Below are 122,527 nucleotides of genomic sequence, written 5' to 3'. Positions count from 1 at the left end.
TGTGTGACATTATCGCAAAACAAAAATATACCTTTCTGTATAAGTTACTGTGGTATACAGCTTATTGTCTTGATTTTTCTGTTGTTGTATTAAAAACTTAAAAAAAAACTCATATTGCTGCTGGGAATACAACCAAAACTCTGATTCATTCAACCACACAGACTAAATCCAAGAGGATGTAGGTCGTGACAACATTTTATTTTCACTAGCAAACAAAAAATGACTAGAAGTATGATAGTGTTTTTGGTAAATTGTGAGCAATGAAAGGCAGGGTAGTGAGTGACTGGGTGTATTAAGCAAATTTTCTCTTTCCACAGCCCTAAAAAACCCATCCCGCCCCCGCCCCCCCCACACACATACCTTCACACACACCCAAACATGTGCACACCCTCACCCATACCAACACACAACTACACACCTGCACACAAACAAACACACACACACACACACACACGGAACATAATCAGCTTCCTTTATGAATGACGTGTCCGCCAAGTATTTTTTTCTTCTTTTTAGTAAAAAAAAAAAAAAGGTTGCACGGTGGCCCAGTGGTTAGTGTTGTCACCTCACAGCAAGAAGGTGCTGGGTTTGAATCCCGGGGTTGTCCAACCTTTGGGGTCATCCCAGGTTGTTCTCTGTGTGGAGTTTGCATGTTCTCCCCGTGTCTGCGGTGGGTTTCCTCCGGGTGCTCCGGTTTCCCCCACCATCAAAAAGACATGCATTTTAGGGTTAATACTGCTGCCCGTGCCCCTGAGCAAGGCAATAGGAAAAGAACTGGAGTTGGTCCCCGGGTGCTGCACGGTGGCTGCCCACTGCTCCTAGCTACACAGCTAGGATGGGTTAAATGCAGAGAATGAATTTCCCCCACAGGGATAAATAAAGTAGTAAAAAAAAAAGTAAACAGATGCTCAGTAGTTACTGGCACAACATTACATACAATTAAATTAAGAAGTAACCCCACATTTAGGTTTAGAGAAGATAGTGCAAGGCATACACGTCTTAGACAGTAAACATTGTTATATACCCACCGCACATGAACCACAAACACCTATTTATTATCAATATACATCCATTTAATACCAGGATATCAATATGAGTTACAGTATATCTGTACTGTCCATAGCACTGTACAACCATGCTGAATAAATTCAGATTATCCAGACTGCAAACACAATCACCGCCCAAAACAAATTGATTTCTATTTACAAAGATTGTTTTTTAAACTTTGACCTTCAGCAATGATACGTATCGAATGTCCCTGTAAAGGTATGGGGAATTAGTCCAATGGTAACGCCATAACCTTTGGGTGTCTTCCAAAATGAAGCTGCCACAACAGCCTGCAAATCTACAAGCCCATCGACATTTTTTCAGGAGCATTAAGCTCACCTTGATACATAACTGTGGGATGTACACAAAGACTCACAAACAGACACACATGTGCGTGCACACACACACACACACACACACACACACACACACACACACACACACACACACACACACACACACAGTCAGTCGTGTTTCACTATCCTTGTGCGGACCCCTCATTGACTACATTCATTTCCTAGCCCTTAACCCTAACCTTACCCACACAAACTACATGCCTAACCAGAACCCTTACCCTAACCCTAACCTAACCCTAATTCTAACTATAACCCTAAAACCAAGTCCTAACCCTAAAATAGACCCTTTTCCTTGTGCGGACCACAAGGTACATGCTGTTAGGTTTTGCTATCCTTGTGTGGACATTTGGTCCGCACAAGGATAGCTAAACATGTACACACACACACACACGACACTGCCAGCACCATTTCCTTTCAGTAGCATCACGTATTCACACAAATGGTTGAGAGAGGAAGGAGGTGACCTCACCTGAGTCTCTTCCTTACCAACTACCCAGCCCAGCCCAGCCCCTGTAAACTTTCTACAGAAGCCTATCATTCATAAGAGAAAAGAACCCTGCATTGTGGAAAACTACTCTCACAGAACTGTGAACGAGGCGAGAGCCAAAGGATGCAGCTAAACTTAGTAGCGCAAAGCAACCTTTATTTGGGGTGCTGTTGTGCTTTGCTTGACTATGTTAGAGAAAAGGATGGAAAGAAAAAAAAGAAAAAAGAAGAAACGCAACCAAGCAAGTCAAAAAGAAACAAATGAACAAAGAAGGAAAGGCTTTTCTTTTTGACTGCAAGGAGGAGTGTAGTATGCTGCAGCTCTAGGACAACAGCGGAAATAATATCATCCACATAACATATCTCTCATGGGTCAGACTGTCATGACTCAGCACTTCTACATCCAGTGTCCTACTGAGACAGGGAGCCTGACTTTCAAGATGCTAAGTGTGCATACGTATGTGTGTGTCTGAGCACATGTAACGTGTGTCTGCAGCATGCACGTTTGCGTTTGACTCTCCTTTATCGTTCGCTATTCACCGCCCCTCTTTGATGAATTGGTTCGACCTCTGACCCAGCATCATTCAGGATCAGAATTCTTAATGATTTATGTCCCTGGGTATCTCTGCCAGCTAAATCATTAAGCTAAAATTACTGCTATAAAGCCTAGAGCAGAATAAGCCTTCACTTTCCAGTCATTTAAAAAAGAAAATAGCTTTTAAGGATTTGACTCGGTTGTCTCTTAACATTTTTTCCCCTTTTTCTCCCCAATTGAATTTGGCCAGCTACCCCACTCTTCTGAGCCGTCCCAGTCACTGTTCCACCCTCTCTGCCGATCCGGGTAGGGCTGCAGACTACCACATGCCTCCTCCAATACATGTGGAGTCACCAGCCGCTCCTTTTCACCTGACAATGAGGAGTTTCACCAGGGGGACGTAGTGTGTGGGAGGAGCACATTATTGCCCCCAGTTTCCCCCCTCCCTCCTGAACAGGCACCCTGACCAAACAGAGGAGGCGCTAGTGCAGCAACCAGGACATACCTACATAATAGTAAAATAATAATAATAATAATAATAACAATAATCTTATTTATATAGCACCTTTCTCAAACAATGTTACAAAGTCTCATCTCATCTCATCTTCAGCTGCTTTTCCAGGGTCGGGTCGCGGTGGCAGCAAGCTAAGTAGGGCGCTCCAGACGTCCCTCTCCCCAGCAATGCCCTCCAGCTCCTCCTGGGGGATCCCATGGCGTTCCCAAGCCAGATTGGACATGTAGTCCCTCCAGCGTGTTCTGGGTCTACCCCAGGGTCTCCTCCCAGTTGGCCGTGCCCAGAAAACCTCCAAAGGAAGGCGCCCAGGAGGCATCCTAATCAACTGGCTCTTTTCGATGTGAAGGAGCAGCAGCTCTACTCCAAGCTCCCTCTGTGTGTCCGAGCTCCTCGCCCTATCTCTAAAGCTGAGCCCAGACACCCTACAGAGGAAACTCATTTCAGCTGCTTTTACCCACGATCTCATCCTTTCGGTCTCTACCCAAAGCTCATGACCATAGGTGAGGGTTGGAACAAAGATTGACTGGTAAATTGAGAGCTTTGCCTCCCAGCTCAGCTCCTTCTTCACCACAACGGTCTGGTATAACGTCCGCATTACCGCTGATGCTGCACCAATCTGCCTGTCAATCTCCTGCTTCATCCTACCCTCACTCGTGAACAAGACCCCGAGATACTTGAACTCCTTCACTTGAGGCAACAACTCATCCCCAACCCAGAGGGAGCAATCCGGGTTGGGGATGAGTTGTTGTCTGTGTCCTGGTTGCTGCACTAGTGCCTCCTCTGTTTGGTCAGGGTGCCTGTTCAGGAGGGAGAGGGGAAACTGGGGGCAATAACGTGATGCTCCCACACGCTACGTCCCCATGGTGAAACCTCTCACTGTCAGGTGAAAAGGAGTGGCTGGCGACTCCACATGTTACAAAGTGCTTCACAAAAAACAAAAAGCAAACAAACAAACAAACAAACAAAAACCAGATAAAACCAGACAAGGCAGGGATAAGAGTAAGATCAAATAAGAATAAAAATAAAAACAGTAAAAATAAAAACAAATATCAAACATTTGTAAAAGCTTTCATAAAAATACAAGTTTTAAGACGAGATTGAAAAGAAGCTAAATACTTAGTTCATCTTAGCTCAGCAGGAAGAACGTTCCATAGTGTGGGGGCTCTAACAACAAAAGCCTGGTCACCCTTTGTAACCAACTGAGACCTGGGAATAACTAGCAGGGCTCCATCTGCAGACCTTAATGGTCGAGGGGGGACATACATCTGGCTTTCCACCCGCAGACACGGCCAATTGTGTCTGTAGGGACACCTGACCAAGCCGGAGGTAACACAGGGATTCAAATCGGCGAGCCCTTTGTTAGTAGGCAACAGAATAGACCGCCACGCCACCCAGACACCCTCTAAACATTATTTGACCAAGAAGTTTAGAGAAAAGTCCATTTGGTGTAGTCTAAAGAGCAATATTCTCTATTCAGCAGGGCGTTTAACAGTTGCTGAATACCCAGACTTGAGACAAAATGTGACATAAGATTTTCTTTCAACATTTTACATTGTCGTTGTGTGTACAACTAAAGGAAAACATGTAAACATGCAAGTAGTTGTTTCACCAATAATAATTCCATTATCATTCCACTGATGATGCAAGAAAGAATAAGAACATGGGAAGAAGACTTGGCCAGAAAGATTAAGGCAAAGGCTGATGTTAAAATATGTCAGCAAGCTAACACAATGCTAACACAGTAGTTAATCAGCAGGTAACTATGTAGACCCAGACCCAGGGTTTATAAGGCCGTGAGTTGATTGAAATATAACTGTGACTTTAATTAAGCATTATATAATGCATACTTTATTTTTCCACAGTTTCATAATATCCAGATTTTCCAACAGATCTGATATATTATAGTTTGATTCATTGCTGTTTTGCTTAAGAGTGCAGAAGAGCATCCTAAAATTGGTCTCAATACCGTCTTTGTTTTCGGGGCCTATCTGTCCCACCAAGTGCTACCACCTAAAGGTAAGTTAGCCTCCACCAGTCTCAACAGTACCATTTCTGCCCTGTCATTTCTTGTGAAACATTGTCCTGTAGAAACTGTGGTCATGTGACAGGCTTTGGTCTTGTGGTCTTTCAGTCTTATATGCACGGGTATTTTACTCTTCTTAAGGGTATGGTGTATGTCCTTTTTTTTAAAACTGACAATGCTCATCCATGCTTATTTGACACTTAATGCCCCTTTTCACTTGTACTGCTTCCAGGCAGTATTGTGCCACGTGCACATTCCAAAATGATTTACATTCGTGATATTAGATAATCAAGGCTTTACTAATCTATGTTATAGCCGCCAGTATATTTGTCACCATGTCTTTACAACATAGTTTACATAACTGTGATTATATCACACTGTTTGGTAGGGATGGTACCGAGTACCAATACTTTGCAAGTGCTGGTACCAAAGTGGGAGGTATATTGGCCAGACTTATAAGTCTGTACTAATGGTGCTTCTTATCGGTGCCACAAGCAGCATATACATACATGAGAAATTTTACACAGCAGGTGATATATTCAGCCAAGAGACATCACATATTATATTAGAAAGGGCCCATTTTTGAGAAAACATTTTGAAAAACCTGTGTCAACCAAAAACTGCAAGGTTTCCAAAGCGATAGTTACTGTATATGTTTCAGTACGTTGTTTGGTATGCTGCTGTTACACATTTTATATTGATGTCTGTTCTTTTACCAACAATCCAAAACATTGTATTTATAAAATTTGATGGTGTTGTCAATATTTGACAATTACCAGAAATAATCAGCATATTTTACACAATGACAAAAAAGTTACTCTTAAAAGTGGTGTTGTCAAGCACTGGTATCGATAAGAGGTACTGGTAGCAATATCGATAAATTCCTAACAATACCCAACCCTCATGTTTGGCTTTAGAGAAGTTGTAAATGCAATGTTTAAGTCATTTTATATGTCTCACATGATTACCCCGTTCTAGGGTTCTGCACAAATAGGGTATCTGACTTGTCTCTAATGGGGGACCTGAGTAAAACATTTCACTTCATCAAGCTCCATCGCAAGAAATGGTGGCTTGTTTACTATCATCCTAAATACATGCTCCTGCAACCATGTGCCATTATACCACACTTGTGGAAATTTGTCACATAAGTATATGCTTAGCTAATAACAAGAATGTAAGTGTGGGCATTAGGACAAGGCCACAATAAGCTACTTTAACTTCTCCTTCCTCTCACCAGCTCCCAGTTCCACCTATCATGTCCTGCACCACTGCCACCCCTGCCTTCTTATTCGCCCCTCTGCCCAGCCATTCATCATGCCTTTGCTCTTTGACCTGGTCCTGTCTGTTGGGCCAAACATGGTTTATGTGACGAGGAGGCTAAAAACCTCTTCCCCTCACACACACTCACGCACACACAATAAAAATTCTGAGAGCATGTAGTCCTGAATATATTGCACACACATGCATGGCCACACACCTACCTAAACATATACACATAGACTTATGTGTGTACACACTCACACTCACACAAAAGCATGCCACCGTCAGCCTGGCACTGGTCTATTGTGCTGTGTGGTTAGCTGTGTTACACTGAGTTACATGATGGTTTATCGTTTCTTTCTATGCGATCAGATCATGAACATTACCTCAGTTTCGATGCAGGGGTGGGCAATCTCATCCAGAATGGGCCGGTGTGGGTGCAGGTTTTTGTTCCAAACAAGCAATTGCACACCTGTGTCTCCTAATCAAGTTCCTCAGCAAAGACTCTACTGGTTGATTAGTGGGATCAGGTGTGTAACTGCATGGTTGGAACAAAAACTTTCACCCACACCGGTGCTTTTGGATAAGATTGCCCACCTCTGCGTCTAATAGGGCTGTGTGTGTGTGTGTGTGTGTGTGTGTGTGTGTGTGTGTGTGTGTGTGTGTGTGTGTGTGTGTGTGTGTGTGTGTGCGCGTGCATGCAGGTCAGGTGTCAGTGAGTGTGCAAGTGCATTTGACCCCCACATAGAATCATCTTGTTTCTCTGCAAGACGTACATTGAACCCTTGCCTAATGCCATGATAGTGTAAGCAAAAATAATGAAACAAACATTTAAAAACATTTAGCAACAACAATTAAGCAAATAAATGACAAGCTATAATAATATCAATGATAGAGCACTAAGTCAGAGAGGTTAAAAAGGTATGGTTGAGTCAGAGAGGTTAAAAAGGTATGGTTTTAGTTTTGATTTAATAACAGAGAGTGTGGTAGCAATCCTCAGGGAAAGCGATAGTTCAATCCACAGTCTAGGGGCAGCAACACAAAAGCCCCATCACTAAAAGTGTAACAACCATTTGTCTGATTTGCAGAGAAACAAATTTACCCCTGTGTTACATGGCATCTTAAACAAGCCTTGGAATTATAAATAGAACATAATTTTAAAAATATGAAAATTTTAGACATCTATATATCAGCAATTAATGAATAAACTACAAAACATGAGTGAATCATTTTCTACATACACCAACAGGTCTCCTTTATCTCTTGCACATGGTGTCAAGACAATTCTCTGGCCCTGGCCTGGTGAGTGATAAATAGCCGCTGACTCATGATATTGATCACCCAGAGGAAATGGTCACTAAATTCAAACCTAAGGTCACGAACAATAATGGGGGGGGGGTTACTCTGCAATAATCTGCTGGGAATTGATCAATTCCCTTAAAAGTGCCTCAAGATGGCTTAATATGAGGCACAGGTGCACAAATTGAGAATCCAGACATGGCTTTGTCTGGCAGGAATTTGACTCACTGGGATTACATGAAAAACTCAAAAGATAGAACAAGACCTTCTCAAGTATGTAAAATGTCTACCACACTTAATGGCATCAAAAAATATCTCAAGGACATCTGGTCTGAGCAGTGCCACGTGAGGACATGTTTTTACTGAGCTCCTCGCTAGAACTGTTATTTCATATCTCAGCAGCTATTTAATGTTAAGATTATCTAAAAAACTCATCAGCAAAGTCAAGACTGTGCACTAGGTTTAATATTTTGATTCTACACCGGGGAAGAATGTTGAGAAACTCTTGAAAAATGCCTGACACACGCGTTGGCTCCAGGGCTAGCCCAGATACTAATGCTGCACCTGACCTGAGTCCTGGATAGGATGCTATCCTTCAAGTGATTGCCGAGCTGAGGACTGAACTACTCACTAAAGTGGAGACACAATCTGCCGAAATTTGGAACCAGGTTGACCAGTTCAGAACAGACCTTGAACTTCCATCCAACCATTATCTGAACCACTTATCCTGCTCTCAGGGTCGCGGGGATGCTGGAGCCTATTCCAGCAGTCATTGGAAGGCAGGCGAGGAGACACCTGGGACAGGCCACCAGGCCATCACACAGGGCCCACACGCACATTCACTTCAATCTCAGAAGAAAACCTGTTGGAGTCTGCAAAAGACTTTAGACTGGGGCGGAGGTTCACCTTCCAGCAGGACAACGACCCTAAACATAAAGCCAGGGCTACAATGGAATGGTTTAAAACAAAACATGTTCATGTGTTAGAACAGTCCAGTCAAAGTCCAGACCTAAATCCAATTGAGAATCTGTGGCAAGATCTGAAAACTGCCGTTCACAAATGCTCTCCATCTAATCTGACTGAGCTTGAGCTGTTTTGCAAAGAAGAATGGGCAAAAATGTCAGTCTCTAGATGTGCAAAGCTGGTAGAGACATACCCCAAAAGACTTGCAGCTGTAATTGCAGCAAAAGGCGGTTCCACAAAGTATTGACTCAGGGGGGCTGAATACTTTTGTACACCACACTTTTCAGTGTGCAGAGGGAATCGCCATTCAGAAGGCACAAAATGAAGACCTGGAGGCACGGCCGCACCGTTGCAACTTGCATTACCGGGATAAAGGAGAAGCGAGAGAATGGAAAGTGCCAGACTGACTTTGTATCCAGTGGCGGCTGGTGCATTTTTCTCCGGGGTGGGGTGGCTGTACCAAAAATCAAGCAAACATGTACTAAGGTATCAAACCAGTGCATTTGTGACTAAAAGTATGACTTTAACAATATCATCTTATTTGTCTGGGTTTTTTTTTTTTAACATTCCTGCGTTTTTGTTTGATTGGTTTCATTTTAATCTCTGTAAAGCAATTTGGCCAACATTTTTTTGTAAATGTGCTCTAGCAATAAACTGACTTGACTATTTCAAATTTAAATAGACGAAAAGGACTTTATTTGATGAACTTAATGAACATTTGTTATAATGACATGTGTGTAGTTAATGTACTTCAGTTTGTGCATCTTCTTTATGATAATTATCTTTTATACCACAATTTGATATGGTGAAATACTCAAGCGAAAAGAGCTAAATTACCCTCACCAAATGTCGCACAAGGCTCCTCCAACTCTACGCTCTACAACTCATTCTGGCGCATTTCATTCTTGATTTTGTCAGATAATGTACCGCGAGCCACTCGCTCTCTGCTCCCACCCAGTGGTGGGCAGTGTTTAAATCAGCAGCATTCGAGTAAATGCTGTTGGGGCGCAGCTCTCCAGTGACCCAACAAGTTCATATCGGTTGTATCGAAGAGGAGCGAACTGCGCAATTTATAACGCGAGTCAACGGGCAAAGATTATTGTGCCCCAGGCCGGAAATACGTGGCCTATCTATAACTTTAGACAATGTAGAACATTTTTAATACTACATTTTATTGCAGATTATACGTTTTTCTGTTTTTCTCACTAACTACGTATATAATATGTTCCTGCTTGCATTATACATATATATATGCATTTATGCATTATTTACACACACACATATATATATATATATATATATATATACTGCTCAAAAAAATAAAGGGAACACATAAGCAATGCAATGTAGCTCCAAGTCAATCACACTTTTGAGATATCAACCTGTCCAGTTAGGAAGCAACACTGATTTGTGAATCAATTTCACCTGTTGGTAAATTGTCTAATTTCCACCTGGTGGAAATTAGACAATTTGCAAGACAACCCCTATAAAAGGAATGGATTTGCAGGTGGTGGCCACAGACCATTTGCCTGTCCTCATCTTTTCTGGCCGATCTTTGGTTAGTTTTTCATTTTGGTAGTGCCCTCACCACTAGAGGTGGCATGAGGCGGTATCTGCAACCTACAGAAGTTGCTCAGGTAGTGCAGCTCATCCAGGATGGCACATCAATGCATGCTGTGGCAAGAAGATTTGATGTGTCTCCCAGCACAGTGTCCAGAGCAAGGAGGAGGTACCAGGAGACAGGACAGTACACCAGGAGACGTGGAGGGGGCCGCAGGAGGACAACAACCCCGCAGCAGGACCGCTATCTGGTCCTTTGTGCAAGGAGGAACAGGAGGAGCACTGCCGGAGCCCTACAAAACGACCTTCAACAGGCCACTAATGTGCAGGTTTCTGCTCAAACAGTGAGAAACAGAATGCATGAGGATGGTATGAGGGCCCAACATCCACAATTGGGGCCTGTGCTCACAGCCCAACACCGTGCAGCCCGATTGACCTTTGCCAGAGAACATCTTGGTTGGCAGATTCGCCATTGGCGCCCTGTGCTCTTCACAGATGAGAGCAGGTTCACACTGAACACATGTGACAGACGTGAGAGAGTCTGGAGACGCTGTGGAGAACGTTCTGCTGCCTGCAACATCCTCCAGCATGACCGGTTTGGCGGTGGGTCAGTGATGGTCCGGGGAGGCATATCCTTGGAGGGCCGCACAGACCTCTACGTGCTAGCCAGAGGTACCATGACTGCCATTTGGTACCGGGATGAGATCCTCAGACCCATTGTCAGACCATATGCTGGTGCAGTGGGCCCTGGGTTCCTGCTCATGCATGACAATGCTCGTCCTCATGTGGCCAGAGTGTGTCAGCAGTTCCTGTATGTCGAGGGCATTGATGCTATGGACTGGCCTGCACGTTCCCCAGACCTGAATCCAATCGAGCACCTCTGGGACATCATGTCTCGAACCATCCGCCAACGCGATGTCGTACCACAGACTGTCCAGGAGTTGACCGATGCCCTGATCCAGGTCTGGGAGGAGATCCCTCAGGAGACAATCCGTCGTCTCATCAGGAGCATGCCCAGACGTTGTAGGGAGTGCATACAGGCACGTGGAGGCCACACACACTACTGAGCCTCATTTTGAATCGTCTTAAAGAATTTCCACAGAAGTTGGATCAGCCTATGTTCTCATTTTCCACTTTGATTTTGAGTATGATTCTGAATCCAGACCTTAATGGGCTAATGATTTTGATTTCCATTGATCATTCTTAGGTTATTTTGCTCTAAACACATTCCTCTGTCTAATAAATAAAGATTTTTAGCTGAAATATTTCATTCATCGAGGTCTATATTGTGTTTTTAGGTGTTCCCTTTATTTTTTTGAGCAGTATATATATATATATATATATATATATATATATATATATATATATATTGTAACGTGCATGGATAAGAAGACACGCTGGCCGCTGGCTCGCGGATCTAACCCTTTAGTCTAGCGGTTAGCGATGCCTCCTGCGGTGCGGGCGATACGGGTTCGCGTCCCGGCCGCGGCAGTTCTTGTGGTTGCGTTGTCCCCCCGAATTCGCTACAATATTGTGTGTGTGTATATATATATTATGTATGTGTGTGTGTATACTATGTATATAATGTATCGGATCGTTGGCAATGTATCGACATACGTATTATATCGGCTTCAGAGCGGAGATGCACAACCCTAATATGTAGTAGTGAATTCGGGGGGCAGTCCGACCGGACCGTCACAGCCGGCACGCGAACTCGTGCGGGTGACAACGTTAACAAGTCGACTAAAGAGTCCAACCCGTTAGCCAAGGACGAAGCGAGTCTATTTATCCGTGCACGTTACACTACCTCCCTCCTTCGGGAAGCGCTTCCGATGGAGGGGACCGCCACAGCCAGGACGCGAACCCGGCTCTGCCGCACCGTGGTGGCGAGTGCCCCCCTAATTCGCTGCAATTTGTGTCAGTGGATGGTGAGCCCGTGAGGTCATCGGAAGCGCGTGCGCCCAGAGGCGTGAGGGAGTTGATATGCTGAAGCGCGGGGACGCGCTTCCCGAAAGAGGGGGGTAGGGTAACGTACATGAATAAGTAGGTCGTTAGCCATTGGCTAACGGGTCGGACCCTTTAGTCGACAGGTTAACCTTGTCGCCCGTGTAGCGGGTCAGCAGGGTTCGCGTCCCGGCTGTGACGGTCCGGCCGGGCTCCCCCCGAAATTCACTAAAATATATTAGAATTTTGCATCTCCGCTCTGAAGCCGATACAATACGTATGTCGATACATTGCCAACGATCCGATACATTAAAGACACATATGCAGCAACTACCGATATGATTCACCCCCAAATCCGATACAGTGCCAATCAACACGATTTGATTGAACACAATGCAATATGCTGCGACTCGACTCGATTCGCCCGAGGGGGAGGCTGGGGTTCTGGCAGGCGTTTCATTCCCACCATGCCTCCGCTTTAAGTGAGTAATAAGATTAGTTGTGCTGCCTGTGTATTCTAAATTTGCCTTGTCAAGTTGTGCGCCTTTCTTGTAAAATCCGTAGTGTTGTCAAACCTTTGATTTCTAATTGGTAACTGGTGTGTATTTGCTCTGCCTCCGCCATGTTTGTTGGGATACGGCTACGCCATCCGCGCGCTAACGTAACATAACGTAACGTAATGTAACGTAGCGTAACGTAACGTAACGTATGCGGAAGGCATATAACCTCTGATAATTAAATAGATCGGTTTTTACCGACGCAAAGGCACAACATATTCAAGAGAATATCTTGTACAACAAACAAAAGAAACTGAGCGAGCATAATCATAACAAAAAATAAATTACAAAAAATAAAATTAAAAAAAAACACAAGTGGTCAATCAGGAATTAAGGTACATAGATACTGATAAAGACATAGGGCTTTTTGAGTTTTACAACATTTTACATATTTTTTTATTTAGTATTATCTAATTTTGATATGCAGCAAATATTGGAATAATTTTTAAAAGGCGACATTTGTGTATGAAAAATTTAGCCAAAATAATTAAATTATTATTCCTAAATTCTGTTTTCTTTTCCTCCAATTGTAAACCACGTTTTATATTTTCATATGTTAAAATCTGAGTAATTTGATCGTCCCAATTTTAAAAAGCATCCCAAAAGGCCCTAATTAAGCTACACGAGAAAAAAAGATGTTCTATTGTTTCAATGTCTGCGTTACAGAAATTGCAACTATTTAAATCTAAATTAAACCTTTGGTGTAAGAAGTCATGGCACGGGGAGATCTCGTTCAACATTTTTAAGGTGAAACGCTGGGCAACGTAAATGATAATATCGATGTAGGGAGTGGTGGGGCCAGCGCCCTCTGTTCTTTGCAACACGCGCCGATTGGCTGAGAGCCTGTCACATGCTTGACGGGCGCCATGTTACCTATCAATGTCTGGCTCTGTCGTCGTGACGTTTCAATGATTTTTCCTGCGTTTTCGGCCCGTTTCTCGCCGAAGGAGAAATGGTGTGTTGTGCGGCTTGAGGCTGTTCCGTTCGGCCGGGACAAGGCCGTATGAGGCATCGATTTCCACAGGATGCACAAAGGAGGGCAGTTTGGACCGTAAAGATTCGCAGGCTGGGCAGGTCCCCTCAGCTTATTCCTACTTGTGCTCGGTGAGTTCATTTCAGTGTTTACGAATTTTCGATAAACTAACTTCCCTAGAGCAATCCGAGAGTCTGTAAGGTATTGATGTGTGGAAAGCAGCCGTATAACACATCCAAGCCATGTATAACCGTTGACAGAAATAAGGTAAATGTAAACAGTGTCAGATTGTCATATGGGATGGATTGAGTGACGGGCCTGAGCCTGAGCCGAGGCAGCGTGTGGGTAGTGTTGAGATAAACTAGACACGAAACAGGGTAAGCCGTGAGCCTCATTTTGCCATGTGACCAATTAATAAGGTGACAGACAGAATAGCCATGTTAAATTCTTATTTTACAGTTGTCAAAAGTGAGGTGACTTTCAGTCAGTTATAATATTATGCTGGTCACATGACATAACAATGCTCATAGCTTACCCTATTATATGGAGCGCTTGAATCGTCCTCCTGATTTCTATTACTGCACTTGATCTGTGACCCCAACTTACAGGAACATGAATTTATTAGATTATATAATTTATACAACATTTTGATACTATTCACAAAGGGTTTTGAGTTTTTCTGAGGCTATCATTAGCATTTTTAAGACTTACATACCACTGCATAAATACTTTTGAGAGGCACTGTAATTTCTGGTGCGTACTGATAGTGAATGATGGAAAAGACATAACTTTTGGTACTCTGACTGCTGACAGTGAGTGATGCAAAATACATAATTTTTGATACCCTGAATACTTGACTGAATGTTAGAAAATTCAAAATTAATTGACACCCTTTGGTAGTCAGTGATACAATATACATAATATCTGGTATTCTTCATAACATGGATTGATGCAAAATACATTGTGCATCACTAAATCTTAAGTTGTGTTCAGAAAATATAATAATCTCTTATTTCCACAGTGGCACGTGCTATATGACATACATGGTAGGAGGTGTGACTGAGCTGTTGGGCTCAACTGGCCTGACTGATTATATAATCTACACTATATGTACAAAAGTATTAGGACACATGGCCATTACACCTACAGGAGCTTTTATGACATCCCGTTCTAAATCCATAGGCATTGAAGAGATTCTTTCATGCTGTTTCTGAGCACATTTTTAAGATGGGTGGTTTGAGGTGGTTTGAATTACAACCGAAAGGTAGGTGTGGTTTTATGATTTCATAGGTATTGGCTACTGAAATTCAGTGCAGTCATGTGGGTGTGGCTGGGTGGGCTAAACACTGGCGCTAAACCGCTTGCCATAGAAAAACGAGGTTTTCACTGGTGACATCCCCCTTCCCGCTCTGTCGTCACTTTACGGAAGAAAAAAAATGGAACGGAGAAGTAGTGACTTGGTAGATCCCGCCATGAAGTCGTGCATGTATCAGGCAAAGCAAGTGCATGACCTTTAGCTAGATTGGATGCCTGCCATTTCTTACCGTCAGCCAATAGATAAGTGCATGGGCCAATTTTCTTTTTAATCTGCAACAGCTGAGTGTATTGTGGGTGTGCCTTAGGAACATGTGTAGGCTTTCTTATGCGCACTCTGTCCCCCTCTTTGAAAACAGGCGTTAGTGTAGGCTTTCATTTTCCCTGAAGAGAGGACACTCTCTGACGAAGCACATCGGAGTCGGTGTTCGTCAGTGGTGGGGCGAGAACGTGTTGAGGAGTGTGCGCATTTTCCTGCCATGTAGTAGCTCGAACAGAGACACTGTGGTGGTGGCATGTGGAGTAGTGCGATACCCTTGTAGGAAGTCTGTGACTGTAGTCTTCCATGGCTTCTCTTGCAGGATAGTGGCTGGGATGCATGACTTGAGTACACGTTGAAAGCGTTCACTTGCTCCATTTGCAGCTAGATGGTACACTGAAGTACGGACGTGCTGGATGTTGCGGTCTTTTAGGAATGCAGCAAATTCTTGCCTTGCCACGGAAGTAGCGAGGCATCTCCTTCGAGACTGCCAGCCGGAGAGATACAGTTGGTGAATGCATACAGTACGAGGGTGGGTATTTGAACTAGAATTGGGAGCAATTGGCCACTAAATTGGGAGAAAAGGGGAAAATCAGAAATACATTTAGAGGAAGAATGCAGCGAATTCCACGGACAAGAACTGAGATCCATTATCAGACACGATGGTACGTGGACTACCTAATCTACTAAAGATTGATGTAAGAAAAGCAATGATGTTTGCATTAGAAGCGGAGGCCATGAACGCTACTTCAGGCCACTTACTGTGATAGTGAGTGTGAGTGCAAAGCGGCAGTCCCAAGCAGCAGTCTCGAAAGGACCAACCACGTCAATGCCTAGCTTTTCCCAGGGCTCTAATGGAAACTCTACGGGTTGTAATTGTGCTGCAGCCTTGTCTGAAGACTGGCACAAGAGGCAACTCTTAATCTGTGTGTTCATCCATACGTGGCCACAAGCAGACTTCGCGGAGGCGTTGTTTAGTGCTCACAATGCCTTGGTGGCCTAAACCTGAGCCAGCCCAGCCAAGGTGTGACATAGTGAGGCAGGAGCGATGAGTCTTAAGCCTCGGAAAATGTAATAATATTGCACAGTCAGTTCATCATGCAAATGGAAGTATGGACGTAGGACTACTTACAGCAGCAGAGGAAGGAGGCCAACCATCCATGATTTGTGAGCATAAAGCTCTCAGTTAAGGGCAGGAAGCAGAAGCAGCAGCGAACTCATCTGGAGAGACGGCAGAAAGGCCAGCAGCAGAAAGCAAAGCTACAAACTCTGGTTCAGTTTCCACACACTCGTCAGTGGCAGCAGGCAGAGGCAGGCGGCGTAACTTCTGACGTACAGGCGGAACAGTCTCTGAGATCTTCACCTTATACACAAATCCTTTTGTGCAACCCAGCGCAGTCGGAGTCACTGGAGCAGTGGACATCACAGGTGCAGAGTTCATCGGGGCAGCTGGTAGCACAGTGGAACCTTTCAAGCACAGGCTTAGGCCATTGATGAGATCCATACCAAGCAGAGCAGTACCGGATTCAACGATGAAGATTGCAGTTGAACACGTAGAGTCAGTCCAGGACACAGTCGCAGGTAAACATCCAAGCACAGGGATAGGAGCACGGGAGTAGGTAACTAACTTTACTGTAGGAGGCTGCAGGTGTTCTCCTTTGAAGTATTTTTCGTAGAGATGTTTCGGCAGAGTAGAGACGGAGGAGCCCAAATCCACCGTCCGTTCCACAGGCACTGTAGCAGTCGCAGTCTTAATGTTGACCATGCAACGGATTTTGTCAGATGCTGTATGTTCATGCAAGTAGAGAATTTGAACTTCAGGCAAGACAATTTCGTGCACCGAGCATGTTCACAGAGACCGACACACTCGTGCAAAATGTCCAGTCTTGTTGCAATACTTACATTGAGCAGAGGCAGCGGGGCAGGATGGATCGTTTGCAAGATGTCGATCAGATCCACAATGGTAGCAGGTCCGGTTGGATGTAGGACGAGAAGAAACAGCAGCTGCAGGGCGAGACAGAGCAGGATGAGAAGGAGCAGCCAGCGATGCAGACGGAGGCTTCGGCAGTTTGCGATGGTGGTGTGCAGCACTATGCAGACAGCTTGCACAGGCGTTGAGCACTCGCCAGCAATGAGCTTAGCTTGCTCAGCAGTGGCTTCCATCTGTGTTGCAATTGTAATGATTCTTTGCAACGTTAAGTCTGGTTCTAGGAGCAGTCTCTCTCGTACGTGATGGTTTAAAAGTTTTCCACCAACTGAACTTGTAGCATTTCATCTGAGTTTATGAACTCACATGTAGATGCTAAATCTCTTAATGCTGCAATGTGCTGTAGCACAGATTGGTTGGCAGCTTGAGTGCGCTTTCTGAAGGCATGACGCTCAGCCACTATGTTCTGACGTGGAGTAAAATGTGCTTCTAAAGCTTTTACAGCACCTTCCATGGTCCAACCTTGGTCCAGCAGTGTATAGAAGAGTCTCTGTCCCTCAGTCCCCAGGCAGTGTAGAAGTAATTATCGTTTCCGAGTATCCGGCCAGTCGTCTGTGTTCATTGCAACCACTTGCAGATAGTTGCGGAACATTTTCAACCACGTGTTGAATGGTAGCGGAGGCTAAACCAGGGCACAGCAAAAAAGGGGTAACTGCAGCCATCACCAGTAGAGTGGGTACAGAACCCGTTGCCAATTTGTTATGTTTGGATGTGTGTTGTGTAAGCTACACACATCCAAATTTGCATTTAAAAAGCCAATACAAGTATTTGAATAAAAAATATCCCAAGAAGAGTGTCTAATAAAAGAATATCTAAACCAACATAGGAATAAAGTAATTTCAAGAGGTAAACACACACACACACACACACACACATACACACACACGCGTGCGCAGAGTACTGTAAGAGACACACCCATACCCTGAGAAAACAGCAGGTCTATATGAAAGATGATCCTCCTGTTTACTTGTTGACCTTTAAATGAACTATGGTTGGTCAGCCACCCATGGTGCACTTTTTCTTTGTGCGCAGGCTGAAAAACAAGCACAATTACCCAACTCATGGAAATGCTGCAGAACACAACAAAGAATGTCAGCTGCCACAATCAAGCTGAGGTAGGCAGACGTTGATCTGATGAGACTCTGTAATTTCCATAATTAGGGACAAGCGAGATGAAAGAAGAAATTGAATGAAATCAAACAGAACCTTTTATTTGTTGTCCACACTATGTCAGTGTATGTCCAGATGACTGTGTGTGTGTGCGTGTGTGTGTGGGGTGGGGTGGGGTGGGGTGGGGTGGGGTGGGGGATAATTGCAGGAACACCAACCTACACAAGAGACAGATGCAAATGAATGGCAGAAGAAGGGATCAAATGTAAGTGTAAGATTATGGGATATGTGTTTGAAATGTTTTGATGACATAATTAAGGACACATTGACATTGTTTCACAGCTTAACATAAAAAGAAAAAGATATATAATAAAAAGAAAATGAAATCAGTTATGTTTCCAGTCCTGAAAACACAACGGATTTCATTTTATTTTCTCTGTTTTTTTAACTTTGCCTAAAATGCACTGGACATGTTATGGAAACACAGCTATTGTTAATAGCACCATAAGTTTTTACTAGGTAGAACAGTACATGTAAAAACTGTGTCCATAGTGCTCTTTATCAACTGTATTTTGCAACACAAAACCAACCAAAATCACCAAGAGTCACAACTTACCAATAACACAAAGAGAAATGGTGAGGGCCTTGGTGTAACTGCAGCTTTCCTGTAACCACTGAATGATCAGACATAGCTTAAGTCAAATACTGGGAAGCTAAGGGGAGGGATAAATGTTGATTTCCGAGGAACAGGTAAAGCAAGGGTATCATTCACAGGGGAGATGCTTGATGAGAATGCAATTAAATGCATCACAATTAAAGAATGCAATGAAATCTTGGTGGGTCACTGTCATTTTGCGTCACTGAATATATGTACTATTCATTCAAATCCTCTTAATGTACAGAAGTGGTAACTATGATACCAGTGGGGTGCAGAACTTTTTGGATCCTCTGTTGCACCAACAGAGAGTGACGCTGAGGGGAATTGTGCTAATGTCTTTTGGGTCGAGCACCACTTCCATGTAAGCCCACTGATGTCATTTACAGCCATGAAACCTTATTACCCTGTATCATCAGCACTATGTGTATTTGGTTCTTGGAGTGTGTGTGTGTGTGTGTGTGTGTGTGTGTGTGTGTGTGTGTGTGTGTCTGTCTGTCTGTCTGTCTGTCTGTCTGTCTGAGTGCGTAAGCGGTCCTCTGTGCCCTTGCCTATGTGACATAGGCAACCGGTCTCCTTGGTAACGCTGACTCATTTCCTGGTTATTGCGATTAGCAGATTCAAGCAAACCAATGTTCCCCTTGGGATCCTCGTAATGGCCTCCGTGTGCTTCAGCTAGGTTAGAGCAATGAAAGACAGTAAGAACATGCTTGTGGTACCTATAGTCCGACCACAGAACCTAAGTCATTATTTCAGTATATCATATCCCTCAACAGTAGATGATTTGTCTTTAGGGGATGCTGTAAAGAGGCGATGATTCATAATATAACGAACATCCCTCTGTGTTGAATAATCAATAACATATAAGCCAGGTGTCCACTTCAGCACCATACAAAGCTAGTTCTTATTTTGTTCACTTCTCTCCAAAAGTTTCCTCTTTTTCCCCTTGCATCTATCAGTCAACAGTCATAGCCTATCTGCTGCCCATCTCACTGCACTAAACCCTGTTTGACAAGTGCTATATATATATATATATATAAAAAGAGAAAGATAAAAGTTATTCTACACTGCTTTGGAAATGAGCAGTTCAAGCAGTTGCAGTGAGTGTTGGGTACAGGAAGTGAAGCAGACAAGGGTGAGACTTTTCCTTGAGTATTGAAGGAAAAGTGAAAAAAGGAAGTGGGGAGATGTCCACTGAGAAGGAGAACTCGTCCTTCTCACTCACAAGTTGTCAGTTTTATCAGACACATGTCATATTGGCCTCGGGAGCTACCGTAGACCTATTGTACGTGTTAATCACATTGATTCTGGGTCTGGCTTCCATCTCACTGAGCACTTTTTAGACATTGACATGCATAAAAAGTTGATGCTTCAGTCATGTCAATCACGGCTTTTGAGGCTGATCGGGGCATGGGGTACATAATTGTGATGCAACACAGCAGTTTTAAACAACAAAAGCAATAGAAAAAAAAGTCAGAACTCTTAGGGATGCGAAGTCCATGACCTGTCCATGACAGCAGTCGGTACACGTTTGCCCATTGAACACTGTGCCTGCATCATGTGACTGATTCTCTGCTTTGCCTTCTTCGCACAGAATAACTACTGTTCAATATTTTATCCATTGTTCTTTGCAGTTCTGCTGCATTTTTTTCTCATCTATGTTATCCCCTTGGATCAGCCTCCAAAGCTGAGAATTTTGTCCCTTTTCTGAAATTGCTTTCATTAAGCACAGACGTGATTTAACACAAGATCAATGTGATCAACTCGCAATAGTGGTGTGCCTTGCGAGAGTAATGGCTTACTGATTTTTTTGCTTAAGAGTAGTTTTGCTAGAACCAAGGCTCATACGGAATATCCATAACTTTGCCACTGAGGGCAATATTCTGGCTCACCTTTAACATTCCTCTGTTTCAGGGAAGGTGGGCAATTGATTGGCTGACCTTGTGAGTGAGTAATGCACACACACACACACACACACACACACACACACACACACACATATGCACTTTAAGCTTTATTGCCATTCTGTGTGAATATAGTCTAGCTGTAAATGAACCCTGCAGACTGAAAGCAAAGCCATGCTGCTACAAACAGAAGCCAACTTTAAGACACCAGCACACACACACACACACACACACACACACACACACACACACACACACACACAAACATACACACAGGATATTACAGTAACAACTCCATTTGATGGCATGTTAACCCTGCATATGTGATTTTGCAGTGTTGGCAGCGTTTGCTGGTTTGTGTGTGTGGTTGTGTTTCAGTGAGTGGCACGCAGAGAATAGACAAATGACGGGCTGAGGGAAAGAGAGCGGCATACTGCACGGGGGTAAATGCACAGTAGATATCAAGGCAGACAATGCAGACACAGAGGAAGAGACAAGCAAATGTCAGCTCAGTCAAAAAGGCCTTACAGAGAGACCAGCCGTAGAGTTTGTTTGTGTGTCTGCTGACATGCAGACAAACTTTATGTGGACTAGTACTGGGACAGACTGATAAGACATCAATGCTGACAGTCAAACTGACAGTCACAAAGGACATTAGAGAGTAGCTTTGATGCTCAACACCTGATGAAACATGTCTGGATGAAATGGCTGTTGACTTTCATATCCATGAGAGTTGGAAAAGTGGGGGGGGGGGACATGAGGAAAAAAGAAGTGATGGGGATAGGGGAAGTAAGACGACGGGGTGACACTTTCTATGAAGCTTGCATCTATAACGCCCTATAAGCATCTATTGCATCTATAATGCCCACACTTTCCTATATTGTGTATTACAATGACTAACGGCTATGGCTGAAGACTGTGAAATAGCACTGAAGTCTCATGCATCTCTACAAAACTTCAGCAAAACAAGTTGGCTATGATGCATTATGACATTTGACAGATAAACAGGCTAGTGATGACATTTTTATAATGCATAAATCTGTTTTAAATTGACAATGTATCATAAATGTGGGTATGAGGGGTTGTGAGGGCGTATACATAGTTGTAATGAATCTTACAATGACCTATAGCTACACTTAAAGGGCATTATAGATACAAGCTTCATAGAAAGTGTTACCGAAGAGGGAAAGTGAGAGGGAGAAAAAACAAATTAAGGAAGTATGGGCCACAAAATAAGTTTTGGTTTTTTACCCAATTCTGCAAATTGATCTTTGTTGGATTGTATGTGTGTGTCATTGTATGTATCACTGTGTGTTCTGCCAGAGCATAATTTGCTCCAGGTTAAGTTGACTGTATTAGGATGTGTGTGTGTGTGTGTGGTGTGTGTGTGTGTGTGTGGTCAAGAGAAATTATGATCGTGTGTGGCAGTGGAGTAATGAGGCTTTTAAAAACTAGCCAGATGGGGTCAGTCATAGCACTAAGTGTCTGCAGCCACAGAAGGTGTTCTGATCAAAAAGTCTTCACCAGCTATGAGGAGCTGTGTTGGATGTATGGGGCATCTGGTTAGATCAGCTTTGTAAATAACCCTAAGTCATCTTCCAGACTCAAAAAAATTTCAAAAATATCAGCAGTGACTGTGACGGCATAGAAGAGTGGGGTAGTTGGCCAAGTACAATTGGGGAGAAAAACAGGGGGAAAATAAAATAAATAAATTTGCGGTACCTAGAATTAAGTGATAATACTGGTAAAATGTGTGTGTGTGTGTGTGTATATATATATATATATATATATATATATATATATATATATATATATATATATATATATTAGCCCTCCTTCAGTTAGGGCATGGTTTTTCTTTTAAAATGGCTTGGAGTATGACAAAGTGGGACATATTTGCTAATGTGACTACTTAAACGATATTTTGCCTCTTAAGTGCTCTCATCATACTTCAGGACAGATTGAATCCCCCGCCTCTTTTTCTCCCCAATTGTATCCAGCCAATTACCTCACTCTTCTGAGCCATCCTGGTCATTGCTCCACCCCACTCTGCTGATCCGGGGAGGGCTGCAGACTACCACATGCCTCCTCCGATACATGTGGAGTCACCAGCCACTTCTTTTCACCTGACAGTAAGGGGTTTCGCCAGGGAGACATAGCACGTGGGAGGAACCCACTATTCCCCCCAGTTCCTCCTCCCCCCTGAACAGGGGCCCCGACCAACCAGAGGAGGCGCTAGTGCAACGACCAGAACACATACCCACATCCGGCTTCCCACCCGCTGACACAACCAATTGTTTCTGTAGGGACAACCAACCAAGCCGGAGGTAACATGGGGATTCAAACCGGCGATCCCCATGTTGGTAGGCAACAGAATAGCTTGCCACACCACCTGGACGCCCAGATTGAATTATTTTAATGCAACAAACTGAGTAAAGATGCAGAAACAAGGCTACAGACTAGATACTAGGTATACCTTTTACCAATAGTCATAGATTTACTTGAGGCACTGGAAATGCTAGACAAAATAAATCATTTAAAAGTATTTAGCTTTGCTGACAAGAAGTATCAGAAATGTCAGTATGTCTCATGTTCTGCCATGAGATCAGAGTCACGATGTTGGACCAGCACATTCTGGGATGTACATTGTTGTAGTCTGACAACTGTAACATTTAGCCAACAGGAATACGCTTAGTTCAAAACAATACAAAAACAAACACACACTCCAATCCCACACATCCATGCACACCCCCGGACATCCATACAGACACATCCAGCCACACATGAACATTCACAAGTGCAAAGTCTCTCAGACTAAGGATTATGTACGATAGACAATGTCCCATGCCCTAAAGGAATAACAACGGTCTTGCTGCTCCCTCCCCGTTGAGGACAGGGACCTATAATTCAATATTGTTTGCATACATTTTGTTCCCTCCTCAAGTGCACTTGGTGGTTGACGGATCATTTCATTACATCTCTTGGCTCATACTCTGTATTGTCAGCTCTCATTTCGAAACTGCATTTAATTTTGTTTTGATGTACTCGTTTCAAACCACAAACCTCACATTGTGAGTATGTGTTTGTACGATGGCAAGCCCAGGGGCGTGGCTGGATGTACAATCAGCAAAACAGCATGATGCAAGTAAGGCTGTCACACTGAATTTTGTTCAACAATTGTTGAGGTAAATTTCCATACCTGTCTCATAAAGACTTGAGTGTTTCAATAGGGCAGCATGTTCCCCTTAGTGGTTAGCACTGTTGCCTCATAGCAAGTGTGTGTTTGGTTTGATCTTGGCCTCTGTAGAAAATTTGCATGTTCTCTCCATGTTGCCCTAGTCAAAGATATGTATGGTAGGAAAACTGGAGAATCTAAATTGTCCTGACTGGACTGACAACCTGTCAAGGCCTTCTGCCCAAGGCCTGCTGGGATATCCTTTTGCCTTGAGTAAGCCACAATGAGATTAAGCGAGTATGGAAAATAGATGACTGAATTTTTGTCATATTTGTAACTCACTGCATAGCATAGAGGGGGAGAGTGTCAGAAGAGAGAGTGGGGAAGATTATGAGAGAGAAAGGTCATGGCACTCAGGCATAGTTCTTGAAGCAGGATACACAGGGTATGTCTCTCAGACAGCTAAGTCCCCCTCAGGGCATTCCAGGGAAACAATTTTCCATACACGGTTTCCGGTTACTTCAATATGTGCCATGGTTGCTCTATGCTAGACACGCCCTTCTATTTACAATGCCTCCTGCCATGACCAGCTCCATAGACATGAAAATAGCCCTGTGTTATCATTAAGAGGAATGTACTTGTGGTGCACAGCATCCAGGAAGAGGTATAATCCACACCTACACAGCTGCATGACTAGAATAGATGGGGAGAGGACAGACAACCGGCGCGCATTAAATAGCCCAATAAATCTACCAAGCAGCATACTGTCTGAGTGAGTGAGTGAGTGAGTGAGTGAGTGAGTGAGTGAGTGTGTCTGTCTGTCTGTCTGTCTGTCTGTCTGTCTGTCTGTCTGTCTGTCTGTCTGTCTGTCTGTCTGTCTGTCTGTCTGTCTGTCTGTCTGTCTGTCTGTCTGTCTGTCTGTCTGTCTGTCTGTCTGTCTGTCTGTCTGTCTGTCTGTCTGTCTGTCGCTGTGTACTTGTGAGTGCGTCACCCCAGGGGGTTAAGTTAGTAGTCAAATATGGGATGGTTGCTAACTGACTGTCTGCATTCCTTGTTGCAGCACAATAACAACAAGACACAAATATTGACACAAACACATTCCATGCCAGCGGGTATAGTATGCAGACAGTGAGCAACTAGGGGGTGCAAAAAGGGCATTCAACTTCCTGAAAGCAGTGTCATCTAATGTTCTTCTGGCATGTATTTTTTCTTCAGACTTCTGTGCTATTACATCTTTCTCTCTCTTTTTTTTTTTCTTTGGTTGTACATGGAAAACTGGTCTGTTTCTGTTTCTGCTGTTTCATCCTTCCACTTTCTGGCATTATGAATTATATATCAGTATGCTGACCTTTGACACAAAGCAAGGAGGGATTCCACCTCAGCCAGCCTGTCAGTGTGTCAATGAGCCACTCAGCCAGTCAGTCGGTGTCTGAGTATTAATTATCAGCTGATCTGAGCCATATCTACCATCCCTAAAGTAGGATATGACTAAATACTAAATTTTAAATACGAATTGAAAATTGCTTTGATTTCAAATACTGCTCTCAAAGTCAAAAACATGAGAGACAAGCCCCTAACCTACCTCCACCTCCTTTATCTGTGACACATTAGGAGATAGAGGGTGAAAGGAAATGCTAAAATCAAGGTAAGGGGAAAAACGTAAAAAAAATGTAATAAAGAATAAGATGGCTTTCTTAGAAATTTCAGATAGATGTTTGAGATAACTTTTCAACAAAAAAATAAGATTTCATCATTCCCTTTGTGGCTTTGGGAGAGACTTATTCAATTCAACACACAGTGCTAACCATCATGCTCTTACTGAGCATTAATGACGGGTGTATATAAAGCTCCTATGGATTGAGTGGTATTGCCCTTTAACTGTCTACCAGTCTATTGCATCATGACCTAACAGTCTCAAGGATGCCATTTAGACAGATCACTGCCCTCACAGCACAATGTGAAGACAATGCCACTATTCACCCAGATACACACCAGCTGCCCAGACAGGCACTCAGCCACGCAAGTCAGCGAGCCAGTTCTACCAGCTAAGTCAGGGAGTCAGTTCACAAGTCAACCCAGTGAATGTATACATCTATACATGCATAGCTAGTCAAACAGTCAGTGTGCCATTTGCTCAAGAAGTCAAGATTATAGATTGACGATCACCGGCCCAACCAGCCAGTCGGCAAAGCAGGCAATCAGTAAGTCAGGAGCTAAGCCGGTGCCCTGGGCAAAGATGGAATGGGGGGCAAGAATGCATGCAGGGGCGAGGAGCAGGGCAAGACCGCTCTCATCCGGTAAAAGACTCCTTTATTCTAGCCCAGACATGAGAGAGAGTGCGGCAGCCATTACATCAAGAGAGGGGGTTGAAAAGTGGGACTGATAGACAGCTGCCCATAGAGAATGCATGAAGACATAAAAGTGTTAAGGGACAGGGTTCAAGTCAATACATTTCCAATTCAAATCAGGAGATGGCCTAACATTTCAGGAACTGGAGTTCATTTTGTGATTAAAAAAAGGTTATTTTATTAATATTACATGTAATATCAATAAATAACATCATGATCATAGTGAGGAGGCTCTTTTACTGTGTTAGGAGTTTCACAATTCATTACATTCATTTCACACACTCTGAAATGACTGTGCATTGTATAGAAAGTGAATGTCTCCTTCACGTACCTTGGAATTTAAAATCTCCTTGAGTCTGTTTGTTTGTCTGTCTGTCTGTCTGTCTGTCTATGGACTGATTCCTCCTCTCTCACTTTCTCTTTCACATATGTTTGTGTGAAGGGATATCTTACTTTCAGGATGCTATCACAGGAATCCTCTGGGTCCCAGACTGGATCTGACAGAAAAGTGAACTGTAGACTGAGCAGACAGCGATGATAGAGCGATAAAGGAGCAGGAAAAATAGATGAAGAGAGAAGAGACCTGATTCTGATGAAAATAAGAGAATGGGAGGTGTGATGCATTGGTCTAAGAGCAACTCTTATCCGTGTTGATGTACTGGTGAGGCCTATCTGACTTAATCAAAGCCTGACTGCAGTAAGTAAAAATTTAGTCCATATCCATGAGATGTGTTTCATTTTATTGTTCCTCTAAAAGAAGGCTCCAAGCAAAGGAAGTAGTGAAATAAAACCAAAATCAAACCTCTGTGCTGGTGCCTCTTCAGAGAAGAGTCCTGATATGGTTCACAGAAAGTTGAATCAGTTCATCTGAATACGTTTATTGAGAGAGAAACGTTTCATCACTCATCTAAGAGAACTCTTCTGTCTCAACTGACTGCAGGTATACCCACCCTTACAAACAATACAGTGGCATAACAACCAAAACCAACGATCGGTTTCATATGCAAATTGCCGTGACCATTAACTAGAGTTTCAATGGCCATTTGCACTATCCACAGAAGATTTGGGAATGTTTGCAATCACAACATTGTAAGATGGTAACAGATGCACTCTTAGCCCCCCCCCTCCCCCCGGTTGAGGGATGGTCGTTCCCTCTTAACATAGATGGTCTGTTTGACTCCCTGTTCAAACCAGCGTTTCTCCCTATCAAGGATGTGCACATCCTCATCCCTGAAAGAGTGGCCACCGGCCTGTAGATGGGTGTAGACTGTGGAGTCCTGATCTGATGTGTTAGCTCTTTTGTGCTGTGCCATTCTCTTGGGCAACATCTGTTTGGTTTCCCCGATGTACAAGTCACAGCAATCCTCCCGGCACTTAACAGTGTACACTACACTCACCGGCCACTTTATTAGGCACACCTGTCCAACTGCTCGTTAACGCAAATTTCTAATCAGCCATTCACATGGCAGCAACTCAATGCATTTAGGCATGTAGACATGGTCAAGACGATCTGCTGCAGTTCAAACCGAGCATCAGAATGGGGAAGAAAGGTGATTTAAGTGACTTTGAACGTGGCATGGTTGTTGGTGCCAGACGGGCTGGTCTGAGTATTTCAGAAACTGCTGATCTACTGGGATTTTCACGCACAACCATCTCTAGGGTTTACAGAGAATGGTCTGAAAAAGAGAAAATATCCAGTGAACGGCAGTTCTGTGGGCAAAAATGCCTTGTTGCTGCCAGAGGTCAGAGGAGAATGGCCAGACTGGTTCGAGCTGATAGAAAGGCAACAGTAATTCAAATAACCACTCGTTACAACCGAGGTATGTAGAAGAGCATCTCTGAACGCACAACACGTCGAACCTTGAGGCAGATGGGCTACAGCAGCAGAAGACCACACCGGGTGCCACTCCTGTCAGCTAAGAACAGGAAACTGAGGCTACAATTCGCACAGGCTCACCAAAATTGGACAAAAGAAGATTGGAAAAACGTTGCCTGGTCTGATGAGTCTCGATTTCTGCTGCGACATTCGGATGGTAGGGTCAGAATTTGGCGTCAACAACATGAAAGCATGGATCCATCCTGCCTTGCATCAACGGTTCAGGCTGGTGGTGGTGGTGTAATGGTGTGGGGGACATTTTCTTGGCACACTTTGGGCCCCTTAGTACCAATTGAGCATCGTGTCAACGCCACAGCCTACCTGAGTATTGTTGCTGACCATGTCCATCCCTTTATGACCACAGTGTTCCCATCTTCTGATGGCTACTTCCAGCAGGATAACGCGCCATGTCATAAAGCTCGAATCATCTCAGACTGGTTTCTTGAACATGACAACGAGTTCACTGTACTCAAATGGCCTCCACAGTCACCAGATCTCAATCCAATAGAGCACCACCTTTGGGATGTGGTGGACCGGGAGATTCGCATCATGGATGTGCAGCCGACAAATCTGCAGCAACTGCGTGATGCTATCATGTCAATATGGACCAAACTCTCTGAGGAATGTTTCCAGTACCTTGTTGAATCTATGCCACGAAGGATTAAGGCAGTTCTGAAGGCAAAAGGGGGTCCAACCCGGTACTAGCAAGGTGTACCTAATAAAGTGGCCAGTGAGTGTATATTGCTCTGTTTGTGCCGGGAGACTCGATCCTTGGGGTGGACCAATTTCTGGCGTCAGCGCCAGAAATCACCTTTTAAACTATTCCTGCAAATGACGATAAAAGGCAAAAGAATTCATATCAGTGAGGAGAAGACACTTTTAGACAATGTTGTTAAGTGATAGCAGTGATAGGAAGTAGATGCATTTTCGCACATGCTTCACACAATTCTGTATATTGTGTAAACACTACATCCATTGCATGTTGTCATCTTGGGAGAGAGAGCCCTCCTCTGTTGCTCTCCCTGAGGTTTCTTCCTATCATTTCTCCTTGTTAATTTTTTTTTTTTATGGAGTTGTTCCTTATCCGATGTGAGGGTCTAAGGACAGGATGTTGCGTTGGTGTAAAGCCCCTTGAGGCAAATTTGTAATTTGTTATATTGGGCTATACAAATAAAATTGACTTGACTTGACGTGCGTAGAACAAATCGGGTTTCCAGTACGGACTGGGAAGTGACCAAGCATTTTATACCATCATGCCTTGTGCTGAAAGAAAATGGCAGACTGATGAGAGCAGAAAGATGAAAGATTGATTTTGAGTTGCAATTCCACAGAGCTGTTTAAGCTGTTTTATAAAGAGTATTATCAATAAGTATTTTCAATTAGTATCATTTGTTGTTTTCCCCATGACAACAGGCACGAGACAAATCCATATGACCCGAAAATAATAGTGTGAGCAAATCAGTTCATCACAACACAAACTGCTCGCTACAGTCCTCTACATAAAACTCTATAGATGCTGAGTAGTGATAATTTTACACAGCGTGGTAGACTTGTATTTACTGGAAATTAAACAAATATAGGCTACTGCTTTCCATGCGTGAGAAGTGCACGTGAGGGGTCCAAATTGCATGTGTCGAGCTCAGTGCGTGAGGGTTGGCAGCCCTGGTATTCATTGTTGGCTGCAAACAATAGGATTTGTTTTTATCTATAATCTATCATTATCTGCCACTACAGTAAAAACTGTATTTTTTTAGATATGCACTGTGGTGTGGACCACGTGAGGTCCTGTGTATTTTTCAGTGAATGTCATTAGTGCACTTGCAACAACCTTCACAATAACACCTCACTACCTCATTAGTGATGATCATTATGGTAAAATTGCAAATATATTGCTAATTCTAAATAGAAATTACAAAAATAAAAACTTTCGCAAACTTAAGAAACAAAACAAAACGAAGTCACTGGACCTGGTAACCACCTGGCTGTAGTTTTCATTTACACACACACACACACACACACACACACACACACACCATTCCATTGTCTATTGAGCATCTGCTTGTTTTCCGCTAGTAAGGAGATTGCCTCACCATTCCTGCCCCAGCTGGCTGGAAAACATAACAGCATCTACAGAGCCCATTCCAGCACTTGGGCTTCCCCTCCTGCTGTGTGGCCCACTAATGCCGCCTCTGCCTGGCCTAGGTTAGAGCCAGGTGTCCGTGCCCTAGTGGAAGAATATATTCACCAGATGAAAGTAACATATGCATATGTGCTAATGTGTGTTTTGTGTGAATGTGCCTCTAGCAGCTGCAGTACCGCAAGACAACATGGACAGAGAATGTCTGCATAATGTTGTCTCCAAATGCTCCGCGTGTGTGCGTGTGTGCACGCATGTGTGTAAAGACAGAAAAAACACACATACGTACATACCAACATCACACTATTGTGCCCCTTTTGATGCTGGGCTCATTAAATTAATTACATCTAATGATTTTACAGACTTTCCTCCCAGTTTATCAGTTAGACAGAAACCATAGGTCTAGACTGTGTCTCCATACACATGCATATGTATATCTATATGTGGGGATGTTAACAAACACACACATATACAGATACAGTTCTACGCTTTTACTGCACAAATGAGGGCACAATCATAAAAAAAAAACATACACAGAAGGTTTGCATTATGTCTTATGTCTGGGTCCTCTTTGTAGCTTCAGCTTTGTAAAAAATGTACACAAAAACACAGTTACACTTCTACCTAATGGTATCTTCCATCAACCGCCCGAACTAGAATGTAATAGAATTGAAGTGGGAGAAATGTGTGTGTGTTCTGTGCTGTATCCCCAAGGCTCCACTCTGACATCCCAGCTGACTCCGATGCATCTGCTCAGTGTCAGACAGCTTGATAGCTTGTTAGTAGTTGACTTGGGTTTTTCTTTCTGCAGTTGCTGAGTCTTGAAAGGGCAAGGAATAAGTATGTTTGTTCTACACGTAAAAATATCATCACTGAAGTAATACAGGAGGTTTTGCATATATATAGAAAGCAAAGTTCTCTCAGTTGCAATATTAACAGTCTCAATATAACAAAATTCATGATTTTTCATTCCTAATTCAATGTCCACACATTAGTAGTATTTATGAAAACCTGGATGCTCTAATTTAACAGGTTACCAAAGTTGTAAATGGGGCCATATTTCATCACTGTCCCATCAGTGTGTGAACACAGTAAGTTGTCCTCCTTGTGCACACCATTTGAAAGGATTCATCTTGAGGCTACGTCTATTGTCTGCCATCTCTCATGGGTCCTCTGTGGTCAAAGGTTGGTGCGCCGGAGGCTGTGGGAAGTGAGAAGCGAAGGACCCGGTTGTCCCAGCGTCCCTCTCAATCCCTGAGAGGTCAGAACTTTCTCTCAGGAAAAGCAGACGTGCGGCTTGATCGTGTAACTTTTGTGGAGCCATTTCCTGTGACGGCCACTGCGTCTTTCTTTTTTTATTCTATTTGTAGGTCTCTTACTTATCTCAGAGAAAAATAACACACTCTGGTCCACCTTCATCTCGGCCGTTTCTTCACCCATTTGCTGGTCTGTGTGTGTGTGTGTGTGTGTGTGTGTGTGTGTGTGTGTGTGTGTGTGTGTGTGTGTGTGTGTGTGTGTGTGTCTTTATGTGTGATAGATCATTGTATTATTGGGTGTTTGGACTTCAAACTACTTGATTTGGGACATCATGTCTCATTGGGGACAGAATGAGTGTCCCCAATAGTTTCACTGCAATTACATTTTGCATGATGTGGAATAGTTTCTGTCTTCATTGGGGTTAAATTAAGGTTAGGGTTAGGGTTGGGATTAGGCATGTATTGGTTATAGTTACAGTTAGTTTACCTCTCTAAGGACATGAATGTAAGTCAATGCAATTTCCCATAAAGTCATCTAAGTAAGCGTGTATGTGTGTGTGTGTGTGTGTGTGTGTGTGTGTGTGTGTGTGTGTGTGTGTGCACATGTGCATCTGCGAGTGTGTGCGCATTTGTCCAGGTGGATTATACCCATATGGCCAGGTGTGGTTTGTTGGCCCATACTTGGAGTCCAGCTGCTTTTCTAGCATTTACAAGTTAACACTCACCTTATAGCAGGTGGAGTATGGTAGTCTGTTTGACTCATCAGTCAGTGAGTGCTATTTCCTGGACCTGTTTTACTATCCCATTTGGTCTTCTACAGAGGGATTTGGTGGATATTTGTGCCTAGTTGCAGCCTACTTAAAAGCTTTGACTTGAACTTTTCAATTTGTCTCTGAATGATTTTTTATTCAACCCTTGGCAAAGTGTCATATCAGGGGAATGATGGGGATGAAGTCCAAAAATGTGAATTGGTTGCATATTAGTCAGTTTTGTAACCCCCTTGTGCTTAGGACTGTGTCATCCAAGACAAGTAGAACTTTCTGTTTGAGATTTGGGGGGAAAAAAATGGGTTGCTCATACTTACTTAATCTCTATCAACACATTAATTTTTTTTTGCTTCAGCTGCAAAAATGTTTTTGTGATATATTGACATTTTCACCCAGCTTTTTTCTAACAACCTCGAAATTGGCATGAAAAAAATGTTGATGGAAAATGTCAACAAATAAACGTGAGTCTGTGATTCAACATGGGTGTCATTTAACCAAACTGAGCATTTTCTTTATTGAAATACTTCGTCTAACATCAGCAGGGATATGATTGAGGCTGAAACAAACCGGGCTGTTTCCTTTGTGGGGAAGTGATGAATTGAGATAAAGAAGAGAAGTTGAAAAAGCTTCATGTGAATCAACCTTTCACGGTGTAGATTAAAAATGTTGACTTAAAGTGGTACATAGTCTTTTTTTTTATTTCCAAAGTGAATATTTAAATCTATGCAAAATGAATGTAATGATGTTATGATAATGATGAAGCAAAAGAGTTACATGGAGACACTTTATGATTCCTGAAATACTGTACCATACTAACCTTCATAACTTTCATCAAAAAGACAAGAGGACTTTGAAACCACTGGATGTAACTCCACTGAAGTGTTTCCCGACCTAACCGTAAAATATTAGGGGGAGAGTCAGGGCATAGAAATACCCAAACACAGTTGATAGCTTTATAGTCAAGTCAAGTTTATTTGTATAGCCCATTATTACAAATTACAATTTGCCTCAGTGGGCTTTACAGCAATACAATGTCCTGTCCTTAGACCCTCATATCAGATAAGGAACAACTCCTAGAAAGAAAAAAAAACTTTAAAAGAGAGAAAAAAATGGGAAGAAACCTCAGGGAGAGAAACAGAGAGGAAGGATCTCTCCCAAGACGGACAGATGTGCAATGGATGTTGTGCGTACACAATTTACAGAATACAACATTGAAAGAGGATAACAGAATTATAACAGAATTATAAGATATATGAAGAACATGATGAGGAGGATGCCAAGCAGTGTCCAGATGCCACCAGAACAGCGCAGGACCTAAGCCACATGACCCCCATTCACCATGTAGACATGACAGGAGAACAGACTACACGTGCACATGAGACTCACATCACACCATTCACATACACAGGAGAAGAGACAAGAGAAAACATTAGTCACACATCTGAGTGAGACAAGGATATAACATTGAAACAGGATATGGATTTACAAGAAATATGTTAAGAAAAAAAGTGATGAGGAGGATGTCAAGCAGTATCCTCATGATCACCATCACTATGGAGACCTGGGAGAAGGATAGACTACATGTGCACACGGGAGACTCACATCACACCACTTACATACACAGAAGAGAAAGAAGAAGACATCATTCAGAGAGAGAGAGAGAAAAGACGTGAGAAGAGAGAAGTTTGCAATAATCATACGCTATAATCTTGTTGGCAGAACAGTGCTTGGTAAATCAATTGAGACAGAAACCGACGCACCATGCAGTACAAATTGCGAAGTATTCAATTTAAAGGCAGCTAATTGTAGGCTAAGGCAAAAAGATGAGTTTTAAGTTTGATTTAAAGGACTCAACAGACTGTCTGATGGCATCAGGCAGGTTATTCCACAAGAATGGGGCCTGTTAGGAAAAGGCCATGGCACCAACTGACTTCTTTTTAACTTTGAGTACACAGAAGCCCTGTATTTTGAGAGTGGAGAGCTTGAGTTGGAAATATACCGTTTAAGGGGTTCAGACGGGTATGATTGGGGCAAGCCTATTTAGGATTTTATAAGTCAGTAGAAGCATCTTGAAGTCTGATCTAACATGGATAGTAAGTCAATGAAGGAAGGTTAGGATTGGTGTAATATGGTACAATTTCCTCGATTTAGTTAGGATTCTAGCTGCAGCATTTTGAACCATCTGAAGGCTTTTCATACTAGTATGTAGCAGACCTGAAAACAGAACATTACAGTAATAAAGTATGGATGAAACAATAGCATGTATTAGAATTTCTGCATCAGCCATGGACAAGAAAGACCAAATTTTAGCGATGTTATGTAAGTGAAAAAAGGCATTCTTGTTGATTTATTTAATGTGCTTATCAAAGGAAAGGCTGGGATCAAATTTAACACCAAGATTTTTGGCTGCCACACCTTGTGAAATCACAGAGTTGTCGATTATCATCATTACTTGATCAAATTGGTGTGTGTGTCTAGCAGGGTCAATGACCAGCATCTCAGTTTTATCCGAATTTAAAAGCAGAAAATTTAGTAACATCCAATTTTTCACAGCAGCTAAGCAGGCCTCTAAATTATTCATTTGAGTATGGTCATCAGCTCTTATAGGTACATACAGCTCAGTATCATCTGCATGGCAATCCAAATGTATTCCATGACTGCGTATAATTTAGCCAAGAGGTGAAATATAAAGAGAGAAAAGTAGAGGGCTAAGAATCGAGGCCTGAGGTACGCCATATTTAATGTTAGAGAATTTCGATGTGATATTATTATAGCAGACACAATGTGTTCTTCCACATAAGAAGGACTTGAGTCAAGAGAGAGCTAAGCCAGAGACACCAAGATTACATTTTATTCTGTCTAATAGTATACAGTAATCAATGGTGTCAAACGCTGCAATGTCAAGAACAAACAAGGTGAGACCAAGTCCAGACCAAGTGTTTAGGGGGGAAGGTCTGAGGTAAGTCTGAGACCAAAGCATATTGACTAAGCCTGACTTGGTGGACTCGCCCAAACTCAACACCAGTGGGAACAAACCTTATGAACGACTGACATCAGAACAGAGCATATCCAATTAAACACCATGACAGTGAATGTAGTAGACTACGGTTATAATAAAAGTCAAAATTTCACAATTCTGTAATTTTTATTTTGGCCTTTCTTTTCCTCTGCCAGTGAAGGAGTGTTTTAGATTATAATTTTCCAGTGTTTCACAGACATAAATCAATAATAATAATAATAATAATGACAAAAAGAAACAAATTTGATTTTTCAATCTCCTCAAGGGACCTCTAATATTTATTCCAAAAATAATGGAAAGTGAAGTCTTGTACTCGACTGGTCTTGAAAAATTATAACGAGTCTGCAGTGTCCGAAATTGAGTCAAGTCCAAGTTATACACTGTGAAGTCTGAGATGAGACAGAGGCCTATAATAGTCCATGGGCCAGAGCCCAAAATTTCCTATTTCGGTACACTCAAGGTGGCAAAACTTATTTATAATTTTTGAAAGGATCCATGTCTGTAGATGATATTTTGGTATGATAACCATTCCTGAGTGGCAGCTGTATCACAGTTATCAGCTCATGAAGTTAACCACCCCCTAAAGTAAATTGCATTTTAGACGCTGGTGCATATCCTGGTTTAGCCTCATGGTCAGGACATTTTTCAATGTTCTATAATATTGTCTTTGGTATCATTTTAAAGGGGACCTTCTTAGCTTTCATTCAAGCCCTGTTGTGGATATTTCTCACAAATATAGAGGTCACTTGAGCTCTTCAACCCGTCAATAACACACATCTTTCTGCAATGTTCGCCTAAACTATATACTTTCTTTTAGCCCTGTGGCATCTAGGAATATCAGGGACACAAAACACAAAAACTGGAATACTCACAGGACTGTAAAGATTCAGGAAATGCATAATATACCCATACTATTTCATTGTGTGAGGTGATTGTGAACCTTAAATTAGAAGGGCATTATTACTAAGAAACTAACTAGACCAAAGCCAGTTAGTCCATGAGTCAGACCAGATATCGATATCACCCAAGGTGACACAACTTCACTGGTGCCATTTTATTTGGTACACTAACAGAAGTAAAATAATACACGATAACCTTTCCAAATGAGCAGCTATTTCATTTTTCTTTCAGGAAACCTGTTTCTGTGCCTCTCACGATTGTGTATTTGCCCAGATTTTTACAAATATAGCATTTCAACACCCCTGGTACTGATTAGCCTAGCTTAAACTCTGGGACAGTTCTTAGTTGGCCAACAACCAAGGATAACCAGTACTGTGTACTTCCATTCATTGTGCTAAGCTAGGCTAACGTGCAGCCAGATAGCTTTCTACTAAACACATATAGAGGAAACTGGTATCTATCTTCTTGTCTCACTCTGGAGAAGATTGTAAGCTAATTTCCCATAATGTTAGCATGTTCTTTTAATGTATATGTTAATATGATTAGTTAAAGTGGCTACGAGTAACTTTCATCTTGTGTTGATTTTAGCGGCCTCATGTGGACAAAATACAGCTGTTGCATAGCAACTAGGTAATGTATCTATTTGTGGCCATGTAAGATAAATAATGGTGATATGACGCTGGTGAAGCAAAGTAAACTTTGTTTTAGTAGTGTTCATACACCTAAGTTACATGTATTTGTTTGTATGTGGCAGGTGAAAACTGACTGAATATGGCCACTGGTGAACAAGCAAGTTTTTACCCAATACCAAAGCGCCCACGGGTGGAGTAAATTATCCACTGTTCTGATGATACAGATAAGCTGGTTTCACTACAAAGTGTCGACTTATGGAGAACTCTGCTCAGGGCAGCTCAGATACGAAATCATGCACCAGTTTTGAAACTGGCAAAAGACATTCCTGAGGGACAGATTCCAGCAATCTACTACCACAGAAAGTGTCGCAGTATCTTCACTATGAAGCAAATTCTTGATGGCCTCCTTGCAAAAGAAAAGAAAAGTTGTGTCTCTGCTGAAGAGAAACAATCTAAGAGAGTAGCTCGACATGCTCCAAGTACATCTAGGACTTATGATGCAGAGTGCATATTTTGTCAGAAAAACAGCAAATATTCCAAGAGACAGAATATGAGAGAAGTACTGGTGCAGTGTCGAGAACTGCGAGCTGATGCAAAGATCAGGAGTGCAGCCACAAAGAAAAGGGACAGCAGAATCCTTGCCATTGTGAGTAGAGACCTTGTAGCAGCTGAAGGGCACTACCACAGGTCATGCTATAGACTTTACACCAAAGAAGAGGTTTCCAAAGGAAAGGTTGCCAGCAATGAAGATGATGATGCTGCAGCCCAGTATGAAGCTGCTGTGAATAAGGCATACAATGAGCTGTTCCTCTTCATCAGGATGGAGCTTTTTGGCAATCCTCAAGTGATGACAATGACTGATCTCTCTTCTAGACTGGTAGCTTCAATGAACTCCCAAGGCATTGCCCAAGTCAAGGAATCAACCAAGAAGCACATAAGGCGAAACCTGGAGAGTGAGTTTGCTGGAGCCTTGCAGATATTCCCTGATGAGAAAGGAAAATTCCTCCTCTATCCCGATAACTTGTCCATGAGGGAACTTGCCAAAGAAAATCCGTCTCTCAAAAGGGAGCTGCAGACCTGAAAAGTCTCAGTGCACAAGATGTTATAGCCAAAGCAGCCATCAAATTGAGAGCAGACATTAAAAGTCAAGATGTTCGTCAAACCTGGCCGCCTGAAGTCAAACCAGAAGCAGAATGTCCTACCATTCCAGAGTCGCTCATTATCTTCCTGTACTCTCTACGCACAGGCTCAAATGATCCTGATCATGCATCCCAGAGAGTGCAGTGCCTTCTGAAGTCATTTGGCCATGACATAGTATATGCAGTGACATGTGGAAATACCAAGCCTTCCAAGCACATTGTTCTGCCATTCAGTGTCAAATCGTTGACAGGAAATGTAGAGTTGATAAACATCCTCAACCGACTTGGTCACAGTGTGTCCTATTCACAGATGGAAGAGATCAACACTGCCCTGTGTCTCCAGAAACTCTCATCATCAGGGAGTGGCATTGCCCTTCCAGCTAACATCCATCCTGGCATATTCACAACTTTAGCCTGGGACAATATCGACCGTCTTGAAGAAACTGTCAGTGGTGAGGGAACATCTCACAGAGTCAATGGGATTGCTGTGCAAGCAAAGCCAGTCAACCCACTTCCTGTCCAACCCATGCCCACTGTTCCCAAAACAAAGAAGAGAAGCATTGATGGACCCCCACCAATGTTACCAACTTACAATGCTGGACAACGGGTAGGGCCACCACAAAGCAAAAAGTCAGATGCCGATACTGCAGCCAATACTAAGCTTGCCAGAGAGAAAAACCTTCTTTGGGTCCTAGCACGCATGTCACAACAAGAAGAACAGTCAGTCAGCAGCTGGACAGGCTTCAACATCCTGACTCGAGGAGAGATGACGGTCATCCCCGACAATATAGGCTATCTGCCTACCATCAATGCTCCAGCGACACAAATGTCTACTGTCAACGAGGTGCTTAACCAGTCACTGAGCATCGTGCAGTGCTTAGGCCTGAGGAAGATTGTCTGTGTCTTTGACCAAGCCCTGTATGCGAAGGCTGTCGAGATCACATGGAAACACCATGACAAGTTCCATGATATCATCGTTAGGCTTGGGGTATTCCACACCATCTGCACACTGCTGGCAATAATAGGAAAGCGTTTCCAAGATGCTGGACTCAAAGACCTCTGCATTGAGTCTGGCATGATTGCAGAAGGCTCAATTGCTGGTGTTATGGATGGCCGCAAGTACAACAGGGCAGTGCGACTACACAAGCTCCTGTATGAGGCTCTCATGCGACTGACCTTGAATGGTTTCCTGTCCTGGTTGGAAGAAACTCACAGGAATGACATGGTTCACCTGAATGAGACACTGAAGACCATTGACAGCCTTGGGAAAGAAGTCTCACAACATGCTTTGAAGGAGGTCCTCGATAACAGCTCTTGTACACGCATCATGGATCTATTTGAAGTCTACCGTGAGTTCCTTAGAGGTGGAAACGGCAGCCTCTCGAACTTCTGGATGTCCTATTTGGACATGGTTGAAATCTTGTTGGGGCTCATCCGAGCATCCAGAGAGGGAGACTGGATGCTACACTTGGCTAGCATTCGAGCAATGATCCCATTGTGCTTTGCTTATGACAGGATGAATTATGCACGCTACCTCCCCTACTACTACGCCCAGATGTCTGAGCTGCCCATCACACACCCAGATGTGTACACAGAATTCATGGAAGGAGGCTTCTCAGTCCAACTGGGCTCCACCAATCCCTTTGGCCGAATCCCTGTTGACCAAGCTATAGAAGAAACGGTGAACAAAGACACCCAAACAGCTGGAGGGACAAAGGGATTCAGCTTGAAGCCAGGAGCTGTGACCAAATATTATCTCACAGCTGAGTATAGAAGCATGTACCTCAGACAGCTGAGAGACCTGACAGGTCAAGGCAGGTGCAAATGGTCTCATCCAGATCTACAGAGTCCAAGGATCAAGAGAGATGAAGCAGATGTCCAGTCTCTCATGGACCTTATGGAGAATAACTGGCTCAATCCTATGTCCCCTGATGAGATTGATTTGGTTAGCCTCTCCACTGGCAACATGGCTCCACCTGATGTGACCATAGATCTCTTGAGAGCTCTTGAGAAAGGAGAAGAGGCCTACCAAGCATTCCAGCAAACAAGGTTAGATGCAGACCCACCACCTGTGAAATTCCACGACAAGATGACCAAGCAAAGTCTGAAAACATTCTCCAATGTCAGCACAAAACAAGCTCATGGAAAGAAAGCACAGGATGTGGTTCTGAAGGCAGATAGAAACCTTTTCAGTCACATGATCCTGGTGGCTGAAAGCAGGAAGGTGAATCTGAAGGATGTCCTTGCCTACCCATTGGGCCCACTACCATGGGCGCTGGCAAATGCTGATGGGTCCTTACGAAAAACAAACAAGGCTGCACTTGCCAGAGAGCTTGAAAAGAATGTATCTCCTGCAGAAGACATCCCAATCCCATCTACTTCCATCATTGATGGGATGAGCCTGGTCCAAAAAATGAATGGCAACAACAAAACCTTTGCACAGGTGGCAGAGTCAGCCTTGACCCAGGTCCTCCATGAGGGAGCACAGAGTGGGAGGATTGATCTTGTTTTTGATGTCTATCACCAGACTTCGATCAAAGATGCTGAACGACTGAACCGGGGTGGAGACATCACTCTCCAGTACAAGAATCTTGCAGGGGGACACCACGTCCAGCAGTGGAGAAAATTTCTGTGCAGTTCCTCCAACAAGACCAGTCTCATCAAGTTTCTGGTGGAAGAGTGGAAACTCCCACGATACAGAGCTATGCTGCATGGCAAGGTGTTGTACATGACCTGTGAGGAAACCTGCTACAAGTTGACAGAAGATGGGTGTGAGGAAGCAGCAGAACTGCACTCCACACATGAAGAAGCTGACACCCGTCTGCTCCTGCATGCATTGCATGCAGCAAATGCGGGCTCAAAGTCAGTTATCATCACAGCTGAGGACACTGATGTCATGGTGCTTTGTCTTGGCTTCCAGAAGGACATCACCTGTCCCATCTACCAGAAGTGTAGGACTCAGAACCGCACACGGTTTGTCGACATCACCAAACTGGCAAGTTCACTTGGAGACAGCATCTGTGACAGCCTAATTGGCTTACATGCCTTCACAGGCTGCGACACTGTCAGTGCATTCGCTGGTCGAGGGAAGCTGAATGCCCTGAAGATAGTGAGAAAGCACACTTCCTGCCAAGAGACTTTTAGTCAACTGGGACAGACATGGAATGTGAGTGATGAGCTGTTCCAGAAAATTGAGCAGTTCACCTGTCGGATGTATGTTGCTAATAGCAGCACTGCTGAGGTGAACAAACTGCGTTACCAGCTCTTCTGCACCAAAAGGGGAGAGGTTGAGTCCAGCCAGCTGCCACCATGTAGAGACTGTCTCTTTATGCATGTTCAACGAGCCAACTATCAGGCAGCAATATGGAAGTGCTGTCTGCAGGCTAACCCTGTGGTGCCAAGCCCTACTGAGTATGGATGGACAGACGATGAAGGCAAGCTGGCCATTTACTGGATGCGCTCCCCACCTGCACCAGATGTGGTCTTGGAAATGCCAACATGCAAGTGTGTGCATTCATGCAAAATGCCAAGCTGCATGTGCCTGTCAAATGGACTTCCCTGCACAGACATGTGCAGGTTACAGACCTGCAGTAACCAAAAACAGCAGGATGGTCCAGAACTGGACTTTGAACTTGGGGAGTCAGATGATGAGAGAAACGAGCAGTTTGATGAATGACAGTGTGATGATTCTGATGGTATTACTGTGGTAGTAGTCTATTGATGCACAGGATGTTGATTCTGGACTTGGTTACCCAGAGCTTGATAACAATAATGTAACCATATTCACATATACCCATTACCCTACCCATTACCATTACATATACCCACTAATGATATGGGATTACATGTATCATTGACTAAGTATATATAAATGTCAATGTTGTTTAAAATATTAAAATAGTTCATTACCTCACTATGGTATTCCTTTTTATCATGTATTTTGATTGTGTATTTAAACAAATGTATAGAGACCAGTTTGTGACCTAACTGGCTTTGGTCTAGTTCTCATTTAAGGCTCACAATCACCTCACACAATGAAATAGTATGGGTATATTATACATTTTCTGAATCTTTACAGTCCTGTGAGTATTCCAGTTTTTGTGTTTTGTGTCCCTGATATTCCTAGATGCCACAGGGCTAAAAGAAAGTATATAGTTTAGGCGAAAATTGCAGAAAGATGTGTGTTATTGACGGGTTGAAGAGCTCAAGTGACCTCTATATTTGTGAGAAATATCCACAACAGGGCTTGAATGAAAGCTAAGAAGGTTCCCTTTAAAATGATACCAAAGATAATATTATAGACCATTGAAAAATGTCCTGACCATGAGGCTAAACCAGGATATGCGCCAGCGTCTAAAATGCAATTTAGTTTAGCGGGTGGTTAACTTCATGAGCTGATAACTGTGATACAGCTGCCACTCAGGAATGGTTATCATACCAAAATATCATCTACAGACATGGATCCTTTCAAAAATTATAAGTAAGTTTTGCCACCTTGAGTGTACCGAAATATCGTCTGGCCCATGGACTAATATAATGGAGACTCGAGACCGAGTCCATTCTCTAGTAGAACAACCCTAGCAGGTCACCAACAAAGCCATAATTGGATCTAGTAAGCACCAGCATAAGTTTGTACCTAGCTACATGTACTAGCTTACAGCAGATCTAACTGCCTTTACTTTTCAGCTACACCAATCACAGAAGGGGAATTCTACACCAAAGCCAGGGGCCCAAGTGCTGTGCTTCACAGAGAAGGGAAAAAAAAGCGATGTGATTGCATGACATTACATCAATCTCTAAGGCACCATTACTAAGTTAGGGCGACATGACCTACCTGCCGGCCCCCATCAGTGATTTACAAGCGTCATGAGGGTTGTGGCAGTGACCACAATATTGGCTGTCCCCCATCAAATTCCTACCACCCACCTACCTCCCCAACCTCCACTTTGTTGTTGTGTGCCAGAGACAGTACCCAGAACACATTAGGTCAAGCTCTATTACTGCCTCCAGATGTTGCCAAACTGCCTCAGCATTACCTCACTCCAAAATGCTGAGACTCTAGTAGACAGTGTATGAGAGAGGGAAAGAGGAGCAGGAGAGAGGAATGGAAAAAAGTGTATGTGTGTTTTTATGGGGAGGGGTTTACACAATGTAACAGAACCTTATGAGGTTGGTTTACACAACCCTGGTTGATAGTGCTCTGACTCCATACTTGGCCCTTAGCCCTTAGCACCTGGCTGACAGGGTGATTACACTAACTTCAATGTAAGGTAGACCTAGTATCTAACATTCATTAAAAAAAAAAAACCTCAAAGGACCACTTGCAGGCCTCAAATTAGGTATTATTCTAAATTTTCTCACGACAACCTTGCAATTAAATTTGCACTGCGGTTTATTGGCTTACATCACCACAAGAAAGAGGGCCTGGGATTTCAGTCCAGACCTGTCTGTGTGGAGCTCGCATGGGTTCTCTTCTCCAGCAGTTGAAAGTCCTACATCTCAAGTGCATTGGATACTCTTGTGTAGCCAATAGACATGGTAAAAGGTGAATATGTCTGGTTGTAGCCAGGGCCATCGCAGGGGTGGTGTGAAGCCTTGTGTAAACTTGACATGTGAGGCCCTTCTCATTGACATCCATGCTTATGAATCATTGTCACATGCACATAGTTATTCTACTGCACACAGGTATTCTAGTTCTACTGCATGCATGATCTCGGTGCAATACATTTTTCACAAGTAGAATAGTATAGCACCATCATGCATATAGTCTCAACTTTGACTTTTTGCTATTATAGTCTTTCAAAGGAAAAAAAAATCAACTCAACTGTTGGCTTTACATCATCAACTCAGCTCAGATTTCACTTAATTTGGCATTTTGAAGTATGAAAGTATGTTACAATTTAATATTTCAGGTCTATAGTCTATATTTCATTCAGATTTTAGAAAATTTTTAGACTGGTCATTACATGTAGCCTACAATCACAGTCACATGTACGTGCTAGGTTTGGACACCTCGTCCGCCACCACATCTCTGGAAGTATTGACAAATTTATGCAGCAATCCTCACAGTTACTAATGAATTTCTTCCTTTGTTTTAATTTTTTTTTATTCTTTTTCTCATCACCCAACTTGTGTTTACGAAATCGATCGCACTCTTGTGCAGCCGACATTGTTTCCCTTTATCCTTCTTCCTCGCAGCGAGATGGAGTATGTAACGACGACATATCAAAAATGAAAAGAACCTGAATAATTTGTTAGATTTTTTTCATGTGACCTTCACTATGCATAATGGAAATGACACACAGGAATTTCATTTTAGAAGCATGTTGGGTCAAGAACAGTCATAATATATATATATATAAACTGCAGGATTGCAGACCAGGTGTGAGGCCCTGTGCGGTAGCACACTTTGCACTGCCCACTTGTCTTTTCAATATACCTTTTGTCATCTGATCATGCCAGGGAACATTAATTGTCAAGTCTGTGCACTTCAAGACCAGATCAGACTCAAATTGTGTTCTAGTCTCACACTGCCATGAGATCTCTGAGGTGTGGACAGCATGTGGGCTCAATCTGAACAGTTTAGTAAATGTGAACCTAATGTCATCTTCCTGCCACAGGTGAGTTTCTCTCCCATGTGTGTAGAGCAAAGCATTTTATCTTCAGTTGGAAAATGACACTGGGCCTATCTGGGCAACAAAACTAACAAATGAATTAAATTGTGTTGTATATTTTGTAACAGAACATCTAAAATAATTTTTAGTCAATTTATTTATATCTACTAATATCACTTTTGGCTGCTCCCGTTAGGGCTTGCCACAGCAGATCATCTGTTTCCATCTCCTCCTGTCCTCTGCGTCTTCCTCTGTCATGCCAGCCACCTGCATTTCCTCCCTCACCACATCCATACACCTCACCTCACCTCTTTTCCTCTTCCCTGGCAGGTCCATATTCTGCATCTTTCTCCCAGTATACCCAGCATCTCTCCTCCACACATGTCCAAACCATCTCAATCTTGCCTCTCTTGCTTTGTCTCCAAACCGTTCAAACTGAGCTGTCCCTCTAATATACTGTTTCCTAATTCTGTCCTTCTTCGTCACTCCCGATGGAAATCTTAGCATCTTCAACTCTGCCACCTCAGCTCTGCCTCCTGTCTTTTTGTCAGTGCCATTGTCTTCCAAACCATACAACATAGCTGGTCTCACTACCATCTTGTAAACCTTCTCTTTAACTATTGCTGGTACCCTTCTGTCACAAATCACTCCTGACACTCTTCTCCACCCACTCCACCCTGCCCTCTCTTCTTCACCTCTCTTCTGCACTCCTCGTTACTTTGAACAGTTGAACCCAAGTATTTATACTCATCCACCTTCATCACCTCTACTCCTTGCATCTTCACCATTCTACTGTTCTCCCTCTTGTTCACACATTATTCTGTCTTGCTCCTACTGACTTTCATTCCTCTTCTCTCCAATGCATACCTCCACTTTTCCAGTCTCTCCTCAACCTGCACCCTACTCTCACTACAGATAACAGTCATACTTGAACATCATAGTCCATGGAGACTCCTGCCTGATCTTGTCCGTCAACCTGTCCATCACCATTGCAAACAAGAAAGGGCTCAAAGCCGATCCTTGATGTAATCCCACCTCCACCTTGAACCCATCTGTCATTCCAACCAAACACCTCACCGCTGTCACACTTCCCTGATACTTGTCCTGCACCACTCCTACATACAGTGGTGTTTGAAAGTTTGTGAATCCTTTAGAATGTTCTATATTTCTGCATAAATATGACCTAAAGCATCATCAGATTTTCACACAAGTCATACAAGTAGATAAAGAGAACCCAATTTAAACAATGAGACAAAAATATTGTACCTGGTCATTTATTTATTGAGGAAAATTATCTAATATTAAATATCTATGAGTGGCAAAAGTAGGTGAACCTCTAGGATTAGCAGTTAATTTGAAGGTGAAATTAGAGTCAGGTGTTTTCAATTAATGGGATGACAATCAGGTGTGAGTGGGTGCCCTGTTTTATTTAAAGAACAGGGGTCCATCAAAGTCTGGTCTTCACAACACATGTTTGTGGAAGTGTATCATGGCAAGAACAAAGGAGATTTCTGAGGACCTCAGAAAAAGTGTTGTTGATGCTCATCAGGCTGGAAAAGCTTACAAAACCATCTCTAAAGAGTTTGGACTCCACCAATCCACAGTTAGATAGATTGTGTACAAACGGAGGAAATTCAAGACCACTGTTACCCTCCCCAGGAGTGGTCGACCATCAAAGATAACTCCAAGAGCAAGGCATTTAATAGTCAACCAGGTCACAAAAGAACCCAGGGTAACTTCTAAGCAACTAAAGGCCTCTCTCACATTGGCTAATGTTAATGTTCAGGAATCCACCACCAGGAAAACACTGAACAACAATGGTGTGCAAGGCAGGGTTGCAAGGAGAAAGCCACTATTCTCCAAAATGAACACTGCTGCCCGTCTGCAGTTTGCTAAAGATCATGTGGACAAGCCAGAAGGCTGTTGGAAAAATGTTTTGTGGATGGATGAGACCAAAATAGAACTTTCTGGTTTAAATGAGAAGCGTTATGTTTGGAGAAAGGAAAACACCGCATTCCAGCATAAGAACCTTATCCTATCTGTGAAACATTGTGGCAGTAGTATCATGGTTTGGGCCTGTTTTGCTGCATCTGGGCCAGGACGGCTTGCCATCATTGATGGAACAATGAATTCTGAATTATACCAGCAATTCTTAAGGAAAATGTCAGGACACCTGTCTGAACTGAATCTCAAGAGAATCTGGGTCATGCAGCAAGACCCTAAGCACACAAGTCGTTCTACAAAAGAATGGTTAAAGAAGAATAAAGTTAATGTTTTGGAATGACCAAGTCATAGTCTTGACCTTAAACCAATCGAAATGTTGTGGAAGGACCAGAAGTGAGCAGTTCATGTGAGGAAACCCACCAACAACCCAGAGTTGAAGCTGTTCTGTACGGAGGAATGGGCCAAAATTCCTCCAAGCCGATGTGCAGGACTGATCAACAACTACCAGAAATGTTTAGTTGCAGGTATTGAGGTATTGTTGTACAAGGGGGGTCATACCAGTTACTGAAAGCAAAGGTACACACACACACGCACACACACACACACACACACACACACACACCAGTGTTGTAGTACTCGAGTCCAGGACTCGGACTCGAGTCTGACTCGAGTCCTGATTTTCATGACTCGTGACTCGACTTGGACTTGAGCACTGATGACTCGGACTTGGACTCGGACTCGCGAATTTACTGCATTTGGACTCGGAAGTTGGAGACCCGGACTCTGACTTTTTAATTGATAAAGACTGTTTTTGTTAGATTTTTTTTAAAATAATAGGCCCTATTAAAATAAATTGATAGCTATATTAATACTGTAACATTATTCAATTTCGTGTAAGGGCAGGCACGTGTGTTCCACCTACATGCGGATTCACGTGGCGTGCATACCGTCATGTTCAGTAGCGCGAAGATGCCTAAAGAGACGCCCCGAATTGTGCTCTTTGCTTACACAGATTTTACAACAAATTCCAGCAAGATCACTGCTACATGTTCGATATGTAAACGAACTATTGAGGAGAAGACCGGGACAACCTCAAACTTCAACAGACATCTGTCAAGGATGCACCCAGAAAAGTAAGTGATATGCAGTCAGTTGATGGTGATCAGTTAACGTTAGCTAGCTAGCTATCTAGCTACGGTAACAATAGCCTCTGAAGTAACTCAACCACTGGTCCAAGATGTTGGGTCAGGTCGTGTGGCGGGTATATCATATCACTAGAACCGTTGGGTTGGGTCGTGTGGCGGGTATATCATGTCACTAGAACCGTTGGGTTCGGTGGTATGGCGGGTATATCATATCACTAGAACCAAGTGAAATTGTATAGGTAAGTTAAGTAACGTTACTGTTAGAATGCTAATGCAGCATTGCACAGAAAAGTCACAGTACGGTTCGCTTTCGGTACGAGCGTGCCATCGATCTCACTAATGATGAGTTGGTAAGTAACACGCAGCGTCTTCATGTTATAGGGAGATTAAAACTGATTTTTCCTATTTATCATTTAGCTAATTACCAAGTAGCATACACTTAATGGAAGAAACACACCACACTGAACTACCATGTTAGCATTAATCTTAACTAGCAATAACAAATCCGCACATTGCAGGTCTCCGCCATGAATATTCTCCAAGTGCGGAGAAGGAAGAAGTCTAGCCTATATGCATCCACAAATAATGTTGATAAAATGTGCACAACTTTACAATGCAAATAAAATAATTGTAGGCTATTACTCGCTAAATGGACTAATTGAAGAAAGCTAATGTGGATGCCGCCACTGGTTTTCTTGAGAGCTGGAGACGGTACAAGATTTGACGGATGTGGCATTTTCCCCCCGATGTACCGAAAACTACCGAACCGTATCGTGATTCGTGACACCGCATAGGCTACTGTAAATATGGGGATATTTTTCTTTGCATATATGCAGCATTGGGTGTGTCAAATTCTAAAAATAGACATGCGCGACGTAGCTTTTGAACAGTACTATGAACTGGCTCTGTCTTCTAACAAAATGACACCCTCCCTGACCCATACAGAATAAACATACAGACTCACGGAGGATAGAGAGTTAAAGCTCAGCTAGGTAGCATGTAACATACTTAAATCAATAATTAAATGACTGGGTTTTGCTAATTAATCCCTGTCCTGTTAGTCTCATAAATTATGTATCTTTTCTCATACTTTTCATTTATCCAGCTAGCTTACATTAGTTAATCTACTAATATGGTAATGTTAGTTATATAGATAACTAAATATGTAACTTAACTGGTTATGGTTCAAACCACTATGTGTATAATGTGTAACATTTGTATTGTTATTGCATATTGTTATAGCTATAACGTTACACATTTTTTGCTGTGAGAAAGATTACTTGAAACAGTTTGGCATCAGCAAGCTAAAGTGTGTATCCTATCTTCCCCTAGGTTCCAAGAATACCGTGCCTCCACTGCTTCAGATGTGATGCCAGCTGCTCCAGGTCAGAAGATGATCACATCATTTTTAAATGATGGACAGCAAAGGATGTACGACCTCAAACATCCACGTCAGAAGGCTATAAGTGATGTCCTTGTAAAAGATCTAATCATTAAGTGCTGCTTGCCACTCTCCATCATTGACAACGAGGACTTCAAGCACTACCTGCATGTCCTGGACCCTCAGTACCGGCCCATAGCAAGATCCACAATTTCCTCTATGACCATTCCAGGAATGGTGGAAGTCAAGAAAGAACAGATAAAGAGCCAGCTGGCAGAAGCATCGAGTGTTGCTGTTACCACAGACATTTGGAGTGAACGAAAGATGCAGTCATTCCTTGGAGTGACAGCACACACAGTGGCAATGGATAAAAAAAACAGGAACTCAGCCTTCAGTCATATCTTCTTTCCTGCAAAAGAGTGCATGGGAAACACTCAGGAGAGAAGACTGCAATGATGTTTGAATGCTGTGCTGAAGAATACCTGATTAAGGACAAGATCAACTTTGTCATAACTGACAATGCATCCAACATGAGAAAAGCTTTCCAGGCCAGCTTTCCCCTAGAGGATCCTTGTGATGCTGAAGCTCATGATCCCAGCACATTTGAGGAGGATGATGAAATATGGCAAGACCTGATGCCAGAAGATCAACAGACAGTCAATGACACTTTGGCTGAGAACTGTGAGATGCAGAGACTATCATGCTTCACACATTCACTGCAGTTGGTCATAAAAGATGGTCTGAAAGACACCAGTGGGCTGTCAAGCACCCTAGCAAAGCTATCCCGTGCAGCCAACCTCCTCCACAGTGGCACCTCGTTTAAAGACGGCTTTGAAGCGTGTTTTGGTGATGCAACAATTCCAACAGCGAATGCCACATGATGGAATTCCACTCTGAAGCAGGTGAAGGCTTATGTGCATTTAGACATGCAAAAGCTGTCCAGTGTGTTGGAATCAGAGGGGCACAAAAGCCTTATCTTATCCCCGCGAGAGTATGCTCAGCTTAAAGAACTGATCGAAGTTCTTGATCCGTTCTTAGAGGCAACCAACCTAACTCAGGGTGAGACTACTGTCACCGTCAGTGTGATTGTGCGCTGTGTCCTCACTCTGCGCTGTCACCTGCAGGAAATAAGAGGACAAGCCAGATACTGTGGGCCTCTGGGGAGAGCTCTGGAGAGCTCCTTGAAAACAAGGTTTGCAGAGGTTTTCAGTGCAGTCAAGATACCAGGATGTGAGCCAGCTGAAGGAAGAGGCCCCACCAAATTTCCTTTCACCAATGCCTACTTCATAGCATCTGTGTTGGACCCAGCATTTGGCTTCCAGTGGCTAGAACATGATGTGCAGCTGGACAGTGACATCAAAGATGTGCTGAAGACTGAGATCAAAGGTGAGAAATGTTTTGATTAATGTTAGTTAAGTGATTAACTATTTGATTGTTGTGATGTTTATATCATTGAAGGTGTTACAATAAAGCACATAGACATGTCATTTGTCATGTAGGCCTAGTCAATAACATATTTGTAATGAGTCCCCCATGCCCCCCTCTCATTTCAGAGTATATAAAGGCAGAGGGTGACAAGCAAGCGGTATCAACAGCAGATGCAGCGGAAGCAACAGGACCAGGGGAAGGTGAACTTTCAGAGTGTCCTCCTGAGAAGCTGTTGAGAATGTTCTCCCACTATAGGAGGACTCCCTCCTCCACCGAGAAGAAGCCGTCTGGCCAGGCTCAGTTGACTGCATACCTCAACTTGATCACTGAGCAGGACTCTGACTCAGTCCCGTGCCTCAGGTTTTGGCAGCAAAAAAAATCCAAATTCCCTACCCTCTCTATCAGATTGCCACACAGGTATTCTCTATCCCTGCCTCCAGTGCGCCCATTGAAAGGGTATTTAGTCATGGAGGCATTTTGATGAGGCCTCACCGTGCAAGGTTGAGTAGTTCCATGCTGTCAGATCTTGTGTTTTTGAAATGCAACGTGTATGCTTAAAACTAGTGCCACCAGCCCTTTGTTCCTAACTATTCCTAAGAGACAATGTCTTTTGACTAGTTTTTATGAATGTATTGTATGCTGTGGAACTTACTTCTGTATACTGTTTCCACCATTTGCTAACATCATGCTATTCAAAGCTATCAATGTGTTTTGAAGCACATCCAATGTTCAGAATGTCAAAGAAATTCAGACTGTTCTAAAAATGTGTGTGTGCGCGCATGCTTCCGCGTGCATGTGTGCGAGTGTGTGGGTGTGCATTTGTTTGGCTATCGTGTCACAAAGTAATTAAACTCCCTTTGAAATGGTGACAGCTGTGTCATTTTTGTTTAATGTAGACCTTTTTTATTTGTATGTCAGATCTTTGTGCCCGAGTGGATCACTGGAGCCATCTTGGAACTCGACTCAGACTCAACCTTGATGACTCGGACTCTGACTAGGGTAATAGGGACTCGACTCGGACTCAGGTAATGGGGACTCGACTCGGACTCGACTCGACTTTTGTTTGGTGACTCGGACTCGGACTCGGACTCGAACACTGGGGACTCGAGACTCGACTCGGACTCGAGGTTTAGTGACTCGACTACAACACTGACACACACACACACACACACACACACATATATATATATATATATATATATATATATATATATACACTCACTGGCCACTTTATTAGGTACACCTTGCTAGTACCGGGTTGGACCCCCTTTTGCCTTCAGAACTGCCTTAATCCTTGGTGGCATAGATTCAACAATACTGGAAACATTCCTCAGAGAGTTTGGTCCATATTGACATGATAGCATCACGCAGTTGCTGCAGATTTGTCGGCTGCACATCCATGATGCGAATCTCCCGGTCCACCACATCCCAAAGGTGCTCTATTGGATTGAGATCTGGTGACTGTGGAGGCCATTTGAGTACAGTGAACTCATTGTCATGTTCAAGAAACCAGTCTGAGATGATTCGAGCTTTATGACATGGCGCGTTATCCTGCTGGAAGTAGCCATCAGAAGACGGGAACACTGTGGTCATAAAGGGATGGACATGGTCAGCAACAATACTCAGGTAGGCTGTGGTGTTGACACGATGCTCAATTGGTACTAAGGGGCCCAAAGTGTGCCAAGAAAATATCCCCCACACCATTACACCACCACCACCACCAGCCTGAACCGTTGATGCAAGGCAGGATGGATCCATGCTTTCATGTTGTTGACGCCAAATTCTGACCCTACCATCCGAATGTCGCAGCAGAAATCGAGACTCATCAGACCGGGCAACGTTTTTCCAATCTTCTTTTGTCCAATTTTGGTGAGCCTGTGCGAATTGTAGCCTCAGTTTCCTGTTCTTAGCTGACAGGAGTGGCACCCGGTGTGGTCTTCTGCTGCTGTAGCCCATCTGCCTCAAGGTTCGACGTGTTGTGCGTTCAGAGATGCTCTTCTGCATACCTCGGTTGTAATGAGTGGTTATTTGAGTTACTGTTGCCTTTCTATCAGCTCGAACCAGTCTGGCCATTCTCCTCTGACCTCTGGCATCAACAAGGCATTTTCGCCCACAGAACTGCCGCTCACTGGATATTTTCTCTTTTTCGGACCATTCTCTGTAAACCCTAGAGATGGTTGTGCGTGAAAATCCCAGTAGATCAGCAGTTTCTGAAATACTCAGACCAGCCCGTCTGGCACCAACAACCATGCCACGTTCAAAGTCACTTAAATCACCTTTCTTCCCCATTCTGATGCTCGGTTTGAACTGCAGCAAATCGTCTTGACCATGTCTACATGCCTAAATGCATTGAGTTGCTGCCATGTGATTGGCTGATTAGAAATTTGCATTAACGAGCAGTTGGACAGGTGTGCCTAAAAAAGTGGCCGGTGAGTGTATATATATATATGTATAAACAGCGCAAAAAGTAAGGACATTTGTGTTTGTTAGATTATTTCTTTGTTGTAACAGTGCTTCTTGGTAATAAATCTTATATCAGGCACCTGATTGTCAGCACCTGGTGTACCAGAAGCTCAAAACAAAAGTCAGTAGCAAAAGAAAAACAAGCGGTTTGTCATTGGCAGAAAAGATTTGGCAAATTTTTCATGGGCGCAACCCACATACTCAGCTGTGCTGCTCATCCCACAAATGCATGTTCCTTACAAATGTGGCCCCATTTAAAAGGGAAATAAACAGGCTTTCCAACGGTATACGATTTATTGCCAAGAAGCATTGTTACAACAAAGAAATAATCTACCAAACACAAATTCCTTACTTTTTGTGCTAAGTATATACTCTCACACACACACACACACACACACACACACACACACATATATATATATATATATATATATATATATATATATATATATATATATATATAGCAGGTGGGTTTTTTTTCGGAAACCGTCAATGGTGTTAATAGAAGTGCTGAACATGTATCAAAAAACTTTTAATACATAGCAGTCCAAGCTTGTTTCGTGCGTCGTGCACTCAGCAGCTGATGAGTGGAGTGTACAACGCACTCAACAAGCTTGTACTGCTATGTATTAAACTTTTTTTCCTACATCTATTAGCCAGGTAAATGCTCTATAAGACAGTACAAGCCTGTTTCATGCGTTATATAAGCAATCATCATTCTTTTATCAAAGTTATTATATATATATATAATAACTTTATCTATATTATATATAACTTTGTTATATATCTATCTGTATATATCTATCTATCTATCTATATCTATCTATCTAGCTATCTAGCTCTCTCTCTCTCTCTCTCTCTCTCTATATATATATATATATATATATATATATATATATATACACATTGCATCCAGAAAGTATTCACACCCCTTCACTTTCCCCACATTTTGTTATGTTGCAGCCGTATTCCAAAATGGATTAAATTCTTTTTTTTTTCATCAATCTACATACAATACCCCATAATGACAAAGTGAAAAAGGTTTTGTAGAAATTTTTGCAAATTTATTAGAAATAAAAAACTAAAATATTGCATGTACATAAGTATTCACACCCTTTACTCAGTACTTGGTTGAGGCACCCTTGGCAGCGATTACAGCCTCAAGTCTTCTTGGGTATGAAGCTACAAGCTTGGCACACCTATATTTGGGGTATTTCTCCCATTCTTCTCTGCAGATCCTCTCAAGCTCTGTAAGGTTAGATGGGGAGCATCGCTGCACAGCTATTTTCAGTTCTTTCCAGAGATGTTCAATGGGGTTCAAGTCTGGGCTCTGGCTGGGCCACTCAAGGACATTCACAGACTTGTCCCGAAGCCACTCCTTCGTTGTCTTGGCTGTGTGCTTAGGGCCGTTGTCGTGTTGAAAGGTAAACCTTCGCCCCAGTCTGAGGTCCTGAGCGCTCTGGAGCAGGTTTTCATCAAGGATCTCTCTGTACTTTGCTCCATTCATCTTTCCCTCAATCCTGACTAGTCTCCCAGTTCCTGCCGCTGAAAAACATCCCCACAGCATGATGCTGCCACCATCATGCTTCACTGTAGGGATGGTATCAGCAAGGTGATGAGAGGTGCCTGGTTTTCTCCAGACGTGACGTTTGGCATTCAGGCCAAAGAGTTCAATCTTGGTTTCGTCAGACTAGAGAATCTTGTTTCTCATGGTCTGAGAGTCCTTTAGGTGCTTTCTGGCAAACTCCAAGCGGGCTGTCATGTGCCTTTTACTGAGCAGAGGCGTCCATCTGGCCACTATACCATAAAGGCCTGACTGGTGGAGTGCTGCAGAGATGGTTGTCCTTCTGGAAGGTTCTCCCATCTCCACAGAGGAATGCTGGAGCTCTGTCAGAGTGACCATCGGGTTCTTGGTCACCTCCCTGACCAAGGCCCTTCTTCCCCGATTGCTCAGTTTGGCAGGGTGGCCAACTCTAGGAAGAGTCCTGGTGGATCCAAATGTCTTCCATTTACGAATGATGGAGACCACTGTGCTCTTCGGGACTTTCAAAGCTGTAGAATTTTTTGTACCCTTCCCCAAATTTGTGCCTCGATACAATCCTGTCTCGGAGGTCCACAGTCAATTCCTTTGACTTCATGGCTTGGTTTCTGGTCTGATATGCACTGTCAACAGTGGGGCCTTATATAGACAGGTGTGTGCCTTTCCAAATCATGTCCAATCAATTGAATTTACTACAGGTGGACTCCAATCAATATGTAGAAACATCTCAAGGATGATCAGTGGAAACAGGATGAACCTGAGCTCAATTTTGAATGTCATCGCAAAGGGTGTGAATACTTATGTACATGCAATATTTCAGTTTTTTATTTTTAATAAATTTGCAAAAATTTCTACTAAACCTTTTTCACTTTGTCGTTATGGGGTATTGTGTGTAGATTGATGAGGGAAAAAAAGGAATTTAATCCATTTTGGAATAAGGCTGTAACATAACAAAATTTGGGGAAAGTGAAGGGGTGTGAATACTTTCCAGATGCACTGTATATATACGTAACTTTGTTAAAAGAAACACTCAACAGTAGGAAAAGTGCTCAACAGACAAGGAGCAAAATAATCCAGTGAGTCAAGTACATTTTTTTATGAGAGAGTACAATCCTGTTTCATGCTAAAGAATTTGCTGGACTCACTGGATTTTAATATATATTATATACATCCACAGGATGTTGCAATGAAACCTTCGATGTAGAAAAAAAGAGCTCAACCATTCAGGAGCAAAGATATTCTTTATAGGTCAAAGTTGTTAAATGGCAGAACAAGCTTTTTTCGTGCTCAATGCACTCATCAGCTGCCAAAAATGAATTAAGAATTTGCATTATTTTTGATACAACATTGCGTTATTACACCTTGCTTTCTAGGAAAGCAGTGTGTCTATCGAGGCGAGTGTCCAACAGGTGTGTTGCTGCAGCGTAGGTCAAATTTCATATCAAACAGCTGTTTTGAGTTGACTGTATAACCACAGTTATGCGCTTTAAAAAACTGCCCCCAATTAGCTCTAGCTGCCAGTGATTAGCTTTTCTCTCTGCGTGTGTTGGAAGGGAAAGGTGAGTTTAGTTTTTACCCAGAGGTAAAAGATGACTGCTAGTAATTACTGTGCGCTGCAGGGTGCAGCAAGTGATAAGTATAGCAGATATATTTAACAAGGAACTATGGTCCTGACCAGACATTCATACACTGCAGGCACGCGTGCACACACACACACACCCACAAAGACATGCACATCAGGAAAACATTACAACTTCATCTCAAGGCTAAACAGAGCTAAGGGAATGCCAACTCGCCACAAAGTGATGTAAACATGACACGCACTAATAAAGTTGTTTGAACACAAACTACACACGGTATGTCTATGTCCCACTTTTAAAAACTCATAAAGATTTAAAGGATTATCTAAATAAAGGTCTAGATTTCAAAATATCGAGGTGAACAATGATATAGACTTGTTGAGGGAACGGGATATAAATAGTGCCGCGAACTCAAGGAATGAAAGCCACTCATTTTCCTTCAGCTCAATTCCGACAAAACCGGTTCTCTTTATCGGTCCTAATAAGTTTGTCTCACAAGTGAAACCTTGTATCGGACCTCTGGCCACCAATGTTAAACCCTCCTCAAGAAATACAGGTGAACTCTTACCAAAATCTGAATTTCAATCCACAAATGAACAGTCTTGTGCAAACCTGCTTTTTTCAACTCTGGAACACTGCAAAAATCAAATCAATGCTATCAACCAGAGATCTTGAATTGCTAATCCACACCCTAATTTTCTTAGGCCTTGACTTCTGCAATGCTCTTTTCTCCTGTCTCAACCAAGCAGCCCTGTCCCGCCTGCAACTCGTGCAAAACGCTGCAGCAAAGCTGCTAACCAATACCAATCTTAGATCCCACATCACACCAACCCTCACATCCCTTTATTGGCTCTCAGTAAATTATAGCATAGGCTCCAAGATGCTGCTTTCACATATAAGGCCCACCATGGTCTTATACATTTCCCATTTTTTGCATCCTTACTCCACCTCTAGACCACTCAGGTCTTCTGACCAGGGTCTCTTATCGATACCCTACTCCCTCCGCCAATCCGAGCATGATTGTGCTTTTGCCGTTAAGGGCCCCGTCCCTCTGGAACAGTCCCCCCCCTCCCCCAGTAGATCAGCTGAGTCTGTAAACGGCTTTAAAAAAATTCTCAAAACCCATCTATACCAACTTGTCATCCCTGTAATGGGGCTGTAATTTATACTTTTCTGTGTATAACTGTGTATGTATGTTGTTTATTTTTTTCTGTAGCTCTGTCTTGCTCAGCACTTTGTAACTTTTTTAAAAAGGTGCTATGTAAATAAACTCTTACCTTTCAGTGTGTAAAGCCGGGTGTTGGTGACATTAGTGTAGCACCTGCTTTCTGTTAGCTTGCATTTGACTCTACTGCTCTTATCAGCACTCCAACTATCAGTTGCATTAGTAATCAGCTTAATAGGCCAAGACTGGACCCGAGTTCTGGAAGAATGCTTTTCAACTTAGGAGTTAGGAGCCCCTCTGGTAATGACACTGCTCATTTCTTATTGGGTTGTGATGGATCAGGCGGCTACATTACTTCCTCTCGTCTCATGTGGCTTACTGGCCAACAGTCAGACCTCCCTCCTGGCCTCCCATGGCCCAGAAGGCCGTTCTTTGCTGTGTGAGACAGGAAGCAAGGCCCTATGGACTCTTGACCTCACCACAGGAAGTGAACAAAGGGTGTGTGTGTGTGTGTGTGTGTTTATCTGTTTATGTGCAAAATAGCAATACTCCATTGTATGTGTAATTGGTTTCTGAAGCTGAAATACAAGCCTCCATTCAGTCCAGGAAGTGGTATCCTCTACTACAGTTACTGTGCAAATGGGGTGTGTTTTAGTCAAAGCTCAGCGACACTTTTTCATAGCAATTTTTTTTTTAATGTGTACATGTCCAGCATGGATTGTTAACACACTCAAATAGAGGTGAACGCACAACAACACAAATGTATAAAATTTAACATTTTTCTACAGAAATAAAAACACTAACAACCAATAAAAAACAAAACAACTACCTGGAATGTTATTAACAGAAAATGTCAACACTTAATGTCATATCAAGTTCAGAGAAATAAACACATGAAATGAAATTCAACAACTCTAAACCACTGGAGCAAATTAATATGACAAAAAAACACAATATAATCGAACACAAACAATTACCACATCTGTTTTTCACTGATTGTTATTTTATTATTCCATCTTATCCCAGTACAGGATGATGGTGAGGTTTTGAAGAACAGTTACCAGACCATTACTGTGGCAGTAACAACCAGAGACGTTCAGGAGGGCCTCATGTCAGATGCTTCGGCCCGGCACGAGAGCACAAGAGGTTTGCAGTTGCCAAGCCCAGATTAGTAGCTCAGTAAGTAATGACCGAAAAAAAAAAATAGACAAAAAAACACTGACCCACTTGCTTACAATAAGTACCCGCTAACCTCAGCTGTAACCACATTGTTATTGCATGAAAACAGTTTGCTAACACATTGTGTATCTGAGATTTAGGTGCGATACTTGACAGTTTAAATTGCCTGCTGCCACGAGCAGTGTTGAAAGAGTGGGATTGGTTCTCCCACTGGTGAACTGAAGCCACAAAACGATGCGAGTAAAAATTGGGCACACTAATCCGCGGTTGAAGAATACAGTAATTTGTCAACTCTTGTATCTGCCCGCTCCACCGTGAACGTGAGCGTTAGCAAAGCAGTGCTTTAAAGAGAGCGGTTTCAGTGTAATGAGGCTCAGTGGGCAAGGTGAGACGCATCCTGGCAGACAAAAAGCTGCTCGCCACAGGCATAAGCATCTGGTGGGGAGACACGCTGACACATAATCCCTCCCGTTTCAATGACACCATGAGACCTCAGAGTTGAGACGGAGGGGAAGCTAGTCCCTCTTACAACAACACAGTCGCATATCATGTCAAACCAAGCCATTTTTCTTTTGTCTCATCCTTTCTGTCCTTTCATTTTTTTTATTTTTTATCCATCCACCTCTGCACCTGTTGATTTTTTTTGGCTGTTTTCGGTCTGAGCACATAAGGTTTTTTGAAGCTAGTGGTTCTTGGGCAGTGCAGGGAGACACAATACACAGACTGGCTGCATAATCTGAAGGACAACAGACCACACTGAGCAGAGAGTAGACAGATGACTAAAAGAACAAGTCTTCTGGCTAACTGGGGTATATTGAGAGATATTCAGTCATACAAATGACATTGTCCAGACAGCTACAGTATAGAGACACAGAAAAGAGAAAGAACGGAGTCGATTAAAAGAAGAAAAAAAAAAGGTTAAGATCAGATCTTACACAGCAGGAGTGCATTTGGTGAGGTGAAACATTGACCAATGTAGATGGAAACATATTCTGGGATGGGTACAAGAAAGATATTTTGTATAGTCAGGTTGCCTAAATGTCCAACAAGGCCACATTATTCAGCCGCTTCAAATGAAATGGGCGTCTCTCAGTGAAAGTTCAACCTATAAAAAAAAATGTAAAAAGATTTTGGCATTTCTTGATTACATTCACCTTTGACATCATCAATTCAGCAAGTGAGGTCCTCACACAAAAATTGACTTAAAAAAAATCCCTCAAGATTAAGAGACAAGCACAAATATAATAGCTGTGAATCATTTCACAATGTTGGACCCCCCAATAAGGCCCATGATGGTTTCTTACCCCAAGTCAAAATGTTGCCCTGTAAAGGGAGGGGGGGGGCAACAACAACACACTGAATTTGTGTGTTATGACAGGGTGAAGTAAGAAATGAGCAAAGAAAAAAGGAGGTGAGAGAATGAATGTGAGATAAAGAAAGGCATTGTTATCGTTACAATCCCCCTGGGCTTAAAGCACTTGATTAAGGAGAGAGAGAGAGAGAGAGAGAGAGAGAGAGAGAGAGAGAGAGAGAGAGAGAGAGAGAGAGAGAGAGAGAGAGAGAGAGAGAGAGAGAGAGAGAGAGAGAGAGAGAGAGAGAGAGAGAGAGAGAGAGAGAGAGAGAGAGAGAGAGAGAGAGAGAGAGAGAGAGAGAGAGAGAGAGAGAGAGAGAGAGAGAGAAAGAGGGAGATAGGGCGATTTACAGTCAGTGGGAAGAAAACGTGTTTCACTCATGAAAAGCACTGTGCTGATTAAGTAAACACCTCAACAACTCCCTCACATACACGTCCAAATTTCAAACACGCACATGCATCCATCTTCTTTAACAGACTTTTTTTTCTTTTTTTTTTCTTTTTTTTTTTTTTGTATTCATAATTTCCATCTGTTTAGTGTTCAGAAACAATGAATACCTAAATAGCGATACCTTGTTTTGGGCTAGGCCTTATGCAAGGCCTTTCTTTTTCTTTTTTTCTTCTTATTTCAACTTCCTCCTTCTGTCCTGCTGCCCCTAGTAGATTCAAACTCATTCTTAGGTGCACGCATCCAAATTTGTAAGACCACAGTGTAAATCTCTGAAACCGCTGATTCACTGAAGCACTCTTTCTAAGGCAAACTCAGGCGCTATTTGCAAAAGTAAGCTTTTGTTTTGCAGGGCCGAAACGGCGAGGGTCCTCAAAAACTTTGAAAAAGTTATCATTTTCTGAGTGCTCTCTGACAGATATTATTGAGAGTTAGCAGGGATGCTAGGGAACAAGTGATGGGGAGTTATGCTATACAAGTTGACATACATTGAGGCTGTCCAGATGCAGGTCTGGTAGGAGCCTGCTTCCCATTGATCTGTCTCTGGGAGGGAAGGGAGATACAGGAGATAGGCCCTGGGCGGGGAGGGGGAGGGGGGGGCTTTTATCACTGATTAGATACGATGCCGCAGCCCCCACCCGCCCCACCCTGACAACGAGGAGGTCGATGGAGTACAGAGAGATGCTGTTTCCTGGTAACAGCAATCAAACACCCCACCGATCAGTCTACTACTGTATCAGGGAGAGGAGTGTGTGTGTGTGTGTGTGTGTCTGTACGTGCGTACTGGGTGGGTGGATGGGGGGGGGGGCAGTAGTTGATGCTCTTCCTCTGCGCCTTTCTGAGATAAACTCTGTCTCTTTCTCTCTGATTTGATGTTTCATAACCTGTAACACATACACATCATCAGGCACGGTTGTGTCCCTTCTTTGTCTCACGATGAACATACTCAAGACAATGGAAAGAAGACCTGGAGTTGGTCCCTGGGCGCTGCAGTTGCCCACTGCTCCTATACAATAGGATGGGTTAAATGCAGAGAACACATTTCATTGTAACCTGTACAATGACAAAATGAAGTGGCTTTCTTTCTTTTCTAAACCCTATGACCATGTAACTTGTATTGAGACTTTGCTACTGACACATAAACCGACAGGAACACAGGGAAAGATGCAAAGAAAGAATTATCTGGGGACACCCCTGTACCTCACCTGGTAGAGCATGGTACCACACAAGGCTGAGTCCTTACCACAGTGGCCTGGGTTTGAATCTGGCCTGGGCCTTTTGCTGCATGTCATCTCCTCTCTCTCTCTCCTGCCTTTCCTGTATCTCTCTCTACTATTACTATCCAATAAAGGTGGAAAATGCCACAAAAAAAATCTAAAAAAAAAAAAAAAAGTTGTTACTATTGATATCCAATGTCATTAGTGAGAGATGAGTGATGGCGTGATAGCACTTGCAAGGAACCATTACAAACAACTAGCAGGATTTAAGGCCGATAGTAATATGTGAGGAGAAGGTAGCACAGGATCCGAGGAAACCCCTTCAAGATGCTTATATTCCCTTTGCTTTGGCTTCCTGTCCACCACTGTAAACTTAAGTTTCCTCTCGGGACAGCACCACCGTTGGAGCTAGCTGGAGAATTTAGGTCACATGGTCCAGTGCCAGCAAAAGCCCATAGAGGGAGCGATATCAAAGCACACACTCGCTCTTTTCCTCTTTCCTCCCTCCATCTTTGAGCTCCAAACTTTGTATGCAGGGGAATCAAGTCAGCCTCCCTCTTCACCCTTGTGTCCCCCCCCCTCCTCGATCAACATCTGTGTAACCCGAGATGGCAAAGCCCTTTTCTGGACACAGTGGAAGCCTGCTTTCCTCAGATAGACGTCTTCCCTTAAAAGCCAGCTCATTTGATCCCACACATATGCTCCATCCGTCTCTGCTCTCTCTCACCATGCATCCCCACCCCCCACCCCTCTCCTCAAGCTACTCTCTCGTTTATCTTTCTTTTATTTCAAATCTTTCTCCCCCAGAACCCCTCTTTTCCTCTCTCTCCACTCTTGCGAGATAAAAGAGGGTTTGTTTTGGCTCCGGGAGCACAGCTTAGCATGGGGTCACAGAGGTTAACAGCATTTGTACACACCTGCTGTTTTTTTTTAATCAAGGGGATTAGGTGGACATCTCAGGCCGTGTTCACTTGAGCCACCGTCCACCCTCTGAAGTGGTCACGGCCTACTGCTTACATCTGCAGCCTTTTTAATTCTTTACAGCAAGACACTGAAGTTTCTTCTCTTCAAGAAAGTCATTTTAAAGCCTCTTGACAAAGAAGGACATGATATAATGAATGGTACCTAGTCACCCCAGTCATTGCAGTGTTACATGGGGTAAGCATCTAGTTTGAAATCAGAAATTTTTATTTTGTATCTCTGTCTCTCTCTCTCTCACACACACTATCTGCATTCTCATTCTCTACAGCATACAGTTAAGGTTTTAGCTTTAAGAGGCTTAGTTTTGTTGGGATACACTAAATGTTAGTGATAGTATTACTTGGAAGATCATGTCACCCAGGAAGTTCTTTGAATGAAAGGAAAAGAGAGGAAACAAGGAGGGTCCCCCTATTGTTCAATTGTATAGGCATGTGTACAGGATGGAGGAAAACAGAGAAAGACTAGTTTCTGAATTTAAAAGCAGAGCAGTGTTTAAGTGTTAAACGAGTGTTAAACTCAACTCTAACAATCCACAGTTTTAACCAGCATCAGTGGGTTATGTTCTGGCTCAAGGCATCATAAAGTGGGAAGGTTTCGAGCCGCCTTTCTTGGTTCAATTTATAAATACCATCCCTCCACTACTGGGGTCACAGATGAGAAATGGCCGCTGTGTACAAACCCAATTTAGCACCATCTCACATCCCAACCATGACATACTCTACTGCAAAGGGCTGCATTTCCATCCTGAGAAAATGGGGGGAGACTGGCAGTTTGTCTTTTCTGTTTTGTTCACTCTGTACATTTTCTTTTGTTGCAACCCTGACAATATTAGCAATAGTCATATATCTAACTGGAAAAAAAGCCCCTGCTGTGAATGTGGGGAGGGATGGTACAGAGGCAACAGAGAGAAGAGGGAGTGAACAGAATGACCTCCCTGGTCTCTAATATTATAATAATAATAATAATAACATAAACAACAACTAAGTCACACAATATGAACCTTAACAAAAACAAAAAGAAAACAATGTGCAAACTTCTCTCATATAAATAGACTACAGTCAACGCATTGTAGAGCACCATGGGGGAGGGGAGGAGGTTAGGCTGCTGCGTGCGTGTGTGTGTGTGTGTGTGTGTGTGTGTGTGTGTGTATACTTATGTATGTGTATAATTGTGTGTATGTCACCATATATGTACATACAGAAATATGACTGCCTCTAAGAGCCTGCATGAGTGTATGCCATTATGTGTAAGTGTGTTTGTGTATTCTGTTTTATGTGTGTGCATGTTATCTATGTTATTACAGTATTTGCATGTATGCAACTACTACCACATATTCTATGAGTTAAAGTTGAGGGTTTTGAGCACAGAGACTCAAAACAGGTGGGTAATGAGAGGAAGGGGGTAAGGGTCATCTAAGGTTCATCTAAGTTTCTAAGTTCAGCGTCTGTAAAGTCACAGTTAGACCCAGTCCTGCAGCGAACGCTTGCAGTGCACCAGCAGCCGCGGTGCCCCTTTCCTCTGCAGCGTGTTGATGATGGCGTAGATCAATCCCAGGATGCACAGCACCAGGAAGAGTGGAATGGTCACCATTAGGATGTTCATGGTCCGCTCCTCACTGTCGTCCACTTTCAGCACCACATCCACCTCATTGGTTTCCTCTTCACGGCCCTCACGCTTGTCTTCTCCATTGTCACTGCCACCACCATCACCATCTTTACCAGCTTCTTTGTCAGTTCCACTGCGGTCCTTTCCATCTCGATCCTTGCCCTTGTCCTTGTCGCGGCCTGCGTCAGGGTTGAAGGGTGGTCTGCTGATGTCTGGGAACTTGCGGCCTGTGTCGGTGTCAGTGTCTCGGTCTCTGTCTGGATCCAAGTCCACACTGCAGCCCATGAAGTCCCTCAGGATGGACTTGGGGTAGCCTGGCTCACTCTTCATACGATGGTTGTCAAACTTCCAGTACCTGGAGCCCTTGTAAAAGTAAGTATAAGCTATAGAAGAGAGGAGGACAAGTTAATTAAAATCAATCTATGAAATAACAAAAAATGACAAAGACAATTGCAGCCTGCTGATATACAAACTTTTTTTTTAGAAAAGTCCTTTTTAATTTGTTTTTTTATGTTTTTTTTTAAAGCCATTAGACTTATGCGTTTGTAGTCCACCCAATTTATGTGGAGTTTGAATCTCTCTTTTTTTTTTCAATTTTCCCCGTTTTTCTCCCCAATTTGTATCTGGCCAATGCCCGCTCTTTTTGAGCCATCCCGTTCACTGCTCCACCCCCTCTCTGCCAATCTGGGGGCGCCCCGACCGACCAGAGGAGGCGCTAGTGTAGCGACCAGGACACATACCCACATCCGACTTCCCGCCCACAGACACAGCCAATTGTGTCTGTAGGGGCACACGACCAAGCCGGAGGTAACACATGGATTCGACCCGGCGATCCCGTGTTGGTAGGCAACGGAATAGACCGCTACACTACCCGAGCGAATCTTGTTTGAATCTTAGGCACCATTATTAATTGTATAGAGCATTTACTTTCTTTAGCCAAGCATATATACATATAACCCAAGAAATACCACTTTTCTGAACACCTAAATTTGTTTTAAATTCCTTTAAATCCTTCAGCTAAATCTACAACGGCAGGTGAAGATATGTTATTGAGTTAGTTGTTCTGCTTTTGTACTTTTACAACACATGGCATTAAGCTGTCAGTATAGACTATATCAAGCTAAATATCTTCAGGAGATGGTTCTCAAAGGATAGACCTCATGAATATCACTTTTCTGCACTTCCACTCTCGTTAACCATGGGAAAATTTTGTTTTTTTCCCCCTCTCCATTCCCAATTTTCTTCCCGACTGACACACACAAACATACTTTTGTTTCTCACTGTACATGCCCCTCCTCCCACTTAATCCCCCGCCCCCGCTCTCTCTCTCTCGCTCTCTCTTTCTCACACATGCAAAGACACAGCACTGTCTCCACACATGCACACAAGAGAGAAACACGACTCTCCTCGGTGCTCACCTCCGTCATCGCTGAGGAAGGCCCCCTTGGGGGCAGAAGGCACTGAAGAGCCCCACACGCTGATTTGTTTAGGGTAGTCCCTGTCTGCCGCACGGGACTGCTCATCAAAACGCCAGTACCTGAAGACAGGGATGGAGAAAGTATACTAACCATCTAAACAAGACCAGGATAGGATTATATGTCACATGTATGCAGTGCAGTAGGTTGTGTGCACACCTAATATACAGTAAGGGTTCAAATGTCATTTCTGATATCAGTGAGTTTACTCACTGGACAAACACTTAGTCCATATGTAGCCTAACTCAGTACAGTTTCATGTATATATTTTTTTTTGGATCCCCCCCCCCTTTTTCTCCCCAATTGTATCCAGCCAATTATCCCAATCCCAGTCTAAACTCCACCACCTCTGCCGATCCGGGGAGGGCTGCAGGCTACCACATTTCTCCTCCGATACATGTGGAGTCGCCAGCCACTTCTTTTCACCTGACATTGAGGAGTTTTGCCAGGGGGACGTAGCACGTGGGAGGATCACACTATCCCCCCAAGTTCCCCCTCCCTCCCCCCAAACAGGCGCCCTGACTGACCAGAGGAGGCGTTAGTGCAGCGACACATACCCACATCCAGCTTCTCAACCGCAGACATGGCCAATTGTGTCTGTAGGGACGCCCGACCAAGTCGGAGGTAAGCTGGCAGTCTATTCCTTTGCCACCAACACGGGGATTGCTGGTTCGAATCCCCATATTGGTAGGCAAAGGAATAGACCACCATGCCACCCGGACACCTCTACAGTTTCTACTTAATTCAGAAATGGGCTCAGAGGACATTTAGGCAGTATCAACTGTCTTGCCTTTTCAAATATCATTGCCTACTTTGCAGCTGCTGAACAGGATTTCATACATTTTTCTGTTATAATTTCTCTATGTAATATAATACTTTTACTGCCTGTTGTGCTGAGTATGCCCAATAACATGTTTTTGCTCAACAGCTATACTAATATTGATTTTCTAATTCGTACTATGAAACTTAACACTCAAAGCTCATATCTACAATGAATTCACATATGGTTTTTATTGTGATTATGTGGTATTTAAAGTTCAAGTTGCTACATTTATGAATACAAACATTCACAAAATTGGCACTAAAACTCTTGTTTTGTTATATCAAGAAACACATCTGGAAGCTGCTTCACTAAATAAGAGATGAGCTTTTTCAATGCAGCAACCATTTTTCAGGTTTATGAGTGTACTTTTGGGTTTAGTGCTCTCATGCACCACACTAGAAATGAACCCATTTGATAGTGAAAGCTCAAATACACTGAGTTTTATAACATTTCACCTTGGTTGGAGCCAAGATTACAGATCTGTTTCTTTTGTCTGTAGCACTGGGAGACAGACATCTGAGCTCACAAATATCTCAAGAACTTGCAGTGCAATTCACTTTCCCCCCAACACAGTCTGTATGACCAATCAGTTAAAAGCAAGACTGTTATCAGAGCCTGGCCAATCATTTTACTTTATGGATGTGTGAGGAGTAACTGTTACAAGGGAAAGCAAGGTTTAAGTTGGAGAGTAGAAACCAGAGGTCTGACAATGGACCGATGTGCTCTTTATCCATGAACATCACAATTTTTCAAAACATTTACAGTTTAAAATGCTTCTTGGACACAATCCACCATAAAAAATTGTTTTTTTTTCTTCTTCTTTTCTTCATTAAATGTTTTCATTTCAAGAAATATTAACTCAACAACACTATAGGAAGAATAAGTGGGTTTTTTTTGTGGGGTGGAATAAAGGCCTTTTTTTACCAGTCTCCTTGGAAGAAATAGGTGTAGCCAGAGGGCTCCCACCAGATGGCTGTGTCTATGCGATCATAGGGAATATCCCGGCCATAGTCGACCAGTTCCAGGGGGTAGCCGGGTTCCAGATTTGCCTCCCGGAAAAGCCAATATCTGTTCCCTATAAGGTTGAGAGTAAAAGGAGAGAGGGGACACAAGGACAGGAGGGAGAGCAGGGGAGAAGAAGAGAGAGTAATGAAGAAGGGGCAAGGAGATGAAAAGGGGAGAAGAAACAAGGGCATTGAACAGAAATTAAGGATTTAGGAATATGAGGAGATAGGAAATGAGGGAAAAGGATGAAAGAGAAGAAGAGGGGAAGAACACCAACGAGAGCAGGGCAGATGGAGAGGTGTTAAGTGATTAGAGTGGAGGAACATAAAGAGAAGGGGGATGGTAAGGTACATTCAGAAACATAGATCATGCACAACAGAGAGAGGGGAGGGGAGAAAACAGAGAGAAAGATGGAGAGAGCAAGTGAATTGCTTTCATGGTTAATGGTCCTTTATGGAGCATGGAGAGGGACTTTCCCCTCCATCTATACCCACTCATATCCTTTGAGATACAGCATAGTGAGCGCTCTGGAAATTTTTACCATTACCTTTCTCTCTCACACACACACGTGCGCGCGCACACACACACACACACACCATCAATACATATTGACATTAACATATATACACAAACATATAGACAAACACACAAACAGAAACACACATTGAAAATATGCAAAAACATGCATATCATACATTTACATGGTGACAAAGACATTGAAATGCATGCACGAGCATACACTCACACACTTGTTGCATGGCCATTCCCAATTTCTTGGCAAGGAATTTGGTAAATGATTAAAAAGGCATGAATGCAATATCTAGGCAGGTATTTCTGTAGAATTTGTAGCATACATGACAATAGAGGAGGGGATTTTCCGGCTGGCAAGTATAAATAACAACATAAATGAGAGTGGCATTAGTGACTCAGAGTTCTGGTTTGGCTTGTAATTGACAATTAGGGAGCAGTTTGTCAAATGTAAGTGGATTTCAGGTTTTGGGACATTTTGATAGTTTTTCAGTGTGTTCGACATGAGAACCCCGTCCCCCGGCTAAGACACATTTCTGGGCACAATCCTTCCCCTCCTCACCTCCCTCCCTGCCACCTCACTGCTTCTTTCAAGTCAAACCTCTCCATGTATTTGGAGAGGGAGGGAAAGGTTGAAAAAAAGAAAACCTTCCTCCATCGATCTATCAATCCAACTATTCGTACTCATAAATTCCGTCCCTCCATCACTCTTTTCATTGCTGCCCCTAAATTCAACCTTTGTCAAAGTCAGCTTGATTCAGTTCAGTTAAGTTCAACTGAATTCCACCCAGGTTTATTCAATTCAGTTAAAAGCAAGTCTTTTCTATTAAATACATGATTATTTTGTAAAGTGTTTTAAGCAAAATATTTATTAAGATACAAACACCTACATATATCTCCCTCTCTGGCTCTGAAATTTGCCACATGTGGTAATGGGCCAGTCTTGGAGTTGGGACCCTTCTTATTCTTGTTATATTTCTTTTCTTTCTGTGCTGATGGACGGCAGCCAAATGTGAGAGCCAACGGGCTTGCCAGTGACATCATCATCATCTGCCCTGAAGACTGCTCCTCAATGAGGCCCACATCCTTAAAGGCACACAGTGCTCATTTCTGAGTTCAACTTCACCCAGCACTGTAAAAGACAAGATGTTCTCATCCATTCACTCTACATGTATGATGACTTGGATTTTTAAAAAAAGAAAAGGATTTATATACCACTGGTTCATTAAGGGCATGACTGTTTTACTGCTATAATTTGATAGCAACATAACAGGATGACTTAACATTACCACTGAGCAATATGACTGCATCAGGGTCTAAAGGAGAAACCAGATGTGTGATGGTTTGCCATGAAGGAACACATCTACCATCAGTAGACATTTATGTTCCATATGCTGATGACACAAACCATGAAGCATAAAGAAAAATCTACAGTATCGTCCTATAAGATAAAATGAAGGAATACTTTTACATCTGAGAGTTTATACACTGCAACATATGGAAGCCAGACCTAATGGGTTTAGAGTATCATTGGGGGCCAACACTAAAACGGGGATTCTCTGTTATTCAAATGGAAATTAAACACTGACCTAGAGTATGTTCAGCTGTTATTGTGTGTTAGCATAGCAGAATAAACAGTACAGCACCATTAGCACATGCAAGGAAACATTAATGTTGTTTATAACTGTTGCTACTTCAAATCAATAACAACGTACTGGCCAAAGCAGTCCAGTTATCCATCTCTCTGCCCAGTGGTAGACTAACACAAAATGTGCACATGCACACACACACGTGTGTGGCTTTTACTTGATTGCATTTAATTTAATCATCACATTTGTAATCAAAAATTGTTGGCATATTGAGATACATGTGTCAAACTTCCTGTACATGATTTGTGTTTGTGTGTTTAATGTGTTTAATGAATGTGTTTGAGTGTGTTTTTTCATACCTTTAAAGAAGACAAATTTGCCGTCGTGCCTCTCATAGGCTGCATCTATGTCACCTGGTAGGCCCCTCCAGAAGTGACCAATGGGCATGGGGTAGTTATCAAGAACTCTGTTCCGTCGCACCCGCCAGAACCAACGACCCTGGGGGAAGAACAGTACCACGTGTTTTTGTGTGTCCTTTCTTATCCTTCGTTGCTCTCCATGGCTCTAAATAAACTCAAAAGGCTTCAGTCTAGCTTTCTCTCTCTTTCACTCTATCTCCCTGGCTGCAGTCCAGCACCTAAAATAGGTCCAAAGTGAATGAGCTAAGATATATGGCCAAAGTCTCAAAATATAGGTTACAAATCTTGTTTCAACAAATATTCCTCTGCCCTAGAAACACTCAAATAAGATCTTCTGTGGCTTTATATATCAGAGAAAGTTCAAGACATAGGAAGACACACAGACAGAGGAGCTTCCAGTGGACATAGTCCTGATGATACTGAGAGTACTGGGGTTACAGCTAGGCAAGCACTATGTCAAGTATACTGAACTCAACCAGATAACTAGACCAGAACGAACAGTTGTCAGACAATGGCTAAGCTTTACCAGGATAATAATAGACGGTCTCTGCTCTGCAGGCTATATCACATGTCCTATAATTGCACTAACAGATACTCAACCCATTCTGTTGCTCTGGGTCCTCTGCACAATGCAGACGTTTATTACCAACTGCTTAACTGATCCAGTTGTTCAAATTAGCATAAAACATTTCCTCAGCTGTAAACTGAGGGAAATTAACCTGAGTTTGTAAAGTGAGCTCACTATCTCAAATGTTAACTAATAAACAAACTTTTGCAAGCAAAAGACACAAAACCCAACAGACATTTTTACACTACAGAAGCCATCAGACTTAATTCATTAACAATGAGTCTGAAGCCCAAGTTGTTCAGGGTAATGTAACAGTAAAAACTCTCAACTGCTTCTTCCTGGCAGCCATACTACGCTTTGCCCTTCACACAGGACACACTGGCCGACAGGAACAGAATGGAGCAGAGTAGACAGAAACAGGAGGGAGACTGGCTGGGTAGAAATAGAACAGAGCAGACAGTTTTCTCCTGTTGAGGCAGGGATCAGCGATAGACTGAACAGAAAATAATGGTCTTTAGTAACAGCTCAGAACTGAACAGCACAAACTGTGATGGAGTGCTATTAGAAAGCATGTAAATGTGGGTAGCAATTTGCTGTGCAGGAATAGAGGCACCAACGAAAGTAAGGCAGCAATTAGCCCTGAGAATGACATCTTCTTTCTTCTTTTTATGGACAGGACTCAATGTGAAGAGAATGTGCCACCAGTGCAAAATCGAATAGTCCCATGACTACATTTAAAAGGACTATTTCACCCATGCAATGTTCATAGAGAGGAATAATAGTACTTTCTGGGGTTTGTAAAGGCAGGAAGTTATCACTTCCATACTAAGAAACATGATCAATGTTCGCACTCACTTCAACACTGAAGATGATAGATACCCACATTTCATCTACCATGCATGCCCACACACTATAAGCCTAGTCTTGGGATTGCTAATCATTATCAGACACACCAATATTCTAAAACAGGGCATAATAATAGAATGAGCTTTGGCCTGTCTATAGAGGCAGTGCCTTTTACCAGGCTGGACCTTGAATGTGTAGCTGAGGAAAACTAAGAGTCAAGCCAAAGTCAAGATGCTCTTAAAATAAAGCCTTATTGCACTAAATCTGCCATTTTTTAGATCTGTACAGCTTGCCACTGTTCATGGCTGCCAAAACGGGACTCCTCTTGACCTTTATCACTAAATCACACAAATGACGCAGACAATTTTTCTCAAAATTCTTCTTTGAAGCACGAACTAATGTCGTATCCCTGGAATAAGTAGGTTTAAGTTTCTTTTCCAAAGATACTTTGACAGGCAAAGCAGTGCAGAAATCAAACTTGGGCTCTGCAGTATGAGGACAACCAGGGGCATTTCTAGGCATAAGCAACCTAGGCGGTCTTCTAGGACACCTCATACAGGGGGGCAATTCATTCTAAATTTTAATAAATTTTTAATTATCATAAAAATAAAATGAATAACACATGCATTAAGGCTTATTTATTTGTTATGAGTGAGATGATGAGCGAGACAGTAGGGGAGGGGCCAGGTGTGGATGGCGGGTGAGTGCACCAGTTGACAGTTAACTGCATCTGTTGAAATTTTCTGCCAGTCAGTCTGTACTAATGAAAAGAGCAAAACCATCGGGGGCACAGTTAAGAAAGAAGACGAAAGATGAGGAAGATAGGAGACAAAAGTATGTTTTAATGGAATTTTTAAAAGCATCTGCTTTTGTGTGTGTTTGCGTGTGTGTGTGTGTGGGGGGGGGGGTCTTGCCTAGGGTGCCAGAATGGCTAGAAACACCACTGAGGATAACCTTCATAATCATGAAGACAGCCTATCACTTAAATTAAGTCACTGAGAACAGTGGTGTTAAAAATTAACATATGTAAGTGATGAGACTAAAAGCTTGATCCAGTGCCTGAGACCACTTAGCCAGAGAATGCCACCACTTCCATTTGCCACCAAAGCACACCCGAAAAATGTACCACCATTATGTTACAGACTTTCAGATCAGATCTAGTAGAAGAACACAGACATAATCAAGAGGATGCCAAGGCCATGTAACTGACTTCTGCCATTCTGCCAAAAGAATATAACTTAACAATTTACCTGATCCATTAATACCAATTTCCTTCACCACAATCAGCTGATTTACTGGGGTTGGTTTGCTTATGAAGCCAGTCCCTTACATGGGCTTCTCAATGTCATGTTCAAGAAACAAAACTGTGAGAGCAACCCGACCCGACCACAAGACATGACTGCCACTACAACATTTAGTCCCAGCAGGCATATAACAACTGCCAGTGGCCATTTGGCTGTGTTGTGTAATAGCAAGAAGCCTTAAATCTCCCTACTAGCTGATAGCTAACGAAACCAAGGGCTGGTGTAAATTTGTATTTTAGCAGATAATTTTAAAATTCCCTTGAGAGCCCAACCCAGATAATGGCTAACTGCTGCCTAAGCCCATAATGTAAGTCCAGAGAATCTTTAGGAAACACACCTGAAAGCCTCGGCTGACCCCAATCCGCCCCTTTAAATGTGTTCCATCCCATAAAAGACAGAGGACCTGTGGGTTTACAGCCCTCAAGGACCTGATTGAAAACAGGTCCCTAAAAGGCTGTGCACCTGCCCGAAATCCTGAAGTGCTCCTGAAGAGTGCGGTAACTGAGCAAAAAAAGATTCATGCCAGCTTTTCTTGAAAGTGAAATTTCATCTGTTCTTTTGTTCTCTGTTCCAAAGCACTGATAAATCCACTTGAAGCTTTTAGCCCTAGCATCTTTTTACAGTTTGACAAAACCACCAATACTTGTGCCGCCAAATAAAAATATGTCTGTATTTCCTGATTGATGGAGCCTCACCTTAAAGACAAACATCTCTCCTCGGAGCATGGTAACTGTGTCGAAGTTTCCTTCACAGATGTTGGGTCCATAGTGGTCTGGTCTATCAGTGGTTCTGGGCCGGTCGGGACTGCGAGGTGGAACCTGTGGCGGTCGAGGCTCTGGTCGACGGGGAATTGCTGTGGGCAGGGCCTGGGTGGGGCCGCTGTCTGGCTGACCTGCCAGGACACAGACAAGGTAAGATTAAACCTAATGTATAACACAATACAGGTTGAAAAGGTATGATCTTTATTGATTTAGAATGGGGGGCTGAATTCTTCACTCTAAAGTTGTTTTTGTTTTTTTTCCTGAAAAATATTCACTTGGTTTATATACATCCAAAAATTAAACACAAGACAAAGCAGTTAATTATAACACTGATGTCTGGAGAGTCTAGTTGGGAAAGAGCCAATATGGTTCACTTCCCAGCAGTTCTGCTCTCTCCTAGTCTCTGGCATGTCTTCGATGGTATTTAATCTGCCCCGATCTAATTAAGCTAACTCAGGGCAACTGGTTCACACCCAACACTGCCACACAGGCATTAGCACCATCATTAGCTAAACAATTGCGTCAACAAAGGATGGAGGTTAAATAAAGTCAGCACTGTCTTCTAACTTATGAAAGTCAGTGCTATCAATGAAAAAAAAATCCCATGAATGGCTGTGGTGATGGCAATTGAGAAAACTCAGCCTAAATTAGTGCAAGCAAACTAACTCTGGAATGGTTCCATCGCAGTGAGAATGCAATCCGACCCAAATCATGAAGTCGCTCTACACTACGAGATTAGCTTGGTGTGAATTTTTAGGGCATATCACTGTAGGTGTTCATTAGGGTGGACAGTCTTCTGCACAGGAGTTGGAAAACCGTATATCTCCAACCAATGAAATGCAGCTATGCCACAATTCTTTTGACATGCTGCCTTAATTCACATTGAAAATGCTTGTATACAAAACTCTGGTATCTTTACCAAAGGATCACAGCAAAGGTAACAATCCACCAACACAGCTGGTGCTGATGCTCCATTTTATGGCTTCAATTTGTGAAATGTGAAAATTGTACATGGTGTTTGTTTAAAAATGCTGATACACTTGGAAATGTTGCCATGTGAAACAAATTTGAGCCCAGAGGTAACTGCAACAAATCATCCCCTGATGTGGAAGAAAACAAACAACCTACAGGTTTGAAAAAGCCCTGAAAATCTTACATCAATTCCAACATGTACATTTTAAGCCTCTGATTTTTATGCTGTATCACAGTACACCCCGGACATCATACCCCAAAAACCTGTAAGGCAATTCCCAGTCCTTACCATAAATCTGTTGTATGCCCCGCCTGTCATCTTCCGGCAGTTGGAAATCTTCTGTTTCCATCCACTGGTAGAAAGGAGCCATGATGGCCAAAGGGTTGTTGGAATGTTCTAGCCCCAGGGCATGGCCCAGCTCATGGACTGCTACCAAGAAGAGGTCATTACCTGGATATAGGTACAGGGAAGGACAGAGGTGTGGGTGGGCATAGAGAGGTAAGATAGAGAAAGCGAGGGACAGACAGACAGACAGATACCACAGTTACTGGAACTTTCTGGACCAAAACTACTGTACATACAGAATCTAAAAAAGCTGCCTTAAGGGGAATAATCATGATTTTCAACATTATCTCAAAATATATAACACTACATAGGCATTCATACTGACCAGTCTTCTGTATCTCTAACATGCCACAACCAGAAAAATATCCAGCTGGCAGACAATCTGTTAATGTAGAAATGTACTTCCTGGTTTGCTAATAGGCTCATTTGTAACAAAAAAAAAATGTGAATATTAATGCCACATACAGATGTATATGAAAATGCAAATAACAATGCTACATTAAACTAAAGTATGCAGCATTGATATTCACCTTTTCCTGTACAATGAAGCCTACTGGCAAACCAGGATGTATATTTTCACATTCATTGTCTGCCCAATTTCAGCAGGGTTTCAGAGACACACAAACAACTATTCAATATTATGTATGCTAATATCCCTACAACACATGTAGAGAAATAATGTTGAAAATCATGATTGTTTCCCCTTAAACTGTTGGCCATTTTTCAGTGGGAAGAAATGGAAAGATTGAGATAAAGAGCCAGAATTTGCAATTGCAACTAAGTGTCTGTGCTGTTACATGTGTGTTTTATTTAAAAACACAGGATTATGGGCGTCCGGGTAGCGTAGCAGTCTAGTCTGCTCCCTACCAACACAGGGCTCGCCAGTTCGAATCCCCGTGTTACCTCCAGCTTGGTTGGGCATCCCTACAGACAATTGGCGGTGTCTGCAGGTGAGAAGCTGGACGTTGGTATGTGTCCTGGTCGTTGCACTAGTGCCTTCTCTGGTCGGTTGGGGCGCCTGTTCGGGGGGGGGGACTAGGGGGAATAGCGTGATCCTCCCATGCGCTACGTCTCCCTAGCGAAACGCCTCACTGTCAGGTGAAAAGAAGCAGCTGGCGACCCCACATGTATCGGAGGAGGCTTGTGGTAGCCTGCAGCCCCCCCTGGATCGGCGAGGGGGTGGAGCAACGACCAGGGAGGCTCGGAAGAGTAGGGTAATACAATTGGGGAGAAAAGGGGGGGGGTTAAAATAAATAAATAAAAACACGGGATTACGTTCCGTATGTGCAGTAAACGTCAGCTAACAAGAAAAGGTCCCCCCATAAAGTCTGGAGGTATTAATGTATAAGAATGCACCAGTTCAATGTCCTCTTGGATTATGGTGTCAATAGAGAGCTTTACAGATCTGACATATGCATCATGCCATGCCATACTAATCATTGTAGATACAAATCAGTATGCATTTCTTGCAAATCAAAGGCTGCCGTTATCCACTGCCAGGGTGACAATTATACACTGACATGACAACTACAGAGTCTGCACACAGATGTGACAAACTGACCACTGCATCAACTTCTTCTCTCACAAAAGACCTCTTATAGATGGCAAAATGAAAAAAAAAGTAAAAACAAAGAAAAACTGGTTTATTTGGACTGACCTACTCCTATTAGTCATATTTGAAGTGAATCCACTCGTCGGATGGGAACTTCCCCTTGGTCAATACCTCTTTGTTTCCTACCTTCTTGTTAAATGACCTTTGGACCTGCCAGCCATTTTGTTTGACCTGAGGGCCGATGCTGATTGGTTGCACATGTGCCAGTGACATCATCCTTGTGTTGTTGGGACTACTGTTGGTGATGTAATGCAAGGGAAGAGATGCTCCGGATGCTATAGTTTTGCTCTTCCCTTCTTATCGCTCTCTCTTTTAAACTTTCCTACTTTGCATGTCTCTTCATAACACAAAACCACTGCCACACACACACACACACACACACACACACACACACACACACACACACACACAACACACACAGGCGTTCCACCCTGTTATCTCCCTCTCCCCTTTTGTCTATAAGTCACATGAATGTCCTAAGCCTAATAACTAAAAATCAGGGAGGGTGAGAGGCTTGGGGCAAAAAGCAGAGCGAGAGATAGTGAGGGATGAGAAGTGAAAAAAGAGCTGTGTGTGAGTGTGTGGAAGGTGGAGAAAGAGGGCTTTGTGAGGTAACCGTGACAACCATTCACTCCGACACAATAAAGAACGACAAAAACATCAAACGTCTTGGGGAAGTTGGGAGTACAGCCAAGGTATCCACTGCTGACTCGAGCCACAAACACCCATTTCATTTAGTCAGTCAAGACCTATTCTCCTGCTCCGCAGCTTTGTTAACTCTTTTACCACAACTGCCTACTCATTCACTCCCAATGTAGGGGAATTCCTGTGTTGGAAGTACAACATGCTAAAGCTTTCTTAGCACCCCAACAACCAAAACGTCAAAGCTTGTTACTCCTTTTCAACAAATAACTCACTATAGCGTCATCTAACCGCAACAAAGTATAAAGGTCTGACCTTCTGCACCTAATAGCTCAGAGCATTTCAGCTGCTCAGAGGTGTGTTCAAAACTGTGCATGCGTTGGTTAGTTTCTTGAGGGAGGTGTGAAAGCATTTCTGTTTGACAAAAAGAGCATCTGTTTCAGTGTGGCTGACAAAAGCACACTGTGTGTCACAAGGTTTACAAGTGCAAGTTAAGCCAAATGCAATTGTTTTTTTCACTGACTAATGAAAACGAGGCAATGCAAAGGTGGAAAAAAAATATGCGATGCACCAAAAGTTGACAAAATGAATGTAGTTGTAATTAACTCATTTGTTTGTGTGCATACATGTGCACGTTAGCCCTGCAGGAATATGCTCTTACTAGTTAGTTACCCCTTTCACAGCAAAAACAGAAATCAGGGTCAACAACAGAGCAAGACCCCTGGTGCCAGGAGGGACTTAGTTTCTTGCTTAAGGACACGGTGTGGCAGACACTTGACCACACAGGAGTTTGAATCAGGATTTCCTGAGTCAATGCGCTTCCCTGCAACTTTACACAAAATCATTTTGTCTGCATCCTCCTGTATGCGATACCTCTATGACATAAACAACAATAGCACTGGTGGAATTCTTACACCTAACCTGTCAAATACTTAGCACATGTTTTGGATATTTCACTCTGATTGTTGTATAGTAGGAAAAACAAAACAAAAACTCTTTACTGTCTTGCATGACACCCCAACTCTCTCCAACACTTGGTTGGAAGATTGTTTCATGTGCTTCCATAACTGAAAGACAGCAAAAGGCAAAATCCCCATTTCCCTAAAAAAAACTGCTTCCCAGCAGATTAAACATTTCAGCTGTGGAGTAGGCTTCAGTAGAAAGTGTACTTGTGTGACAAATACATCTGCATATAGTCCGGAAGAGAGAAATCTTTTTTTTTTTCACTTAGATGCACTACGCCTTTAAAGAGAGTAAGCAGCACTGGTGCAACAATGGGGCTAGTCTACTGATCTCCCCGAGTGGAACACACTCCTACTTACTGTGACATTCCACTCTCCCTGTGATCTGTCCTGCAACACCTCCCACACACAGATCACACACACACACACACACACACATTGGAAACACTTGCTACCCACATACACAAGCACAACGTTCTTTTAGCACATTTAGTGTGGGTACACAAATACACAACATGGATAAGCAGTGGTGTATACATGTGTATACTCCAACAACCACACACACACACACACACACACACACACACACACACACACATATACACACACATACAGCTTGCATCTGTGCCTGATGTGTATAAGTGAGCGATAACAGGGCAGGATGTCCATTGTCATCAAAAGCCTTCTGGGTAATAGGATTAACGGGTACGTTAACATGAACAAGAGTTAGGCACAAAATAGAAACTCAATTTGTTTTTGGTTCAGAAAATGCCAAAATGCCCTTCAAAGAGGCCAGTCCTCAGATTTTTACGGGCCACTTTTTGGTTGGAATTAGGGTTAAAAAGATTAACAGCAGGCAAAATATATAACTTTCAAGTTAAGATAAGCCTGTAAGTAAATGAGTATGGTCAGTAAGTATGGTTGATTCAAAGTTAGGCGTTGGATTACTTAAACTGAGGTGTTAGGGTGAAAGCAATGGGCGATCCTCACAATTATAGTAATACAGAAAAGAGTGGGTCTGTTTGAGTGAGTGTGTGTGTGTGTGTGTGTGTGTGTGTGTGTGTGTGTGTGTGTGTGTGTGTGTGTGTGTGTGTGTGTGTGTGTGTGTGTGTGTGTGTGTGTGTGCGCATGTGTAGAACTGCCTAGTGAATGTTATGGAAAACACACAAATTGGTCACCAGGTGCATGACTGCTGGTATAAGTGTTTGTGTGCATTTATGCGTAAGTGTGTATATGTGTGCATGTTTCTCACAGTGTCTCTGTATGTCTCCATACAAGTTCCAAGCAACTTCAAATGAGGTAATTGAGAACCAGTGGGAGGTACGGTCAGATTTAAATCAAGTGATGTCACCAAACGCAGACTTTGAAGGTTTAAGATGGAAAGATGAGGAGCGAAGCCTGACAAATGAGTGTAGCCGGCCAGGCCATGTTTTGGGAGTTGGCGGTTGAGGATTTAGGAAATCCCATTTAAGGTGAAGGCATGTGGCATGTTGGAGGGTGGTCATGAAAACAGTTGTTCGCAATGAATTATTATGGACTCAATGCAAAACTATACAACAGGGCCTGGGTTTGATGTTGGCCATAGTTCACACAGACTCTGCTTAACCAAAATCTGAAGTCAACTGACACTGATTTCAGGTTAGCTTACTCAATGTAAAGTGGCTACTCAGACTCAACTGAGTGACGTTCTAGGATTTTTTTGTTTAAGTCTAAGCCAAGATTCTCTATAGTACACATTCTTTATCTCTTACCTTGCATGTTTTGGTTGCCAATGGTCCATGGTTCGTCAGAGTCGAAATGAGTGTCCCCTCCCATTCCGGGACCTGGAAAATAGGCGTGAGCCAGGAAGCCCCCCTCCCCATCAAACGGAGAGCTGTCGTCGTGAAAACCTGAAGCGAAGAAGATCATGATATCAGGCTCCTTGCGGCGGCCGTACTTGATCTCCTGGTAGGGGATTTCATCAAAGGTCAATGGCGTGACCTTCTCCCAGACTTTAAAGGCCCGCCGAATGGCCTCGTAGGAGTTGTATTCTCCAATCTTTGGAGTGTAGTTCTGGATGCTAGATGAACGAGGAAGGAAAGGTAAAATAAATCTTAGGAGGGCCTTAAAATGTTTTTATGGTATCAAGAAAACAGCTTAGCATTTTTAAAAACTTACAGAATTTCTAAAGTACTTTCCCAGGTTCAAAATTGGTTTGGGAAACTATTGTTTTTCCCCAGAAAACTCAGCAATTTTGGGTTCTAGCTATTAACCTCTTTGGTTTAGTTCAGGTCTGTTTGCTTGTTTCTGCAGTTTCCCCTATGAGTGCCGCTGCTGAAATTTCCCATGATTATTAATATCAATGGACTACTGATGATTTTCACTCACACACTGTGTGCGGACAATAACACCCTACATCATCGTGGAATTATTTGAATCATTGACTAGTCCATCAAATCCCAGAATCCTCCTTCTCCTCATTCTTTAAAGGACATCTATGTGAAAGGTACTGCTATAAGAGTGGCATAGCTCTTTTAAGGAATAGGGCAGTGCATAATGTGTGTGCGTAGTGAGTGTGTAGTTAAGCGAGGGTGAGAGAGCAAGCAGCAGAAAAGTGATGGCAGGGGATGTCTGGGTGGCGTAGCAGTCTATTCTGTTGCCTACCAACACGGGGATCACTGGTTCAAATCCCCTTGTTACCTCTGGCTTGCTCAGGCATCCCTACAAACACAATTGGCCGTGTCTGCGGGTGGACCTGCAAGCCGGATGTGGGTATGTCCTGGTCGCTGCACTAGTGCCTCCTCTGGTCTGTCGGGGGACCTGTTCAAGGGGGAGGGTGAACTTAGGGGGAATAGTGAGATCCTCCCATGTGCTATGTCCCCCTGGCGAAACTCCTCACTGTCAGGTGAAAAGAAGTGGCTGGTGACTCCACATGTATCAGAGGAGGCATGTGGTAGTCTGCAGCCTTCCCTGGATCGGCAAGAGGGGGTGGAGCAGTGACTGGGACAGCTCGGAAGAATAGGGTAGCTGGCCAAATTCAATTGGGGAGAAAAAGGAGGAAAAATTATTAAAAAAAGAAAAGAAAAGTGATGGCAAGGTTTTCACTACCATAAGGCTAAGGTGAAGCACCCAAGCCATTTTGGGCACCACCTAAGCCGAATGAATGTAAAATCAATGTGGAGAGCATCAAATCTAACTAAATTACTATAAGATCTATTAGTTGTAGTTGGTCCCAAGTGGACTTCCTCAGCATGTTTTCTATTCAAGCTTTTTGGGTGTTGTTTATTTATTATCTGCGCTAGCTTTTCCAACTTATTGCACACAGTTATGGTGACAATGGTCCACAGTGATGGGAAATTGCATATTTTTTTATTAAAAAATGCAAAATGTTCTTGGAGGAGGACCCCCAAACCCCCCAACAAATACATTCACTTAAGTCTTCCTCAAACTTAGGGAAAACAATGAAAGTTTGCAGTATTGTGACGCACGTGAATACGGGCCGGCGTCACATGCTCATGGACATATGGAGTGCGCAACAGTGCTGCTGCTGAAAAAAATTCTAGGGGAAGCTCTGCTCTGTAATAAATTCTAAAATTTAAAAACCCAGACGAAGTCTTTGTATCAACATTTTTGTCTGATGGCACATGCTTTCTTAACACAATGCAATATAATTGTGTTGATTCCATATAATAATTCCCTGATACAATATAAAAAATACCTTTGTAAATTGATAAATTAGAAATATAGCTGCTTGAGAACCTTTATTACAAAATTAACCACTAGAAAGTAAAGAATCACACCTATATACATGTTCTTTGTTTTAACCATACAACGGTTTTCTTTCTTCAGGTTTTTTTACCTGTAGGTGAGATGGCTCTTGTTCCATTTGTGTCCTGTGAGGGCATAGCGTTTCCGCCGCACATTGGTTTTAATCTGGCCTCCAAACTTGTCAGGAACACCACAGCGGGGTCGCTTCATTGCACTGAGGAGTAAAGGAGGAGAATGGGTTGTGGTCAGGTGAAAGAGGAGAGTTGAGAAGGAGACAGTTAAGTTGTCCTGGGGGGGTGGGGGGGTACTCATGAAAAGGAAAGATGAAGGGAAGTTAGGACCACTGTAGTCTTTCCTCAAATGCTGTACACAAACATCAGTACACATCTATGTGGGATTGTGAATCAGTGTAACAAGTCTTAAACGTAGGGTCATCTAAGATATCTTGGAGATCTGTTTTGAACGGGTGCTCATGAATCCTAACAACATGAGGGCCTCAATCTGTTAATTCCAAGTCTTACAGTGAAAAAGTTTTTAAAACTTTTAAACCAGAGTGTCTTTATGCATGCTCAATCACCCAGATAATAAAATCACAGAGGGTTGAATCAGTTCATCGAGATACAATGTATATTAAAAGATAGGTTTCATCATTCATCTAAGTGACCTCTTCAGTCTAAACTGACAGCAGGTATTCCCACCCTTATAACGTGTCAAGCCAGGACTCCACAGTTACACCCATCTACAGGCCAGTGGCCACTCTTTCAAGGATGAGGATGTGCATATCCTTGATAGGGAGGTACGCTGGTTTGAATGGGGAGTCAAAGAGGCCTTCTATGTGAAGAGGAAACAACCATCCCTGAAGCAAGGGGGGGTGGGCCTAAGGGTACATCTGTCACCATCTTACAATGCTGTGATTGCAAACATTCCCAAATCCTCTGTGGAGAGTACACATGGCCATTGTAAGTCTAGTTAATGGTCACGCCCATATTTGCATATGCTGGTCGTTGGTTTCAGTTGTTATGCAACTGTATTGTTTGTAAGGGTGGAGGTACCTGCAGTCAGTTTAGACTGAAGAGGTCACTTAAGATGAGTGATGAAACACATGTGTCAATAAACATTGTGTCCAGATGAAATGATTCAACCTTCTTTGATCTTAAACCAGAGGTGACTCCCTACCTGATGGTTTGCTGATCCATCTGTCCAGTTACCTCTAGACCATAAAATCTCTGCATGTCGCTGATGGCCCCCAACAAGATCTGGGCAGAGCGCATGGTTGACATTTGCCTGCTAGCTTGGGGAAGATAGCCATACATCCTCAGCCATGACTGGAAACACAAAGGAGAAAAGTCTTATGAAACAACATGTTTTGTTTTGTTTTTTTCAAATAAACGATTACAATCATTTTCATAATGTGATACTTGAGGATAAATGGGAATTTGAAACTCCAATGTCTGTATAATATTGAAATAGCTACTCATATCTGAAAATCCACTCAGAAACACCAAAATTAGTCAGTGATGATTTGACAAAGCAATGCAGTAATACATCATGAACCTAATCATTGGAAACTAATTTTGTGAAACCGTTAATGATGACGTTATAAGACATTTTGAGGGCAATTATCGCTTTGTTTTGGAAACTAGTAGATGGCTTGCGACACAGACCGAAGAATGAAAGGAAGGGGAAAAAATCTTCAAATGTGGTCTTTTTAATGTCAACTTTTTTCATCTTGCTCGAGTTTTCATGTCAGACAAACTATTTTTGCTCTCCCTGACAGCTCAAAATGCTCACCATTTTGAGACTTCAGCGATGATGTTGCCTAATGTCTGCGTGAAAGGGAGGTTGAGCATGAAAAATTATTTGAGAGCACAGAAAAGAAACCATGAAATGAATAAGTAATGTGTGACCCATCTGATGCAACTCTCAGGGTGCCTAACGCTGAACTGTTAGTGGGAGGAGGGCTATGGGGTTTTGTGTTGAGGGGGTGAAAGGAGGAGGGGAGAAAGTGAGGGGCTTGTGGGAGCAAACTTGATATTTGATTCTGTCGCAGATGAGACAGTTTGTACCACCTGTTATACAGAAACCTAATATCACACACACACACACACACACACACACACACACACACACACACACACACACACACACACACACACAAACATGCACACACTCACAAAACTATATCATAGTTTGTATGTATTTATGTTTATTTCTCACACACAACCAACTATGTCTGGCTCAGAGACAGAATGACAGTGTGTGTCTCATGCTTATGGAACTATGTATACCGATCTCCTCTTTCCAACACATAAAAACAGCATCTTTCAGCTTGTATCAGTACATCTACACTTTAAGTTGCTCTTTAAAATGTCCCATGATAAAATATACACTACTTAATGTTATCTATAAAGGTAAAAGAGATCAAGATGAAAATCTGAATGTCTTAACAAAATTCAGTCAATATGGGAGAATTATGGACACTTCTATTTTTTTTATTTATAGAAAATATGCAATATTGGAGGAGTTACACACAAATCTGTTACTTAATGAGTTATATAGAGGGTTTTTTGTTTGCAAACACCATTGATTTACAAGAGGAATGGTGGCAGTTTCACCCTTGTGTTGTATATTCAGTGCAGTATGTAAAACATTGTGAGACAAAGTCTAGTGTACAGTTTACAGTATGTGCTGGAGTTTACTTATGAATGCTAGATAAATGCATTCATGCAAGATAAATGCATTTCTTATTACTCAAAGGTAAATTGGTCAGAGACCTCATCACAAAAATGTGTATTCATTTAAAGAGGTAGTAAACCATTATTTCCATGTTTTGAGCTGGGGACATGTTGGTACAAAAAAAAGCCAAATTGAACAAAAAGCAAGACAGCATTACCATTTGTGGGAGAAAATCTATGCTGTTTCTTTCTTACACAGTATGACTGCAGATTACGATCATCTGCCCCCACTCCCAACCTCCACTGCAAATTTGCTGATGTCATAACAGCAGCAAAGACACCGGCACTTTGTATTGCGTAGCCAACATACGTGGGATACGGTGCATTAGAGCCTTAAAATATGAGCTGAGCAGAAAGATGACATACCGGTGTCACAGCCAACTAAACTGTGAGAAGAAGCTGAGGCACCCTTAGCCCCCCCCTCCCCACACACACACACACACACACACACACACACACACACACACACACACACACACACACACTCACCACCATCAAATCAAATCAATTTTATTTGTATAGCCCAATATCACAAATTACAAATTCCCTGTAATCTTCATCTACACTCCATTCCTTTTACCTTTTTCAGAATGTGAGTGGGCAGAGACAAGCTAAAAACGAGTCTCACTTGGTCTTTAATTAAAAGTAGTCTGGGCATGTAAATATGATGTACGTATTTCCATGGCAAAAGTCAAGTCAGATGTCTACTCCAATAAATGTCTTCTACAACACATATACTTAGCCATTCCAGATTCAAATGTGTTCACTGTATTTGCAGTGCTGGGAAATACCTTTACCTGTAGAGTTAATCATTTAGTAGGTGTGGTATGTTTGTTTTTTGTTTTTTTTTGTTTTTTTTTGCTTTCTCTTTACATTAGCTGCCTTGAAAAGGAAAAAGTTTCATCGAATGATCAAACACTTAACAATATTTCTATCAGAGTGAACAGCAACCACATGTGTACTAGAATAAAAAGTAGGATCGATATGATACAGGTGGCAAAAATTGAGCACAGCGTTAGTTCAGGCAGGCCACGAAGTCAAGCTCAGCCCGCAATCCCAGCTACATCAGCTGATAGCAGCTGTTCTCCAAGCCAGCCCACATCAGCTGATGGCTCAGCTGATTCCCTTCTATGCCTCCAATTGGCAAATCACATACAGGGCGCCTTATTTAAGCTTCTTTAAAAGCCTGCCTACTCTTCCTGCTTCTTCTGCAAGCCACTTTGCAACCCGCCTCCACCCCAGCTCCTCCTTTTCATGCTGTGTCTGATTTAATCAATGTCATTACGGTTGTCATTGATGTCTGCTCTGTTCTGTACTCTGGGGGGGGGGGTGTCTTTGCTGCTGCTCTCCCTGCCTTAGGCTTTCATGGAAGGGCAGAGAGGTCCCAGAACAGAGCCATACCACCAAATATAACTACTGCAGAAGGCAATAAAAGTTTTCTTTGACTAAAGTGGTCCTGACTGAATTAAGATTTGAGGAGAAAAAACAACACAAAATTCTGTAAATTTTGTGGCGCACTACTGATTAATCATTCCCGTTTAACTTGCACAGCAAAATGAACACTAACTGTTATCAGCTGACTGAAGTAGTACCACAAATAGAAATGTGTAAATTCAAAAAAGGACTCAATCCACATGTCATTGAGTCACAAGCATAAAGGAACAACAACACAACTGTCAGCATGTCCGCAGATTCGGGTAGGAGTGTGTACGAGCAGGAAGAGACAGGGAGCTGGGGGAGATTGAACTCGATGTGACCCTGACCCACCTCTGCACGTTTGATAACGAGCCTACCAAAACACACACAACACATTCGCACACACACACACAAAGTAAAACACAAACGTAGCATTTCCTGAATAACTATCTTCATGTGGTCTTACTATCTTATCTCTGCTGTTGCAACACACAAACAAAGGCAGAGTAAATATAAGTAGATTTAGTAGAATTTAACAAGGGATTTAGTAGAATTTAACACAGCACAATGTTCAAAACAAGAAATCTACTACCGAGTAATATACACAAAATATTCTCAGACAGGGAAGGGAAATATAATTTGAGAGGGAAATTAAACTTGAAGAAATTATGTGTCCGTACAACTTTGAAGAGCATGGGCATTTCAATCTATGGGACAAAATTGTGGAATGGTTTGAGCATGGAACTCAACAAAGTACAAACATTACAGTTCTAGAAGAAGTACAAAGGACTGATTATCAAGAGATATAGGGATGACCAAGAGTTGTGTTAACTGTTTAAGTTTTATTTATCTCTAAACATTTCTTATTACATTTTTTTTCATTTTTCTTTCTATGACTCTGAGTGGATATTTGGGTTGTACGTAGCATCGAGATCTGTTTATTCTTAGTACATGATTTTACGATGTGTTTTTCTTTTTCTTTTTCTCTTTCTCTTATGTGTTTGTTTTTTCTCTCTCTCTTATTGTTCACAGTAGTTGAGTTTGTATTGTTCAGCACAAGTTGCATTGAATTTGAACTATACAGTAGTGGGAATTGAGTTTGAAATGTATAGTAGCTGAATTAACTTATGAGTAGGGTGAGAAGGGGTAGGAAAAAATAAGTGTACACTTCCTCCTACTCCTTTTCGAACATTTAACAGTATGATGCATACGGAGATTTGTTCACTGAGTTTGATATGTGGATTTGTTGATCACTTCAGATTATTGGCAATGGTTTATCTGTATGTTATATCCCGCTTATTTACATGTTCGAAAAAAATAATAATTCATTCATTCATTCAAGTGGAGCAGATGGGCCGGATTCACAAAGCAAACTCTCTCGACTTGATTTAAAAAAGCTGCAACGTTACTTCATTGCCAAAGTAGAAAAAAAACACATCAATGAAATGAGTTGCTAGATAGACCTGCTATGACTAAACATAAATGTGACAATAATTCAATTTACATTATTTTCAGCTTTTAAAGCATTTGTATTGTTTACTGGGTGTGGCCGTAACTTTTTACATGTGGGCACACTTCAGATGCAGGTAGCCCCCCGGGTTACAAACGAGTTCCGTTTTTTGAGTCTGTCCTTATGTCGAATTTGTATGTAAGTCGGAACAATTACGTACAGTTCGTCATTTGTCTTCTTAGTATATATTTTACCTTAAACATCATAAATGTAATAATGTAATTGTAGTGGATTTATGGGCATAATTCACCATAGCTTGTTGTGTGTATGACGTTGACGTGCTCCCTTTAAGGGCTCATGGTGTGGCCATGGCGACGCAGCGCCATGTGGTTGGGCGGGGTGGTATATATAAAGAAATAAACGACACACGCGGGGTGGTGGTCGAAGAGAGTTGTTCATCTATTTCCCCCCAAATTCTACACAGTAATAATAATACATCAACTACAGTACATTATTTATAATTGAGAGAGGGAATGTGTGTATAGGTATAAAAACAATTTAAAAGAAACATTTCTTACATTTCAAACTCTCCACCTGCCACTATCCCCGGAGCGGGTCGCGACTGGCAGAGGCCGGCTGTTTGAGGCCAGAAACGCTTCCCCGCCTCACCGGGTAAGTGGGAAAAAAAACAATGAGAGCGTTTCACCTCTATCTGAACGCGTTATTATTTCCACTTTATTTCCTTTTTTTTCTTATAAATGTATTTCTAGTTTTTCCCCTTATCCCACCACTTTCTTTTCAATCGTGATCGTTTTCCTTTTCTTTGATGCATCACCACCACTTACATCAGATTTTTACGCGTTGAGGCCATGATTACGAGGGCAAACACACGAAAATTTTAAGTGAAAACACAACGCACGCAACAACGTTTATGCGGTGTGGCGCTGTTCTCCCTCGGGCCAACGAACCGCCTAAAACGCGCAGTGTTTTGAGCGTCGCGCAAAGTAGTCCGTCTGTTCGTTAGTACGAACCATTGTGTGTAACTCGATTTTTTTCAAATAATAGACTTTACGGAGGTCAGTTCGTAAGTACGGGTTAGGGGTGGGATTCACAAATCTCACGGTTCGATACCTCTCACGATTCAGAGCTCGCGATTTCGATTCAATACGATACAGCGGATGCCTTGCTAAGCAAGAGACAAAACGTGATTGCGGTTCTCTATTTTTCATTTATTTTAAGAACTGGGCACAACATTTTGACATTATTAAGGCACGTATTCAAACGTAATGCAAGCGCAAAAGTTCTAACAAAATTGTGTGCCATCTTGTTGTATAACAAAATTGTTTTATTTTGAATTTTTAAACTTTAATAAAATACTAGAACGACCAAGGCGGTCATTTTGGATTTTCAAAGTTTAATAACTTTGTGGGGAAAAAAAGATACACATCTGCCACTCACTGCATCGTCCTGAAATTGCATATATTTGCAATTTGCATATAAAAAAAAGTTATGCTCTACCGAAAACGACCATGAGCGGTCAAAATGACCGCACGTAATTTGCGCGTCATCTTGCGCGTCATGTCACTGTTTATGATTATGTTGGTCACATCATTTCCTTCGCAACCTTCAGTTTTTCTTTTACATTTCACGTTTTGCCTTGTTAACGTTTGTTAGATTAGCAATATGTGTTTTCTGTTTTGTTTTTCAGGTATTATTTCCAACATGTCAGGGTACAGCCGCCGTTTCAGACGCACCATGACTACCACCGAGGCGTTGCAGTATTTACAGGCATTGGACAGCTGCGATTTTAAATTGTTTGAAAAATAGTATTGTAATGATCATACCTCTGCATCATCATCTTCTCATTAGCTCAACTTATAGTATATGAGGCCAGAGTATTAATGAAAAGTTATTGACTGAGAAAGTGAATTAAAGCACATCTGTCTAGTCTAATGTTGTCTTTTATCACAAATCTAATACAGTCAGATGCTTCAGTTTAAAAGAACGTAATTATTTTTTTTTGCCATAAAGTATCTTTGTGATTCCTGTGTTCTTATTTAATGATGCGACAATATTTTCTATTGATATTTTGACTACTCACTCTCGCTGTCTCCTCCCCTCTCTCTCTGTCATTATTTCTATATGCCTGACAGGTATGAAGGAGCAGGTATTTACAGCAAGTAGTAACGGGACAAGGGTTAAGCAGTAGTGTACTTGGAAGATGTATGGAGGCCCATAAAGCTCCCTCTAAAGCATCCAGTCTGGCCATTCACCTCCCCTCATTATCTGGGCTGAATACAAAACAAGTTCTAGACTAGGAGAGAAAGATGGAGGAAGGGCTGGTGTGTGTGTGTGTGTGTGTGTGTGTGTGTGTGTGTGTGTGTGTGTGTGTGCGTGCGTGCGTGCGTGCGTGCGTGCGTGCGTGCGTGCGTGCGTGCGTGCGTGCGTGAGTGCGTGAGTGAGTGAGAGCTTGCACAATAAGCCCTCTCTAATAAATAGTCTTTCTCTGTGAAAGTCCTTGAGCCTACCTGCCAAAACCAGGACCCTGCAATATTCAAGAAGTTGTAAAACCATCCAGGGGTGCGTGCGCGTGTGTGTCTGTGTGTGTCCACCACAATGTCAGCCAAGGTACTAACAAATGCAGAGAGCTTTGATTCTTAAGCTTGGTCAGCTGCCATCCCCACCAAACTCCTACTGAGTGTAAGAAAAGGAGAACAGAGGAGGGAAAGAGGAAGGGGGACACCAGAGGCAGAAAATAAAGAAGAGTGAGGAACCAAGCGAGTAATAAGAGAGGTAATTTCCACACTTGGTCGGTTGCTTGAGTCTAAATCCGAGATCCCTTGTCTAATTGTTTTTTCGTCATTCCAGGTTTGGTTTCACACTATGAAAATTCTACCAAATCATTGTGTATTTGCAACAACACTATATGTCATCGATGGGCGGTGTTCCACCAAGGTTCGGCAACATTCGATGAGGGGAACCACATAGTTCTCGAAAGTGTGCTTTCCCACCGCACAGCAAAGAACTGTAAAGATTTTGTAAATTATGAGTACATGACACAAAATGTGCAACACTTGAGCACACAACAAAACTACAATCAGCACAGCAGCTTGGGGGAGGTTGACATCCAAATAAATACTTAGTTAGGCTTGCACTTCCTGCTCTGTCTATTATGCCCATCTGGTTTTCCACAGCAAGATGCTGGTGTTTACACCTACAGCTTGTTCACTTGCTAAAAAGCAACACGTTGTTCATTCTCAGTCATGTTTGCATCATTCTGAAGCTTGTGTTTGGCCAATCAGCACCACTGGATGGAAATAATTAGAGAGTTTAAAAAAACCCTGCATTGCAATACCGAGCCAAAGTATTTAGGCCAGCCCTTCATATTGGGGCGGTGATATGCAGAAGTTGTGTGCTTGTAAACACTGTTGTACCAGCAACATGTGCACTAAAGGATGGGTCAGCCGCAGTCACCAAAGAAAATGCCTTCAAAGTTTGTTGATGTTTGTGGCGGTTGTGGTGAGATATATCAATCAGTTAAAAATACAGACAATCAAACAACGTTACGCTCCTCTGGACATCCATTTTCAATGTTTTTGAAAAGCTCTCTCTCTCTCTCTCTCTCTCTCTCTCTCTCTCTCTGTAACAAAGTGATTCACTATATCTCATTAGTCATTTTTACATTACAGTCATTTAGCCGATGCTTTTATCCAAAGCGACTTACAATAAGTGCATCATTTAACGTAGGAAATCGGTAGCACTACTAGTCATCACAGGTCATAAGTGCATCTTCTCTCTAAACAAGCATCTAAGAGCAAAACCGGTACTAAAGTAAAAGTGCAAGAAAGTTTTTTTTTCTTTTTAATGAGTGAATACAATAAGTGCCAAGAGCAAGTAACAGGGTAGTAGTTCTTGAAGAGGTGAGTTTTCCACCTGCACCGAAAGATGGGCAGCGACTCCGCTCTCCTGACATCAGTGGGGAGTTCATTCCACCACTGTGGAGCCAGGACAGAAAAGAGCCGTGACCGGGTCGATCGGCAGCAGGGGCCTCTGAGCGACGGGGCAACCAGGCGTCCCAAGGCAGCAGAGCGAAGTGGTCAGTGGGGGTGTAGGGCTTGACCATGACCTGGAGATAGGAAGGAGCTGTTCCTTTCACTGCCCTGTAGACTAGCACCAGAGTCTTAAACTGGATGCGAGCAGCTACTGGGAGCCGGTGTGGGGACATGAGAAGGGGAGTTGTGAGGGAGAACTTAGGGCGATTGAACATCAGACAAGCTGCAGCTTTCTGTACAAGCTGCAGAGGTCTGATGGCCAATGCCGGGGCACCAGCAAGGAGGGAGTTGCCGTAGTCTAGCCGGGAGATGACCAGAGCCTGGATGAGCGCCTGTTCCGTCTCGTCGGTGAGGAATGGGCGAATCCTTCAGATGTTATAGAGGAGAAATCTGCAGGAGCGAACAAACGATGCAACGTTTGCAGCAAACGACAGTTGGTCATCCAGGATCACACCCAGATTCCTCGCAGTCCGAGTTGGTGTCACCACGGTGTTGTCAATGGCGATGGCCTGGTTTCGGTGCAGGCAACCTTTCCCCGGGAGGAACATCAGCTCTGTCTTGTCTCTGTCTTCTCTAGTTTGTTTCACTACTGAGGAGGATGGGGGTAGAGCATCATTTCCAGTAAGGCGTGTCCTAGATTTCCAAAGCAGAAGGCGTAGGTTTGTTAGCAGCCATTCTCGCCACTGTTGTAGCAACTATCTTACATTTAGAAGTCCCCAGACATTCGTAGGCGGAGATCTCCAACTGTCCGGTATTATGAGACGATTGAGTGCGTAAACTCCCCAGTAGCTCCTCAGCCCTAGAAAAGTACCTACCCTGGAGTATGTATTAAAATCGGCCCTGGTTCCTGCAGTGGAAAACCACATAAAAGTTCCCAGTCCCTGAAAAAGTTCAGTTCCTGAAACAGTTCTTGCGGTGAAAATTAGCTTAATACCAGTCACTGTCATATACACTGACTACTACCAGCAACTTTACATCATTAACATGGCAAATGGTGTGTATGTACTGTTTTCTTGGTTTTGCTCATGTTTATTTGGTACCGCTGTCAAAATATGGAACATAATGAATGGCAGGTCTACCTGGGTGCATCACATGCAGTCAATTCATTGAAGACGCTGCTCAAAGGAGAATGTTTTTCAAGAACACAGGCAGTGACGAGAATGCATGTTTGCTGTCCTTGCTGTGCATTTTGCACGCAGCAGTAAGGTGAACCACAGCTGTGCTTTGCCGTTCATTTCTGGGGAAATAATGGATGTACACAGCAGTTCAATGAAATGTATGTAATAAATAGCAATAAATGGGCTGGGTGGCTTTCTTACCAACCGCAAACTGTGTTGCCCTTCACATGAAGTGGATCTCAGTGGATCTTTGAACCGACTCAAGGCCAACAGTTTTGTGCGCACCCAAGTTTCAAAAGAGCTTTCAAACTTGACACTTGACTGTACTCTGAGTAAACAGTCCAGAGATCGGAAAACCTCTGCAATCGGCCGAAGTGTGTAAGCACCCTAAATTGGGACATTGTTGCTGATCATTCCTTAGTAAACTGGCTGAGTCAGCATGGCACCTGAGATTTGAAGAGCCTCTTAAAAAAACAAGTCTCCTTTACCTTAAACACACAGTGAAATGAAAACATACATACAAAGATCCACCATCAAGCACAAACCCAACCACATACAAAGGAAAAAAAATGTACAGCTACACCACTACACCAAAAATAAACACACAATCATCTTAAGACAAACGTGGAAATATACACATTCACACTTCCAGCAGATGGAGAAGAAGATAAAACAAGTTCAGTGTATTACCCTCAGTTGAATTATTCTTATCTTAAAATTATATGAGAAATTGTAGAAGAAGGAAAAAAAAACGACAACATACAGATTTGGCAAATCAAAACACATTCAATGACAGAATGGGACATCTAATCTAACAAATTCTTCCTCCACCAGCCACAGCCACACAAGTTTAATGCTCAACTTTAATCTCGTGTCATTTCTTTCTGTATCACAAGGTTTCCAACATTCAGAGTAGTGTCGCTCTTTTAAAATTCTACATGCATAACAACATTGGCTGAGCTCATTTGTGACAGATGGCTTCATGAAACTGCCTTAGCAGCTTTCAAAGTTCAGAGAAATAAATTTGAACAGTAATGAAGCCATGGGTAGATAAGATATTAATGTTAATTACATGTAGATTGAATGCTACTGTAATGTCACCATGCCAACAATCTCCTTGCAAAGGCACATCTTGACGAACTTTTACATAGTCACTACATTGTCATAGTACTTTACCCAATGCAATCAACCTTCACTCACACACACACACACACACACACACACACACACACACACACACAGACAAAGTAGAGACAGTGACGTCTCATGGCATTTCCCTCCTTCCTCATAATGCCTCATCACTGTGGCAATGACAGCTTGGTGTCTATGGTGATAGCCAATCACAGGAGAGCAGGGAAGAAGTAAATGAAAACTGGAATGTGAGGAGACAGCATCTTGGAGATTATGCAGCTAAGCGGATGGAAAGAGATATACAGGGGTGAGTGGTGGACAGAAAGAGAGAGGTACATAAAGTTGCACACAGAGCAATATCTCCTAAGAGAAAGAGAGAATAGAAAGTGAGGAAGTGATTTGGCCAGTTGGTTGTGTCCTGCAGACCTACTAAGCCCCTAACTGCCCTCCTCCTTCCTGCTTCCTCTTAGCTATGTAACTCTCTTTTTCTATTTAGCCTCTCTCGTCTAGCTCTTAGTTTCAATTGCTCACTCACTAGTTGTCCCTCTCACACACACATGCACTGTCTCTACTCCCAACCCTGCTCTATCTCTTCAGACAAGAGAGTCCATTGTATACACTAAGATGTCTCCGAGCCCCAAGCCCAGCATGCCTTTGTGCAGTGTGTGTGTGTGTGTGTGTGTGTGTGTGTGTGTGTGTGTGTGTGTGTGTGTGTGTGCACGCGTGTGCGCGCATGCGTGATAGGGTTTTGGTTTGAGAACAGCTGTCACATTCAGCCATCACATGCTGCACAGCTGAAACTGACCACTACCAATCCCTTCACCTTTCTTTCTCTAATCTTGCACCTCCTCCTACCAAATCCTCTAATCCATAACTAACTAATCAATTCATGGACCTGGAAAGGAACTCACTCACTTTCACAGGCAGCTCACAGTCACCTAGTCCATTCTCTTCAAGTGAGTGGTTGGTTGGGTGGGTGAGGGGAGTGGGTGTCAAAGGAGATAAAAACTGATAACAAGGACTCTAAGGTTACAATGACTGTGCTTATTGCAGTCAGTAAATGTCTCCATTTGTGTTTTTGCGCACTTTAGGATATCAAGCTTCTCAAGCTCCTTTATTTTATTGTGCATAAATGTTGTTTCAGTCTTGCTCCAGAAAATGGGGCTGTTTACTGCCGTTAAAAAAGAGGAGACAGCACACACCTAAATTGTTGAGGTGCTACCTTACAGGATCAATATCCACATATTAAGAAAAGAAAGCAGCAGACCTACTCTATCCTGAAGATTATCCTGAAGACAGCAGCAGTTTGCCGATTAACTGATATTTGTATCAGAGTTAAGAGCATGCGGTTTCCTTTTATTTTATTTATTTTATTACAATTAACAATTTCATTTAGCAGATGCTTTCATCCAAAGCGATGTACATCTGACAGTTGATACAACACAAACAAGGATCTAGTCAGCAGGCAAAAACGCAAGTAAGTTTAAAAAAAACTAGGTTCAAGTCCGATAAGACATATAGGTGTCAATAGGCAGTGCACAAAGACAAAGGTGCACAGAAGGGATTTTTTTTTAATACCATCAGGTGTGGAGGTGTTCGTGAAAGAGCTGGGTCTTTAGCGTCTTCTTAAAGATGGAGAGGGACTCAGCGGATCGAAGAGTTTGGGAACTCATTCCACCACCGGGGAACTACAGAAAAGTCTAGCTAGTGACTTAGGGCCCCATTGTGGTGAAAGTGCCAGGTCCCTTTGATTGGCAGAGCGTAGTGAGTGGGACTGAGTGTAGACCTGAATGAGGGAGTTCAGACAGACGGGGGCTGTTTTTATTGCCGTTTTGTAAGCGAGCATTAAGGTTTTGAATTTGATGCGGGGCAGCAACTGGGAGCCAGTGGAGGGATATAAACAGCGGGTTGACATGTGCCGTTTTGGATTGGTTGAAGGCCAGACACACCGCCGCGTTCTGGATCATTTGCAAAGGTTTGAAAGTGCATGCAGGGAGACTTGCCAGTAGGGAGTTGCAGTAGTCATCTTTGTTTATCTTTGTTTACTACCGCTCCTCATGTTGTAGTTTGTCTATCATTTCTGAGTCAGAAGCCAGCTTGGTGCATGTGCACAGTCAATTCTTGGAATGAACTCCGACTGAGGTGTATGCAAAGCAGAGTAAATCAGACCACTGATGAAGAATGTACCCCTATCAATCACATTATGCTTGCATCAATTCAAACCTTAATTTGACTGAGATAGTTCAATCAAGGTGTTTACATGGTAGTTGTAATAATCAAAGGATTTCCTCAGATTAAAACTGAACTTTTTAACTGACATGCCAACACTGAATGTGTGTGAAAATGAAATTAAAACACTACGAAAAAAAATGTAACAATTACAAGAACAATGTCAAAATGAACTAGTCAAGTGTTCAGTCTTAGTACCCCTCAGATGGATCATACCATATTTACTCCTACTATAAGCTACTAGCGCCAACTGTTGCCAACATGCTGGTTTTATTGCTAGATTAAGTGGCTTTTCAGGGCCCCTCGGGACCTTAATTCCTCAGAAGCAACTATTGACAAAACTTGCAAAGTTTTTATGACACTTGGAAGAACGTTGGTGTTGACACCACTAGTTTAGCCCACTAGCCCAACGTTGTGCTAGTTTGGAAAATGACATAGCCAGTTCAATGTGCCATCTTCCCACCCTGCTACTGGGAGCTAAGTCTACTTGAAGGCTGCTGCCTTTCTATAGAGGTTCTGTCCATCTTGACCATTTGATTTTCATTCTCCCAATTACACTTTTTTCACAAGGTTTCCATATGCTTTGTGTAAACTGTTTTTTTTTTCTTTTTTTTCCATTTCTCCATCCTCCTCCATCCTTTTTTGCCTAGACAGAGCAGGAGCTGCAGGTCTTATCCAGCTCAGGTTTGAAGCACAGATGAAACTACATTTGAAGCGTGAACCTCCAACTGAATTTGTAGCATTTCTTTTTTTTCAAATTTAAGTTTCATGATTTGAAAAAAGAGGCACATACTCAAGGAAATAGTATGTATGGGCTTTGTTGAAAAAACTAATAACACTTTTTTTAAATTAACCTTCGAATATTGAATTCATTATTTTAGAAATACTGACTTGTAAACTTGGGGCAAGGAGCTGGTATCATGTGCATCATTAGATATAAAAGGGTTCCTCAGGGCTGTAATTGGTTTACCACATTGTGATTTCATATATTACCTTATTGGGCTAATTTGACAATTAATCATGGCTCACTCCAAGACAGAGATTTTCAAAAATGACATGGGGCTGCAGAACAACACAATTTATCATTCAGTGAATGTTTTATCATGTACTCATTTAACCAATTGATAGCTACTGTGCTGTTAAAAGATAGTGGCAGGAAATAATACTGCAGTTTCATTGCTAAATGTGGTGAGCTTAACAGCTTTTCAGAACTTCAAAAATTACAACAACAAAAAAAAAAAGTAGAGAACCTGAGAGGCTAATGTTCATGATGGGTTCAGCTTGAAAAAATGGAGGAAAAGTGAGTCACAATTTGATCGGAAAATGAGAGATTCTGGACATCAGCAGGTAATCTGAATTGAAAGGTCTCCTGAAACATCGTCAGCATATAATAACACGAACAAACATTATGATTTAAATTTCTTTCAGCAAAATATACAGCCCTAAATTACTTTTAATGTTATCCTCTTTATGCATTTATCTAATCAGTTAAAAACAGTCTCATTGAGCTTGCAGGAATGGGAAGCATCCACATTTAATGTGAATGCTGACATGACACTTAAATATGAGGACCCTCATACTTAAGTGTTATGTCAAAGTACATGAGGCATGATGTTTGCACATTTCTACATTTTTCATCCATCCAGTCTATGAGAGTTTGGGGGGCAGGAAATAGCAGTAGACCAAGCCTGGGAATTAATGCACTCTGCAGTTGTTAGTACCTTGGCTTATATTGTGGTGGACACATACATACATGCATTAACAGACACACACACACACACACATGCTTACAAAAACATGCATACTTTACAGACACTCTACAACACACACACACACTGTGGCTTAATGTTTAGTAATCTCTTTTCAGATCCTATGTTTAAGAAAACCTTGCTAAACTATCAGCAAAGCCCATTACCACACACACACACACACACACACACACACACACACACACACACACACACACACACACACACACACACAGAGTCATATAATGATGTGTTGAAACCAGACAGACAATTGCTTTGGTAAACAATACAAACTCACCTCCAATGATCTGGCAGTCTCTCTCTCTCTCTCTCTCTCTCTCTCTCTCTCTCTCTCTCTCTCTCTCTCTCTCTCTCTCTCTCTCTCTCTCTCTCTCTCTCTCTCTCTCTCTCATCCACACACACACACACACACACACACACACACACACACACACACACACACACACACACACACAATAGCTCCACCACTAATGATCTTCTCAAGTGTCTTAGGTCAACTCAGTTCTCAATGTTGTTATCTCTCAAATCTGCTCCAAACACAAACATGTGTGCAGACACCAAATGCTGCTGGATAAGTAACCAAACAATACTGCTTAAAAGTGTAGCTTCAAGTCACAACCTGAGACAGTCTTCTGGTGACACGCCTAACTAATGCATGTGTGTGAATGGCTGTCTGAGAAAACAACAGACAGAAAAGAGAGAGAGAGAGAAAGAGAGAGAGAGAGAGAGAGAGGGTACCAACATGCAAGGTAATTCTTTACTACTGGGGGAAGGGGGGTACTATTCTATTATTATGATTCCTTGCAGTAACAAAGTTGATCATAAAATTGTAGGATTCCATCAACATCAAAAACTACTACATGTGATGTGTGTCACCCTGTCAAGTATGGGGCACCCAACGTTAATCTGCATTTTGGCTGATGCACCACTATTATAGGGAAGGCATGAGGACATTGCACCATGTTAGCCTGACTTTTGCTCAAGGCATGAAATAAATCAAACTGTCTGTCTCTATCAGGTGTTGGTATCAAACCACATTTAATAAACGTCCACTGTTGGGTTATCACCTCATCTCCTGCTGTTCAGCGGGCGCGACTATATTATTATATGAGCGATACTGTTAGATAGGTCCTCTACTTTAACTTGGCCCGCTTCCTTCTCGTGATGTTCGGCTACCATTCAGAACATCAGATGAGGTAGTATTCAGGACACAATGAATAATATGCAGTTGACATACAAGTTTTAGACAGTATTTTTTGTAGTTTGTCTCTACGGGGTGTAACAGCGTTATTGCTCACCTCAGCGTTGAAAGTGTTGTCCCCAGCGCGCACAGACACAATAGATACAAACTACACAAAAAAGAAAAAGTTTAAAACTTGTGTATTAATTGTATATTAATGTGTCCTGAACACTACCTTATCTGATGTTCTGGGTAAGCAGTGTAACATCGCGAGAAGACAGCAGCGACAACAAGCCACCCGGCAGTAAGGACACCTGCGTAGACAGCTTGTAAGCTTGCTAACAGTGAACAAGTGCGCATCAGCAGGGTAAGGGGACCAAATTACTAAACGCTCACAAACAGTAAATAACGATTGAAAGAAACAACTTTTTTTTTGTAGTTTGTTTCTACGGTGTGTGACGTTGTTTACCTCGGCGTTGAAAGTCTCGTCCTCAGCGCCGCGCGTCCCCACCGCACTTAGGCACAGCAGCAGGACGATGGGTCTCCACGGCAACCAGTACCCGCTGTCCCGCGAGGAGGTCATGTTCACCGAATCGGAAACGGAACAAGTGCGCCTCGTGCCTTTAGGAGTGTGACGTCTTTAACTAGTCTCCCTCCCTTTTTGAACACTTGTGTTTGTAGTCTGTTGAAACCAAACGTATTGCCTTGTCTCTAGAACTATAAAATAATAATAATAATAATAATAAATCGCACTCCTTTACGCAATAGATTACCCTCCACGAAAACAGTTCCGTTTCACCTGGCGTCCGTTTTTACAGACTGCCCCCCCTCCCCCTAACCTAACCTAAGGATGTCCGGGCGTCCTCTCTTCTCATTCGCGTCCGGGACTCGCAGGAGACTCCCCGTTGAAGTGTGGCTCCTCTTTTGACAGACCAACTTGTCTTAACATTCCTCCAGGTAGCGTGCTCTGTTATCTGTGGAGGGCGTGTCCCATATCAGCCCACAAATGTCTCATTTGATCGACATCAAAGTGTTTCTCTAATGACTAACCGTGAAGGTGCGCTTAACTAGTCAACCACTACTCCTGACTTCGGCCCAGCGGGGTTTAGTGAGGCATTTACAACGTGTTGACTTCTGGCTGATTAAAAACAACAACACAAAAAAAAACTCCACTCGCAAGGTTGCAGACGGCTCGGAGTATCGAACCTTACAATGCCCGATGTGTGACAATCAAATTACACACGAACTAAATATATTCAAAACCCTGAGAAAGTTGCAAAAAAAAGCATTAATGAACGCAGTAACAAATAAGAACGAAGTTCACCGCAATTGAACGTTCACTTGAGCGGCTGAGGAGGCTTCGACCGCAAAACAACAACAAAAAAGCGTGGGGCGAAGACAGCGGCTTTCAGTCTCGACCCCTCTCGTTAAGAAATTTTATGTGGCGGTTTCTTAAACCAATAATTATAGGTTTTTTTCCTTTCTTTCTTTCCCGGAGAAATGTCCCTAGAGTTCGTCCGCCTGATCACTCTCTCCGTCCGGGGTCGATCTCTGCTGTCTCGACCGACGCAGGACAGATAGCTGTCCGTCCGGCGTTGTGGTGTTTCGGTAGACTACCTCCGGACGTCCACTCCGGCGCTCCGATCAGACGAACAGAGATGGAAGAGGGGAGGGGGAGGCAGGCAGAAAACATGACCCTCCCCCTTCACTTTATGGCTCCACCGCTGAGAGGTGGCAGACCACATTATCAAACACATTTATACAAACGCTCACTTATACGAACACGCGCGAGCGCGTTTGTTTTGCTATACTTATGAGTACCCTCACTGACTTCGTTCATCCCCTAGCCCCTAATGCTAGAACCTCAACCATCAGAATGACATGTCTAACCTTAACCCTTACCCACTAAAACGTTAATCCTAAATCCAAACCCAAGCCCCCTAACCCTGAAATAGGGCCCTTGAAGAAGTGAGGATTGTCCGAAATTTGCCCAATCCCCGCCTTGCAAAAATAGCCAATATGGGTCCTCAGAAATATAGCTGAACAAGAACATACACAATTAGATACAACTGTGGCAATGTCATTAAAGGTTATCTGTTCAATTGTGTACTTTTCCATTTGAAGAAATCGTAACTTCAGCAATAATTGCCTTTTGTGGAGGCTATTGGTAGTCAATGTGAGACCAAGTGGGGAGGAGGTTGGCTGATACAACTACAGAGACAGACAGCCTCTCATTCGCTCTTTTTCTTTATGATTGGGGATAAAAATCCACACCATAGTCCTATTTAAGGTCCAAACAAACATCTGGTCAAAGGCAATCACAAAAATGTAAACAACACAGGGTACTGAATATTTACAGAGGGTACCCATTGCACTTCTCTTTCATCGCTGCTTTGCATGTACTGCAGAAAATTTGTGGTCTATTGTTAAACAATAAAATCAAATTGACTTGGTGTCACACAAAAGCATCTAACAACCAAGTAGTTATCCAATCAATGCATTTAACTGTACAACTGATATCAACAGAGCAAAACTTGGTTTTTCAATTTCTCATTGTGATCAAAGTACAGCATAGCCAAGTGTGCCTATTTATAGCAACAAAAAAACATCTGCAATTACAAAATCTGTTTGCATCTGAAAACTCCCTGATATCATTAGCCTGTCCACATAACTTTTCAGTGAAGATGGGCACATGGACCTGTAACATTTTGCTGAATATGAGAAATGCTGCTTACCCAAAAAGAAAACTAAGCACATTTTCTCCACCCAGGTTTTCCCCAAGTTTTCATTCAGACATGCTTTGCGTCAGAAAACTGTGTAATAGCGAATAAGACACCTGCTCTGCATGAGTCATGCTGCATTTTGCTTTGCAGGGCTCTTTTTTTAGCCAGGTGAGCAGCTTTTGGCTGCGACTCACTGATAGGATCAAACAGCAACAAGCAAACAAAAATTCCTCCCAACACAAATCACTTGTCACCTGCCCATAGACCAGTCATCTTAACAGATCATCAGAGCCAAAATATGCAACCCACCAAAATGAAGGGAATGCCCCAGGTAACACACCTAATCTACCGGCTGTGAGAGTAGTTTCAAATGTTGAATTACAACAAGATTTAAAATGTGTATTATGGGTAAGAAAAGAACCCAAATCCTCAGATTGTGATGTATTGTATTGTACTGTATTGTATTATGTTCTTCTTCTGTATAGTACGGTCCAGTCTAGTCTAATACAGTCTACAGTATGTCTCTCTGTTGGATTGTTTTGGCCACCTGGCAGTAAGGACACCTGCACAGACAGCTTGTAAACTTGCTAATAAATAAAGGACAGTGTGCACCAACAGAGTGAGGGGGCCAAATGACAAAACATTCACAAACAGAAAGAAAGATTGAAAGAAAAACAAACAAAAAACAAGCAAGAACACAAACAGAAAAACAGACAGAAGATAGATAGATAGATAGATAGATAGATAGATAGATAGATAGATAGATAGATAGATAGATAGATAGATAGATAGATAGATAGATAGATAGATAGATAGATAGATAGCAACAGAAAAGAGATGCATTTTTAATGAAAATAGCTGCAGCTGGGTCCATACAAATGTGATTAACATGGGCTTGGCAAATGTCACAAGCATCTTTTTTCCACCCTTGAAATAAATAAAAAATAGTGAAAATGGTAACACTTCTGTTTAACTTACTGACTTAGTAATAATATTCATTTTCAATTTGCTGCACAGCAATATACGGAAGTATAAAGGAACAATATGTAAAATGTCAGCATCCTTTCAGTATAATGTGACTACTAAATATGAGACTCAGTTGAGCGGTAGACTGACACAAAGTCAACACACACACACACACACACACACACACACACACACACACACACACACACACACACACAAAGCAGTTCACTTTAATTTGTAGAAGTTATTCACGTCGCTAAAGGGCAGAAGTCAGTACGTCACCGTGATTCGTCAAGCAACAGCTTCCAACAGTTTATTCATTAATCTGCTCCTGCCCTCTACTGGTGAGACTGGTGTAACGTAATCTTTAACCAGGTTGCTCATGGCTGTGAGCACACTAGACATTTAGCATCAAAATGACTGCTCTATCTGGATAAAAGAAGAGATAAAAAAAACATTGTAAAAATATGCTGTTTGACTAAATCCATTATCATCACAGTGTTTCGGGTATGGCCTAGTTGAAGCCAAATCTAGATAAGTTTTGTGAGGTGAGATCATACTTGACATAACAGGTACAGAAGGGGGACAGATTAAATGAAAAACCAACATAAATTGTCTTAGTAAGGTGTTGGTCCACCACGAGCCTCCAGAACATCTTCAGTGCTCCTTGTCATAGAGTCTACAAGTCTGAACTCTACTGGAGGGATGGACACCATTCTTTCAAAAGATATTCCCTCATTTAGTGTTTTGATGATGCTAAGATTTTCATTGGGAGCGACGAAGAAGGACAGGATTAGGGACGAGTATATTAGAGGGACAGCTCAGGTTGGACGGTTTGGAGACAAAGCCAGGAGGCAAGATTGAGATGGTTTGGTCATGTGTGGAGGAGAGATGCTGGGTATATTAGGAGAAGGATGCTGAATATGGAGCAGCCAGGGAAGAGGAAAAGACGAAGGCCAAAGAGGAGTTTGATGGATGTGGTGAGGGAGGACATGTAGGTGGCTGGTGTGACAGAGGAAGATGCAGAGGACAGGGAGAAATGGAAACGGATGATCCGCTGTGGCGACCCCTAACAAGAGTAGCCGAAAGTGGTAGTAGTGTTTTGATGATGGTGGTGGAGAGCGCTGTCTAACACATCGGTTCAAAATCTCTCATAGGTGTTTAATTGGGTTGAGATCTGGTGACTGTGAAGGCCATAGCATATGATTTACATCATTTTCATCCTCATCAAACCATTCAGTGACCCCGTCGTGCCCTGTGGATGGGGGCATTGTCATCCTGGAAGAGACCACTCCCATCGGGATAGAAATGTTCCATCATAGGATAAAGGTGATCACTCAAAATACCTTTGTATTGATTTGCAGTGACCCTTGCCTCTAACGGGACAGGTGGACCAAAACCATGCCAGGAAAATTACCCCCACAGCATAACAGAGCTCCTGGAACCACTCATTGTAGGGGTCAAGCATTCAGGTTTTGACTTTAATTAGTCCCCCATCTGTATATTGGATAAAAATTCTTAGTATAAGTAATTCTGTTTGGTTGCCTGTCAACACATTCTACACTAACTGCCATTTACATGTTTTGAGCTTTGCTTTTTTCCTTTCAACCTCCTGGTCAACATATTAAAAACTCAGCATATCACCTCCAGTTAACGTCTATTCCTCCTGGTGTCATATTAGCTCCTCAACCATATAGCTGTTCTGGATCTGATTAAATAATTTCTATGGGGACTTAAGATTATACAAATTTAGGGTTCGTAGCCATCTGGGTAGCATAGCAGTCTATTCCGTTGCCCACCAACATGGGGATTCGAACCGGCGATCCCTGTGTTACCTCCGGCTTGGTCGAGCATCCCTACAGACGCAACTGGCCGTGTCTGCGGGTAGGAAGCTGGATGTGGGTATGTGTCCTGGTCGCTGCACTAGCGCCTCCTCTGGTCGGTCAGGGCGCCTGTTCGGGGGAGGGGGACTGGGGGAATAGCGTGATCCTCCCATGCTCACTGTGAGGTGAAAGAAGCGGCTGGCGAGTCCACATGTATCGGAGGAGACATGTGGTAGTCAGCAGCCCTCCCCGGATCAGCAGAGGGGGTGGAGCAGCGACCAGGATGGCTCGGAAGAGTGGAGTAATTGGCCGGATACAATTGGGGAGAAAGGGGGGGGGGTTAAGAGCACGTGATATGTTCAATTTATATTGAACAGTTCAGCATTATACAGTGTAATATTGATATTGACTGGACTTGAGCCCCATAGAATAACTGCTGCCAGTGGGAACATGGATTGAACCTGCTCACTGGCGTATGTCAAGTCAGGTCAACATTTATTCTTGAATTGAAAGCCAGCCAGAAGAGGTGGGTCTTCAGCAGCGACTTAAAAGTTTCTAGGGTCTGAGTCGTTCTTATATGAATAATAATAGTAATGAATAATAAGCTGTTCCAGAGATCAGGGGCAGCCACCGCAAAGGCTCAGTCACCTCTCTTTTTGTGCCTGGGTCTCAGAACGTCCAAGAGCATCTGGTTGGTGGACCTCAGTGCTCTGACTGGAGTATGATGATGCATGAGTTCTGCCAGATAGTGTGGCACCATCCCATTTAAAGCTTAAAAACAAGCAATAAAATCTTAAAATCAAACCTGAAACAGACAGAAAGCCAGAGGAGGGAGGTATGCTTTTCCGAGTTAAGATGAGTCATGGTGAGTGTTTGAGTGCATATGCATTTCCATGTGTGTGAGTGTGTGTGTGTGTGTGTGTGTGTGTGTATGCGCGCACACGCACAAATGTGAGCTAGTGCTCTGGTTAGAAGAGGATTTAAAGAATGTAGTTTTGAACAAGACCACATCCATCATTGACCGCAGACTAGGCCTGAGAGCCCCTGTAGGGGCTTTAACATTTCTGCCACTGATACTGTGGTAAGAGTTTAAGGATTTGGTGGTAATGGTGCAGATATGCATTTGCAACTTGTAATGAGTCACAATACTGACACACATGAAACAAAGACAACAGGAGGTCCAGTGTGAAGGGGACAGCAGACAGTACAGATTGCTTTGCATATGTAAAGTAGGTATATGTAAAGTATAGCTTGAGAAAAAGCAGATGCAGAGCAACCTGCACTCACTCACACACACACAAAAAGGCACTATTCAAAAGCGTGGGCCATTGTTTTACATTTTGAACCTCAGCGATAAGATTCTCAGTGATAGGATTCTCTGGGAGCTGTCAAAACAAACAAAACAAAAAGAAAAGAAAAGAGGAACCTGTCAAATTCAATTCAATTCAATTACAGAAGAAAGTGAAAATAGTAAATGTTACATTCATTTAGAGTTAAGTACTTACTTTTGGGATGTAAAGGTGTGTGTTTGGCTGAGTTTCCCCAAGGTATAGTGAAGGAGATGTTGCCAACTGGACAGTGAAACCGGCCAGAGAGCTGGAACCCAGTATGTGAAGTAATACTTGGGGTAGTATTGGTAGAGGATCAATGACCACACCGGGTTATACAACTCAGGTTTAATCGTGGCTCAGTAGGCAGACGTAATAACCATACATGGTAGTGGTGTAACCATAATAACAGTCCGGGTAGTACATAACACCTAGTGTAGTTCCAGTGGATATACGTACATAGCATTATATCACTACATCCCCCCTGTTTAGTTTTCAATTTTTTCAGTATCAAAATACTCTAGAACATTCGGTTATATAAACCAACATATCACACAATTCCAATGTGGTACAATCATTGATCAGCATTGTACAGTCATTACACAGAGGTTGCCTTCTCTTTTTTTTTCTAGACAGCACACTCAGAATTGTCCATCTCACAAAACAATAAACATATTCAGAGCCCTCCTTTTGTGTGTGATTGTCTCTACTCATAGTCCTTGTAGTGAGCTGGTTTGGAAACAGCTCTTCCATATCTTGTGCGTACTGTCTTGTGTGTTTCACAGGTTTGGCTGGAAGAAGTTCCAGCTGCATGAGTGTCCTGTTGCGCTCCTCAGTGCATGGGGGGTGGTGAATTTCCCGCAGGTGGCTCCTGCCACGTCTGAGTTTGTTCCCATTTGATGTTTGCACAATGTAGCTCCTTGGCTCATCGCACTTTTGTATGATGGTAGCTGGATACCAAGTCCCTTTTTCCTTGTTTAGGACAGATACGTGCTGTCCGGGACCGAGTGGAGGTAGTTCTCTGCCGCTGCTGCGATCATGATGTTCCTTCATGTCTGCTGATCTCTGCTCCAGGTGGAGTCAGTTTTCCTCCTTGCCTGGGTCCCCTCGACTCGGCAGCAGGGTGGTGACTGGCCTTCCGAAGATCAGTTCTGCTGGTGATGGTAGTTTACTGTCGATGGGTGTTGCTCTGACCTGTAGTAAGGCCACTTGTATGTTACCTCCTTGTCTCATGGTTTTCTTCACAATGGATATGATGTGTTGCACATGCCTCTCAATGAATCCATTGCTTTTTGGATAGTGGGGTGAGCTTGTCACGTGCCTGATTCCCCAGTCAGCCGTGAATTTCTGGAACGCCTGCCCTGTGTACTGGGGTCCATTATCTGTAAGTATCTCGTCAGGCCTTCCAAAAAGAGACATGCACATTTCCATTTTTTGTGCAACTGCCCGGCTGGACACAGGCATGGGCATTTCATCCACTAGAGAGAACCTAGAATATCTGTCCACAATCAGTAAATACTGATGTCCATTGATCTCGAATAGATCAGAAGCTAGGGATTGCCATGGTTTTGACGGTGTGTTGTGTGGGTTGAGAGGTTGCATTGGATTTGCATCCTGATGTTCCACGCATACGCTACATGACCTGCAGACTCTTTCGATGTCATCGTTCATTCTGATCCAGTAGACACTTTCTCTCGCCAGTCGCCATGTCTTTTCGATGCCCTGGTGTCCTACATGCAGCTGTTCGAGTATAGAATCAGTCATGGAGTCTGGGATGAGCACCTGTCTGCCTTTGAATATGACTCCTGCTTCAACTGCGAGCTCATCTCTGAATGACCAGTACTCATGTAGTTGTCTTGGTAGAGCTTTGATGTTGTCTGGCCATCCCTGGTGGATCAGCTCTTTCAGTGCATTGAGTCTGGGGTCGCTGGTGGTTTCCATGAGGAGTGCGTCCTGTTTCTCGGGAGAGAAGTTTATCATTGCAACAGTGAGCATCTCTGGATCCTCGACTTCTGCCTCTATTCTGTCAATGCGCTCATCCAGCTCGATATTGCTGTTGTTCTCGGGGTTGGGTAGTCGGCTGAGTGTGTCTGACAGGACCATCTGGTTTCCTGGTCGATACGTGACCTCGTAGTTGTATCCTTGTGTTTTTATCAGCATTCGCTGAAGCCGTGGCAGGGCGGCATGCAGTGGCTTTGTGCATATGGTAACGAGGGGTTTGTGGTCTGTAACTACAATGAATGACTTCCCATACAGGTAGGTATGGTATCGCTGCATTCCATAGACTATGGCCAGCATTTCTCGCTCTATGTTGCTGTGCCTGGATTGGCAGTCATCCAGTGTCTTTGAGCCAAAAGCTATGGGTATTTTGTTCTGCACTAATGCCACGCCCAGTCCTTTCTGTGATGCATCGACCTTAAGTGTCAGAGGTGTGCTTGGATCATAGTACTTCAGGCAGTCATGTTCGGTGATAACTGATTTCAGGTCCTCAAAGCTCTTTTGGTGGTCAGTGTCCCATGTCCAAGGCACATCACTTTTCAGCAGCACCCTCAGTGTGTGTGCTTTGTTTGCGAACTTTGGGGTGTAGGGCGACAGGTAGGTCAGCATCCCCAAGAATCTGCTCAGTTCATCTTTGTTCTGGGGTGTCGGCATTTTCTGGATGCCCCTGATTTTGGCTGGGTCAGGTTTGATACCTTTGTCTGTGTACAGGTTGCCAAAGAATGAGATGCTTGTCTGTTTGATTGTGCACTTGTCACTGTTGAACACAATACCTGTCTTGGCTGCTCTTTCCATCAGGTTGGTCAGGTTCCTGTCATGCTCCTCTTCACTCGCTCCATAGACGACGATATCATCGGCTATGCTGACGACACCGTCGAGCCCCTCCAGGATTTGGTCCATCTTTGCCTGGAAGAGATCTTGAGAGACACTGAGACCAAATGGCAAACGTTTCCAGCAGTATCTACCAAATGGAGTTCGGAATGTGGTTAGCAGTTGTGACTCTTCCTCTAGGTGTATTGACCAATATCCAGCTTTTGCGTCAAGTTTACTGAATATTTTTGCATTTGCAAACTTCGGGTTCAGTTCCTCCACAGTAGGAATCTTGTGTGGGCATCTCCTAAGGCTGGCATTAAGCTTTTGGGGGTCTAAGCATATACGAAGGGAACCGTCTTTCTTTGTGCTGTATGCCAGACTCGAGCACCAGTCTGTGTGCTGTCCTACTTTTCTTAACACATCTTGTTCGACTAGGTTATTCAGTTCATCTTTCAGTTTGTGTTTGATGTGAATGCTGCACTTACGTGGTGGGTCTATGAATGGTTCAGCATCCTTTTTCAGAAAGAGCTTGGCCTTTCCACTGAAGTTGCCAATTTTGTCAAACTGGTCTGGGTATGCTCTCTTTAGGTCTGCACTGTTAGATATGGTCATTTTGGGTTTTGTCTGTCTTGTGTTGACTTTTTCCTGGTTTGCATTTCCTTTCTCGGTCACTGCATCCACATTGACAGTCACTAGGTTTAACAGTTCACATGTTGGCAGCCCAACTATGGCTGGCCCTGGTACGTCTACAATGTAGAACTTTGCATTGATCCATTTGGATTCTTTGTACTGGCATGGAATGTCAATGGTGCCTAGGCAGGGGATGGCGTGACCACTGTATGCAGATAGCCTCCTGTTGGTTTTTTTCAGTCGTTTCTGGGTGCATGCATTTTCACCGTACATCTGCTTGAAGGTACGTAATGGGAGTGTGTTGCCTGACACACCTGTGTCTATCTTCAGACGTAGTGTGTATCCACGACCAGGTAGGTCAGGTGGTGTCACCTTCAGGACTGTGTACGCCTCCTCTCTGGCCGGCTTGCTGTCTATGCTATGCATGCACTTTTCACTGATAGTTATGGAGTGGAAATGTTTCTGGTAGGTACTTTCGTTCTCACTGTCCGTTTCACTGCTACTCTCTACAGCACGTATGCGAGTCCTGGTCTGTTGCTTTTTGTCTTTATAGGTTTTGTGCTTGTGCTGTTGGTCTTGTGGTGTGTGGGACTTACTTCCCCCGCTCCTGCTCTGGCTGGAGTATTGCTGGCGCTCTCGTTTGGCCTTCCTGCAGCACCGCTCCCAGTGACCTTTTGCACCACACGCATTGCATGCATCATCATATGCAGGACATCAACGTGGTTTGTGGCTTCTCCCACAGTTACGGCATATGTGGTCCCTGTCCACAGCGTGGATTCTCTCATTGTGTGACAGGCTAAGTTTGTCTAACTGTTCATTGCCTGCTGTCAGGGCTTCATATTTTCGGCCCTCGGCCAGAACCTCTGCTAAGGAATATCCTTTTGGTTTGCTGTATAGATCATTCCGCAGGGCATCATGGGGAGTGCTCGCAATAATAACCTCAATCATATGCTCGTTAAGCTCTTCGTCTGAAAACTGACATTTCTGTGCTAGTGTTCTGGCTCTGGTCACAAAATCATCAATATTCTCATCTGGTTTCTGTCTGTGTTGCATCAGTTGCAGTCTATGGATTCTGAAATGTACGTTCAACTTTAGCTGTTTTTCAAAAAAGTCCTATAGTTTGGCAGGCTTTTTCTTTTCATCATCGGTGAGACCACTGGCGTTTAGTCTTTTTAATCCTTCATCTCCGATTCCACGACATATTTTCCTAGCTTGTTTAGCTGCGCCATTTATTTCTTCATCTTCTAAATACAGAGTCATTTTCTGTTTATACAGTGAAATTGCCTCACCCAGGTCCGGGTCTGACCAATTCATCGTCGGTAGATGCGATGCCATGACGTCTCCTGTTGCTAGCTAGCTAGTTAGCTTTGCGGCTAGCTCAGCCCTGGCGCACTCTTGCTTGAATGATGACAGAAATTATCCATGGACAATTTTATCAGTCTATCTTCATTCTTCATAGAGAGTAGTTTACCGCTGCCACCATGAAGTAATACTTGGGGTAGTATTGGTAGAGGATCAATGACCACACCGGGTTATAGAACTCAGGTTTAATCATGGCTCAGTAGGCAGACGTAATAACCATACATGGTAGTGGTGTAACCACAGGGCTGCCAAGTTTCAACAAAGTTAAGAGTGAGACTCTGGTGAGGGGAATTTTGCCGGCGACCTACAGTCACCGGTAAAAAAAACTTGGCCTTTTTTAAGGTGGATTTAGAGGAATATCTAAACTTAAATTAACATTAGGATTAGACTGTTGTGATGTTGTAATGTGATGTTGGCCTCCTCCTCATGCTCTCTCTCTTTACTCGGAATAGTGAGCACATAAGAAATATTGTCAATTGCTAGAAATAGAATACACAGTCCAAGCCTACATTAGAATTAAACTGTCGGATGTCATTATTCAGTCTTATTCTGTCATTTGTATTCAGGGAGCTCCTCTCAACCCAATTATTTGTGCAACTTAAAAACCAGTTTCCTGCTATTTTATATAGTGTTCATAATTGACCAGCACAAGTAGAAATTAAAACAATTGTAACAAGAAGAATTTAGACAAATAAAATAAATTTATTTATAAAATGTCAATGAATACAGAACCAGAACAACAATATAAAAAAATAAAATAAAGTGCATTTCTTTGTTTGTTCAGAGCACAAGGCTCAAACTATGAATTCAAGCAGTTCCTTTTGTTAGGGTTTGTGGAAGACCTCAAGCGCACGACACCAGACAGAGATGGGGTTAGCCGAAAACTGGTGTACTTTATTTCTTACGCGTACCAATAGTCAAACATAGGAAGACAATGAGCGACAAGGAAAAACGGAAAGTCCAAGGGGAAAAAACTCGCAGGTAATCCAAACGGGAACACGGCAGGATACTCCCACGGGGAAACTTTGCAAGGGAAAAACATGAACCAAGGGCTGGGGTGAGTTCGGAGAGAAAAGGACCGTGAGGGAGAAGTAGCCGCTGCTGCGAGGAGGTTCCAACACGAACTGACAACGGGCGCGTGGGAGGCCACCAAACTTAAGCCCAGCCCTGATGACTAAGCCCGGCCCTGACGAGCCGATTGGCCGCCGGCGCGGGGTGGGCGGGCCACGGCGCGGGGTGGGCGAGCCGTAACAGTACCCCCCCCTCCACGGGAGCCACCAGGCGACTTGCCCGGCTTGTTGGGATGGGAATGATGGAACTCAGTGAGCAGCCCAGGGTCCAGGATGAGCTGGCGGGAGACCCAGCTACATTCCTCCAGACTGTAGCCCTCCCAGTCCACCAAATACTGGAACCCCCATCCTCGGCGCCGGACGTCCAGCAGCCGGCGGACCTTCCACTGGGGGTGCCCATCCACGATCTCAGGGGGGGGCGGAGCCGGGGCCGGAGGCATCAGAGGACTGTGGGAGACAGGCTTAACCCAAGACATATGAAACACGGGGTGGGTCTTCAAGGAAGCCGGAAGCTTCAGACTCACCACCGCGGGGCTGAGAACCTTCCTGATCTCAAAGGGTCCGACAAAGCAGGGGTTCAGCTTCTTCGCAGTGGACTGAAGCGGGAGATCCTTCGAGGACAGCCACACCCTTTGGCCTGGTTGGTACGTAGGCGCTGGGGACCGGCGTCGGTTGGCTCCCCGACTGGCACGCTCAGCTGCCCGGAGCAGATCAGCTCTGGTCACCTCCCAGACGCGACGACACCGGTTCAGATGGGCCTGCATGGAGGGAACCGCCACTTCCGACTCCTGCGCAGCAAAGAGAGGCAGCTGGTAGCCCAGGGACACCTCAAAAGGTGAGAGGCCGGTGGCAGAGCTGACCAGGGAGTTGATGGCATACTCGACCCAGGGGAGGAACCGGCTCCAGGAGCTGGGCTTCTTCGCGGCCACGCACCGGAGGGCAGACTCCACGCTCTAGATCATCCTCTCTGTCTGTCCGTTAGTCTGTGGGTGATAGCCAGAGGAGAGACTAACAGAGGCACCCAACCCCTTACAAAATGCCCGCCATACCTGGGCGACGAACTGGGGCCCTCGGTCTGAGACGACGTCCAGGGGAAGGCCGTGGAGACGGAACACGTGGCTCGTCAGGAGATCCGCCGTCTCAGAAGCCGATGGGAGTCTGGGGAGGGCCATCAGGTGCACTCCCTTACTGAAGCGGTCCACCACTGTCAGGATCACAGTGTTACCCTGGGAGGGAGGCAGTCCGGAGACAAAATCCAACGCCACATGGGACCAAGGCCGGCTTGGAGTTGGGAGGGGCTGCAGCAGACCCGCGGGTGCCTGGTGAGAGGCCTTGCTGCAAGCACAGACGGAGCAGGCCCTTACGAAGTCCCTGACGTCGTTCCTCATGGTGGGCCACCAGAAACGCCGAGCCAGAAAGGTGAAGGTGCGGTGGACCCCCGGATGGCAAGCAAACTGACTGGCATGACCCCACTGGAGAACCCGGTGCCGGACTGCTTCCGGGACGAATAGGCGGCATGGAGGGACGTGGCTCGGGGCGGGATGGGAGCGCAACGCCTGCCTGACCACAGTCTCGATGCCCCAGGTCACCACGCCAACCACCCTGGCCTCAGGAAGGATGGGAGTTGGCTCCTCTGTAGCTGGCTCCCTCCTCGGTTGTTGTCGGGACAGGGAGTCTGCCTTCGTGTTGCGGGACCCGGGGCGATAAGTCAGCGTGAAGTAAAACCGACTGAGGAAGCTGGCCCACCGTGCCTGCCGAACATTGAGGCGCTTGGTTGCCCGGATGAACGTCAAGTTCTTATGATCCGTCCAGATGGTGAACGGCTGTTCCGCCCCCTCCAGCCAATGGCGCCACTCCTCCAGAGCAGCCACCACTGCCAGCAGCTCCCGGTTCCCGACATCGTAGTTCTCCTCGGCGGGGAGGAACCAGCGAGAGAAGAAGGCGCATGGGTGGACCTTCTGGTCAGACGCTGACCGCTGGTTGAGGACAGCCCCCAACCCGGTGTCCAAAGCGTCCACCTCTACGATGAACTGCCTCTTGGGGTCGGGGTGGAGCAGGACCGGGGCGCTGGTGAACCTCTCCTTGAGGGACTGGAACGCAGAGCGGGCAGCCGGGGACCAGATGAACGGCTGGGAGGGGGAGGTCAGCCTGGTGAGAGGTTCTGCCACGCGGCTGTAGTTCCGGATGAACCTCCGATAGAAGTTCGCAAACCCGAGGAAGCTCTGTAATTCCTTCCGTGATGTGGGATCGGGCCAGTCCACCACAGCCTGGATCTTGCGGGGGTCGGCCCGGGTCTGTCCCCTCTCAACGACGAAGCCCAGGTTGTCAACGGAAGGGGAATGGAACCGGCACTTCTCTGCCTTGACGAAGAGCCGGTTCCGGAGGAGACGTTCGAGTACCCGGCGCACATGCTGGACATGTTCCTTGAGGGTCCTGGAGAAGATGAGGATGTCATCGAGGTAGACCACCACAAACCCATTGAGCATGTCGCGGAGAATGTCATTCATGAGAGCCTGGAATACCGCCGGGGCGTTGGTGAGGCCGAACGGCATGACCAGGTACTCATAATGACCCCGGGGCGTCTTAAAGGCTGTCTTCCCCTCGTCCCCCTTCCGGATCCGGACCAGATGATAGGCACACCAGAGGTCCAGCTTAGTGAAGACTGTAGCCTGGGTGAGGGGCTCAAGGGTGGAACTCATGAGAGGAAGGGGGTACTTGTTTTTGACGGTTATCTCATTGAGTTGGCGATAGTCAATGCAGGGTTGGACGCCCCCGTCCTTCTTCTTCACAAAAAAGAATCCAGCTGCCACCTGGGAGGATGAGGGCTGAATGAGCCCCGCTGCCAAGGACTCGGAGATGTACTCGTCCATCACAGCTTTCTCGGGGATGGTCGGACTGTACAGACGACTGCTGGGAAGGGGTGCCCCAGAGTGGAGGTCGATAGCACAGTCATAAGGCCGATGAGGAGGAAGAGATTGGGCCCGGGTCTTGCTGAAAACCTCACCTAACTCATGGTACTCAGGGGGAACAGAGGAGAGGTCGGGAGGTGGGGTACTAGGGGCACGTCAGGGGGATGGGGCGGGAGCAGCCTGGAGACATTGGGCATGACAGGAGGAGCTCCACTCCATGATGGTACCGGAGGCCCAGGCGATGTGTGGCTCATGCTGCATGAACCAGGGGCGCCCTAGGATCACAGGGACTAACGGTGACTGGATGATGTAGAACCGAAGTCTCTCCACATGGTTACCTGCTATAGTGAGAGAGACAGAGTGGGTGCATTGGGTGACGCTGGCCAGGCAGCGCTCGTCCAGCGCGAAGGCCTCCATGGGCTTATCCAGCGTCTCTAGCGGGGATGTTAGCCTGGGCAGCAAACTCCGAGTCCAGGAAACACTCATCAGCCCCCGAGTCGAGGAGTGCACCCACCGTGAGCCGCTGGTCAGCCCAGGCCAGGGTAACGCTAACTAGATGGTTCTGTGGGGCAGGACGGCGAGAACAGGAAAGTTGGCTCACTAGGATCTCCCGGGGCCCCAGTGAGCCTAGTCTTTTGGCCGTGGGGCAGCCGCTGATCAGATGTCCCTTCTGGCCACAGTAGAGGCATTGACCCACCTTGAACCGGGCCTCCCGTTCGGCCGGACTAAGGCGCATGTGCCCCAGCTGCATAGGTTCCTCCCCCGTCGTGGTCTGGGGCGCGGGGGGAGAAACGGCCACAGGGAAAGTAGGGCGAATAGGAGTAGGGATCCTGTTAGGAGTGCTGGACGACTGGGGAATGGACGGGGATCCACGCAGGGCTCGCTCGCGCCTCCTCTCCCGGAGGCGTCCGTCGATGCGGATGGCGAGCTTGATCAGGTCCTCGAGGGAAGTGGGCTCCTCCCGGGTGGCTAGCTGGTCCTTGACAGCCTCGCTGAGACCTCTCCGGAAGGTGACCCGAAGTGACCGGTCGTTCCAGCCGCTCTCAGCTGCGGCCAGCCTGAACTCCACCAAGTAGTCTGTGACACTGCCACTGCCCTGCTGGATACTGCTCAGCCGAGCACCAGGGTCCTGGCCACCGACTGGATGGTGGAAAACCTTCCGTAGTTCCGCCTCAAAGGCCTCGTAGGTGAGGCAGAAACTGGCCTTCATGGACCAGGAAGCAGTGGCCCACTGAGCTGCTCGACCTGTGAGCAGGTTGGTCACGTAAGCGACCCGGGCAGCATCAGACGTGAACATGCTGGGTTGGTGCAGGAAGACCAGCTCACACTGCATGATGAACGTGGCACAGGTCTCAAAGTCGCCATCAAACGGTCGTGGGCTGGAGAGGCAGGGCTCCCGGGGAACTGGGTTGAGCCCCACAGGGTTAACAGGGGCCGCGGGCCCAGGGGGCGGGTTACCCACGACTCCAGGGGCAGGCTGGCCCGGCGGCTGGATGTGAGAGCCGCCGTGATGGTTTGCAGCTGCTGCAGGATCTCTGCTTGTTGGCTCGCCAACGCCGCCTGCTGCCTCGTTAGGTTACCCACACAGGCCTGGAGGGGCAGGACCCGAGTCTGTTGGGTGTGGGAGTTAGTCAGTTGGATCTGTCCGATGAGAGCCGCTCGAAGCGGGCTGGCCGGTACGCTCTCTGTGTCGGCTGGGGTCGTCATGGTCAGTTCGTACTGTTAGGGTTTGTGGAAGACCCCAAGCGCACGACACCAGACAGAGATGGGGTTAGCCGAAAACTGGCGTACTTTATTCCTTACGCGTACCAATAGTCAAACATAGGAAGGCAATGAGTGACAAGGAAAAACGGAAAGTCCAAGGGGAAAAAACTCACAGGTAATCCAAACGGGAACACGGCAGGATACTTCCACGGGGAAACTTTGCAAGGGAAAAACATGAACCAAGGGCTGGGGTGAGTTCGGAGAGAAAAAGACCGTGAGGGAGAAGTAGCCGCTACTGCGAGGAGGTTCCAACACGAACTGACAACGGGCGCGTGGGAGGCCACCAAACTTAAGCCCAGCCCTGATGACTAAGCCCGGCCCTGACGAGCTGATTGGCCGCCGGCGCGGGGTGGGCGGGCCACGGCGCGGGATGGACGAACCGTAACACCTTTAACCCTTGGGCACTCCTCCAGAAAATCATGACGTCTTACCCTCGGTGCAAAAAATGTTCAGTTCCTTAAAAGTGCTATAAAAATATTACACATGAATATTTTTTTCGCTTTCAATGCATTAAATCTTTTGACCAACTTCAATACTGATCATAACTACTACATTTTCATGTATTTCTTAAGTAATTTTAACCCTTTAATGCCTTTTTGGGAACATAAAACCACAATTATTTAATGAGAAAAACATGAAATATGACATATTTTCCATATACTAATTGCAAACTGGAATTTTTTGGTGGATGGGTGACAACCCTACTTAAACCCACCAAATGACATAATAGTCATTTCAACAAACATTGACATACCCGATCTCAAATGTTCTAACAGGCACAGACACTGAGCTAAACTTCTGCTCTGGAAATTTAAAAGTTTAGAATTTTAGATTGAGACTATGTGGCAAAATAAATCACATCCTGGTTTTTATAAAAAAAAATCCTCACCTCATCAAGAACTATTAGATCAATTTCATTCAATAACACATTCAGAGATTTATCCGTGAACCAAGTGTAATAGAAACCAAAAACAGTACATTCACCAAAAAGGAAAGCTATTGTTCTTCTACAGATTTCTGACAAGTGACTGTTCGAATATTTTCCTTTTTAACCGCGAAATATCACAGCAGCCTCTGTAACGTTACTCCTGCTCGGACTGAGTGACTATAACGCATTTTATTCTATAAAACTAACGTATTTACTATTTCGTATGATCAAAATGAAACGGTTACCTACCGTTTTCTTTCTTCTTATTCCTCTTCCTCTTCTTTTTCTTCTTCTTCAGTGGGGTCTTCTTCTTGTGGAGCTCTTTTATTTTATTTTATTTTATTTCGTGGCGTTGACGCTATGACCTGCCCTACTCTGCCTCTGATTGGTTGATACTCGTGGTTGCCTTTCATTGATTGGGTTGGTTAGATTTAGGCATGAGGACTGATGATTGGTTAAGGTTAGGGTAAGAGTATCTGGGTCAGCCAATCAGAGGCAGAATAGGGCGGGCTCACCCCGGAAATCCAGTGACGGATCCGAACTACGGCAAGCCGCAAGCAGCATCGCCAGTATTGGTTGTGGTTGCTATAGTTACCAAGCCTCCTTTCTGGTCTGCCTGCGTTGCAGTCTCGGTTCTTCTTCCTGTTTAAACTAAACGGCTGCTGCCGCACGTTTCCATCTGCGTTGTGTGATTCATTGATGTCGTCCAGGCACGTAGCCAGGTATAGTCTAGTCAGTTAAGGCAAAATGGCTGCAAAAAGTCATTCACATTTGAGCCTATGTTTTTCTGTTAATTTAGAGTCCAATAAAGAAAAAAATGCAAGGAGCCCAAAATTTTAGGTGGGGGAAGTCTCTGAAATGGCCACGCCCACTTTTTAGGCCTGGAAATCAGTATCTCGGCTCCTGAATGTCGCAGAGAGCTGATCATGGGCTCAAAAGAAGCAGAAGCACCACATTTATACAAGCATTATGAACAAACATATACCCCAAAACCTTTACTTTTTCAGATATTTTAAGAAAACTGATTTTTACTGGTCACGTTTCACATATCAGCTCCTGAAGGTTGTAAAAAGCTATATTTGACATGAATCTCATTCGCTGCCTATGTTATAAAGCATGAAGCACAATACACACACGAATCATGAGTTTAGAAAATATCTTAGTTGTCTGTGGTTCTTCTTATCACTTGGGATGTAATGCCGCCTCTGACCACAATTACAAATTGGCGCTGTTTGTTTATCAAGTGGTTGATTCTACAGGAAAGGAAGCAGAAGTGCACATGTTTCAGTAAAGCTAGTTTACTGTAAACATTTGCCAAAATATGACATGCATGCCTTATCTGGCCTTCATATCAGTGAGTTAATTTGTTCCTGACCTCGTGGATGGATGGTAAGGAACAGTGTTGTTTTATTTTTGTATGTTTACCTTGTAAAACATTATTTTCACCTTAGCTCATATGTGTAGGCCTAACTAGCCTTGCAAGCATGACTTGCTCGATACACTCGACAGCACAGTTGCACAGTTGTAGTATTTGGCTAAGGCATTACCTACTTTTGGACAGTTGGTGTTTGTGTGTCTGCTTGCTCTACACATGTTGGTTAATTTTGGGCATTTTTAGTTGGCTGGTATGAAAGGGTGAAAGTATTTGTAGTAACAACACTTTTATTATGCTATATTTGGACACACTTTTATTGGACTATATTTTGTATCTATGCAGAAGAATAAATAACATTGTTTATTGCATGCTATTTTTGTGGGAGGGTGGATGTATTGTGCCATACCAGTGAAACATCACTCTGTTACAAACTTGTGTACAGAAAAATCAAGTTTAAATTAGTTCTGATTTTCCATGATCAGATGATCCCCCATCCTAACTATGGAACTAGGGAACAAGACCCTGTGCATTGTCTGCAAGGTTAGTTTTCACGTGTGTGCTTCAGTAGTATAATGTTTATGACATCAATGAGTCCAACAGTGTTAGTTTTCATGCGTATTCCTTCAGTAATGTAATGTTTATGACAGCAATGAGTCCAACATTTCATTTCTAAATTCATGACAGGAATCTGGTGGAAGGGACATAACTGCTGTCACAGCTCCTAAGCTGCTTCACCAAGTAAAACTGTTTGAGGAATCCGGACTGATCACCAATGATGCGGATATCAATCTTTCACAGAGACTGTCAGCTGTCAATGCAGAAACTTTACAGGATGGATATAAAATCCACAAGAGTTGCTATGATCGCTATAATAACAGCCATTTCAATTGTGCGAAGGATCGTAAACGGAAAAGAGAACTGGACCTTGCAGATCACCAGACTATTGGGGCAAACACACGAGCAAAGGCTGGGCCTAGTCTTGCGTTTGGAGCCAAACTTTGCTTCTATTGTGAAGAGCCAGCCATTGAGAACCCTCGGAAGAAGGACAAATCAGAACCATTGTTAGCTGCTGCGGGAAAAGAAAAGTCAGCAAAACATGTGAAGGATTTCACAGACAATCTAGAGATGATGGCCAAAGTCCTGAATGATGGCAAAATACTCAGATTACTTGAAACTGATGTTAGATCACGGGAGTTATTCTATCACAGGAAGTGCCACTCAAGATACCGTAACAGGTGAGCCAGCACAACATACCCTTTTAAGTTCAATTCTTAAGTTGAGCTATAGTCGGGCCATATATATATATTTTAATAATTTGATTATTTCTTCTTACTAGATACAGTTCAGCGAGCTGCAGGATAAAGCAAGAAAGAACTTCATCACAGAACTCCCCAGACATGATCCAGTATGCTGAATATATCGCCATGGAGGAAGTAGGGAACTTCATTGATGACAGCTCAGAAAATGTTTTTGATCTTCACAAACTCGAGAATATTTATCTGCAGAAAGTTGAAGATTTGGGCTTCGACCGGCCCAAATCTCACTCTACACGATTTGCTGAGAAACTCTCGAACAGCTGTCTGGACATAAATGTAGTGCAGAAAGAGACAGGGGCACATTACAGGGTTATTAAGAAGGGTAGTTTGGACAATGTAATCAGTGACAGTGACTTTTTAGATTCACTTTGCAAAGTCACAAAACCTGTTCGGGCTGAAGTAATAAAGAATCGAAGAGACAGTGAAAGCACCCGACTTTCAGACTTGTCTACAGAAGGACTACGGATGAAGAGCAATTTCAAACTGAAGATGCTGATGTCACTGCTTTGTGATGGAACCGCACGATATGAAGATCTTCCGATGCATCTCGAACAACTGTGCCAGACCGTAAGTTTCAACACCAGGATCAGACCAAATACAAAGAAAGATTCACAGCAGTCAAGCTCTGTCATCCAAAAGAGGCACAGGTCAGTGGAAGAGCCTGTGAATCGATATCTGACCCTGAAGCTCTATGCAATGACGAGAAGCAAGAATGTGTTACAGACAACATTTGAACTAGGTCTGACACATTCCTACTGTTCCACCCTTATCTGCATTGACGAAATCTCCCTGTCAATGAGAGAGCTCTTCCTAAGATCACAGGGAAAGGTGCTACCCCACGCCTTGAGACAAGGGTTATTTACCACATTTACAGATGACAACATAAATGAGCAGAGTTCATCGCCTACAGCATCTGTTGAGAGCTACATTCCAGGCAGGATGGCTGTGGGGAAACAGCCTGCTACAACTCCCTTGTCCCCCTGTCATTGAATGGGGTTGGACTACCGAAGGAGAGGAACTCTTCGTCAAGTGGAGCACAGTTTCCACAAGAGATACATTGTCTCAAGTAACAGGGGTGTGTAGTTGCAGATCTAATAAGTGTACCTCATGTTCTTGTGCTGGCAGAGGGATGAAATGTCTCATTTATTGCAAGTGCCTCAGCAAGTGTTTGAATCCAGTCTGATGGGATGTGTGAGGTTAAAATAAAGATTTTTTTGGACCTCACATGGTTTGCTTTGTTTCTTTGGTGGTTACTGGGTTCCTCCTCTTATAACAAAGAGTCAACTTGAATACTAGCACTCCATGAGTAGATGTAACACTTTTACTCAAACAAACTGTATAGCCTTCTTGCACAGATTTGGCTAAAGTTGATTGCATGCTGCTGATCAATTCAATGGAAAAAAGAACATGTTCATGAATAGCTCAAAACGTGAAGGTTTTAGGGCATACAGTATATTTGTTCAGAGCACTAATATAAATAGTTATTTCCACATCTTTTGAGCCCAATATCAACTCGGGGCAACCTCCGAGAGCTGAGCCTGAGATATAGTCCCAGGGCTAAAAAGTGGGCGTGGCCATGTATGTGACCAGTGAAAATTAGTTTTTTGTAAATACCTGAAAAAGTAAAGGTTTTGGGGTATATGTTTGTTCATAATGCTTATATAAATGTGGTGCTTCTGCTTCTTTTGAGCCCATGATCAGCTCTCTGCGACATTCAGGAGCCGAGATACTGATTTCCAGGCCTAAAAAGTGGGCGTGGCCATTTCAGAGACTTCCCCCACCTAAAATTTTGGGCTCCTTGCATTTTTTTCTTTATTGGACCCTAAATTAACAGAAAAACATTGGCTCAAATGTGAATGACTTTTTGCAGCCTTGACCCCATATTTGCCCTTAACTGACCAGGTTTTCGTGTCTGAACCCCCCCCCCCGAAACCCCACGGCCCGTCTGAAATGGCACCAATAATTATTTAGTTATCCTTTTGATTATTTGTCACCGCCCCTCTAGCCTACTCATACACTGCATCTATCGTGACTGACAGGCGTTAAACCTGTCAGTTAATTTGTTTCCAAACATGATGTATCTTATTGGTTTGTTTCGTAAAACAAATAAAATCACAGGCTTTTGATTGGCTCAGGGGTCTGACGAGTCAGCTAAGCAACCTGCCACTGGTTATGCTAGCTAAATGGTCGATCTATAGTTTGCTTTTCAAAAGCAATGGAGACGCCGAAAGCTACCTGTAAACCAGGCAAGAGCAGTAAAGTTAATATTCGTAAAATCAGTGATCTTTTTTGTTTCAACGTGTCCCGACTCAAAAAAGAAAAAAAAGAACATTACAGGTGATCTGGTCACTAACGTTACCGATTTTCCGGAGCAAGTGTTAGCAGACCCACTGCCCTCCTCCTCGGAAACGGAGCCAGAGTTAGACCCACCGTCCTCTACCTCGGAAACGTTTTCACACGACTTTGTGGATTATATTGGTGGGAAAATATCAGACGAACAGAGAAGAGAAATATACTCACTGGACTGGACGGCCAATATCGGACAAACATTCCCTACAAAACTAGGAGGTAAACTACCTTTCCAACGTCATTGGATTGACCAGTTTAGCTGGCTAGTATACTCAACAAGGTCCGACGGTTGTGTCTGTAAGCACTGTGTTGCGTTTGCAGTCGAGCATGTGGGCAAGGGAGGGCACAGAAAAGCTGGCAAGCTAATTAATGTCCACTTCTCAGACTGGAAACATGCTTTAGAGACGTTCAAAGACCATGCACAAAAGGCATATCACAAGGATGCAAGTTTGAAAGCG

At 43.4% G+C, this 122,527-nt stretch overlaps 1 protein-coding gene across 1 annotated transcript; it reads right to left on the bottom strand.

The window, feature by feature from the left end:
• Positions 1 to 62,288: 62,288 nt before the first annotated feature.
• mmp15b (matrix metallopeptidase 15b) lies at positions 62,289 to 99,840 on the bottom strand. The gene is made up of 10 exons (XM_056278339.1): positions 99,185 to 99,840; positions 82,812 to 82,960; positions 81,727 to 81,849; positions 79,640 to 79,947; positions 74,616 to 74,777; positions 73,289 to 73,485; positions 69,816 to 69,954; positions 67,259 to 67,409; positions 65,455 to 65,573; positions 62,289 to 64,419 (listed from the first exon to the last, which is right to left on the bottom strand). The coding sequence occupies exons 1-10, from the start codon at positions 99,296 to 99,298 to the stop codon at positions 63,890 to 63,892; spliced, it is 1,992 nt and encodes a 663-aa protein (XP_056134314.1). The 5' UTR covers positions 99,299 to 99,840; the 3' UTR covers positions 62,289 to 63,889.
• Between the last annotated feature and the right edge of the window lie 22,687 nt (positions 99,841 to 122,527).

This window comes from Lampris incognitus, chromosome 4 (assembly GCF_029633865.1).
Source record: "Lampris incognitus isolate fLamInc1 chromosome 4, fLamInc1.hap2, whole genome shotgun sequence".
In the NCBI taxonomy this organism is placed as follows: Eukaryota; Metazoa; Chordata; class Actinopteri; order Lampriformes; family Lampridae; genus Lampris; species Lampris incognitus.
Note: the sequence above shows the minus strand (reverse complement) of the source record. Positions and strands in the feature narration are given on the sequence as shown.

Excerpts from the sequence above, each read along its gene's own strand:
- mmp15b (XM_056278339.1), bottom strand. The coding sequence starts at position 99,298 with ATGACCTCCTCGCGGGACAGCGGGTACTGGTTGCCGTGGAGACCCATC. Across the intron at positions 81,850-82,811 it reads ATGGATCAGCAAACCATCAG|TGCAATGAAGCGACCCCGCT; the intron begins GTAGGGAGTCAC and ends TTTACTCCTCAG. Across the intron at positions 67,410-69,815 it reads CAAATTTGTCTTCTTTAAAG|GGAACAGATATTGGCTTTTC; the intron begins GTATGAAAAAAC and ends TCAACCTTATAG.